Consider the following 144,179-nt stretch of genomic DNA (forward strand, 5'->3'; position numbering starts at 1 on the left):
TTTAAACAACACTATTTTACTTAATATATAAAAATGTTTATAATCTTCCAGTTGATAAATTTCTATGATTCTAGACTTTTGTTTTGTGCCAGCCATTTTCAAATTAGTGCAAATATAAGTTGGACACATTTTCATCTTCACGTGTCACAACCGGATGCTATTTTGGCAAATTGACACTCAAGAATTCTGCAATGAAAAACGTTTCCAATTGCAAGTGTTCATATGTGCGTTAAGTTAGTCAACTATGAATTACTCAAAACATTTTTTTCTTTTATTTTTTTTTTTAGAAAATAAGATAATCATTTTACTCATATAAATCACCAATTGAGACAGTATTTCATGGTAAACAACTGATGATCCCTGAAAACGTAGAATTATTGTTAGTTCGAGAAAGCAGGTTTTGTTCAGCGATTGCAGAAGATTAAATAACCTACTGACAAAATAATTTTCCAATGAAGAATTAAAAATGAAATTTTCATAAAAGATTTTTTATATAATTTTAAAGGTTAAAAAGCTTCCAAGAAATAGTAATAGTTTTTAAGTATCTAAAGACAAAGAAATATTTTTAATGTTTGGACTTTTTAAAAAGCTATCTACCACAATCATCTTAATTCATCTTTTTTTTTTTTTTTTTAAATTATTTCAAAGAAAATAAATAAATAAAGCAAAATTTATCTCCCCTTGTAATTACGACTCCTTGTGTGAGCGTATCAATAGCGTATAACACTAAGGTAATTCAGTATATAACATTAAGAGTAGTGGATTCGAAATATTACATAAACATAAAGAGCAGTATAAAATATATATTTATAGCAGGTTTGTATTATGATACACAGATTCGAAAACGTTGTCAAATAACAAATATATAACAAATGAATGTTATCAAAGGCAAGATAAGTTACTTTTCTACCTAACTGGATAATGTTTTGTTTTTATTTAATCTAACATGTTTATTCAGCTCAAAAAACATACAGTGTTTACTAATGTACTGGAAAATTTAAAATGGTGACAGACTCTCTGCTGAACACAGTAAGTTTGGGAAAATGAGTTAAAAATAAAAAAAATATATAAAATACTGTTAGAAACTTGCTCAATATATGTTACCGTGACATAGGCTGACATATATTCAGTGGGGTTTTAACAGTATTTTATATAGTTTTTTTTAAATTTTTAACTCATTTTCCCAAACTTGCCGTGTTCATTAGAGAGTTTGGCACCATTTTAAATTTTCCAATATATGGATAAAACACTATATTTTTTGAGCTGAATAAACATGTAACATTAAATAAAAACACTAAAAAATTATCCAGTTAGGTAGAAAAGTAACTTGATAATATTCATTTGTGAAATATTTGTTTTTTGACAACTTTTTTTGAATCTATGTGTATAGTAATACAAACCCATTTATAGCATATTTTCATATTACTACTATTAAACTACTTATATATTAAGAATTGTTAAAGTAAATACTGAAACAAAATATATATATGTAATATATTTTATGATATAAAAATAAATGAAATAGCATATATATATAATTTTATTATTAATTATTGATATATATATATATATATATATATATATATATATATATATATATATATATTTATTTATTTAAAGTGATGGTTGTGGAGTTCCAACGAGAGAAAAAAATGTATCTTTAAAAGAGTGTAGCCATCAACAATCGTGGTTTTTTTTTAAAGGTTTTCATCATATTTTTATAACGTGTTTCGAGCTTAGGGTGTGCTCTCTCCCGATGTTTTCGTAATAAGTTTTTCTTTAAAATGGGAGTTTGGAAAGTTACTTTTACCTCCGCTGATACTAAATGTGTTTTTCAGAGTGATGTGTGGTCTCAGACATTCTGTCTCTAACTGTAAGTGTTCAAAGTGTCCGGTCAAAGTTAGATTCAAAGAGGGCGCTTTTCGTCCATTTGGTGAAGGTTTTTATGGTTTTTTTTTAGTTTTTTTTTTTTTAAAAAAAAAAACAAAAACCTTCACTTTTTTAGGGTTTTTTTTTTGAAAAACCATAAAAACCTTCACCAAATGGACGAAAAGCGCCCTCTTTGAATCTAACTTTGACCGGACACTTTGAACACTTACGGTTGGAGACAGAATGTCTGAGACTACACATCACTTTGAAAAACACATTTAGTATCAGCAGAGGTAAAAATAACTTTCCAAACTCCCATTTTAAAGAAAAACTTATTACGAAAACATCTGAAGAGAGCACACCCTAAGCTCGAAACGCGTTATAAAAATATTTTAAAATAAAAATATGATGAAAACCTTTAAAAAAAAAAAAAAAAAACCCACAATTGTTGATGGCTACACTCTTAAATATATAAATATATATATATATATATATATATATATATATATATATATAGTCATCCACAGAAAACTGTTCTCATCAGTGTGGCTAGTGAATATTTTAAGCATCCATTTTAAAGTAAATTTCCATGAACCTTTCCAAATATTTCAATACATCTAATTTGAGCTTTGTAGTTGATTTATAAAAAAAAAATAAATAAATCGTTAATTTCCGCTTCTAATCACATGCACATATGGTGAGAGATACCAGCATTTTCTTGGGTTTTATTAAAAATATCAAATACTAATGTTTTTTGAGTATTTAAAAATTAATTTTTTCAATGGATTAAAAATTCACCTTTCTCAGTGAATTAATTTTTTTGATAGCAATATATGGAGGCGACATCAGAGATGCAAAGTTTCAACGACACATGGTGCTATTATTATACAATGATTTGGTGGGCAAATAGAAACCCATCTCCATAAATCATTAGTCATATTTTCATGTTGGATATTAAACTCACAACTTCACTTCAAGACTCCCTTGTTCAGTCTAAACTGATGATGACCATAAAAAAAGAATTTTAGTCATCATTGGTTCCAAAATCCTGATTTTAGCATTTGAAATGGTGTCTAGATAAAAGAAATCGTCACTCCAAGGACTTAGCTTTCAGCTTACTACCGGTACTAAACCTATCGTTGTGGTTTCATAAATATCAGAAAACTGTATTAATTTATTTTTATTTCGGACTATTATTCTCATCTTTATTAGTTGCTGTTTTTGATCTTTTATTGGTTTTGTTTATTCACAACGTTTCGGCCAACTATTCCTCTGGCCTTCGTCAGGTGGTAACCGCGATGGATAGGAACTTTGAATCTCCTAACTGCATTCTCAGCCATCACTGCCATCCGTAGTTATTGTCGTTTCACTACATCACCTTCGGGGCCCGTGGCGCAGTTGATAGAGACGTTGAATCTCTACAGTTCCAGATGAACATTGTCTGAAGATAGCAGTTTCAATCCCACCCAAAGCATGCCAGAGGTTAATTGGCCAAAATGTGGTGAGACGACAACAACTACGGATGGCAGTGATGGCTGAGAATGCAGTTAGGAGATTCAGCTTACTACCGGTACTAAACCTATCGTTGTGGTTTCATAAATATCAGAAAACTGATTTTAAAAATTTTAGTTTTAAGGTTGGTTACTTTGTATGCAATGTCTTTTAAAATCGTTTTCTTTAGCTTTTGAAATGAATTGATTAAATTACATTATTTTAGATCAAACTTGCATTTCTGAGTGCACAAAAATCTTTTGTGCATTGCTTGCAAAATAGACGTCCTAAAGAAATATGGACACATCTTTTATTCAAACCATTATCAAATGGTATGAGAAATGAACTGACAAAACTATGGTTGACATTGAATATTTGCAGAAAAAAAAACATTCAAAAATCAGTTTTAAAAATATTTGACAAGCAACCATGTTGTTTCATCTTATTCAGACAACGACGACCAAACATTGTTGAAAGCACAACCTCAAACATTTGGAGAATATTATTTGATCTTGATTCTATAACATATATAGTCATCCACAGATAGACTGTTTCGCTGTATCACAGTTCTTCAGTCTAACTAGGCTAGCACCTCTCCCTAGCCAATGATCAAACCTTCAACCATCGAGTTGGTTGTTTTTCCATCAGGCCAACAAAAAGTGCTCGTAAATGGTATCTCAAATGTCTATTGATGTAAATACTGGACCACCTCTCTGTGCTTGATTTATATATAGTGTTTAATATTTTTTTTATTTTTTATTTTATTTTTCTTCCTTTGAAGATTGTAATGCCGGCTATGGGGCAGCCAAACCAGCTGCCAACATTGCCCCGCTTTTTTATTGAAACCAACCGAGAGCTCTTTTTAGTATCCTCGCTATTCCCTTAAGTGCAATTGTCTGAATCTCTTTTGCACTTGGTTCACCAGGAATATTAGTTAGGTAGGACTTCAGGTTCTTCTTCATAAGTCCTGCGGCACCTATGATAACTGGTATGATCGATGTCGATTTGTCTTGCGATAAACTCAACAATGCTTAGGGTAAATATCAGTTTCTCACCTTGTTGTATTTTAGGTTCCATCGTCTGAAGAACGCAAGATAAGAAACAGTCACCATGTGCTGCTGACCATTTACAAATTGTGTGTGTGTGTATATATATATAGTGAAATACAAAATGAAATAAACAAATTAAACACAAAAAAGAAAAAAAAAAAAAAAAAGAAAGATGGACCAGTTTCATTTGGATGTAAATTGTATGGAATTTGTTTATTTTGTCTTTAAACACATTTTGTTTCCATAAAATTGAATAAGCAAATTCCATACAATTTGCATCCAAATGAAATTGGTCAATCTCTTGTTTTTTTCCTTTTTCTGTGTGTGTGTATATATATATATATATATATATACATACATACACACACAAACACACACACACAAAAACTTAAAATCAGATGCAGTTTCTCAAAATAATAAAATGTTTTCAGAAATAATCTTTCCACATATATTTAGTTTAGTATCATTAGATTGGGCTAAAGGCAGAGAAAAGAAATTAAAGACTATCTGGAAGGGGGGATTTCTATAACTTTAAAAGCCATACTTATAGAAATGAATGCTTACAGTGATAAAATGTCTAAATATTTGTATCAAAGTCTGCAATTATTTCTTTTTAATAAAAAAAAAATTGTAAAAATGCCTCAAAAGTGCCCCCCCCCCCCAAAAAAAAAACAACTTTCAGTTTGTCAGAGTAAATGAACAATTTTGGCACAATTAAACAGAACCTTGTAACTTGTTCTTGTGCATGTATTTCATAAAACAACAAATATAAAAATAAAAATCCTCATTCATATGAAACAGATGGTTTGGTGACATAACAACACATAAAAGATAAAATAGTAACATGGCATACTCCTCCCTCTCACCCTCCCACCCACTTTCCAAGACAACTCCATGATAATGTGATAAAGCATTCAGTTATTTCTTAAACTAAGAACTCTTCCTTATTTCTATTATTTTTTTTTGTTGTTACTTTGTAGTTACATTTCTTTTGTGACATTTTTTTTCAGGGTTTAAATAGACAGAGAAGTCAATAATTCTCTTATTATAAAAAAATATGCTTCTTTAATATCAAAAAACAAAACCACACACACACATAGTTTTGTTTTTCAATATTAAAAAAGCATACTTTTTTATAATTATAAAAGAATTATTGACTATGTATTTGTGTGTACACAAACACACACTTTATACATAAACACACACACTGGATTTTTAAAAAAGTGTTTTAAACATTTTTTCATTGTTCATTATGTAATTTTTTAAAATTATAATGGATGTTATAATGTATGCACGAACGTTTAACCTGATGATTTCCTGTGGGAATGAAATAGATGTTTCTGCATAGCATACTTCTCATATATATTTTGATACTACTATTACTACACAAACGTGTGTGTGTGCGCGCATATAACAAAAAAAAAAGAAGCTAATTTCTGAATCTGAACAGAAAAAAAATCATACAGCAGATCTTTAGTTAACAAAGGGCTCAATATCATAGCAGATAGAGCAGTATTAATAATAAATGATAATTGTGCATAAAATAAGAGTTTACTGTAGTTTTATGGCATCACAAATCAGCAGAAGTGTATGTGACTTCTAATGATTGATGTTAGTTTGTTCATAAAATTAAACCTGTGTTTAAATACTCTGGTAATTGAGATTCTGATCAATTTTTATTTCCTTAAATTATAACATTTTATGTGGACACATGAAATAATAATTATATATATATATATAGTGTAGAGAAATTAAGACATGGTGCTCAATTAAGAAAATAAGAGTGCAATATTTGTTAGGTGGCAATAATTGATCCTCTTTCAAATCGTGTAACTAGATTAATTGTTGCCACATTAGAGACCAACCGCATATATGAAAACCCAATCAAAGTTTCATAATTCTCAAATAAATAAATTGATGTTTTTGGTGATAATGATTATCTTATGCTGATGTATTTACATAAATGTAAGAGGAAAAGTTATTAACTATTTCCTTTACACTTTGTCAACACCTATACGTAAATAGCGCTTGTGTGTGTGTGTATAAGTGCCGGGATGTGTTGAAAAGAAATCAATAAAGTACTCAATTGCAAATGTGAGAACTAAAATACAAATTTATTTAAAAACTATGTTACATATTTCAGAGAGGTACCATAGTTTTGCCAAGGTGAATCGTTCTTTTAAAAGCCATTAAAACTCCAATCAAGTCATCAGTGACTCACAAAATGAAAACAAATCAAAGAATGGAGTTCAAAACAAATCCACCACTGATGATTTGATTGGATTTTTAATGACCTTGAAAAAGGTCATTAAAAATCCAATGAAGACATAGTAAATCTCTGAAATATGTAACAGTTTTAAGATAAATAAGTTGTGTGTGTGAGTGTATATATATATATATAGATAGATAGATAGATAGAGAGAGAGAAAGAAAGAGGGAGAGTGTGTGTTCTCTCTCAAAGAAAACTGAAATCAATAGTACAATTTTGCTTGGAATCAATGTGATGCAAAGAATGAATTCAGTCATCAAACTAATTGTTGGAACAATTGGTTGGTTTGGCATAGCTCACTCCATGTCTGAGCAGCACTAAGAGGAGGCAGGGTAGGGTTTGCTAGACAGCCCTTTTGAGACAAACAGAAGTTCATAATTGTTTACTTGGCGACACAAACACAAATCCAAGAATCTCGTGTTCGGCTTTTGCAGTTTTTATCATTAGCAATTAGAATAGCCGAAAGAGGTAAGAGAAAAGACGTATCTCTTATTTTACTCTTAACATAACATGACACAAAAAACCAAAACAGAAATTTGATGAAGATGAAATGTTATGAACAGTACATTCCTTCGCTGGAGATTTCAAATGATTAATTACTTAAAAACAATGTTGGAGCACCAAGCAAAGCAATTGTGAAATATTAAACAGTGGAATTGCTGAGTAATGACTCTGGCCTGAGTGGTGGTTCCAGCTGTGAACGTGATGTTCGAGAGTTTTGGAATGTTGTCCCTTGTTGCTCACTGTTATCCGTTTGACTTGAATCTTGGACAGAGTTTGGTAGGGTTGGCACGGGAACTGTATCACATGGGCTTACATAGACGATATTAAAGCAAACATGAAGTGGGAACGTGGCAGCTTCATCCAGGCTGAGAACAGATACATCCTGGAAAAAAAAAAAGAAAAAAAAAAAGAAAAGTGATATCATTTATGCAAAGAAAATCAGAAAATATTAGCGAATAATCCAATCTGATAATGCCATTACATTCGGTTTAATGCCCATTTTTCATGATAGTTTTTTTTTTAGAAATCAACTGTTAAACTACTCATCTCTGTTCATTCCTTTATACCTCTTTCTTTCATCGTTTATCATTTGTTGTCATATTTTACTAAGCCTTCCTCTATGAATTGAACCTTTAATCTCAACTGCTCTTGTAACATAGTGCAGATCAGCACGTGGGAAAATAGCAGCAGCAAAGGATGGCTGACTTATGAAGAGATTAGCAGCAGCACCTGAGAAAAGCACATATGCAAATTAGGAAGTGCGCACGAGAAGAAAAAAAAAGGAGAAAAAATGCACCACGTGGTAAGAAAAAAAAAGTCAACGAAGAAAATAGACATGTAAAGTCGAAGGTGAGAAATGGCTGGCTATGGCCAGCAAGAGCAAGAAAAGTGTACACCAAGCAAGATGGACGATAAGGTGAGACTTAAGTAGTGTCAGGATGGGAGAGTAATGGTAATAAAAATAATTTTGTTAAAATAAAAAATGATGACCCGGATCTTTATTTGTTTCTTTCCAGTTTTGTTTTCTGAATTACTAAAGTAAAGTGTAACGCCATGTAACTCTGCATATATATCTAACCGAAACACTTTTAGCGATTATTTCAACATGACCATACCAACAGTCCTGTTCTGAACACATCTCACTGCACTATTCCAATTTAATCTTCTCCTGAGAGCATTAGATCTAAACATGTCTTTAATGCTGACATTACACATCCATTCTTGAGAAATATGTAGCAAGGTTGTAACTGGTCATCATACTTGGTTTAGCATTCGGCTTTTAAAAAAGTGACTTTCAAACTAGCCTATCTCTGACCAAGCCTTTATTTATCCTTCTTACCCCCCCCCCCACAAAAGTCCATACTCATCACTTTCTCCCATGTTTTTCTTGACCTTCCCCTTTGAACAGGTCTTGCTACCTCAACTGTTCTACATCTACTAATCCAAGAACTCACATCCGTTCTTTCAAGGTGATTGAACCCTACCTTTAAGACTCCTGTTACACATTCATCATACCATTCTCACATAATTTGTGTGTGTGTGTGTGTGCAACGCATGGCATCAACCTTCATGGACCAGTTTTCACTTCCATACCTCATCACACTGTATACGCACGTTTGATAAACTCTTTGGTCGATATTTGCAATGCTCAACTAGTTAGAAATCGCAGAAGTTCCCTGAACTTACTCAATCCACTCCCAACTCTTGCAATAACACAGGTACCAGCTCCTTTGCTTTAGTGGTGTCACTAAGGTAAGAAAACTTCTGAACAAAGATTTGTGTAAATTTATAACTACGCGTCCTCAGGAGCTGAATAACAAGGTTTAGAAAAGTGTAAGTGCTGTAATATTTTGAAATAGGATATGACTATATTTTGAACTATTTCTGTCTAAGCTCACATTTAGCAATAAGTCTCACCTCAGGACACTGAGTAAATATAACTAATAATAAATAAAAGTTTTGCAACCAGGGATTGTACTCGCACATTTGGATTGATAATTGAACATATACCAGAAAGAACAATTGAACATCATCCACTATAACTGGGCAATTCCTTTAGCTACATACTTAAAAAAAGAGCTATTAAACCCGATATAGTGATATGGGACAAGGTGAAAAAAAGCAACCTTAATAGAAGTTTATGTCCTCAATAATGCTGGGTTAAACAAAGCTGAGAGAGAAAAGATAACGAAATACTAATGTCTTATGTACGGCATAAGAAACTAAAATCTTAGAAAGATCTTTATCATTTCAGTAATTATAGAAGCAACCAGTCTTATGAAAAAAATTTTAAAAACTACCTATTATACACAGTGAACAAAATGCAAGAAAAATACAAACACTTGCACTTAAAGGGACGGTTAGAATCTTAAAAAGATCTCTCGGTTAGAATGTAGGGGAAAGCAGGTGAATGTCTGATATTAAGTAAGATGCCCCATCCCCAGCTAGAACAAAATAAGCAACTAAAGAGAGAGAGAGAGAGAGAGAGCGAGAGCGGGGGGGGGGGTTGATAACAAGCACTTCAATGGCTTTAAAAACTACTTTCTGGTATCTTAAATGAAAAGGAAACAAAATATGTAATAAATGTTGTCCAAACAGCAGCAGTAACTTCTGCGGTTCCTGTTTTTTTAAATTTATTTTTACCTCATGTTTTTGGCACACCAGAGATAAAAAGAGTTGAATTTCACTAATTAATATTACAACAAATATAAAAAGCAAAGGACGTGCTTGCAAAGCCAGAAAAATATCATAAGGCAACACTGACACACAAGGACAAAATGAAAACAACAAAAGTAACATTTAATTGCTTTATACAAAGACTATAGCAAAGAGAAAAGAGGAAAAAAAACTTTTTTCTTTAATAAACTATATAAAAAGCAAATTGTTAATATATTTACATGAATAGAAGAAAAAAAACGTGTTAGTTTATTCCTGTTGTAAAAATGATGGAGTGATGTGGGGACGGATGGGGAGGGACAGACTTAGTTTGACTCGCCCCCCCCCTTTCCCATCGGGTTTAACAAAGCGGCTGGAAGCATATAAAACCTTAATGAAAGAGTAGCCGTTCAAATATGCTGTGATCAGGAAGGCATGAATGATTGTATTTTTCAGTATAGAAAAGCCTTTGTAGAATGAAAGTTGAAAGTGTTTAAATGGAGTTGCTATCTTTTGAAATTCTAGTGAAATAGGTTTTGACCTGTGAACAAAAATGAGATATATTGGTTGAAAAAAGAAGGAAGTGCAGAAGAGATGTGTGAAAAGAGAGATATAGAAAAGAAAGTAGGGGGAAAGGGAAAAAGAGATCGAAGAGGAGAAAGAGAAAAAAAATACAGTAGAAGACAAAAGAGGAAGGAAGAGGATAAAAGAAAAAAAAAGGGGAGATGAAAGAAAAGTGAGAAGACGCGAAAGAGAAGAGAGAAAAGAGGAGAAGGGAAAGAGGGAAAGTGAAGGAAAAGAAGGAAAGGGGTAAAGGAAGAGAAAGGAAGATGGGGGAAAAGAAGAAAGACGAGAGGGGAGAAAAGAAGAAAGAGGAGAGGGGAGAAAAGAAGAAAGAGGAGAGGGGGGGAAAGAAGAAAGAGAAGAGGGGGGAAAGAAGAAAGAGAAGAGGGGGGAAAGAAGAAAGAGAAGAGGGGGGAAAGAAGAAAGAGAAGAGGGGGGAAAGAAGAAAGAGAAGAGGGGGGAAAGAAGAAAGAGAAGAGGGGGGAAAGAAGAAAGAAGAGGGGGGAAAGAAGAAAGAGAAGAGGGGGGAAAGAAGAAAGAGAAGAGGGGGGAAAGAAGAAAGAGAAGAGGGGGGAAAGAAGAAAGAGAAGAGGGGGGAAAGAAGAAAGAGAAGAGGGGGGAAAGAAGAAAGAGAAGAGGGGGGAAAGAAGAAAGAGAAGAGGGGGGAAAGAAGAAAGAGAAGAGGGGGGAAAGAAGAAAGAGAAGAGGGGGGAAAGAAGAAAGAGAAGAGGGGGGAAAGAAGAAAGAGAAGAGGGGGGAAAGAAGAAAGAGAAGAGGGGGGAAAGAAGAAAGAGAAGAGGGGGGAAAGAAGAAAGAGAAGAGGGGGGAAAGAAGAAAGAGAAGAGGGGGGAAAGAAGAAAGAGAAGAGGGGGGAAAGAAGAAAGAGAAGAGGGGGGAAAGAAGAAAGAGAAGAGGGGGGAAAGAAGAAAGAGAAGAGGGGGGAAAGAAGAAAGAGAAGAGGGGGGAAAGAAGAAAGAGAAGAGGGGGGGGAAAAAAGAGAAGAGGGGGGAAAGAAGAAAGAGGAGAGGGGAAAAGAAGAAAGAGGAGAGGGGAAAAGAAGAAAGAGGAGAGGGGAAAAGAAGAAAGAGGAGAGGGGAAAAGAAGAAAGAGGAGAGGGGAAAAGAAGAAAGAGGAGAGGGGGAAAAGAAGAAAGAGGAGAGGGGGAAAAGAAGAAAGAGGAGAGGGGGAAAAGAAGAAAGAGGAGAGGGGGAAAAGAAGAAAGAGGTAGAAAGAAGGGAGACAGGAGAGAAGAAAGGGAGAGAGGAGAGGTAGGGGAGAGAGGCAAGGGAAAAGGGGAGGGAGGAAGGAAAAGGAGGGAGAGAGGCAAGGGAAAAGGGGAGGGAGGAAGGAAAAGGAGGGAGGGAGGAAGGAAAAGGAGGGAGGGAGGAAGGAAAAGGAGGGAGGGAGGAAGGAAAAGGAGGGAGGGAGGAAGGAAAAGGAGGGAGGGAGGAAGGAAAAGGAGGAAGAGGTGAGAAGAAAAAGAGGAGAGGGGAGAGGAAAAAGAAATAAAAAAAGAAAAGGCAATACAAGAGAAAAAGAGTAGTGGAAAATGTTTGATACACACCTTCCATGCACTCATCTCCAAATAACAATCATTTCAAATCATTCAAAAGAAAATTAAAAAAAAAAACAAAAAAAAAAAAACAAACAAAAAAAAGCAGCAGCAGCAATGGCGTCGGTAAAACATTTAGTGAAGTTCTTTGATGAAATTAGAAAATGACAGAGCAACAATGTCTTTTTAAAGTCTCTTTGACAAACCTTGCAACTCAAAGCAAAGAAACAGCAATAAAACTTAAATCAACAAAATAGGAAGAGGCCAGAGGAGGAAGAGGAGATTTAATATTTCAAATAAATTAATAGACTAATTTTCGAAAATCTAAAAAGTAACAATAAAAATGGCGACATCCATTTTATCTGTCCAATTTAGCTAAAACGACACATCAATACATTTAGGCATTATTGATTTATAGGATTTCTTTTGTTAAAGAGAGCAATTATCCAAGTGAAAAACTATTCAGTTAATGATAGGGTTAAGAAAACATTGCCGTTGTTTGACAAACGGCGATGTCTTTTTGTTCTTGAATAAATCAAAATTTACAAAGATGAAAGAGTTTTTTGTAAGCAGATTTTTTAATAAATAAAATGAAATGATAAAAATGAAACCATTGTTCAGTTTCAGATTATCATATTTTGAGGAAATTTTTAAACTGTTTACATGCGTTTAAAATTCAACATGTACTGCTTTCATAAATGAAACTTTTTCATTGCAACACAGTGAAACATATATCTTTGTCTATTTCATTTTTTATTGGAAACTACTAAGCCGATCTAGCGAAAGTTTTGTATGGACCTTTGTTTTAAGGTGCAGCGAACTAAGTATTATAGTATCCATTCCATATACAGTTTGGGATTAATGGGGATTAGTATTTAATGCAAAACAATGTCTGGCTGGACGGATTTGATACAACACTCTTTTTTTTTTTTCTTTTTTTTTTTTTTAATAATGAATATAGAGACAGAACATGAAAATCACATTTTAGGATTGGATCAATTTAAAAAGCAATGATTTGCTTCAAATCAATTTATAATCTATTGTTTTATTATGAACAAAACTTAATTCCTTAAAAAAAAAAAATAATTAAAAAAAATGTTTTTTCTCTCTCTATTTCTCTCTCTCTCTCTCTATATATATATATATATATACTAGCAAGTCACCCAGCATTGCCCAGTCGTAAAATACACTTAATGATATTTTAATTTACATACCCAATATATAGTAGTGATTTAAAAAGTTAAAAAAAAAAAAATGACTTGGGTACTATTGGCTAGAATCAAGACCAAAACATAGCTCTCCAATTTTACTCATTGCATCTTAATCCATACACATACAAATTTTTTTTTTAAATAACACTGTTAAAGATATAAATGTATATTTGCACATGCATAGAAATAACAAAGTTGACTTACGCCTGCAAAGTTTCAATTTTTTTTTTAATTTTGACCTTTAGCAGCTATTTTTACCAGCTAAAAACCAAATCGAGTTTGTTCCACAGGTCCAAATCCCTTATGTATCAAGTTTCATGTCTATAACTCAAAAATTGACAGGAGATTTGTAGAGACTGTTCCTCAGAAAAAAAAAAGATCACTTTATATATAAGAAATCTAAAAAGTTCCCGTTTCATTGTTCATCAGTTTACACTTGCATATTCTGCTACAATCATTGATCTAAGCTAACATTACAATGTCTCATATCAACTCTTAAATATGCATACATGATATGGTAGGCGAAAGTTTGGGGCCAGCAGAGTTTGACAGAGATGATTTTGCTCCCAAATCTTTTCACCCTCAAATTATGCAATATTAACATTTTAATAGGTCATTTTCTCACTTTGTATCCTAAATTCATTTATTTCTATTGCTGGTCATTCATTTCCAATTTTTTTTTTGCTTAAATTTCAAAGTTCAATTCACATTCTTTCAGTTAAAGATGATACATTCAAACGTAATTCTCCAAAAGCATCTGGAATTATATTTCAATCATTCTATTTGTATTAACTTTTTTGAATTTTAAATGATGAGTTCAAATGTAACCTTGCACAGATATTTGATATATTTACAAATATTTTGTTTAAAATGTAAACAATGCCATTTCCCAGTTAAAGTTGGGTCAGATAAGTTCATATATATATATATATATATATATATATATATATATATATATATATATATATATATATATATATAATACCATACATCTATAGAACTTAGAATATTCAGATCATATAGCTCTATGAGGGATTATGATCAGGATGCTGTTGGAAAAATCTTGCAGTGGAGAAATTATAGTGTGTAAAAGATTTAAAGAATTTAATTTAAAGTTAAAGGGAGAAAAGCTAGAATTGGCGCTATATTGCAAAGTAAAAAGTATCCAATGACTTTTACCAGCAATTGAATTTAACATTTTAAATTCTGAATGTGTGTGTGCAGATAGTCTAAGCAGGAAACAGTGTCTATATGTATAAAAATGATTAACATTTTTAAAGTATGATTATAAAAGACCCTTAAAGAAAATAAAGTTTGCCTCTCTTTAAGGAATTAAGAAAAAGCGGTCAACTTAAGCACAAAATGCAATATTTTGACTGCCTGTCTGGAAAATCTACAACAGTGTAGTAAATAATGGGCAATCAACAATCCCCCCACTATCCAACAATCATGAGGTTGTTTGCTCTGTAATTGAGAAGGCTAACATGCTTGCCAGTCAGTTTGCCTCCAACTTCACACTGAACCCTGCCAACCACCCCCTACCTGACTTTCCTTTGCGGACAGACACCACACTAGACGATCTGAAAATCACCCCGTCTCAGGTGCATGCTATCATAAGAAATCTTGACACTGCAAAAGCATGTGGACCTGATCTCATCCCGACAGTGCTATTAAAAAAGTGCTCCGCCGAAGTAGCTCCAGTTCTCTCCAAACTTTACAACAAATGCTTTAATGAATCTTGCTTTCCTGCCTGCTGGAAAAATGCTTCTGTAGTACCAGTTTTCAAGAATTCTGGCGAAAGAACTGACCCAGAAAATTATCGCCCCATTTAGCCTCCTCCCACTTTTCGCCAAAATATTTGAGACAATAATTACCCAAGCTCTAGTCCATCACCTTACAGGTGCTAAACTTCTAACTGACCAACAATATGGATTTAGACAAACCCGTTCAACAGCAGACATCCTAACTGTAATCTCAGAACATATATATATCAGTCACTGGACAAAGCGGGGGAGGGTAGAGTGGTAGTTCTAGATATATCTAAGGCTTTTAACAGAGTATGGCATGAAGGTCTTCTCAGGAAAATCAGATCATATGGTATCACTGGAAGCATACATGACATAATTAGATCCTTCTTAGATAAGAGAAAAATCCAGGTTGTCCTTGACGGTCGTGCATCTAAACAATATGATATAAATGCAGAAGTGCCTCAGGGGTCTATCCTTGGATCTTTATTATTCCTAATATTCATAAATGACCTCCCTGACAAAATTGCCTGTGAGATGGGTATATATGCTGACGACACCACACTCTATAACAGACACAACAGGAAAACAAATGAACACATATATAAAGAAATAGCAGAAGCACTAGAAGATGACCTCCAATCTGTAGTAGAATGGGAACAAAAATGGATAGTCACATTCAATGCTGCCAAGACTAAACTCGTTTCCTTCAATAATTACAAGAAACCTTCTCTACCACCAATAGCAATGGCCAATGACTCTTTATCTGAAAGTACATCTTTTAAACTCCTCAGCCTAACACTCTCAGGAAATATGAGTTGGAACAATTACATCGAGAATATCGCTAGGACCGCTGCAAAGAAGGTAGGTTCTCTCTACCGTGCTAGAAAGATACTAACGCCTGAAAGTATCCTATATAAGGCCACCATTCGCCCATGTATGGAGTATTGTTGTCATATTTGGGCTGGTGCATCTACCACTAGTCTCTCGCTCTTAGACAAGGTTCAATAGAGAGTCGCCAATCTGATAGGTCCTGAACTGTCATCTAAACTTCAGCCCCTGTCCCATTGACGAAATGTTGCATCCCTCTGCCTTTTCTACAAGTACTTGGATGCTTGTTTCTATGACTGCTGTCACAAATGTGAATGCTCTGACAAACTGCAAGCACTTGTGCCCCCTCGACGTAAATACCCCCCGACAAGCAGTTAAATCCCACCCCTTCACAGTAGAGATCCCTAGATGTAAGAGAGCCTTTTACACCAGTAGTTTCTTCCCTAGGACAGCTAGACTTTGGAATTCCCTTCCGGGTCCCTGCTTCCCCAACCGTACTAACATGCAGAAGTTCAAGTGAAACATGAACCGACATCATGCTGCCCAACTCCCTACACAGTACCCTTGATGCCCATGTCCTTGATAGTAGCCCCCTACAACAAAGTGGCAATATGCCTTGTTTGGGGTGAAAATGTAATAAATAAATAAAAACAATATTCTCTATTAACACCTGCTGACTTAGCATTTATAGATACTTAATTTTTCTCAATTTCTGTGTTAATTTCTGGTAGCTTGGAGGTAGAATACAGGCCTACAAAGTTAAGGTCGAATTTCTGACAGGTTTAAATCTGCCAACTGGTAGTATCACTTTTTACATTGATAATTGCATAAGAATGAAACACTGGTGCCTGTAGGTATAAAAATAATTATATATATTTTTTTTCTTTTTATTTATGTGGAAATATGTTTCTTCAATTATATTTCACCTTTTATTTATACCAATCCTTTAATTTATGAAGCTTAGTGTAATTACAGAGCATTTAACAAATAAGTTCAAAAGTTGGTGTAATAAAATGAAAATAGGTAATAGCAGCTTTTCTCCTAATTTTCAAATTTCGTAATCATGTTCAAATGCCTTTATTTTCTTTTAAAAAAATTGATAAGTGCTTTTTCTTTTGAAGAGTTAAGGGTGAAATAAATTCATTGATTGATATAATTTGTGACAACAGTCATAGAAACAAGCATCCAAGGGTGACGTGTGCATATTGTAAAAAGTCACCGACACTTGAACTCAAAACCGGACAGGAAACAAAAAGGTGACGAATGCAAATTAAGATGCGGTCGAATTTGAGCATATAAAAAGCCAGTATTTCTTACATTCATGGAAAATTGTTAACTCAGAGTCATTTTGAACACACGGTTAATGCGTGTGTCAGTGGGAAGAAAGAAAGACAGATTTTCTACAAACGTTGAAACAGGAAGAGAAAAAGGATTGCCGTTTTTTGTGTGTGCCAAGAACGTTGCAAGCCGAAGAAAAACTTTTTTTATTTTTGCATGAACATTTAACGGTTTTCAACAGTTAAAAGGAAAACTTTAATTTCAACCTTAGATAATTAAATGAATGATTTTGTGCTATAAAACAGGTGCTGTCAAGAATTGTGTATGTCAATTTACTTAAAGAAATAAATAGCAAGATGATTAACATCTTGAAATTTGGAATATAGACTTTTGTCATTTATTTGTGGCACATAAGCTTTGTTATGTCATCTGATGAGGACTTTTTGCCTGAAACATTAGCATGTTCAGTGTAGCAACTATGTAATATTTGTCTCTCTCCCTCACATATATATATATATATATATATATATATATATATATATATATATATAAATAAATTAATTATGGTTGGGATGGAGGCTACTTAGAGAATATTACGTTTTGGTCTTAGCCAAAAATGATGATCTTTCTTTATAGGAATTATAGGAACTATAATTCAAGTTTTTTTTTTTTTTTTTTAAAGAATTCCTAATTGACAAACACAGATAATGACTAATTAATCAACTTCTAAAATAATAAAAAAAAAATCATGATTTATCATAGACATTAATTATCAATTAGCATTTTTTTTTGTTTTGCTTATTTGATTCCATTGCGATGCACAAGATGGAAATAAAAGGGAAAAAAAAAAAGATTTTTGGATTGAAAAACTATCATTTCTGTTGTAGAAAACATTCAGCAGACAGATGCCTTTTCAATTCTAATCAAAATCATCTCAGCCACTTCGTGATTATCAGTATTAAAATTAAGATGAGAAATATATTAATAGGCCTAATTAATCGGGATTTTCAGAAACAAATTTGATTACATATCTTGCCTGATGAGCGGCTTGTCACCTTTCATTAAATTCTGAATTGGTATAACTTTTATATCCAACATATAAAGTTATCTTGTCATATTTTCAGTCAAACTTAAATAACATTCAAATCATAATCATGCTTCTTTCTGACTAACCAATTTTTATTGGTTATTGTTGTAGCATGTTATTGGCAATATAACATATTAGGTACAGTTATTTTTTTTCAATTACTTCATTATTTTTTAAATAAAAGCAGTTGCCTATCTTAAATTTAAAAATGAATATTAAAATCTAAGATTACTTTTTCTGTATCCTGGGCTACGCCAGATAGGTACAGCTAGTGTGTGTGTGTATGCGTGCATGTATATCACTCATGGGTTGAGCTCTTATAATTGAATAAACAGCTGCTATTTAACTTAAAACATAGCTCTTAAAAAAAAAAAAACGAATTAAGCACTGTCAGAAGTTGAAAATACAAATGTAAAACATACATAGCATAACTTTCCTTACTTTGCAGCAAGAATAATAATATGGGAGTAAGTAGCTCGACTGCTGATCAAGCAATCAGGTTTTGAAACACTTGTTATGTCTAACCCCACTGAAGAATCATGATAGGGCGAAACAGCTGTTTGTGAATGACTATACACATAATATAATAAATTGTGTATAGATTTTCAATAATTACATTAACAGTGCTCAATACATGAGTAGAGCTTTGTAGTAGTACGAAAATATATCTATAGCAATTAAGATACACAAAAGTGTAGCTATTTCATCATGCCAGGGATCATATAACCTAAGTAGAAATAAATTAATAGTGAAGAGAAAATCTGTAGCTGTAGAACTCGTCTACTACAAAATAATTACTGAAGCAAAGGCATTGTTTACTAAGCCACAATATTTGCCAAGGAAAACCTAAACAAAAATACTATGTAAGAGAAAACAGATCCAACAAGCATAAAAGTGCATTCAACAACAAAAAACACGGATTCAAAATATCAATGGTAAAACATTACTGGAAGCTCAAACTAAGCAAATGCTTGCATGTTACAGTATATCGCTCTGAAAACAATATCACATCCATTATGACATCAGGCAAAGTCTTGATAAAAAAAAAGCAAAAAAAAAAAAAAAAAAAAACTTTGCCTTTCTTGACTTCAAGTAAGTAGGGACTTATTAGAATAAACTTTTATCTTTTTAAATGATATATATTCAATACTAATTTATAAATTTTGGAACTGAAAGATATTTGTGATATCAATATGAAAAGATTATAATTGCTATTAATTTAACATATATGGTGGAAACTCTTGAAAATTCAATTATGATATTAATAGACATGCTCAATTACAACCACTACCAATATTTGCTTTTAAATATGATTTTAAAGAAATTCATTAAAATGGCTGACTTATTTTTAAAAAAAAAGAAATGTATTCCAGTTGATTTTATTAAGGATCAAATATTTTTTGTAAATAATATTTTTGTTTTTTTTCAATAAACCAAAATGTATTCTGAATATATATTGTATATGCTCTGTTAAATTTAACATACACTGAGCTTCATAAATAAAAGGATTGATATAAATAAAAGGCGAAATATAATTGAAAAAGCATATTCTTTCCATAAACACACACATATATATATATATATATATATATATATATATATAGATAATAAAAGATATATACTTTTATGTATATATTCAATAAAATTATTTTTTTAAAATTGCCATATTTATTTAAGCTCAATAAAAATGGATATGCACTTTCAGAGCATATATATATATATATATATATATATATATATATATATATATATATACATACACACATTGTTAATAAACAATTCCAATACCACAAGTATATTTATATAACATTCATATTATTTTATTGGTTGTATGTTACACCTTACACACATTTCATTTAATGGTATAGATTAACCAAACATCTCTTATTCCTGTTTTTTTTTAATGAACTAAAGAAGTATCAAATTTAGTATGATGTTTACTTGTTTTAATAGCCAGGGTGTTTTAACGGTGGGCGTTCAGAAAATCTGACTTCATACAAGTTATATATTGAATAATCTATAAAAGTTTTACACTTAAAGTCCAAATGGTTTTCTAGCATTTTGTATTTTGTCAGAAATTATTTTGTTTTCAGGCTAGATTTGTAGGAGATAAATAATGTTTAATATTAGGGAGCTAATTTCTTTCTAAGCAAAATGGGCAGTTGTGAAATTCTGTATTAAAAGCTCCAGACTTGTAGACTTTGATTCTTTCTTTTCTCTAGCTCGCTTAAGTAGAATTCTTTTGCAAAACCATAAATATGACAGATGTGGTCAGGTTTCAATCAAACCAACAATCTGTAAAGCATTAATAAAGTCCTCCAATCTGAAGAGTTTATTTATTGCATTTAGCTTGTAGATTTTTTGTAAAGTTTATAAAAAAAAACAATCTTCTGTCAAAAATGACCCCTAAAAATGTATTAATGGCATCACAGTATCATTAAGTTTAAGGATTTAATTGTGATTTTGTTTATTTGGTTTTTCATTTTTCCTGTTAACAATGCAAAAGTTATCTGCCCCTGATAAGGGAATAATTATAAAAGCACGAGATGTGAAAAGCTCAAATTTGAAAAGATAACTTTTCATATTGTATATGAATATTCTAATCAACAGAGATTCAATCGTTTTCACTTGATGGGAAGAACATAGATTAACTATAAAACTCTTTGCATATGTGTGGAAATTTCAGAGGTTGACTGTGGGTTTACTGTGCCATCTTAGAGTTAGTTTCCCTTCCGATTTCAAGAGATTTAAACATTTTTATTTTACATTTCATTTTAACACTCACTAATAATGAGTTAAATCTACAAAATAAAAGCTTTTCTATGGAATTTCCATAGACAGAATTTTTTTCCGAAGACTTCTCCTATGCGGAACAAATTACCATAAAACTACTTCCCTGCAGACTACAACATGGTCGTCTTCGAACTGTCTTCCTAAGTAGTCACATTTTGTCCATCCTGTTCATTTTCAGGCTTCTCATAGTGGGTTTTCTTTTTCTCCATCTTCTAGCTAACAATTCTTGAGTGGTTTTTGGCCTTGGTAAATTTAGACACATTAATATATATATAAAAAAAAAATCATTTCAGTTTTAGTTTTACCAGCTAGTTTATCAAATTTAAGCTAAAAAATGGACTCTACTATTTCAGATGGATAAAGTATATGTATCATTGAATACTGAAGCTGAATTAATCGTTTGTTTCCTCAAAAGTTTTTTGTTCCTATATATTTTTTAATTACACAATACATGCTAATATATTCCTTAGTTTTGGGATCGAGTTATTATTGAAAACAAAATAAAAAATTCCATCATAATTATTTTAATTAGCTAATTTGCAAATAATTCATCAAGTGACCCATTTCTTATTAGTTTTTTTTCACTGGATATTATCCCACCTCTTCCTCTAAACTTATTTACAATTATTTTACTCTTTCAAAAGTCAAAGTAATAAAAAAAAGGTAAAAATAAAATATATTAGAATAGTTTATTATAAAGAAAAGGAAATATTACCACAATAGCAATGCTGTTCAACACATTGCTGCAGAGAGAAAGTGAGAGTGGATATGGTGAACAGAATTAGATTAATTTGGGATACATTTTTTTTTATTTATTCTTATTTAATGAATTTTGCAAATGCATTTTTTTTCTGATTCTAAAAATCTAGTCAGACCTCAATGGGTGATGCAACGGGTCACCTTTTTTTAGTTTTAAATTAACTGTTTTTGCTGTTCTCATGAGCATACTAACTATCGGAAGAAGAGTGTTTTCAAACACATTGTCACCCCTGGCCAAAGAATAATAGATAATATTCATCTAGGTGTCGTTCAGGGGGGGGGGGGAGTATATAGCATTAAGCTAGAGGAGAAAAAATAGACGAAAAACAGAAAATCACTGAACTATGAAAGATATTTGCATCTAAATGCAAAATTTACTTGCAAAATGCTTACCTCATCTGGGAAGAACCGAAGACTTTTTATGCCAGTTGACTTGGTGTATTTTATCATTCCATTTTTATCCAAAGACGTAATGGTTAATCTAGAGCAAAAATAAAAGATCAAATAAATCAATATTGTTGAGAGAGAAAGAAAGTGATGGTTGATGGTATCGCAATATATTTGTGAGTGAAATATGTTCTCAACGACCGATGCATACCATTTTCGGCAGGAGTTGCTAAACAGGTTGACCATAAATAGATCTTTAGTTTGCCTTGCTTATTCTATAATTACATTCAGTAATGGTTTCACTACTCTCTTACCATCTCTCCTCAAGAATGAAATGAAAAAGAGGGAGTAGTTAAGGAAAACAAAAAAAGACACAGAAGATGGTTGCGGGGTGGGAAGACAGATGATTGAGAGAGGCAAGTGAAGAATGAGCATGTGCGAGAGAGCATAATAGAAAAGGAGAGAGAGTCAAGAAAAAGTTGAGATAAAAAAGTCAAGACAGAGGAAGAAAGTGAAAAAAAAAAAAAAGGACAGGGAGATGAAGAGAAAGCAAGAATGAATGTTAAGTTGAAAACGAAACAGTATCTGAAGTAGGTAAAAAATAAAATACAAGAAATCAAACTTCTTATATTTTTTCCAAAATAATAAAAATGAGACTTTTGCATTTAGCACACCAGATTTTAGTAAATGTTGGTTCAGGCTTGACCAGGAGTCAACATAAAAAGAATATGCCGAGAATTGATCAAGTTGATCAGCCAATCAAAAAGCAATAACAAACATGCTTAACCAATAAAAATAGAAGCAGACGACTTTTATTAAAGTTGTTTACTCGAAATTGGAAGAGAAAAAAAATTAGTTTTTAATTATGCACAAATTTAATCAGTCCAAAAATAAAGGTTAACCCTAAAAAAAAAAAAAAAAAAAAAAAAAAAAAAATTATATATATATTCATGATACTTTTTTCACATCTAAATTTTTATAAAATTTTATTGTCCTACATTTTTTGTACACAAACTAGTTTTCTCTCAAATTACTTCTAATTCCATTGCTTTTTGTGCATATAACATTACAAATGTATAATTTGTCGATATATGTATTCTTGGATTCACGGTTTCATGCTGTGATTGTGAGCCATTTCAGACTCTGCAAAAGGTAGATTCATATCAGATGGTGATCATCCCATTATCAGTTAGTTTTTATGTCCACAAAGTCATAATGAAAATGGCATTAACCCTATGCGGGTTTAATCGGCTTCTTCCAAAGGAGGAAGTTCCAGGTCCCCAGTTGCATGTATATCCAGTGAGGGGAGATGACATTAGGTTTTTGCAACTCTTGCAGGGAGATGTCGACATCCTCCTATATACAGCATCTGGAATTCCTAAATTGGTCACCCATCTGGTACTGACCAGGCTCAATGTTGCTTAACTTTGGTGATTTAACAAGGACGGATGCGTAAAAATGGTCTCTAACACTTAGTCCCACGCGAGCCGTTTTTATGGTCAGAAGAACTCTACTCGATAACGAATAGCCTATGCAAGAATATAGAAGAGCTAGGACCACCTTTCTTTCTACTATAGAAGACAGAAGTTTAACCTAAAAAAATAAAAAATAAAAGAAAAAAAAAAGAAAAAAAGTAAAATTACCATACTCATGTGCGCACTTATAACTTAGCTTATATTGTTTGCCCATCTTCAAAATTGTCGCGTCTGTCAGCGAGCATAACCCTGTTCTTGATTGGATGTGTCAATGTGATTATGCTGCATTTAGATTAACAGCTGATAAATTTCAAACGGTCTTGCAGTGTTGATCAGGTGATATCTATATACATTCTAGCAGAATGGGGAGGGAGAGGGTATTAGTTGGGGTTTTAGGGGGGGGGGTCTCAAACACAAATGGACCTCTGGGCTTTAAGCTTATGGACGGTTTGTGTTCTGTTGGAAATAGGTTTGTCTTGATTTACAAGTTTATGATTCAGTAGAGAAACTAAGTTTCATTGTAATGTTTCTCAAAATAAGACATTATTGCTGGTTTTAAACTAGAGTTGTGCCTTTGTAAGGAAAATCCTTCCGTTACAACAATAGTGACCGAGATCAAATCATTAACACTACAACCAGTGTCAAATTCAAGCATCAAATTTGGACAAAGACAGTGAATAGATCATCATGACCTGTACAGCAAACACACAAAAACCCATTTTTACAAATAACAATGGATTAAGCAATTTCAAAATTTCTAATTTTATCTTTTCCAGATTTTAGGAGGGAGCGGTTATTTATAATCATTTAACTGTTTTTCTTTTTTAAATGAGTGGGGAAAAAAGACAAAACTGGTAGAGACGTTATTTATCTCCCTCTTATGGTGAAATGATGTAACACAAGGGCTGGAAAGTGAAATTTGAAAAGCCAGCACCCGAAAGGAAGAGCCCTTTAACCTGCGAAACAGTAAACTAACTTCTTCTCAAAGGGAGAAGGCAAAGCTTAGGAGCGTGGATCTCCTAGAACTGCACAAGACTGTGACATACTTCAGTCAACAAGGAACAACGTAACTCAACCATGACCTAAACTGTTTTGGTGGCGAGGGAAGAAAATAACCAGCTGATGGCTAGACAGAAAGGGAAACTGATAAGAAAAGAAAGAGGAGACATGCAAAGAGAGAGAAAGAGATTGATAATTACAAGATGGAGTCTATTTACAAGTTGTCTATAAGCACAACAATGATATGGATACTGGTAATCTTCCTCCATAACACACATGGATTAGGTTATATAGGAACTTCTTCCAATATTTTGATCAGCATACGAATGGACATTGACGTTGGTTATTTTTCATATGAAAATGAAAAACTCATTCAAAAAAGGTCCCTTCCTTTTCTTTCATTATTTTGATAGTATTTATTTTTGTTTTATTTTAATCAGAAAAAAAGAAATGATTCCCAGGCAATACTGGTAAAATCTAGTAGATTTTACTATCTGAAGTGATATTCCTTTACAAAAAGAAATTGACACCTCCCATCTCTAAGATATGAACTCATTTGCAACACTATCAGAAAGAGATTTGGAAATGAATTTTGCTTTTAGCTCAAGAGGATTTAAGCAGATCAAAGGTGTTAATATCATTAAATTAGTTTCGCCTCAAAAAACGGCAAAGAAAAAGAAGAAAATTAGAAAATAAAACTGAAATTATATTAAAAAGAATGTTTCAACTTGAAACCATTTCCAAAAAAAACACATTAATTTATGTCTTTTTATGTGAGAAAAAGAAGTGGGAGGCTGTGAGTATATGAACAAGATAAATGGTAAATGAGAAGAGGATCAAATTTCTTCCAAGAAAGAAAACGAAAAGGAAACAAAAAAACAAGCAATGCTGTCACCACCACCCCTTGAACATCTATATCGTTAGAGCCATGGATCTTAATGCGAAAAACACAAGCTGTAGGTTTTCATCTGCTGTTAATTCAAAAACAATTATAATCATGTGATAAACATATGATGTCAATTAACAAAGATAACAATTTTTCTTTTCTTTGTATACAGTTTGATTTTTAGTTATAAATATATTACCACGTTTTATTGTTTATGCACTTGCATATACAGCAAAGTGGTTGTGAAGGCATCTGAGAAATTAAAGATTTCATCATGCATGGAGCATTTTTTGGATGTGTTTCTACCAGTATTTTGTTTAATTTTTGAGCCATTACCAAGAAGACTTGATAAATGTAAGAGTCACATTTCAGCCATCTTTTCTTATTTTCATGTAACACTCAACACTACTTGCTTTTTGAACCAAATAAATGTTTTAAAGTAAAAATGCTAAAAACTTCAACTAGGTAGAAGAGTAATTTAACATGTAATTAACATGTAATTGTTATATATTTGATTTTTGACGACTTTTTCATTCCTCTGTCTCTTGTAAACTAAACCCGTTTGTTTTATGGCATTGTAACTCTTTCAAAGTTATGCCAATATTTACATTTAAGCACATGTTATAAAATAACACGAGCGTATGGAAGCAAGGAGAACAAACGAAGTAATTTGGTTTCAACCTTTATTGAGGGTCAAAGTGAATAAGCATATATATCCTCAATCAAAGCCGGAACGGTCAGCCGGGCGTCAGGAAGGCCGGAATAGGGATTAGAGAGGTAGGGATCCTGGCCTGATCAGGTTCGGGCAGGTACAGGGGCCTAGATGCTGGTACGGTCTAGGGATGACGTCCGGGACTGGAACAAGCAGTGATATGGTGACTAGGCGCTTTGAATCAAACTGCTGCCGCTGCTACTGCTGGATGGAGCTGAAGGGAACGGCTATTGCTGCTGCCGCTGCTGCGGCAAGAAAGTTGAGGGGAACGGCTGTCGCTGCTGCTGCTGCTGGATGGAGCTGAAGGGAACGGCTATTGCTGCTGCCGCTGCTGCTGTTAGAAAGTTGAGGGGAACGGCTGTTGCTGCTGCTGCTGCTAGTAGATTGAGGGGAACGGCTGTCGCTGAGCTGCTGCTGTGTGGAGCTGAAGGGAACGGCTATTGCTGCTGCTAGAAAGTTGAGGGGAACGGCTGTCGCTGAGCTGCTGCAAAGAGTTGAGGGGAACAGCTGTGTCCGCTTCTACTGGTAGCGAGGCGACCTGCTCTGGCTGGCGATCTGCTGGAAGACTGGCTTTTTCTCTGACGGCCGGCCTATTTATACAGCACGTGCGGACGTAGTAAAAGGCACATCGGCTCCGGCGTCAAAATGGCCGTCATATTTTTTATTTGTGTTTGTTTTTTGTGCTTTAATGAATTGTAGAGAATTATCTGTTTGGTGTGTGTATGCATGTGTTACATCGATTTAAAGCTGAGAAAGTTGTGAATGTAACCTAGTCGGTGTCGTATTGTTGGGGTGTTTTGTGGAATCATTATTTGCGTTTTTATGCTATCTGAGTTGCGTTTATGGTAGTGTCTGTGATTTTTTATTTAGGTTTTTTCTTTTGCTGTGCAACTTTCTCTGGAGGTTTTCTATGTTGAAGTAAGGTGCGAGTTATTTTAATGATGTGTGTATCTAAAGAGATGGGATTTAAAATTGTCCTGTGTATTTATTGTGTTTGACTACGTTGTAACGGCGAACAGATTTGTCTTAGGGTCGCCATTGTTGCTGCCGTCATTGCCTTGCTGATTTCCGGTTTATTCATGGAAATGTGGAGAGATATGCGAATATAACACACATTTCCTTCAAGATTTGGAGTAAAGTCTGTATGGGCTGCATTCACTCTGCCATATTTCATGGTGGAGACATGAGCCTCAAGCACTTCTAATATGAAACGAGCTTGACCTAATGATTACATCATAAGTGTTAAGTTGTCTCTCTTGGTATTGAAATAAAAAGAGTTCAAGCCTAGAGATAGTAGCATTTGGGAGCTTCTAATTGTAGAAAAAAAACAAAAAAACAAACATTGTACACCCCTAAAATTTTGGCGATGGAAGGAGATAATTCCTTGTCGATCTTTATTAGAGTTACCTCTCCTTTGTCAACAATTTTTTCACAAGAACGAAACAATAGCCATAAAATAGAAACTCACTCACAGAATACGAAAATATCTAAAGAGCCAGTAACTTTTCTCTTTTCTTTTTCAAACAACACCTAACATGCCTGAGGACGGTCGAAGGCCAATCTAACCAAAATGTTGCACAAATAACACTGAAGATAAGAACAATAGTCTGATCAATACAAGTAGTATGAAAAGAGTTCTGTTCTTTGTGTTAAGTTCTTAGAGTAATCTGCCCTTGCTTATCGATTATTGACTGGAAAACAAAGATGGAGATTTTGATAAATGGTCATGTACTTGTGATTGGAATTATGTAAAGAGTAAATCAACAAGGATTATTAGGTGAACATGCAGCTGCATCAAAAACTTGGTGCTAACATGATTATGGATGCTTTACAAACAGGGTGCCATCTTTTGCATCAATCTCATAATGCATGTCCATATTCTGTGCACCAAAGTGCGTGGTAGACTAAGAAAATCTGAATGGTTGCTAACGGTTGTTCAAGCAATGTACAGAAATGTTTAAAATCGTGTTAGAAATGACAACATTTAGTGGAAACTTTAATGTTCATCACATTGCATGAATCTGAAGATTCTATTGTTGGCATTGGTTTCCCTGATATTTTTCTAGTCAGAATCTTTTTTAGAAAGATATCAGGTACTTACAAGAGGGACCATGTGAAGGTTGCCAACATCCTAAGTGGAAGTGATTTTTTGTGAAACGAACTGGATTCAAACTTGGGACAGCCAGGTCGTTAAACACTAAATAGGATTACATCTGAATCCATTGCTTTTCGTTTGTCTTAGAAGCACAATGCAGGCAGTTTTGTATGGGCTGTCCGGAGGAGATACTGTATGCTGATGATTTAGTACTTGCCTGTGAAACAAAGACAGCTAAGCTCCCTTGTTAAGAATGGCATTAGAAATAATGTTTTCATTTCTACAGCCATTATTGGCATGGGGAAAGGTGGTGGGAGGATTCGGTTGGTTGCTTTGTTTTACGGCATATCAACCCTTTTCAGGTTATTTAATGCCGAATCTGGTGATTTTGAAGAACGATTTTTTAATATAGTATATTTGTTTTTTAAGTCGTATTCTATTTAACCCATAGTTGGGACCCTAACAGGTGCTACCACTCCGGGTCAGAGTGGACCTGGGAGCAATGGCAATTAAAGGGTGGCTCCACATTCCCTAAGGCCTGCAAAGCTGGGGCCCTCACCATCGGATATAGTTTAAGGTCATATCCAGGACCTGGTGGGAGGAGGGTAAGATTACTACTTAACAGGAGAGTTACCTCCCCTGTTTCAGGTAAATCTTGAGAACAGGCCATGGTGACTCATACAAAATGAAATTAAATTTTGATTTTAATTAAATTTTTAATCAATTGTTTTCCCTAATTTTTAGTGGAGATATTTATTTTTGCCTGATGTTGGAGAATTCTTATTTTGAATTTGATTTTCATCCGTGCCCCATATTGTATAAGCACCATTGATTGGAATAACAAAGATAAAGGGCAATAAAATAAAAGACATAATAAAAATGATTCTTCGTTATTGAAACGATTTGGCAGTTCAGTAACTTCAAGTTGTTACATTTTTTTTCCACTGACAAGACTTTTAGACTACAGACAAGATGGTGGAAATTTGTTAAAATAAAAATGTGATTATATATTTATACACATAGATAAATAAAACAGTAGATGTATGTATGTGCATCTGTGTAAATATTTAACTGCTAAACTCTTAAAACTTCTGGTCATATAACACTGAAATTAAATTAACTGGAAATAGTAATCATTCACCAATGGTGTTTATAAAGAATAAAATCTTTGTTTGGATGAATTCTGCAGCTAGAAGTCAACAAGTTGAAATGCAAAATGTTCATTTCAACTTGCAGACATTTGTTGATTTGCGCGTGCATAAACTAATCGTAGTTTAAAATAGTTTAATTTTAACTTTTTTTATCTGTCAGGTTAAGTCAAACAGTAACAAATGTGGCTGCAGCTCTAAATGAGGGAACGCAGTTGGAGAACTAATTGGTTTCGTTTCGATTCTAGCTGATGGTACCCAAGTCATTTTATTTTTACTTTTGAAATTGGTACTATATATTAAGTACAATATAATACTCAATAGAGAATTAGCTTTGTAATGATAAATACGAAATTTGCATGAATTAAAATATAATAAGTGTATTTTACAATCGGCAAAGTTGGGAGCCCCTCTGATAGTATATACATAAATTAAAAAACAAAAAACAACTATTTAAAAAAAATGTAAAATGTTTTAGGAATTAAAAATTAATTGCTAACATTTTTCACTAATTTTTGTTTCATATTAAAATACGTTTTAGTGTAATGTGAAAATTTGAATTGCTTTCTTTGTAAAAGCAGATTCTTTTATTTTAATTTTCTTAGTTTGTTCAAGCTGGGGATGGGGCATCCTACTGAATGCTAAACATTTAACCACTAACTCAGATATTCTAACCAATAGATCATTTTAAGATTATGACTATCCCTTTAAGTGCAATTGTCTGAATTTCTATTGCACTTGGTTCACCGGATATATTCGCCAGGTAATTTTTGAAATTCTTGAGTCTAGTTGCTGGAATGATAAAGATCTTCCTAAGATTCCAGTTTCTTTCCATGTCATATATAAGACCTTGGTATTTCGTTTTCTTTTCCCTTTCAACTCTGTTTAACCCAACGTCATTGGGGACTATATAAGATCTTATTATGACTAACATTATTGTAGATTGACACTCTCAGCTGAATCCTTGTCCCACAAAATTTCCCCCACTCTTTATCTGTGCCTAAATCAAGACGTGGATTCCATGAACAAAGCTTCTTTCTTAGAACTGCACGCCTGTGGAACTGTTCCGTCTGCCTGCTCCCCACCTGACTACAACTTAGATGTCTTCAAGTCCAACGTTAACAAATTCCTAATGAACCGCCCTCTTAAGTAAACACTTCATTAAATCCCAACACTAACATACTGTACTTGCAATAACCCTTATCCCTGAGTGGCTTCCGGGCCTTGATAAGTGGTGACCACCGTGTAAAAAAAAAAATAAATAAATAAATAAAATAAAAAATAAAAAAAATGGGATTCTACCTTTTCTTATTTGTGAACACCCTGAAATATTTGGCAGGAAGAAAACAGAAAAACTCAATTATTTTAGAATTTAGAGAAGGGGTCACTCACATTTCATGTAAAATGAGACTCCATTTTTGAGTCATTGTAGCATTTTAGGGTAGTAAGTCAAAAGAAATTGCCAGGGAGATAAATTGGTTTTTTTTTTTTCTTCTCTGGATAGAAAGAGGGTACTTTTTTTTTGTTAAGCGATTCTGTGTGGTTTTATAACCATACTCAGTCAAACTTAGAGTTAATTATAAAAAAAAAATATATATAGTTAATGAACAGTTCTAAAAATTAGGATTACTTTTACATCAAAATCGTATACAAAACACATTTCCCACTCTAAAATAATTGTTTTGGGATCTTCTTGTTTCTACCAAGCTTGTCAAGTTGTTCGCACATAATCACCTAAAAACAGTAAAATCTTATTTCAGAGGGGGGGGGTGATTAATTACATGTACTTCTATTTGTCTCCTCAAAATGTCAGAGTTAGGCACAAGGCGGTTTTTTAATGTGGAGAATCCAGCTCTCTAAACAGGCATTCTTGATTGGCACAAAGATTAAAATTACCCCAGTCTAGAAGGATTTCTCCTTCACTGACCGAGGACAGAAAAGATGAAGTATAATAACTGAACAGATTTTATTTTCTAAAAATCTATAAGATACTAGCTGGCAACCTGGCATTGCGTAGTCGTACAATACACTTAAACATGATATTTCAATTTATTCAGACTTTTATACAATAGTATAGACGTGCCAGCAGTTGCTCCTTGTTCCAGACACTCAAGATACGACGATCGCGCAGGCTTGGACACCTGCGAAGAATGCCCGATGGCCATCTCCACATCTAAGACAGTAAACGACCAAGTTCTCTCCAATTCTCTCTCCTCTGATCTTGAGCACGTAGTACAATGGGGAAAGGAGTGGCTGGTTACTTTTAATGCATCTAAAACCAAGATTCTCTCTTTACATCATCAACATTCTGATCCACATCTGGCATCAATTGAAATGAATGGCTCTCGTCTTCAGGAGGCCTCAAGTTTTGACAAGCTTCTGGGCTTGACCATTACTCCTGATCTTAAATGGAACACGTACATCAAATCTGTTGCCAAGGCCGCTGGAAAAATGGTGGGATCTTTCTATCGATTCGGTAAATATCTCACTGCTGATGCTATTCTCTATCTATATAAGAGCCAGGTACATCCAAGGATGGAATACTGTTGCCACATCTGGGCAGGAGCTGCTAGAAAGGACTTGTCCTGCCTTGATAGAGTTCAAAATAGACTTCGTAGCCTCGTAGATGTCCTTTTCTCCTCCTTGCAACCTCTATCTCACAGAAGAGATGTTGCGAGTTTGTCTCTGATGTATCGTTATTTTCATGGAAAGTGTTCGACTGAGCTTCAATCTATGGTCCCCCCCTCACCAAACTTTCACAAGAAACACTCGTCTAGCTGTAAACACTATCAATAATTCCCCCCACTCTTTATCTGTGCCTAAACCTAAACGTAGATTCCATGAACAAAGTTTCTTTCTTAGAACTGCATGCCTGTGGAATTGTCTTCCGTTTTCCTGCTTTCCGGCTGACTACAATATGGTTGTGTTCAAGTCTAACGTAAATAAGTTCTTGATGAGCCGTTCCATATAAGTTATCAAATTTACCAAATTTTCATTACTAATGATTACTGTACACTCTTTAACCCTTATCCTTGAGTGGCCTCTTGGCCTTGATAATGTGGTGATGCCTATGTAAAAAAAAAAAAAAAAAATCTCCCTAAGGATATCCTCTACAGCGAACTGTCAAATGGATCAAGAAGCTGCGGTCGCCCGGTGCTGCGCTTTAAAGACATGACCAAATGGGATCTGATCACTCTTGGCATCGATGTGAATGCGTTGGAGGAGCTAGCCGAAGATAGACCAGCATGGAGGCATGCCTTGAGTAAGGTTGGCGAAGGACTTGAGAACCTTTGGTTCGAGAGGCTGGTGCAGAGAAGACAAAACTAGTGACTACATTTACTGTTGCTTGCATTAATCTTTTATAGATTGCTTGCCATTACTCTTCTAGCGGAACAGTGTGCAAATGAGACCAGTGAATGGTTCAAAACTGCTATTGAAGCACATGTTCCCGCACGGAAATTCTATAGCAAGCCCCACTTCCCCCAATGGTTTACTTCTGCTTGTGCAGCTGCCATTTGTCAAAGGCAGCATGCATTCCGCAGATTCAACCGACATAAGTCCAGCTCAAATAAACAGAAGTATATAGAAGCTAGAAATAATTGTAAGAGAGTGATAGAGACAGCTAAGACAGATTACTCTGAAACCACCAGAAAACGCATCGAAGCACAGAAATTAGGAACCCGGGATTTTTGGAAATCTACAACAGCGTAGTAAATAATGGACAGTCAACTATTCCCCCACTATCAAACGATCATGAGGTTGCTTGCACGGCAACTGACAAGGCTAATCTGCTTGCCAGTCGGTTTGCCTCAAACTCCACACTGAACTCGGTACACCACTCACTCCCTTATTTTCCTCTGCGAATAGACGCCTCACTAGACGATTTGAAAATCACCCCTTCTCAGGTACATGCTATTATAAAAAATCTAGACACCTCAAAAGCGTGTGGACCAGATCTCATCCCGGCTGTGCTATTAAAAAAATGCTCTGCCGAGGTTGCTCCAGTTCTGTCCAAAATTTATAATAAATGCCTTAATGAATCTTGTTTTCCCGACTGCTGGAAAACCGCCTCTGTGGTACCAGTCTTCAAGAATTCTGGTGAAAGAACTGACCCACTAAATTATCGCCCCATTAGCCTCCTCCCGCTTTTCGCCAAAATATTTGAGTCCTTAGTTAATCAAGCCCTAGTCCAGCACCTAACAGCTGCTAAACTCCTGACTGACAAACAATATGGATTCAGGCAAGCCCGTTCAACAGCAGATATCTTAACTGTAGTTTCTGAACGTAAATACCATTCATTGGATAAAACAGGGGAGGGTAGAGCGGTGGCCCTTGATATATCTAAGGCTTTTGACAGGGTATGGCACGATGGTCTTCTAAGGAAAATTAGATCATATGGAATCACTGGAAGAATTCATAACGTAATTAAATCCTTCTTAAGTAATAGAAAAATCAAAGTTGTCCACGACGGTCGTACATCCAAACAATACGACATTAATGCGGGAGTACCTCAGGGGTCTATCCTTGGACCTCTATTATTCCTGATATTCATAAACGACCTCCCTGATAAAATTGTTTCGGAGATGGGTATATTTGCCGATGACACCACTCTCTATAACAGATATGAGGGGAAAACAAATGAACACATATCCAAGGAAATGGCAGAAACACTAGAGGATGACCTCCAATCCGTAGTGGAATGGGGACAAAAATGGTTGGTCACATTCAATGCTGCTAAGACTAAGCTTGTCTCCTTCAATAACTACAAGAAACCTTCTCTACCACCAATAGCAATGGCTAAGAACACATTACCTGATAGTACTTCTTTTAAACTCCTCGGCCTAACGTTTACAGGGAATATGAACTGGAATAGATACATTGAGAGCATTGCCAAGGTTGCTGCAAGGAAGGTTAGCTCCCTCTACCGTGCTAGAAAACTACTTACGCCCAACAGTATCCTATACCTCTATAAGGCAACCATTCGCCCATGTATGGAGTACTGTTGTCACATCTGGGCTGGTGCATCTGCTTCTTGTCTCTCGCTCCTGGACAGGGTTCAAAAGAGAGTCGCCAACCTGATAGGTCCTGAACTGTCATCTAGGCTTCAGTCTCTGTCCCATTGACGAGATGTTGCATCCCTCTGCCTGTTCTACAAATACTTCAATGGTGAATGCTCTGACGAACTGCAAACACTTGTACCTCCCCGACGTAACTACCCCCGACAAGCTACTAAGTCTCATCCCTTTACAGTAGAGATCCCTAGGTGCAAGAAAGCCTTTTACTCCAATAGTTTCTTCCCCAGAACTGCGGGTCTTTGGAACTCCCTTCCGGGATTCTGCTTTCCCAACTGCAACGATATGCAGAAGTTCAAGTGTAATGTCAACAAACATCTTTCTACTCATCTCCCTTCATAATGACCCCGCTAATTAAGTCCCTGATAGTAGCCCCCTGCTTCAAAGTGGCACTGTGCCTTGTTTGGGGTGAAAATTGAATAAAAAAAAAAAAAATTAAAAAAAAACATATACAAAAGTAGAGATTTTGACAAATTAGGCACAAGGATCTTATTTTTGTTAAAATTTTGTTTATAACAGGAAATTCTTGTCAATAACAGAAGTGAGAAGAAATATTTTGTTATTTAATTGAAAAAAAATGTTTTCATTTTACTTTGGATTATAATTGATCTCAAAATGCATCCGGTAAGAAAAATTTGTATTTTGTTGGGTTTTTTTTTTTTTTTCTAAATTTATTTATAATTTTTGTACTCTATGATATCATAAAGTTAAAGAGATACAATATAGTCAAGTTTGTAAAACAGATCCAGAAACAAAAACAAACATTTTTCCTAATGTTTAATTAACTAATATTTTTTTCTTTTCAAAAGGAAATCACCAATTATCAAGGCCCAGAAGCCACTTGAGAATAAAGGTTAAATAGAGTACAGTGGTCAAAAGGATAATATCATAGTAATTGTTAGAAGAGTAAATTTGGTAAAATGGATTAGTTAAAGGGAAGGGCTCATCAAGAATTTGTTTATGTTGGACTTGAAGATGGCCATATTGTAGTCAGCTGGAGAGCAGGTAAATGGAAGAGAGTTCCACAGGTGTGCAGTTTTAAGAAATAATTTGCATTCAAGCATTATAATCTTGCTTCTCCTCCATCTGGTAAATAGTTGATTAAATTCATTTATGAAAAAGTTTTGTTTCTTTAAAATGAAAATAAACATTAATTATTAATTAATGAAGCTTTTTGTTTTAATCCAGAAGAAATATTTTCATGGATAAAAAGTATCAACTGTCAATAAAACTTATTCAGTGTCGGATATCCAATTAATATCCTAAACGTTTATACAAAAATATCTGAACTAAAAAACCCGCCGAATTAAGAAAAATGAGTGGATCAATTTAATATCGAAACAGGCTTATTTCAGCCATTTTTCACGTGTTCGTTTTTCTGTTTTCATCGTTCGTTTTCCTTACGTTAGTTTTTTTTTGTTTTTTTTTATTGTTTGATCGCCGCATAGTGGGGAAAACAGAAACTGGCTTCCGCAACTTGACATTGTCGCACCTGCTAATTTCGGTTTATAAACATCAACTTAACACACTTATCAATTCATCTGTTCCCGTGGTCGAGATGGTTAGGTCGCAGAGGGTTTTTTTTCCACTTCCTTTCCACCTCCACGTCAAACGTTCGGGGTTCAAGCCTACCTTTATACTAAAACTATTTTTTTTCTTTTACACCTCCAAACAACCGGCCAACGTTTTTTTTTTTTTAATAGGGTTGTTTTAATCTACAACACCCCCCACCAACACACACCTCCAAACACCCAGGCAACGCTGGGTACCCCCGCTAGTTATAAATATATAGAATCTTATGCATCATATATAGAATCCTATCACATGAAATAAAAGCTGTTTCTGGAGAGTTGAATCACGCCCTCTAAAGAGAAAAAATCCTGACTAAGAACTGTGTATATGAAATCCCATGTAAATGTGGAAAACTATACAAAGGTGAAACGTGTCATCCGTTGAAAGTATGGTTAGAAAAACACCAAAAAGCTGTAGTATGTGGAGAGACTGAAAAGTCAGGTATAGCTGACCATATCTGGAAAGAAAAGGGAAGCCATTTACCATTATGGGACAAAGTAAAAATTATAGACAGAGAGGAACGGTGGAGAGTAAGACGACTGAAAGAATCAGTACATATGCTGGGGAATAACCAACTGTTAAGTAGACCTATTGTACAATTCAATACGATATGGGAACCAGTAATTATAAACAATAGATAATACATACAAGTAATAAAAAAATAAAAACATTAATATATACAAGTAATAAGTAAAAACATTAATATATACAAGTAATAAGTATAGAGATAGATATACATTAATATATAGTAATAATTAGTAATAAAATGGTGATATTTACAACTAGAAATACAAAAGTAGGTTTAAGGCTTCTAAAATTCATACTAGAATTGTCCGCAAAGACCCGTGTCGCAGTGGTTAGAGTCCTGGGAAAAATCAATTGTAGTAAAAGAGATATTCGCCTGAAGATTGAAGGTTCAATCCTGAGTGTGGGCGACCGAAATATACATTTGCGAATTACTTAGAACCTCTATCCAGTCATGGCTGAGGGAACAAGAGCATGCTACCCCCATGAAATAAATAAAGGGTTCCGCTTGAAATTCCGTCCAAATTCGACAGAAACATTCCAGAGTTCGACAAGATACACCTGAAGAAGTTCGGAGGTTATATCGACCAAAACGTTGTGAAAATCAAACTCCAGATGAGAACAGTATTCCGATGAATGATAATACATATAACTAATCCTCATCTCAAAAATTCAGAATCGTTATAACTTTGGTATATTAACATTTTAATCTCAAAAATCAGCATTGTCCTTTTTAGGAAAAAGTTTGTGACAAGAAAAGCTCTAAATATCAGAAAATTTCTATATAAACAACCTTAAATGAACACCATTTAATGAACTTTTTTGCTAGATTGGTCTATAGTTGTGCAGGTGATTACTTTTTATGTCATGGCTGTGTTCTTTTTGTGCACTTTTGTTATTGGAATCAAAATCAATAATTACACCAAAATTGGGAAAAATATTGGAATCATCTCATTAATCCAGACTACACACCACCTTACTAGTCCTAAAATACAAATAGACGAATCGTTCTATCACTCTAGAAATAAGCAGATTCTTGATACCATCATCTGCTAGTATAAATGTCAGATCCATTCTAAGATAGAGTACTGCTATAGTGTTAAAATGTTTTTGATTATTAATGAGGGTATGATCCCAATGATTTCGCCAATCTTATTTAAAACTACGGTTAGGATAATCAACCAATGAGAAGCTTCCAACCTCATAAAAATATCGAATTTTGGATTCAAGTCAGTTCGCTGTTAACCTCCGTCTTGAAATGACTGAATCGCAACTACATTGATTCTTTACCGGCATCCTTATTATTAAGCATTACTCAACACTCAAGATCGTGACTTCATTGATTCTTCGCTGATTTGATTTACTACCGCCATCTTTGTTCAACATAATGTCTCAACACTTAACATATTGCATTTGTAATCTAGTGAGAAATGATATCTCTAGAGCCTCTGTCTCACAAAAGACATTGCTAGTATTTCTCTACTCAATTTTTATTACCATCAAAGGTGCTCGAGTGAGGCTCGATCTGTGGTACTTCCCTGTAAAGCATTCACAGTAATAACTTGCCTCATTACCATCAGAGCAAAAAATGTCCCTTTTTTTTTTTTTTAGGAGGGGGCGGGGGCTGTGTAGTGCAAAATAAATGAAAAAAAAACAACAAAAAAAAACAAAGAAAACAGAAAAAAAATAAAATAAAATAAAAACGGAAAAAAACCAAAAAAAACAGTAAAACAAAATGGAAAAATATTGATATATCTGCAAAGGTAAAATCAAATGATGATAAAACGATTTTGGCAGAGAAAACAAAAACAAGTCTTCTGTTTTATTTTTAGTTTTCAAACAAAAAATGGAGAGGGGGTGCTTTCAGATTCCTAAATAATGATACCAGTGATTGAGTATCATTAAAAATGTGTTGGGGTAGGACAGATATTAAAAATGACAGCATATTTTATTCATTACTTATGAGTAGTGTACAAGTCTTTATTTTTTAATGGTTCATATCAAATATTAAAAATGGACAAAAGTTATTTGTTGATTTAAAATGTTTTATGCCAAATTGATATCTGAATATGGTCAAATTTGTGCTCATTTTTAATTAATCCCTAACTGTGCAACAAATAAATACCATAATACTTAGTTCAGCACACCTTATCATAAAGGTCCATACAAAATTTCAGCCAGATTGGCACAGTAGTTTCAGAGAAAAAGTGGAATAGACAGTCTGAGTGAAACATAATATAGATCATTATTAATGAATTGTGTGCTGTCAAGGTTAAATGTTCAAAAAACGTGAAGAAAAAGAATAGTATTATTAAAAGTCCATTTAAAAATACTCACCTTTTTAGAAATTCACTCAGAAAAAGATGTTCACCTTGTTAACATTACAAACAATGCTAATATTTAAAGTCAGCTGCTCCTGTTGATGTTTTCATTTATTTTACTATATGCTGAATCATCCCCTCGCCCCTTAATGTTACAAATTGATAGATATTTATAGATATTGATATTGAGTCAACGTGAATTATTATATTAAAGATTTGGTTATTTGATTTTGTGTTTATAGTTTGAAATAAAAATTATGATAAATTAGCTTTGGTATTTCTCCAGAAAAACACAATTGTTGCTTTGCCATTTCAACATCTGTTTTACATGTATACTGGCAAGTGTGAAACAGCTTTTAGAAATCGACTTTCAAACTAACCAATCTCTGCTTTTACTCTCAAATCCATCTTTATTACTTTCTACCACGTTTTTCCTGGCCTTCTAGTAGCTGAACCCGTTACCTCAACTGTTCTACATCTACTAACCCAAGATCACTCCTCCATTCTTTCAACATTGACATACACTCAAAGTCTCCTGTTCTGCACAGATCTTACTATAATGGCCAGATTTAATTTTCCTGTCAGATCTAATCATCATTATGAGTTGCATCTTCCACTTGGTGCGGATTGCGAACCCATGTGACTTATTTTTCATGATTCCTTCCAATCCAGAGCAAGTTGTTTTTTTTTTGTTTTTTTTTTTACAGTGGTCACCACTTATCAAGGCCCGGAAGTCACTCAGGGATAAGGGTTATTGCAAGTACATTACGTTAGTGTGGAGGTTTGATGAAGTGTTTACTTAAGGGGGCGGTTCATTAGGAATTTGTTAACGTTGGACGTAAACACATCCAAGTTGTAGTCAGGTGGGAAGCAGGCAGACAGAACAGAGTTCCACAGGCATGCAGTTCTAAGAAAGAAGCTTTGTTCATGGAATCCACGTTTTGATTTAGGCACAGATAAAGAGTGGGGGAAATTTTTCACAGTGGATTCAGCTAGATGGGTGTTTTTCGTGAAAGATTGGTGAGGGGGGAGCAGAGATTGGAGTTCAGACGAGAGTTGATGGACTCTTCACCTTCTTCGCTTTCCTCTGCCTTTAAACATACCCTCGAAGCGTAATTTTGACAGGCCAGTGGTTGATCATTTGACATGGCCAAAAAACGTTTAAGAGTTTTGCTTTTGATTTTATTAAATAGATATAAACCTGTCTTTGAAACTCACTTAAATTTTATTTGTTTGTAATTAGTAAGTATTCGATTTGTAACTGGAAGGAAATAAGGGTATAATGTTGATATCTGTGATAGAATGGAGACAAAAGGGATCAGTCACAAAAATTCAGTTAGTACTGGTCCTCGTCACAAACAAACCAGCATTTTGTGTAATATTCATTTCGTTTTGTGATCATTTCTTACATTTAATATGGTTGCTTTTCAGCTGCGTGTAACTTTTGAAATTATTGAATCAATATTGTCAAACATGGATGTCGATCTGAACAAGTAGACAAATCTTTGCTGTGAAAGCTGAAATAACTTAATATACTTTAAATGCTAAAAATGGAGGTTCCAAACCTTGTTCATACCACTGTTGATTTCACATAAACTGATTATCCCTTAAGCACTTATGAAGAAATATGTGTGTAATGGCTGTAATCCTGTGTTTTTTTGTGTCCCTCCCCCCACTCCAAACAAGGCATATTGCCACTTGGAACATAAAGGGGCTACTGTTTGGGATCATGTATAGCAAGGGACTGTGAAAACTAATCCATGAGATGTCTGATCACATTACATTTAAGCTTCTACAAGTTAGTATAGTCATGGAAGCAGAAACAGAGGGAAATCCAAAGTCCAGGCTAAGGGGAGAAACTATTAGAGTAGAAGGCTTTCCAGCATTTAGAAACCTCAATAGTGAAGGGGTGGGATTTTGCTGCTTGTCGGATTAGTCGAGACTATGTATGTTGAAGGGGCACAAGTGCTACATGTTCATTAGAGCATATTATATTAAAGCACTTGTAAAACCAGTATAAAGATGTAACATTGTGGCGATGAGACAAAGGTAGTACACGACCTATTAGACTGGAGACTTTTTGGACTCTAAGAGTGAAAGACTAGTGGAAGATGCATCAGTCCAGATGTGACAACAATACTACATGCATGGACGAATCGTGGCTTTGTAAAATATAGGATACTCTCTGGTGCGAGTAATTTTCTAGCATGGTAAAGGGAGCCGACCTTTGCAGCAACCTTGGCAATGCCCTTAATGTATTTGTTTCAATTCATGTTGCCTATGAATGTTAAGCCAAGGATGAGCTCTCAGGTAGGGTGTTATTTGTCATAGCAATTGCAAGTTGAGAAGAATTTTTGTAATAATTAAAGAATGTTGCGAGATAAAACAGACACGCTTGTATTTTTTCATACTTTGATGTTTTAAGAGACTTAAACAGAATTATTCAAATTCATTTTTAAGTAAGAAAAAAAAAAATTATGTTTCGATAAAAATAAACTAAAATTGCTTTTTTATTATTAAAGATAAAATAAGAAAAAAAGCATCTTGAAAAGTGAAAATAGAAAACAATCTAAGTTGAGTCATGGACCTGATATGGCAAAAAATATATTTAGAATGCCCATCCCTTACTATCTACACTGCCTTTTATGATGACTTCAAATGTAGACTTGTTAAGCTATCATAATAAAAAATGGTTAATACTCATAGTAAAGTTGGTTTTCATTCAAAATCCTCCCTATATTACAAAATTATTTTTTAAAAATTGAAAAAAGAAATATGCTTACATATGACAGAATGAACATATCATATTTCAAAATTCACGTAAATTGATCAAGTCGTTTTATTTTTAACTGAGAAAATTAAATTTTATGAGTAAGAAAGAAGCGACTGTCTTGAAACTAATCTCAAGAAACAAGATAACAATTTAAACTGAAATTTTTTGTTGTAATGTCTACAAATTCCCATTAATTGCTTTCAAGTGATTTTTTTTACCTTATTTATGAATATGCTATTTTTGTTTTGTCACAGATTTATCATTATTTTTGTTTTTTAATATGGAGGGAATTCTGGACAAGAACCTTCAATTTTTAGAAATGAATAATGTGAGAGTTGCCATTTTTTAAATTATTATAATTGTTTTTGCAGTATAAATGGATGCTTCAGCTGATATAAAAGTAAATCTAAGCAGGCAGTACCTTTAAAAATTTTGGTTAAAAATTTGAAATTTAATTCCACCAGTTTATTCAAAATAATTATTATGCTTCCAAATTTTTGATATGAGGATTGATGATTTATATTATTTGGATAGTTCTTTAGCGATATTCACATGGTATTTTGGCCTATTCTTCAGATGTATCCTGTCAAACTCTGAATCTACACAGAATTGTGAACGGAACCATTTATTTAACACACGGGGGTAGCATGTTCTCATTTCGTTAACTATGACCAGGTAAAAGTACTAAGTATATTTTCTGTAATTGCATTTTTTTTAATATCAGATACACTGCGGATTGACTCTTCAACGTCCAGAAGAGTATAACTTACAAGTGAGTTTTATCAAATAATTTATCCACTGTGCCACAGATCCTTGTGAAAAATAACACTAAAGATGAGAACAGTAATTCAAATAACTTGTTAAAAAATAACTGAATAACAAAAAAATGTCAAATGGTTATCATAAAAACTAAAAAGCAGAAACCACCCATCAAAACTATCATTTGCTGAAGTTGAGAGAAACCTGTTCAAATGTTGCATACAGCCGACTTTATTTGTCCATTGTATGCTTTATGAGCAGAGAATATATCAACAACACCAGTCTTAGGATTACTTTTGGCAGCTGCGTAACTCTTGCTTCCCTTATTTTATCCTTTAGTCCTCACATTTCAGGAGCAATGTTTTTGACAAAGAGGGAAGAATTGCTGTTTGCTGGGTCAGAATCTATTCCATCTAGCACTTATCGTTGGTAAGTTTTTGACCTTGAAGTATTAATTTTTTTTAGCTCCTTACATCAAGTGGCTTCATGCCTTGTCTGGAGCAATTTCCACATCTACATATCTATAAAAGTGAAATTGTGTGTATGTGTGTGTGTGCATGTGTCTACATTTCCCTACCAAACTACTCTGTCAATTTTCAGTCTACAAACTAGAGATTTGACATCAGGGATATTGAGATTTGGGAAAATCTTTTTTAATCGGTTTTTTACCAGAAATTTAGCTGTCAAGGGGTCAAAGTTCAATGATCTGACCTCTGAAAACTCTACCAAACTCCTCTGCCAATTTTGGGTCTAAACACTTGAAATTTTAGATGTAGGTTACTTCAACATGGATCAAAATTTAATTTCCCTACCTGAATTTAGAATAAAACCTTTTATTTAATCTATGGGGGTAGTATGCTCTTGTTTTGTTATCCATAAGTGGGTACAAGTCCTAGGCAATTCGCAATTGTATTTTGAAAGTTGCACACACTGAAGATTAAACCTTCAATCTCTAGAAAAGTGTAACTGTAACAACTGAATTTTATCAAGTACTTTATTCACTATGCTATGGGCCCTTGCAAACTATAATTGTGATTTACTTGAGACTTCTACCCAATCATGGCTGACAGAACAAGAGCATGCAACCCCTATGGATTAAATAAACAGTTCCGCTTGAAATTCAGTGCAGATTCGAGTTCAACAGAAAGATTCCGAGTTTGACAAGATACACATGAAGATTAAAGGTTATATTGAATGAAATGTGAAAATAATACTCAAGATAAGAACAATAGTCCGGAGAAATGCGTGAGATCTATTTCTCATAGATAAGACTGACAAGTACTGCCACTTCTCTCGATCAGGATTGACCTTGGAGTAATGATAACTAATGAATGATTCTACACTCTATGAAATTGTTAAATTGGGGGCCAATATCATTGAAAGTCATACCCACAGCATCTAATGGGCAATATTTATAAAAGGGTATAGTAGTTTGCTTGTTAGAAACATAAATTTACACTGATGAATTATTTCTTCAGTTGATTTAGAGAAATAGAAGAATGTTTACCTATAAAAAATCTTCCGTATTGGTTGAAGGCTGATGGATCCTGTGTAAGGTTGACTGTGTGTATTTCGTTTAAAAGAGAAGCCTCTGAAAATCAGGTAAAAAAAACGAAAAAGGTTTTGATTTACTTTGAAAATGTTTTTAATTTTTTCAAACACAAAAAAGTTTTGGCAAAATAAAGAAAAGGAACTTTTTTATTTTAAATATTTCCAGATTATTGTCAATTAGTCAGGTTCAGTCCATGGTAAAACTGTATAGGAGTACCTTTGTCAATTCCCACACACACTAGAAAATTTACTTGGGGTAAGGGGGGATAACTTTTGCATAGAAATTTATTATAAAATGATTGTCCGTTTCTGAACTAGGTGCAGTTTTTAAGAACTGTCCTTAAAAATGCTATATAATCTGAACGCGAGTGATCATTACTGCCTAATAGCGCAAAAATGGGTGATCATTTTGCATTAAATTTATATACAAAAGTGATCCTCTACTCTAAATTTTTTTTTCCTTTTCACTTCATATTTCATCAAGGTGTTTCAACGTAATCACCTAAAAACAGTAGAATCTCATTTTTATTTTAAAGAGATTAGTATAGGATGTAGAGATCCAATAAAATCAAGTCTTCTATGCAAGTTTAATCTAAAAAAAATAAATAAATAAAAAAACTCTTACTTATTTGTTATCTTAGATAAATAATCAAGTTTATGATTTTTCTACTACCTTCAAACAGAGGAATTATTTAATGTTAAATTTAAATAGCAATTATTTTAAAAGAATTGGGGGGGGGGATACTTCAGAAATATTAACTCCAAGGGTCATTTTACATTAAAAATGTATGGTAGAACTGAATTAGTTTATATGAAAAAAAAAAAAAGGTCAAATTAAATATTTGTAAAAACAAATTTTAAAACACATTGTTATTTTTTATTAAAACTAAAAAATGTTAAAATTTTAATTAAAAAAAATGTAAACAGTGAAGTTTTGGAAAAAAAAATATTTTTGAATTAAAAATCAAATTATTAATTTATTAAAAAAAAAAAATTTGACGTTGGTAGCAATCAGTTGTTTCATGAATTTAAAAAATAAAACAGGAATTCTGACAATTAATGGAGAAATGGTTCCTGCTAAAAGTAATTATTTGAATAAGTATATATTATGAGTTTTGTATATATAGAAATTGCCTTTATTAATATAATGGAAAAAAACAAATGGTTGTTCAGAATTCAACCCAATTAAAAAATAAAAACACAAAAATCTTTATAATGTACCTGACATGGAACAAAAATGTTATATTTCAAAAATCACAGTAATTGATCAAGTTTTTTTTTAATATAAAAAAAAAAAATTATTGCGGACTATTATCTTATCTTTATTAGTTGTTGAGAATAATAGTCCACAATAAATAAATTAATATAAATAATACTCATCTCAATAATGAATTCCAATTAAAACAATATAAAAAAAAAAGATCTTTATTTTATGATTTTCATCCATTTTAATAGTAAATTGTATCAATTACCAGAATTATTTTGATCTCGGTAGTTCCAACTAGGCTGTCTCTATATAAAACAATATGGTGAGTCGATTAATCATAAAATTTGATATTTTTTAGTTAAAAAAAACTTGATCAATTTACATAATTTTTGGAATATGACATTTTCATTCACTGTATGTGTTTTTTTTTAATTATTTGGAATTCTGGACAAGCACCGCTAAAACAAAAGAAAAACAATTCATAAAATTATTTTAAAATATACATGAAATATACCATGTGTGAATAAAAAAGTAGTCTGCAATTGAACAGCTGACATTTTTTCGATGACGTTTGTACCAAAGGGAGATAATTTCGTATTGCAAATCTACAATTTCTTTTAAAAATATAGTTTTAATGATAATATATAATTTACTAGTTGATCTTTAAGTATTTGTTTATTAGAAACACAAATTGACTAATTGTAAAATTAAAGCATTTTTCTCACCTTCTAGTAAGGATAATTAACAGATCAAATCCATAACTGTAACCAGTCCATCGCCAGCAGTACTGAAATTAAAACGGTTCAGTATACAATTAAAGAAAAAAAAAAAATCAATGCAAATAAATTTTAATGATCAAGTTGTATTTATTTTCAATCAAAGAAGGACCCAATAAATAAGACAGTGTTTTAGATGTGGTCAAACATCTCTATAAAAGAGTCAGTTAATGATGATTAAGTTTAAAATAACATCTTTGCAAGTCTGCTACACTTAAATTTGAAATAGCATTTTTCAACAAGCAGCCAGCAAAATCCCACCCCTTCGCTGTAGAGGTCTCCAGATGCTAAAAAACATTCTACTCTAATAGTGTATTCTATCAAACTGCTAGCTTTTAGAATTCCTTTCCTGTACTAACATGCATAAATTTAAACAATGTGAACAGACACCTTGCTGTTCCCTACTTAGAGTGTCCTTTTAGGTATGGTCCTTACGTCTTAGTAGCACTGTACTTTGTTTGGGATGAATAAAAGCAAAAACAACAACAAAAAACACATGCACACATTGAATGAAAGCATTTTAATTTCTGTTCTTAAGTGAATTTAAAATTCACTGAATGTATTCAATCTTACCTTAAAAGTTATTTTATCCTCATTTTAAATAATTCAAATTATTTTTTTATTAATAATAGATAATAAATAGTTAGGTCATTTAATGATGTATCAACTTTTATGGTCATTTAATACTGAAAAAATGTTTTTCTAAATGTTTTCGCTTTATAAACAAACTTTTAGAAAAAAAAAGTCAACTAAAAAAGGGCAGAATTACAGGATTCACATTATTCCCAAGTTTCATCAATCATGTTCGATGCATTTGATAATCCTGCTGAGTACATCTGCTAGTCGTTCGATAAACTATTGCTGGTTTCCAACAATTAAATACACTCATGTATTTCTACCATTGGCAGCATTTGTTCGTTAGTAATATTTATAATACAAATAAAATACCCTGAGCTGATCTCCGACTGCATTAAAATATTTTTGCTATTATTAATGTCTAAGATAGCAAAAAATGCTAACATTTAAAAAAGTAGGGAGTTTTGTTTGTTGAAAAAGTATTGAAATTAAAAATTCCTTACCTTTCCATTTTTCTGCAAGATTCTTCCACATCGAATAGCAGATTTATTGAACTCTTCTTCGGCAAGATCATCAGGACTAAAACGTTGAAAAAAATCTTTTTCATTTCTTTTAGTTTATAATTATTTTTGCATTAGTTATAACTAATAAATACACTCATTGTGAATATTCTTAATAAAAAAAAATGTAAAAAAATTCATTGGGAAACAATAAAAAATAAAATATGAAAAACATGATTAAAAGTTATTTCAACGTTAAGTAAAAAAAAAAATTCTTCGATTATTCAAATCTTTAGTTCTCATCTTTAGTATTATTCTAACCACCAACCTTTTTCAAGTGTATCTTGTTAAATGCGACAAGGTATACCTGAAAAACGTTGGAGGTTGCATCAGCCAAAATGTTGCGAGAATAATACTCAACATGAGAACAGTAGTTTGAATAATCCAAAAATACAAATCATCAATCCTCAAAAATCCGGAAAAACAATGGAAAAGAAAATGTTTTAATTTTAAATTATTCAGTTTAAATCAGAGATGCTGTTACATAATAACAATAATGATTATAAGATATGTAAGTTTTATGGATTATTATAAAATCTCTATAATAATAATAAAGACTAGCAAAACCCGTGGAAATTCCACGGTAGTTGAAAATTTTATTCTTGAAGATTTTTGGAGAAGAAATGGTTTTAATGATTTTTAATTGATAAAGAGTGACTATAAAAGGAGACGATTCCTTTCTCATTAATTAATGTTTGCAATGACGATGTTTTTTTATGACACTGAACCTACGGACAAGTAAATTAATATTTAGATGATTAATGAAGAGAGAGAGAGAGAGCATGAATGACTTGCCCTTTATCAAGTCCTTGGTCAACAGCCAGCATTTTGTTCCACTGGTAGGAAAAATAGGGTTGTAGCCATTCTGATAGGAAAATAAGAAAAAAATATGGTTATAGTAATTCTGATGGGAAGATAAGAAATGGCAAACAAAAGCGTGTTTCAATTTGAATTGTTTGATATTAAATTTTAAAATTTTCTTTAAATACTCAATGTTTATTAAATGAATTCTTTTTTTAATCGTTTATAATCATTAATGTGTCACCAGTTATCGAAACGTGGAGGCCATTTGAAGATAAAGCTTAAGATTTTCAGTTGGATAATAAATGCCACCATTAGAGAATTGGAATCAAATGTGAGTGAAATGGGCAGAAGATTACTTAAAAGGAATTTATTACCTAAGAAGCTCAACAAGCATTTGTTTACATTAAACTTGAAGATGACCTTGTTGTAGTCAGTTGGGAAGCAGCTTAATGCTATTTTGTTACACAAATGGGATGTTCTAGAAAAGAAGCTTTATTCATGGATTTTCAGTGTAGCTTATGGCACAGATAGGGGGAAAGAAAAGTGCATTTTTGTGTTTGTAAATAGGAGATTTCTTACTGTAAATGTTTTTTGAGGGGCTGATCAGCGATTGGCAGCTTGGTCAAACACCTACCATGAACATGATACAGCAGAGAGAGGCTAACAACATCACTTCTGTGCATAAGAAGCTATAGGGAAGAGAAGAGATCATCTCTCACTAGATTTTGAAGTCAATTTTGTACTCTGTCAAGGCAAAAAGAGTGCCCAGAGTCGCACCTTCCCACATGTGACAAGAGTACTTCATCTTAGAATGTATCTGGCTTCTACATAGGTATAAGATTGCATCAGGAGCAAGGTAGTTTCTGGAGAAATAAAATGATCAGATTATTTTTCTGGCAATCTTAGCAACAGATTTGATGCAAGTTTTCCATTTCAGGTCTGGAGTGAAAGTCAGTTCAAAAAGCTTATCAACAAAGGGATCTTTCTGAAGGAGAGAGTCATTCATTCAACTGGGGGGAAATGAGGACTGAAGCATTAGTGATAAATGGAAAGAAGTTAAAAGTAACTCCCATGTGCTTCAAATTATTAAAAAGAGAAAGAGACAGAAAGATCGTGATCATAAATACTCTTTATAGTGTTGCCGTAATACCGTCAGCAAATGATCTCAAAATAAAAATTGGAGGAGGTTTGGGCCTAGAATAGATTGTTAACACACATTTCTAGATATTTCATAGCTAATAAGCTTGTGAAGCAAACTTTGTACCAAACCGTATCAAAGGCCTTTGATATATCAAGAGCTATCATCCTAAAAACAAAACCACCCATTGATAGATTCACTGATTCTGTGCGATAACTGTGAGTTGTTGAGTTTGCAGAATGAGATCCATATTGTTTGTACATTAAGTTGTTTTTGATAAGGTGCTTGATAACTTTTTGATTTATTATAGATTCAAGTGACTTAGTCATGATGTACAGGCCCTAAATGGACTGTATCGAGATGTAGAGAACCAATCTCTGATATTTTAAATACTGGGTAGACCAATAACGTCTTTTAAGATAATTGAAAGCATTTCTCCTTTAGGCAACAATTAAATAACTTTGTAAGCATAGGAGCTATTTCAGGTTGCAGTTTCTTGGGTACTATGAATCTAATATACAAAATTATTTTGTTAGATTCGACTTTTGTCATCAATAGATTCAAACCTAAAACATTTTATATATTATTTAATTGGAATTCATTATTGAGATGAGTATTATTTATTAATTTATTTATTGCGGACTATTATTCTCATCTTTCTTAGTTGTTGTTCCAGATAGAGTAATAAAAGTCCGCAATTTAGCCCAAAATTTATTACTTAATACAAAAAAAAAAAAAAAAAAAAAAAATGAATATTGAAATCAACCACATTACATTTCATGAACAAGGCAGAATCTTCAAAAAACGTTTTTTTAAATAAAAAATAAAAATCAAATAGAATCAAATTTTTTTTCATTTTTAACAGTTTTTTCTCCACTTTTGTTCTGAAATGGAAGTCAAAATATGTTTTAACTCTTCTTCATCAGGTTTTAGTATTTAGGGTGCTGTGAGTGTCGCAGACAAAATCATATTCCTGCTCTCCATTGAGTCTGGTCTAAAGAGTTGACATCAACCAAGTTAAAAGCAGTTATATAATTTCCTACACATTCGCGATGTATATCCTTCAATCTACCATGCTTTCTAGTGCCCAGGACATCCAGCTGTCTTATGTCTCATGTAGGAGATGGCATGTTATACATGACAGAACCACCTGAGCAACTAAAGCATCTGTAATCTAACCAATACCAAGTTCTGATAAAACATGACCGATAACATTCTTTCTCTTCGTTTACAAAGACATATTCACCGAACCATTGCAGATCAGAAAAGGTTGATGATATGTCTTGCTGCCATGCAAGATGGCAGAGCAAAGAAAGGATGAAAATACTATCATGAATCTTGAAGAAATTTTGCCTACATTTTCTGCGTTATGATTATATAGAAAAACGTGCCATTTGTTTCTGTAGTTTAATTCACGAGTTAAGCGATTTTCAGTTTGGTAAAGGATTGTGCAAGTTTTAGTACAAAGAGATAATCTTCAACAAAGACTATGACCCCAGATTTTTAAGTTGACTTTGTTGCAATATTTTTGATTCATAATAGGGTATTGTCTCTCACAGTTTAGAGATTCTATTTATAAACGCTGCTGCTAGGAACTGACGAATCAAATTAATTCATGTTCTGCTACCAACCAATCAGAAATCAGAATTACTCCATAAAAATTAAACCTTTTTTTAGCAACCTTGCATATGTTTTCTTTGTGTCAACACGGGAAGAATCTTTTGCTCTTTGGCTACAAAATTATAAAGTCAGAAACCTGTACAAAAAAAACTGTCTGCTGAGAACCAGTCATCTCCAGGACTTGTATATGTGCCACTTGTTTGATGTTTAACCATCAGAAACTAAACATGGCTTCCAACTGAAGAACCTTTGATCTTAGTAATGTCCTACCACGCAGAGGAAAAAAAAAAAAAATCAAAAAATAAATAAATAAATAATAAAAAAAAAAATCAAAAAAAAATCACTTTTTACAATTTACAAAGTTGTTAATTTTTGGTTATGCTCTAATGCGTATTATTCACATATATCATTATGTATTTATCTATTGATAATACAGATTTGGTATTTGCTTGGAACCAAAGATATTACTATTATTACTTTTCTTAATGTACTATCGTTTGATGCTCAATACATTCTCGTCGCCAGTTGTTATGGGGTTAAATGGTAATAAACGAAGGAACACAGGATTTTTAGGAACGAAACATGTATTCACATATATTACAGGCAAAGACCGTTTGGGAATACCATTCCTCAACGATGAGCGTTTGCACACAACCTGCTTTGTCGCGTACCAATCTCAGACTCCAGGCACCAGTCTCAATATCGGAAGTGACGTCATAAGATAGTCCATTAATCCCATGGAGGGGCGTCTCCAACAATAGTGTAGCATCTGTCTTGTTGACATGACACCATCCTCCCGGGCATTACTTCCTGTGACCAATAGAAGCATAGATTTGCTGGTGTCAATAATGACTGAATTTGTGAAATAAACTTGTATCGATTCATGCCGTTTTACGTTCTTAAAGATAAAAAAATAAAAATGGTTGAGTAATATTAAAATAAGTGTCAAAGAAACAAAGGATGGCATAGATGTGGAGGATCAGAGGAGGGAGATAATATGAAAAGAGAAAATAGGTGATTACTTGTTTTTTAAAACAAAATTCCCAGTGGTTGATTATATCATGCTGCTAGATATTTTCTTTTTTCTGCTTATATTTTTTTTAACACCCTGAATCTGCTTCCTAGGACAGACCTTACAAATCAAAGAACATTTTTATTCCAGCCAGTCTGACAAAGACGTAACAGTGACTTACCAGGTGGAATTATATGATCTGCATTCAGGCTCCTTACAGATTGCATATCATTAACAATGTGATGAAAACGCACTTTGGAAAAGACACGGATATATTTTCGACCTTCACTTGTCTTCAAGAAGTAAAAACTTTTATCATCTACAATAAGAAGGATAATCAACACATAAATATAAAAAATAAAAAAAAAATCTTGACCTTTTTAAATTTATAATTGAATACGCTGTTCCAAAATTGTGATTTGGATAAATCACTTAAAACATACAGGTGTCCTGTCCTTGCTACCTGTCAGACAAACATAACTTTTTATATCATAATTGAAATATTATCATTTAACTTATTCAAAACCAAAAGCGGTGTTTTCTGTGTAATTCAAACACTAAACATGACCTTTTGTTTCAATAAAATTGTTCATTTTGAAACCTTGTTCATTTGATAATTGACAATACTTGTCACTTAAGTGTGATTATCATTCTTTTAATTATTCCATAATTTAACATAAGTAACCAATTAAAATAGCACCAATAAAATATTTCATGTCACAAATACAGTTGTTTAAGAAAACCTCTGTATTATAAATCTGTCATCTTCTATATATATAAAAGCCAAACGTCTGTGTGTATGTATGTTTGTTTGTAACGCTAAAACTTTTGAAAGACGGAACCAAACTTGACAAATTTGGTATCATATCGAAGCCCCATCACCCGGATGACAAATATCGAAATTTCACGTCAAACGGACCACTAGAAGTTGGTCAACTGATCAGTTATCTTCGAGGGGGGCCCCCAAAAAACCTGTCATTATCTATATATATAAAAGACAAATGTTTGTTTGTAACGCTAAAACTTGAGATGAAAGATTCCTCTCCCCTAAGAATAAAACATATGTTCAATATCTGCTTTTGTTTTTTCATTGTTTATATGGTCCCGAGCAACGCCGGGTAGCCCTGCTAGTTAGACATAATACATAAAAGTTATTTCAAAAAGACTTGACACCTGATTTTCCATAGTGTAAACAAAAAAGATTATATGAAGTGAAAATTACTGAAAAGAAAACAAATATAATAGTCTAGTTCCTAGAATCATCTTTCTGTTTCTCATAATTTAAATTTTAAAAATCAAGCAAAAAGCTATTAAAAAACACAGATAAGATGCAAATATTTAACTTTTTGATTTATTTTTAAATTAAAAAACAAAAAGATGCTTCTAAGAACTTACTCATTTATAGTTATTAGCAGGCCACATGCTCAAAGTTCTGAATAAGAGTGTTCTAACACACTGTTTCATTATATCAAGAGAACACGACAAGTGTTTACAAATGTTACTAAAAAAGGGGGTGGGGGGTGGGGTAACATTTACTAATTTATGGTAGAAACACCCAAAATGTCTCTAAGGAAAGGTTTCTTACCTGAAAAATTAAAAGTAAAAAAACAAAAATATATATTTGCATCTTATTAGTTGCTTTAAACAGCTTTTTCTTGATTTTCAAATTTAAATTAAAAATATATAACAATTCTTTTATTTTTTTTATATTTAATTATTTGGACTATTATCCTCATCTTCTAGTTGTTTTCTACGACATTTCGGCCAATTATTCCTGTCCCAATAATTAAATAAAAAACGAATTTATTCATCTCCAAAATAATTCCAAAAATTAATTAAATTCTTTTAGTGTCTGAAACTTTTGTTGATAAATGTTTCTACTTTTTTTAAATCATATTCTAAGGAAATGATATATCCTGTAATTTTTAAATAAGAGATATTTAAATGAAAAATAAATAAAACAAATACCTGTGGACAATTCTTCAAAATAATTCATCTTTTCTGATAGACTTGCCATGTCACCAGAATACGAGGGAAACAATTGTAGATATAACCACTGGAAAAAATTTAAATAAGTATTCCAATATGAAAAATTCTTTTTTAAAAGGATTATTTCAAAAATATAAATGGCAGTAATTTTAATGAAAATGTATTTTACTTAAAAAAATTTATTTTTAAAAGACATTGACTGCTAACAAACTTTTGAATTAAGAAAAAAATAATTTTTAGAAAAATTATTTTTCTTAAAATTATTTTTTTGGTTATTATCCAGAATTCAGCCTAATTAAAATAACAAAAATATAGAAAAATCTTTATGATCAACATACCATCACAAAATGAAAATATCATATTCTAAATAAATTGATCAAGTAGTTTATTTTTGTTTTTTTTTACTAAGAATATTACATTTTTTATGAGGAAGCAAGGATGGTGTGTTTCACTCCGTCATCTTTAATAAAAGGAGGCAACACAATTCGAACTACAGAGATCAAAATCAGCCTTGTAAAGGCTAGGATTTACTATAAATTGCTAAAACTCATAAAAAAATTTTTTTTTTAAATTTACATATAAAAAAAAACAAAAACTACTCAATCAATTTATACGATTTTTGGAATATGACATTTTCTTTCAGTGACCAGTACATACAAAGATTTTTCTGTACATTTTGTTTTTTAATTAGATTGAATTCTGGACAATTTTTAATTAAAAAGTGATTATAATGGGTAGCATATGAGAAGAATTTTAAATTTGATGAAAACAAATAAATGAATTATATTAAAACTTTAAAATCTTTAAATTTATTACAATAATGTGCAAGGGAATTTCATATTTTGTTTGCATATTTTTTAATTTCATTAAATGTTTTACTTAATAATTAACATTTGTGTTATTGATAAAATGTTACTCTAGATTTTTATCCAATGGTAAAGAAAGTGTGAGAATGAGTATAATTTGTACTAAAAAAATGTCTTTGTATATATTTAAAGCAGAGAGATCAGAAAACAAGATTATATATTTTTATTAAATAGAAATCATTCAACAAGGCGTGAAGCCACTCGATGTAAGGAGCTAATAAGGATGAAAGATGATTACCACAAGGGTAGGAAATGCCTATTGGTCTTAGTCTTGAAACAAGGTTATCGATAGATGGAAAACATCAGGAAGAGAGTTCCTCATGCTAGCAATTCTTGGAAAGAAGCTACTGGAATAGGAAGCAGTATGTTAATGACGGATCAAAACAGTGAATTGATGGAGACCAATAGATCAATAAGTCAAATGAAGAAAAGATGAAGGGAATAGATCAGACGATTCTGAAGAACATATTTAAAGAAAAAACTGAGACTAGCAACATCACGTCTGTGAGACAGATTGCAAAGAATAAAGGGAGAGATCATTTTTTGCACTCTTTCAAGATTTATTAAAAATTACAATTATTATAACAATTGATTTTCGCATGAAATCTGTTGAAATGACAATGTTGCATGAAAGCTACAAGGCCATCATCATTCTTTTCCACTTTATTCCGTCTTTCATGTAATCTTACTAATCATTAGTTTAGATAATCCTAGATTTCCATCATTTTCCATCATCTTTGAATCATAGTTTGGAATTCTCAGATTCTTTTTTTCTTTTGCACAATTGATAAACAGTTGCCTTAGTAGATATTCAAGTGCTATCTTCTAAAGATGTCCTACCCATTTGATATTCTCCTGTGTTAGTCGAATCCTGCAGGTTCATTGGTACCATTTTGTCTCCAATACACAAATCTTGACGCAATGCAGGATCATCCACTTTAACCAAGCTTTTTTAAAGAAGAAACTTTATTGGTTCAGCCATGCTGTGCACCCTAACACAGGAGAGTTCATGGAGTAATAGCTCTAGAACCACTCCAAGATTGGTGAAGATACCTGGAAGTCCAGCTGAAGACATGGTTACACACCATCAAAGTAGACATTGAACCTACCTTTGGTCCATAAGTCTATGGTATTCACTATTGGTCTTGGAACTGGTTGGCCACAACTATCTTGGTCATTGCAGACTGCTATGTGTACTCTGTATTTGTCTGTGACACTGTTTTATGGGAGGAACCTGGCTCAACATCATCCTGAGTGAATGTTGCCAAGTGGCGAATCAGCTGGACTTGCTTATTTCTTATTCCAACCTTGCCTTGTCTGAGACTCTAGTTACATAAACTTCGTGCATTGTGTCAGCCGCTCAATATTCATTCTTACAACAGATGGTGTCTGCATGAAATCTCTGTGGCTGACAGTTTTTTTTTATGTTGATTTTCAAGGTGAACTGCATGTGCTGAGCTAGCAAATGCATCAGCAAATTTCTAAATTCAGTTGAACAATCAATTATCACTAAACATAAAAGTCATTTGTCTAAAGGGGGAAATTCTTTAAGTAGATTAACTAACCAGAAGAGAGGCCACTTTATATAAAGAGAAAGAAAAAAATTAATAAAGCTAATAAACTCAATGTTAATTTGGATTATTCAGATTATTATTCTCATCTTAAGTCATTATATTCACAACATTTCAGCTAAAGTAACTTCCGAACTTCTTCAGTGACACGATGCGTCAATTTCAGAAAATTATGAATGTAGTCTGGTAAAGCAAGGTCACCAGAAAACACTGGAATGTGGTGGATCAACACAAGAGAATCCATGGTAGGTAGGACACCTGGAGAGGATGGAACTTGAATGACTATCAAGGCAACTGTTGTGTTCTTGCGTGAAGGAAAACGGAATCCATGAAAGATCCTAGCTATGATTCAAAGATGGTGAAAATAAGATTGAAACAGTAGAATATCAACAGTTACGATTCACAAGATCACATGAAAGACAGAATCAAACACGACAGATTGCATATGAAAACAGAAAAATTTTGTTGAAATTTCAAACACTTGTGTGCAGAAGACAGGAGACTTCAATGGTATGGTCACATTGAAAGAATAAAAGAGAGTTCTGGAGTCATTATATGTAATACAGTTAAGGTAGCAGGTCCAGTTCACAGGGGAAGGCCAAAAAAAATTAGAGAGAGTAATAAGAATGCAATTGAGAGAAATACCTAGCCAGAGATTGATCGGTTTGGAAGTGAATTATTTAAAGCTGTCCAACACATGTCAGCAAAACAGACGTTAAAGCAAATAATGATGATGATGATGATGAACATGATTAGGATTATTAAATGATCTTGTCACATCATTTAAAAAACATGTTAAATTACACGCAATCCATACCTTCTTGACAAGTGTATAAACATCAAGCTCAACTTGCAGCACATACAGGTCTGGTGACCCTATTATTTCTTCCATTAATTCACAGCTGCAAATAGAATATACACCACAAACATATCTATTATAACTGCATTTATAACCATAAACAAAACAGAGTAATGTTGTAAGAAGAGTAAACCTATTAGAACAAATATTTTTTAACAAAATAAGATATGTCTATGTCCACTAATCACTTATTATAATAACCCACAAACACATGCTTCTAAGTTTGTTATTAGTGTTGATCATTTTTAACTTTATAGAATAACTAGCCTGGGTGCCTGGCGTTGCCTGGGTGTTTGGAAGTGTGTGTTGAGCAAAAAAAAAAAAAAGTGGTAGTAGGCAGGCTCGAACCCGACCGTGAAGGAGGAAAAGAATGTGGAAAAAAAAAAAAAAAAAAAAAAAAAAAAGTGACATCTTTGCTGTTGCATCCATCACCAAACCTGATGTTTAAATTAAGCTAGTCAATCGAAAAGAGGGGATGACTTGAAAATATCAGCAAAAAAAGCAACCTCTCCCTGTAGAAAAGTGGCCAGTTGAGGGTGAAGGAATTAATATTTTTAGCCAATTTTTCGATATTTGTCATCTGAAGGGTTGAGCTTCAAATCGATACCAATTTCGTGAAAATTGGTCACTTCTGTCGAAAGTTTTAGGCAAACATACAAACATACATCATTTAAACAGACAGGTGAGATTTATATTATAGACTAACGGGGGTGCCCGGCATTGCTCAGGTGTTTGTCGGTGTGTGTGTATGTGTATAGGGGGAAAAAAAATGTTTTGGTAGGCAGGTAGGCTCAAACCCAAAGCCTTGAGGCAAAGGCAGAAAAGAAAGCATAACATCTTACCGCAATGCTAAGAGGGCAAAGAAGTGAGAATGGTTGAAATTATACGCTTTAAAAAACGTCTGCTTTTTTAGGTCAAACATCACGCCATAGAGAAATGAAATCACGCAGAGCTAGTTAAGCTTGAAGGTTTCCCCAAGATATTTGTGAAAACCAGCTCCCCACAAAAAGAGGATTGTCCAAATGAATAACAATTGTCTGATATCACACGTTTTCCCTGCATTGATTGTTTTTGGATGTGGCGGCATGAAAGGCCGAGAACACACTTCGCTTTTGATTTTTAGTTTCACTTTTATACGGAAAAGCCAAACAAACAGACGAGAGGAAGAAATAGTGTGAAAATAGTGTGTAAAAGTCGCTCGAATAAAAGATAGAGACAACTCCCTTTTGTAAATCAGAGATATTATAATCTACAGAGTATATAAAAAGTTCTAAGCGATGGTAACCACACTGAGCCCCCCCCCCCCAAAAAAAAGCCTTTGCCAGACATACAAAAAAAAAAAAAAAAAAAAAAAAAAAAAAAAAAAAAAAAAAATGTGCACACACACACACACACATTTTTGCTTTTATTATATAATAGATGATTAAATTTTCAGATTATATATATTTTTAAAATATTGGCCATTTTTATTTCCATGGTTTGTAAATTGAAGACAGAACTAAAGAGTTCTATATATATAAAAAAAAAAAAAAAATTTCTGGAAAGGCAAATGTTAAAAATGACCCTCATCTTCCTCCTTCCCTTTACAAACTTAGAAATGAAAATAAAAATGGCCAAATTCATAAAACTACATGTTTCTAAAATTGTATCTTATTTGTCATTAATTTAAAAACTGTTTGACCAGCAGGTTATATTTTGTTAGTACATTATACAGAGGAAAAAGTTACAGTGTGTAATCTTTATTTGTGAATATTTTTGTTAAAGTTTTTTTTTTTTTTTTTTTTTTTTTTTTTTTTTTACAAGACAGTCATGACTTATCAAGGCCCAAAGGCCACTTGAAGATAAGGATTAAGGAGTGTATGGTGATTACCGGGACAACAGCGGTAGAAATAGATTATTTAGAGGGGACGGCTTAAGAACTTGCTTACATCGGACTTGAAGACAACCATATTGTGATCAGCTGGAAAGCAGGCTAACGTAACAGTTTCACAGACAGACAGTTCTAGGAAAGAAGCCTTGTTCATGGAATTTGCATTTAAATTTAAGCACAGATAGAGAGTGGGGGAAATTGTTGATAGTTGTTTTGGTTAGATGAGTGTTTTTTGTGAAAGTTTGGCATGGGAGGACCATAGATTGAAGCTCAGACAAGCACTTGCCATGAAAATAACAAAAGACCAGAGACAGGTTCACAACGTTTTTTTTCTGTGGGAAAGAGGTTGCAGTGAAGAGAAAAGGTTATCACCTATAAGTTTCAAAGCTGATTTGTCAAGGCAAGCATGAGGTGCTCTGAACAGCTTCCACCCTGATACGGCAACAGCACTCCATTTTAGGATGTATCTGGCTCTTATACAGGTAGAGAGTTCTGTCTGGAGTGAGATACTTTCTGGAGCAGTAAAATGACAACCATTTCTCCATCAATGTTGGCAACAGATTTGATGTAAATCTTCCATTTCAGGTCAGAAATGAAATGGAGACCTAGAAGCTTGTCAGAACAGGAAGCTTCTTTTAGATGAGAGTCAATTGGGGACAAATGAGGATCAGAGCATTTATGGTAAAAAGATAAAAGATTGGTTTTGGATGCGTTAAAATTAATCCGTCACTTTTTGCCCCATTGCACCACATGCTCAAGGTCAGGAGAGATTCTGAGAGAGTCTGTGCCATACTGTAATCCTACCTTCAAATAATTAAAACACAAGTAATAAGGGTTTTTTTTTTTTTTATTAAATAAAACAAAATTTTAATCATGAACTAATCCAGAATATTACTATGATGAATAATACTGCAGAAATCAAATATAGTAGTAATAGACTGGAGCATAGAAAATAAAAAGCAAATGTTTGCATTAAATTTTATAAAGTAGAACTCATTTTTCAATCTAATTTACATAAGTGTTCTTATTTTGAAAATCTTACAATGAAGAAAAAAAATGAGGTCAAACTTATACTTAATGATAAAGATTTAAATATTAAAAGAGTTAAATATTTTTGAGGAATGCGGGAAAGGTATATGAATTAACTTAAAATCAATTCTGCTCAGATTTCTTAAACAAATCCGATTTCATAAATTCATTTATAAATAAGTAAAAAGTTTAAAACTTCATTTGGTATGTTTGCTAGACACCATTTTTTGGATATATTTTTTTCGTTAATTGTTGAAAATTAACTCAATTTATTTCAATATATAAAAAAATTATCCAAGGAACTCTTTAAAAATAAAATTTTTCTTCAAGTTAGAATCAGCTTAAGCCTTATATGTGAATCTTATTAGTCAGTTTGATCATGTGACAAAGGGAAAGATTTGAAGTTGGCTATCAGTTGTTAAATAGATTTTAGTGAAGAAACATGTAATTTAAATATTGACATTAAGTGAGTAATGACACTAGATCTCCAATGAGAACAGTTCAGAAGCAACTCTTAAAAAAATTGAATATCTAAAAATACATGTGGTGGCTCATGTTGCAGGATACTCGCCTCAAGTGTGACTTGGGTTTAAAATCCTGAGTTTAAATATGTTCTACTGATGAGATCAACGGGCAAAACTAGCATCAATCACATCCAATATCACTCTGGTCTGCAGCTTTCTTGGCTTGTGTGAGCTGTGGCATTGTTTTATTGCGAAAATAATTAAATATTTAAATATATTTTATGATAAAATATCACTGTGTTTTTTATGAATATACCAGACTACTTGAGAAATGGAAGCATTCAGAAAACATCTTCACCCCTGATCCATGAAAAAAAAATAAATAAATAAATAAAAAATTGGGTTTGTATTACTGTACACAGATTCGAAAAAGTTGTCAAACAAATATAGAACAAATAAATGTTATCAAAGGCAAGATAAGTTACTTTTCTACCTAACTGGATATATTTTTTGTGTTTTTATTCAGTGTAACATGTTTATTCAGCTCGAAAAACATGCAGTGTTTACCGATGTATTGGAAAATTCAAAATGGCAGCAGACTCTCTCTCGGAGAGGGTACGTTTGGGAAAAGGTATTATAAATAATAAACTAGACAAAATACTGTTAGAAATTTGCTCAATATATGTTACCGTGACATAAGTTGACATATATTCGGTTGTTTTCTAACAGTATTTTGTCTAGTTTATTATTTATAATACCTTTTCCCAAACGTACCCTCTCCGAGAGAGAGTCTGCTGCCATTTTGAATTTTCCAATACATCGGTAAACACTGCATGTTTTTCGAGCTGAATAAACATGTTACACTGAATAAAAACACAAAAAAATATATCCAGTTAGGTAGAAAAGTAACTTATCTTGCCTTTGATAACATTTATTTGTTCTATATTTGTTTTTTGACAACTTTTTCGAATCTATGTGTACAGTAATACAAACCCAAAAAATTATTACTTAAATTTCCATAGTTCTCATTGTGGGGGATATGCAACTGTACATCAGAGTGAAACACGGGCTTTAAGCAAGGGAAGTAATTGCGTCTTACCTAATCTCTTTGAGAAGGTTGATGTCACGTGAAGAGAGCAGATTTCTGTGAAGCCATTGGACACACTCCAACTTAATATCATCCACTCCATACATTAAAGCTCCTGTGTAATACTTGCAAACAGTAGTTGAACTGAAGATAACAAAAAAGACAAGATTTTAGTAATTAATTCAAAATGTTTAAGAATTTTTTAGATGAGAATTAATAATTTAGATAATTTGGATTATTCAGACTATTATTTGTATCTTGGATGTCATTTTCACAATCTTTTGGCTGATATAACCTTTGACCTCAGGTAATAGTAACTAAGGATAATTAATTAACACTTCTACCAAATCATGGCTGATGAAACGAAAACAATCTATCATTACGGATTAACTAAAGGTTTAGTTCAAAATCTCGTATTGGTTCTAAAGTTAGACACAAAAAAGATACACCTGAAGAAGGTTCATGGATACATCAGTCAAAACATCATAAAAATAACCAGATTAGAATAGTTGAGCACATAATCTATATCAAAAACCAAAGAACAAGTGTTTAGAATCAAAGCAGATTGATCAATTCACCTTGTCAATAAAAAAAAAATTTCCTGGAGTTCAAATATATTTTACAGATTTGTCAAAAGCATTCAATCATCAACATGATGATCATGATGGAATGGTCCGATTTAGTTTAGTTGTTTTGTTTTGTGGCATATCAACCCTTTTGATCATTGTTAAAAGTTTAGCCATGCTGACAATGGGTGATACCCAGAAACACATGTTCATAGATGACTTATACATGTAAAAATATTTAATAAATATTTAAATTAAAATACTTAATAAATACAATTTTAAAAATTCATCTAAAAAAAATTTTTTTTTAAATTAAAAAAAAAAAAAAAATACAAATAAACAAAGGGCAGGTAACTCCCTCACTTCTAAGGTAAGTGAAACAATGCTTCAAATTCTTCAAATATTTATGCATGGTGTTTGGTTTGATTGTTGTTTTTGACTTTGTAAAACATGATTGAGTTTTCCAAAGAGAATGAAACAATTCAATAAGTCTCAGACAGTCTGATCTGGTAACACCAGGATGATGGAATTCTTTTGACAAATTTCAACAGAAAATAAAGACAAAAGAACTGCTTAGATTTATGCTGTTCATGTAGCTGTAGATTTAAAGTCAGAACAAATTGTTTGTTTTAAGTGTCAGAACTTTTAAACTTCCACGAGTCTTGAGTCAAGTATTTGAGCTATCAATTCCACGGAGCTGTTTTTTCAGTATCACATTTTCTTTTTAACTGAATGGATTCCATTTTATTCATGAAAAGAAAAATAATAAAGTTTACAGAAACGCCTTGAAAAAATCTGTCTTCTTTAAAATCAAAATGCTATAAATAATATGTCTGAAATCTAAAATCAATCTCATCGCCGTTCAAAGTCTGGTCAATACAAAACAAAATAAATGGGCTCAGATTGCTTGTCCTAAGAATCACATCCAATATCATTCTATATTTTATTGCAGCAAATCATACCCCTTTTGTGGCCTATCAGACAAATGGGCACTTGATAGTACATAAAACCATTGGTAATTGAAGACAATTTCTTATATGGAGTGAAAACTTAAAACTGTAGAAATTGGAAACAGAGTCAACTATTTGGGCTACCAAATCCACAATCATAAATTGTAAGAAGAAACTGTTAAAGTGGCTTTGTTTTATAGTCTACCAAACACTGATTGATTAATAGTCGATTCTCATAATTACAATGAAAAGGTCTGAATGCTGTGCTAAACTAAATGAAAATGATTGCGTTACTTTGATTAATCGGACTATTATTCTCATCTTGGGTGTTATTAGCACAACGTTTCGGTCGCTGCAACCTGCGACCTTCTTCAGGTGTTAAGAACATGCTTCTTTTCCTACTAAGGAAAAAGAGGGTTGGCTTTGCATTACAAGAATTCGAACCGTTTGTAGGAAAAGAAGCATATTCTCAACACTCGAAGAAGGTCACAGGTTGCAGCAACCGAAACATTGTGCTAATAACACCCAATATGAGAATAATAGTCCGATTAATCAACATAACACAAGCATTCACATCTCATCCCAAAAATTCAGAATTGCATTAAAAGAAAATGAGTTAGTAATATAAATTTTTATAAATTTAAAGAACATATAGACACTATCCTCAAGTATCCTTGATCTCTCTGTACACGGGTTTGTCAAGACAAGCTTACATGAGGATGTAAACCGACTAAATATTACAAATTTTAGAATATTGACATTTTTTATCAAAATACATTGGGCTTCTTTCAGTCTCTAAATACAGTGAATACCTTCTGTGAGATGCCACTATAGGAATTCTATATTAAAACAAGGGTTGTACAATCTCAAGCTACACTTCTGAATTGGTATTGTTTTAATTCAATGGCAAGGAATAGTTCAAGTTGACTGGAAACCATCTCAAGATAAGCAGTTAAAAGACTTGTTATTTTGGAGTTTTCCTTTTATTTTATCTATAGAAGGAGAGAGTATGGGTTCATATCTTCTCCGAGAGTATTAGTTAATGTGATTATGTAGTTCTGATAAAACTCAAATGCAATACAAAGCCTACAGAAGTCTGTATTATCTATTATGTTAAACACAGGAGACATCCTATGTTGAAGGCATCTGCTTTTTATGTGTTGTTGCATGCAGCATTTTGTGCTGCAATCTTTTCTCAGCTTCAACAGCAGTGTAGGTTGTAAAGTGCAGAAAAGAACATTCTCAAATTAATAAATGAAAAACTTGCAAAACACTTGGATATATTTTATAGAAGTGTGTTTGTATATATATATATATATATATATATATATATATATATATATATATATATACACACTAGCAAAAGTACCCGTCGTTGACTGGGTTCAAAAACAGCCTACAGAAAATGGACTCTGATTTATGAAAGTATGATAGGTTATGAAAAGGAACGGTTGTAAAGAGATAGCTTCGAATTTGGGGGTATCAAAACCAAAACATGATGAAAGTAAAAATAAAATAGATAAACCCCATAATTTATTATACCATACCTGTTCACACTGAAACACTTATCACAATATTCTGTGGATCTATATTAAAAAACCTTGTTAAACTGTGACATATTTCCATTCTATGGAGGTCAGGCGCGAACGAACACCCCATAATTTTATTATACCATATTTCTTCAAACTGAAACATAATTATCAAAACATACTTACGCAGATAGATATGAAAAGTCTTTAAAGTTTGAGCCTATTTCCATTCTATGGAGGCCAGGCACGAATGCAGACCTTACAATTTTATTATACCATCCCTATTTAAGTTAAAACATACTTATCAAAGTATTATGTACATCTATATCAAAAACACTTGTAAACGTTTTTTTAATTTTTTAATTTTTTATTTCCATACTTTGTAGACTAGGCGTGTACGCAGACCCCACAATTTTAATGAATCATCATTATGCCAGAGCAAACATACCCATTCCTGTGTCTCGATACATCTTCTATCATTATACATGATCAGTTTTATATAATAGTCAACCATATAGGAGCCTATTCGTGACCAGACATACACACACACAGACGTTCAGCTTTATATTATAGATGTTATATATATATATATAACAAGTAGTAGCGTTTATGTGTGTTTCTGTACAACTCTCCTACAACCCACATCATGACCAAACCTGGCATGATGATGGTCCCCCAGCTAGGGATGGTGCACACCATTTTTCAAGGTTAAAGGTCAAGGTTATAGCCTATGAATATATAGTCTCCTACAGCCCACACCACTGGGCCAATCATGACCAAATCTGACATGATGATCTGATTTAGGGATGACTACACACTGGCTCATACGAAGAATGGTGTACTTTCTGTTAATTTACAACCTACACAGTACAGCGTGCTCATTGTCTCCATTTTTTTTTTTTCCCCCCCGTTGTAAATTTTCCACAGACTTCTACCATGGATCAAACGGTGACATTCTTATCAGCTTCATAATCACAATATGGATTATAAATGAATAGTTCAAATGAGGTGAAAGTCACTATTTTTTGCCAAATATGATCCACTTAATATGATTAAAGAAACTCTTTCCGATTAATAGCTTGACATACTCTATTTCTTTTGAATCTGTGTTCTTTGTGCCATTGTCTCTTGCTGCTGACAATGTCGTCAGATGGCTAGGTTTATTTTGACTACTGTTGTTAAAAGTTAATCTTGTAATGCTGCTAACAAAGTTGAAGCTGAGAAAAGATTGCAGCACAAAATGCTGTATGAAACACATAAAAAGAAGATGCCTTCAACAGTCAACATAGGATGTTTCCTGTGTTTAACATAATAGATAATGCAGACTTGTAGGCTTTGTATATTGCATTTGAATTTTATCAGAACTACATGATCACATTAACTAATACTCTCGAAGAAGATATGAACCCATACTCTCCTTCTATAGATTAAATAAAAGGAAAACTCCAAAATAAGTCTTAATTGCTTATCTTGACATGGTTTCCAATCAGCTTGCACTATTCCTTGCCATTGAATTCAAACAATACCAATTTAGAAGTTTAGCTTCAGATTGTACAACCCTTATTTTAATATAGAATTCCTATAGACGCACTTTCACAGAAGGTATTCACTGTATCTAGAGACTGAAGGTATGTATTTTAATAAAAACTACTAATATTTTAAAATTTAACTTAGCATTTTGTTTCCAAAGGCTCAATAATTTGATAAAATTTTAGGAAAAAATTTTTTAAAAAAGAAGGAAAACAACAACAAAAAAAAAGACATTTTTGTAGGTTTTAAAGCAACATTAATAGTCAAAAAATGAAAATTGTACCTGATTGTATCCTTCATGACGGAACCACATTGTTGAATTAATTCTTCCTGGAAAAAGGAAAGTTTATTCAAATTTATCAAAAACTTTTTAATCATTCTAAATGCTAAATAGTAGACAGCAGCTGTGATTGGTCAAAGAAGATCATATGATCTGTTTTGTTTTTGAAATAGTCAAGTTAAAACACTGCACTAACATTTACAGAAGACGTTCATTTTTTTTTTTTAAAACAAAAAAGTACAGGTCATGTGACAGAAGATATAGTATGCTCTACAAATATTTACATATAAAAATCAGACTTTTAGTTATGGATAGCTCTAATGAGCTATAATTTTCTCTATTATATCTTATTTTGTCTGTTCCACTTTTTTTCGGAAACTATCAAGCCGATTTGGCTGAAATTTTATATGAACCTTTGTTATAAGGTACAGCGAAATAAGGTTTATGGTATCTATTATAAGTAAATAGGCTATAACTTTTACCTGTTTTTTTTTTAACAAGTAAAAAGTCTAGGCTTGTATATTTCTCTGAAACTCTTGAATATGAATACAGCCTAATTAAACCTACACCAGCATGGCTAGTTTAGTGTTATTAAACTGGGTAAGTGTCCAGGAGAAATGAAAAAAAATTATAGATTATAAAAGTCTGATTTTCATGCATGTTTGTAAAGTGGTTTTCTGGTAATTGTAATCGAGCAACTACAGGATACCCCCCCCCCTCCAAAAAAAAAAAAACTGCCACTCATAGAATCGTTAATAAAATTCACAATTTTTTTTCTCTTCAATCTAATGATTATTTGATACTGTTATGCATCAGTGTCAACATAACTATTAATGCCTTGCAAAAGATTATACCCAAAGATGTGTGTAACACATGAATGACAGAAAGTAGTCGAAGAAATTAAGATACTCAAAATTGATTTGGCGTAGATATATATTTACAAAGAAACAACGCAGAATGATACAAATTACATCTATCAGTCTTCGCGCAATATTACTTGAGTTTGTGTGTCACAATTATTATGGACAGACGTAACAAGGTTAATAAAGGGGAAGTAACTGCCTGAACAGAAAAGGAGTTAGCTCCCTTTGATCGTTTTAGCATCCTAACAGAGAGAAATAAACTTAAGTTTATATCTGGCTTCTCCACCCAATTTCAACCATGAATGTCCAACATCTTTGTTTTATCACAATTAAATGATGATATTCTAAATGTGCACCTATGTATTGCAGACAAACCTGGACATGATATCAAAAATTATTACCAACTCTGACACCTTCCTCTTGGCATTTGCTTGACTTTATACATGATGTCCGTCGTCAGTACAGGAATAGAATGAGGATTGTTTTGACGAATATTATCTTTGAGATAACCTCATACATAAAAATCTGTGGATGTATGTGAGACCTGTTCAGGATGATCATTTGCTGAAGAGATGACCATTAAACTGTCCCCTTAGGCATCCAGGAGTTATTTGAAGTATGGGGAGTTGCAATCCCACTGAAAAATTGTCTGTAAAGGCCACTGCACTTCATTGAATGCACTACATCGATTGCAATATCAAAATGTAGGATTATTGCTGATTACTACTTTGAAGATGAGAATGAATGATCAATCTTGATCAATACTGAGCATTACTAAGTTGACGTTAACAAGTTTTGGGCAGCCTAAGCAGATGAACAGTTATTGTGATGGATGGACAATGATTTCAACAAAAAGAAAAGAATGTGTCAAAGTTACTGACATTTTCGCACATCATATGTGGGTGTAGTTGCAATGTAGAGGTGCACATTTAGGATATATCATTGAACAAAGATTGTTAGAAATTCATGGCTGAAACTTGGTGGACAAGTCAAGCGTAGACTAAAGTTGATTTGTACAAAATATGATCATAATGTAAAAAAGATTGTGAATTTTTTTAACAATTTGTGGGTCACCCTCTATGTGAAGACCCCTTGTATAATTTGGAAATATCCTAACATAAATACCCATGGCATTTATGCAGGTATACATGGAATATATGAACTATTAAAAAAAAAAAAAAAAAAAAAAAAAAAAACTATTACTTACCAACTGAAGTAATCTTGCAGCTGCAAGAATATTAACAACTTTGTTTGGTCGGATTAAAACATCTTCATTATACAAAGAGCCAAATGTGATATTGAGAGCTGAAAGACAAAAAAAAGAGGGATCTAAGATTTTTTGAATAACTTAAGTCTTAGCAGTTGATATGTTGGCAGCAAATACTACCACCCCCCATGAAAATTCAAAAGACAATGTCCGATAAAATTGTAGCAACCCTAACACACGGTGTAATGCCAATTGGTTAACTGCTTCTTACATCAGTGTAATTACAAAGAATACAATTTAATGACAACAAAAACAATTTTAGACACTGCAATTATGCCCACACCTCAGACTGACAGTTTTATCCCGAATTCATGTATTCTGGTTCTTTTACTTCATCTTTATGGGCCGTGTACAGATTTCTAGTCTAGCTGGTCATTGTGGTATGAAGCCAGAATCTACACTTTACATATATAATAAAAGCATAGATACAGACACTGTGTACAAGTATTGAACACGTGTGTGTGATTAGAGCCTTGTCGCTAGTGTCTCTATATCTCTCCTCTTCAACTTTTGAACTGAGACTAACTCCACGTTCACAACATTTCTTGTTTTTCGCTGTGATAGTTCTCCTCTCTAACAGTTAGCGTCTCCTGAATTTAATTTTCCTTAAAAATCAAAGGAGTCAGTTTTTTTCTTAACTTACTTTAATCACAAATACAGAGACATCCATCTTTTTGAATCTTTTACCTTCTCAAACTGTTAATAGCTGTCATGGCGTCACTTTGTCTATGTAATACAATGGATATGCCACTTTTAATGTTTTTCTTAAAAATTCAATGCTTTTTAAAAATGTTCAAATGACTAATGTCTGCATACATGTTGCAAAATGTAAAAAATACACTTAGGAAGACGGAATATATTACAAGAGTAGATCATTCTAAATATTTTTGTCTAATGTTTTCCTTGTAATTGTGAAACAAGACTTATTTTCCTTTTAGGAAAAATCTCATTTGCATTTGATCATCATTAATGCCATTTGAAATTTTTATAAAAGATTAAAAAGAATCAACAATTGGTAGACAAAATCACAGTTTAGAAACAGAATAGTTAAAGCCCTTCCCATGTCAAAAATTAGTTTCTACATAATAATGTTACAATTTAGAAAACCATTCTTAACATTGTGATGAATCTCTGTTAAATATTCTAATCATTTTATTCTAACTCAACAGAATAAACACAGAGTTCGTTTTGAACAAAGAACATTTAAACACAAACTTATCTGGGTAAGTAGAAGAGTGTTGCCTTTAGTAACATTTATTTGTTGCATATTTGTTTTTCATCTCTTTTTTGTTCAGTTAGTTACAGTAAAAAATACCCGAATCTCATTTTTCTTCTGTTTAAATGTAAAAATAACTTCCTTTTTAAAACTTCTAAAGGTTTTGCCTTTATGAATTTTATCCAAAATTTAAATAAATTCATTGAGACTTTAATTTATATTTTTCACTTGTGTCTGAAGCGAAGAAGTACCATAAATATTGTTTTAGAAGAAACCGATTAACGACAGCAAAATTGAAAAACCTTGTCTAGAGCATTTTAAATCTTAATATCAAGTGTGAACTCTGAAACGTTTAGTGAATAAGATTTACAAAGGTATGTTTTCAGTAGTCTTCCATAATATAAAGGGCGAAAATCTATTTAAATGTATGTATGTATGTATGTTTGTATGTCTGCCTAAAATTTTCGACAGAGGCAACAGATTTTCATGAGATTAGTATCATTTTGAAGCTCGAACTTTCAGATGATAAATATCAAAAAATTGGCCATAAACATTAATTCTTTCACCCTCAACTGGGCACTTTTCTACAGGAAGAGGGGGGGTCGCTTTTTTTTGCCAATATTTTCGAAAGTCATACCCTCTTTTCAATTGTCTAGCCTTAATTTAAACCTATGTCACTTCCGGCTTGGTGATGGGCATGACAGCAAAGACGTCACGTTTTTTTTTTCACATTCTTTTCCTCCTTCATGATACGGGTTCGAGCCTGCCTACCTACTACTACTTTTTTGTTTGCTCAACACACACCTCACAACGCCGGGCACCCAGGCTAGTGTATCAATAAAAAAATAAATTAGACTTTGGGAATCAATGTTAAATCTGGGAGTGGAACTTATAACCCATTTCATGGCCCTTAGTCTTATATAAATAAGTTGTAAATGAACAACTTCTAATGAATAAATTTGTGTTTAATTTTTTTAATATCAAGAAAAAATTAAAATTGTTTTGGAATCTGAAATTAGCCTCAAATTTTTCTGATTCCAATTTCCCAAAAAGTTCAGACTTTTCCGATTTCAATTCATCATCCCAACATTAGTATGAATTCACTTAAGAGAAAATACATTTATTAAAACTTTGTATAAGATCACATTCCAACAATAACGTTGAATAGCATTGCTCGGTAGAGAAGTATGAAAAAAAAAAAAAAAAAAAAATCACTTATTTGTATTATGAAAATAATACAAAGTTTTAGTTGCATCCTTAAATTTATTTATGTTGGTCTGTATTCAGGCTAAAGTGGAATTGAGATACACAATTTCAATGTCTGTCCTGCGGGTAAAGAAAACAAATAAAAGATCAAATCTAATTTTTTGTCTTTTTTTTAAATCGTCAATCTCATTGTTTTTATTTGTACCTCTGCCTATCTGGGACAAAGCTGTTGCTCCTGTGCATTATATCGACTGCATAAAATATTCTCACCTTCAATATCAATATTTGGATCTGGAATATCAATTTCTATGAAAGCTTCCGTAGATTCACGCCATGATCCATTGAACATACATGAGAAATATTCAGACTGAAATTAAACAGAAATTAAATAATTATTAAAAAAAAAAAAAAAAAAAAAAAAAAAAAAAAAAAAAAATTGACAGGTAAAACGTATAACACAAATATACTGATTCATAATCATGACTATTTTGTATTCTATCATGAGATTCGAATCAAGACATGGAGTTTATGATGGTTAGCAACACAAGTACTTTCAGTTTGTATAGCTGCACAGAAACAAAAAGTAATATTAACTCGTGGTCAGTTTTTTTAATTTAAAAAAATTTTTATTAATGAGTTACCATTTATCAAGGCTAAAGCTACTTGAGACTAAGGAATAACGTGATGGATTAGCTGTCGAATGATGAATATTACGAGAGAATTAAAATGAATGAAATGAACAAGAAATTTGTATGAATTTGGATTGTCTTGAGATGATAAAAAATTTTATTTTTTTAGCACCTCGAAAGACAATTCTATATAGTTTGGAAGTCCTGCAGTTCAGTGTCCAAAAGCAAGAAAACAAGAAATTCATAGCTGAAAATTGGTGGATGTGTCAAGCACAGACTGAATCTTATTTATGATAAATATCGTTGGATTTCAAAAAGGATTTTGAATTTTTATCAATGCTCCTACAGTGGCATTTATTTGGGAGGGGGTGTCTCTCTATACTAAAACAAACATTTGATAATTTAGATATTATAAAAGAAAGATTGACCTAAGCAAAGTGGAACAAACAGAGCTTAACAGCCTCTCTCCATCATAAAAAAAATCGCCTTTACTATGCATGGAAACTTCGAATGATACAAGATGCACGCAAGAAGTATTTTGTATAGCAGCTACACCTACTACCATTAAAATGCTCGGTCATTTGCAGTAGGAATGAAACAGTGAAATGACAGAGAGCAGCGACGATGACAGACAAGAAGTTTCACATTCATTTTCTGCAAAATTACCAAAAAGAAATGCATGTGAAATATCAGGTTATGATGATGTGGAGTGTTTACATTTATGTAAGGAGTAAACAGTTGATTCCTTTCCATATGAAGGATTACTGCGAATCTTTCAAAACAATTACACAATTTTTTTCAAGTTCATATCTATTCATTATCTATTATCATACTAAAATAACAACCATGTTGCCCCTTCCTCACCTGGTCGCCTATTTTTGATAGTATATATAATGTAAATGTTGAGCTTGCTAATGTATAGCTGATTATAACAATTTCTTGTTGGAATACAACCTCCTCCACCACCACCTAGGACCATGGTTTCATAATTACAGGGCAGATACTATGCCACCCTCCCTTCATGAATTGAGCATTGAATGACAGTAAGATAGTACAATAATACATTAATAGAAGTATAGTTTCAGCTTTAGACAGACAGGCAGACACCAAAATCTCCATTAGTAATGAATGCGAGTTTATTTCCTTAAGACTTCCTCTATACATATACTTTAATACAAGACACATGCTAAAATATACTTTAGTTATGGGATTGAGTTGTTTTTTTTTTAATATTCTACTTTAATTTATCTAAGAAACTAGAATTTATAATTAATAGCCAAGTCACCAGTCTCTCTTGCTTAGCTATCAATATATTTCTCTCGTCCACTTTCACTATGTTGATTCAATCACTAATATTTTTGAATGTCTCTTTGATCATTTAGAGAAAGAGTGATATTTTTTTCAGCAAGATCATAAATTTACACACATTTCTGTAAGCACCACAAACATGTAAACAAGATGACAAAATAATAAGTCTCTTTAATTCTATACATGAATAATAAATAATATAGAAGTAAAGAGACTTATTTTTAGTTATGCAAGATAGAACATCTTAAAAGAGGTCACAGTTTATGAATTTTCATGTGCAATTAAAATGAAAGGGCAGATGAATCGTTCTTTAGCCTTGGTGGGAAATCACCTAGTGATGATGACTCTATAAAAACACTAGACCCCATCACCCCAAGTCAATTTCTAAAAGCTATTCAACACATGCTAGCATGTAAAATGGATGTTAAATTGAAGATGATGATGATGATTGTGACTGACACTCGCCAAGTCTAAACTTAGCATCGGGTATCTGTATCCACTTTGAAGAGATATACCCAATTAGAGCATATTCCACATACACCCTATGAATAAACTGTCAGTTGGTCCTGGACTGATTATTATTCCTCATGAATGGCATTTGCTGACAAAGCAATGATTCGGCCTCACTTGAACATGGATCCCTAGTGTTCACCGGAGTTGACAAGGTGTTCTGATTCTCTTGAGCATCTAGAGCGTTGTGCCATCAGATATATACTACATATTCCCTGCCACGACCCTGTTCCTTCTGGAGTATCTGATCTGCTTGGATTAGATCTGCTGTCTACTCATCAGAATGTAACAGTTGCTTCTGTTGTCTACAGATTATTTCATGGTTCTTGATCCACCACAATGCTTAAATACCACCCTGTGCTATGACTGAACAGACCAAACCTGGGACCATATACATTCACATTAAACCCTGTGCATAATCACACCAGTGTTTGCTTAGAGATGTACTAGTAATCTCCTTTCACATTGTGTTTTGCAGTGCTGAACATGTTGCCTCAGAACTGTGTAAATGAACATGTATCACCAGAGTTTCAGAGTTCTGTATTGTTTAACTATCGTGATACTCCTAAGTTTTATGTATTCCGTAATTAGCTTCTGTTTATTGCTGTTTTATGACCATGGCTTAATAAAGGGAAAAATAAATTGGGTGTTCATCGATAACTTCCATATCTAAAGACAGCCCTCCTCCCCTACAAACCTGGTGGATGAGAGTATTCGCTACATAGGTTGAATGCAGACAAGACAAAGAATGCTATAAAATCAATACGGTTAAATATTTAACACGATAGAATGTTAATATTAATTAAAAGCAATACACATTTCTAGGAATGGGCTCCTAAATAAAATAAAAAAAAAAGGTCCCAATTTTCAGTTTATTTAATGTTGAATCCAATCATTTTGGTGAAGTATTTATTCAATTCAGTTTGTGACCCAACAGATGACGAGTACATCTAGTCAATCCATAAAAATGGTGACTGTACCTGACTGATGTAAACTTTGTGAAGGTGCCAATCACGACCAAGTGCTCGAATTGTAATATCACTGCCTTCTCCGTTCAGAAAGAGTGTGTCGTAGATGTGCTGCGTTATAGATTTCAGTTTCCGCCTTGAAAAAAATAAAAAAATTGTTTCACCATTAATTTTAAATATGAATAAAAAATTCAAACAATGAATACAAATTGTGTTCAAAGACAAACATTCATATGATAAAAGGGATTTTCATAAGGGGGTTATGATTGCCTTTTCACAAGAAAGATTGCATGAAACTATCTGCAGTTTGGAAAATACTATTCTTTGAATCCAATTATGATGGCAGTTGAAAGGAATAGGTTTAGTATAACACCATATTGAACATTATTCAAATTAGATGATTTCTCAATTTTTTTTTTTACATTGATTTCATCTAAAAATAACAATTTTTTCATGTTTGTTTATTACCAAAAAAATACTTGAAAATTTTTAAACTTGGAAAATTAAAAGTACAATTTTTTTAATCTCATCTCAACATTATGACATATGCAAATTAATTTACAAACGATTTATCACCTTTTTTTGGAGGGGTGTAGATTGATGGATTGAGATATGATACAAATCCTTACTTTTACTACAAAAGGACTTTTTTAAAGCAAGTAACAATTAGAATGCGTAAAAAAAAAAAAAAAAAAATTTTTTTAAAAATGCATGATTATCAAAAAAATATATAAAAAGTTATTTTAGGTCTTAAAAAATAAATAATGAACATAAGCCTTGTACTTGCCGTATGTTACAATCAGAAATAAATTTGTCAACTGATATATCTAAATATTAGTAAAAAAAAAAGAAAAGAAAGCTAAAAAATTATTCATCTTAAATTTATATTTCACATATTCTGAAATAAAATTGTATTTTGCTTTTTAACAGAAAAATTTGAATTTCTAATCCAATTTTGTTTTCAATAACTACTGTTTTTTTACTTTTAAATTAGCTGCATCTACCTGGCGTTTCTCAGTTGTTTTTTTTTTCATGTTACTCATTCCCTCGCCCCAACATCTATTTTATCTCAATTTCCTGTGAGAAAATATTTAGTTTTTGAAACATAATGTAGGAAATTTTAATCGATTTTTTTAATAAAATTGATCAAACGTCTTTAAATCATATAAATACTTTCAATTTATTTTAACTAGATGTTTTGTTAAAATAGGATTTTGAAACTTAAATTTAACAAAGCAAAAACAAAAATTGTTTATAATATCAGCAGGCATGCTTGTAGAGAGAGTTAGTGAAGATTTATGTGATGAATACAAGGAGGGGGAAACTATTTGACAGTTTAATACATTATAGAAAACAATTTTTTTTTTTTTTTTTTTTTTTTTTTTACATAGTTTTCAAATTCAGTTTTATTGCATTTATTTTAATAAATATTTGATTAATAATAAAACTTTTTAATTTTCAACATGTAATTATCAAAGCTGCATTTATGCAATGCATTCATCTAAAAGTTTAATAATTTAATATAGATTATCAACTAATATGTTCTTCATTTTTTTATTTTAAATTTATAAAATTTCACTGAAACATTTTCTTTTTGTAAATACTGTTCAAAGCGTTTTTGCCATTTAGAAAAAAAATTTATCATGTAAAAAACAAACAAAAATACATGGCCGCCAGTAATTCTAACATTGAGTTAAAGTTTGATTTTCAAGACTTTAAAAGGTAAATTAGAATTTGATTTCGGAACCAGAAATAGAATATAAGGCAAACAATTTTATCAAAACGTAAGTGAAATCAGTGAGATATTCTCATGGTCTTTATACTACAATTGAACCCAATCAGATGGTGTGTATTGCAGTGTTACAGCCCTGGGATTCTCTAAACCAGATTACTCTGCTACAGTACTCTGATGGGTACTTGGAGGTGGGTGACATATAGAAATAAATATACTAATAATACAGCTGATACAATCTTAGGAGGCCGTCCTTTCAAACATTTTGAAGGGAAGGGTGTGCCTAATGCCTGTTGCCTGAAGCATTCCCATTTGTGGAGGAATACTAACTGGACTAGACAAGTCAGTTTTGCTTCCAATCATCTTTACTTTCATGGCAGGTGCTCAACTCAGCTCCAGTCTCTAGTTCATTCTATAAAACAATCGCAGCAAGTAATTATTGAGGTACTACCACTAGGTGTATCAGAATTTTTGTAGGAATTTTTGACACCTCTAACACGAAACTGCGAATAAAACATAAAAAACTCGTAATTTCTCTTTTAAAAGTGGGTTGTTTATTTTCTTTATGGATTATACTTCCAAAATAAACTATTAAAGTTGTATAAGAAGTAATACAAATATTTTTTTTATTTTTTAAAAAACAGTAATGAAATTGATTGAATTTTATGAGTTCAGCATTTTTCAATTTTTAAACTTTAAAAATCTATCAAAATTTTTCTATTGATTCTATTTTTACGATATTTTCAGGGTCAATGTGAAATTTTATACTCTTTCCAATAAACCGAATATAATATTTTAGACAAACATTTTTTTTTTTAATTCACGCCCCCCCCTACCATTTTGAAATGTCTATTAAAAAGTAAATAATTCATTTACTCACCAAAGTTTTATATATCACAAATTGAAGATAAAAAAAATCAATAAATATATTCAAATTTAAAACAAAAAAAAAAAGTAGTGTTTTTCAGAAATTTACCTGTAAAGTCCGAAGTTTAAACATTTTTTTTTCTTTTTTAAATCACGTTTTTTTTTTGTTTGTTTGTTTTGTTTTTTTAGATGAAACCTTGGTCCTTGCTCCTTTAACTGAAAAAAAATTAGGGTTTGAATTACATTTTTCGAGTAGTTATAAGCTTGGAAAGACAGGGGGTCGCATTATTCAATATTTTTCACGAAGTTTCTGACACACCTATACTACCACTGCAAATAATTTTCCTTTCTTGCTAAAATCAAATTCTTCCATTTCCCTGCCTTCCAGCCAACTAAAATATGGTCATCTTCAAGTCCAATGTGAACAAGTTCTTGATGAGCCATCCCCTTAAGTAATTCAATTTACCAAATTTCCACTTCTAACAATTACTACGATATTGTCCCTTTGACTACCACTTTCATTAACCCTTATCCTCGAGTGGCCTCTGGACCTTGGTAAGTGGTGACTCCTTTGTAAAAAAAAAAAAAAAAAAAAATTCATGAATAGTTTTATTACAAGGAATTTAACATTTGTGGAACACATTGCTAAAAGACTGCTTCCCTGCTAATGTTAATATGGTCATTTTTAAGTCACATATTAATACTTATTTTTGTAAACCTTTATAATCTACGGGGTTAGTACGTTCTCGTTCTATCAACCATGATCAGATAGAAATCCTGAGTTGTATTCTGAGAGTCGCCCACACTGAGAATTGAACCGCCAATCTCCAGAAGCTGGTCACTTTTACAAAGTACTTTATAACAAAGATTTCAAAGTTTAACAAGATACACCTGAAGAAGGTCAAAGGTTACAGCAGCTGAAACTTGACACAAGATGAGAACAGTAATCCAAATAATCTGAATTATCAATACTCATCTAAAAAATTTAAAAACATAATATCTTATAGTATTATTCATTATTCAACTTAACATTTATATTAATTTTTATCCTTGAGTAGCTTTTGGCCTTGGTAAGTGGAGACTCAGTAGATAAATATACTCACATACGCACACAAAAAGAACACCCATCCCAGCACAGAGAAAATTAATTCATCAAACAGAACAGTTTTGCACAACATTTGTCCTTTTACAACAATTAAAATAAAAATATAATACTAAATGTTATATCTAAATGTCAAAGATTAAGTAGTCTTAAGAATAAATTGAAATTCAGGGAATCTTGCTTCATTCGTGTGTAATGACTATGGAAATCTTGAAACATTTTAACTTTTAAATGGGAATTTGTGTCCGTATTATGCCACCTAAAAACCCTTTAAAATACTCCAAAATGAAATTTTGAAAACATTTATTAATTGATGTCTAATATCTACTGTTTAATTTTCACAAAAATCGAAGGCATCTGAATTTTCACAAAGTTTTATACAGAGTGTGGAAACCCTAAGCAAATAAATATAACCCACATTTGGACTGCTTACCAAAATTTATAATGATCAGTTAATTAGTTTACGAGTGAATTCTGTATATATAAATATACCTAATTTTATAAATTCTTTACATGAAAAACCGACCTTACATTTCATTTTGCTTTCATAGGAAGACAAATAAGATACTAAGAAAAAAGTGTTTTTCACTATATTTCTAAATTTTTTTGATAATTTGGATTATTTGGAGTATTCTTATCTGGAGTGTTATTCACATTACTTTTCAGTTTATGTAATCTAACTTTCTTTAAGTGTATTGTGTCAATCTCGGGAATCTTTCTGTCAAAATAGAGAATCTGCACAGAATTTTGAATGGAATCCTATATTTAATGCACAAAGGCAGCCATGATCAGGCAGAAGTCTTAAGTAATTCAAAAATTGTATTCTTTGTATCGCCTCACTGATGATTTTACTTAGTACTTTATCAGTTATGCTATGTAAGGACCCATGGCATAGCAGATAAAGTATCAAGTCAAATTTAGTTGTAAGTGATGTTTTTCTAGAGGTTTAAGGTTCAATATTCAGTGCAAGCAATATTAATACAATTTCAAATTAATTTAGATTTCTACCTTGTCATGGGTGATAAAATGAGAGTATGCTATTCCCATGGATTAAATAAAGAGTTCTGTTCCAAATTCCATGCAGATCCTAGAGTTTGATAAGGTAGATCTGAAGAATATTGGAGGTTACATTAGTGGAAACGTGTAAAAAAAAAAATAAATAAATAAAAAATAACATTCAAGCTAAGAATAATAGTCTGAATAATCCAAATGTTCTTCATTTCAATTAATTTCTACTAATAAAAGTCTGTCATTTTCCAGTCATTTCTCCAACTAATTAGTTGGATTTATGCTGCATTCAGTGCACTCCGTTTTCTAACAAGAAAGAAGTAATAAAAAGTAAAGAGAGTCGAGAGAATTTACGCATAAAAACCCAAGTAATTATTACTAATTAAAGTTAAAAGAAAAAGTGGAAGAGAAATCAGAAATAAACTTAAATGGATAATGAAAAAACATCCAATAAAAACTGAAATTCCATTTAATTTCATTTCAAATTTGAAAATGGATTTTATTAACAGAATAGCTTCTTAAAGACTAAACCTTGCCGAGAGGTATAGAGGAAGGGGGTGTTATCTATCAGCTGCAAAACCGAGAAGCAATTTTATCAAGGAGTGTCTCCAACGCACAAATCTAGACCAAATACAGGATCATCCCCTTTAAGCAAGCTATTTTTAAAGAGGACACTTCAGTGTTTCAGCCATGCTGCATGTCACAATACAGGAGAGTTCAGCCATGAAGCAATAACTCCAAAATCACTCCAAGACGCAAAGACAATGGAGAGGCCAGCTGAAGACGAGGTTACACACCATCAAAGTTAATGTCAGAACCTACCTCTGATCTACAGGTCTATATTGCTAGTCCTAGGACTAGTTATCCATTACTATTCTGGCTGCTGTGAACCATCATGTGTGGTTTGTATCCATTCATGTAAAGAGCCGGCCTTACTCCTTCTAGGTAAATGCTGCCAAAAGTCAAAAAAGTCAATCTCACCAACCTTCCTAGAGAGCGAACAACTTCAGAAGTCTTCACTACCATTTGACTAAAAATAAATCTCTCCACAAGAAAAGATTTTTTTTTTTTTAATTTGTGCATCCTGAGTGCCAGAACTTGGTTCAGTTGCAGAGATTCTATTTTATTTTTAAAATGAAGAAACTTATACTCTCCTAAAACTATGTGGATCATGCTTGCTTGACCGTGCAGGACGGGCGACATCATCGTTTGTGATGTCATCAATTAAACTGTGAAGATAATTGTGCAGTGAATGATGTTGTCACAGATCAAAACTGAAATATTCATATTTACTTAGCCAGTAACCATCAAAATTTTTAACATAATAAACTTACAAAACTAATCGTTGCTTTCTAAAGTAGTGGCAACATGGAAAAATATTTTTTCGTTAAATATTCATTACTAGCAATATCCATGACCTTATAAATGACATACTTTTTCATTACTTCCTAACTTACCTTCATAATTTAGAATCAAAGTCACTTAAAAAAAATAGTTTTCATCTTGTTTACAAAGAATGCTAAAACTTAAAGTTAGCTGCTGCTGGTGCTTGGTATAACATCAATTAACAAACATTTATTTGAAAATCTTTCAACCTTCATCCGAGTGGAGGAAAAGGTGGTTAGTTACTTTTAACATGTCAAAAACCAAGCTTCTCACCTTTCACCAACAACACTCTGATCCTAATTTGTGAACAATTCTTTCTCTTAGGAAATCCCTTTTTTATATAAGTTCCCAGGACTGACTTTCTTTCCAGAACTGAAATGGAAGACTTTACATCAAATCTATTGCTCAGGAAACTGGTTGGATCATTCTTATGCTCCAGAAATTCCTGATTTCTAAGGCAATCTTTTGCCTGTATAAGAGCCATATACTTCCTAAGATGGTGTACTGCTGTCATATAGGAAAATGCTGCTCAGAGCACTTTTTTTACATTGACAGAGTACAAAATGAAGTTTGAAATCTACTGAGCGGGGAGGAGGAATCTCTTTCGCACAAAAGAGATGTTAGCCTGTCTCTACTGTACTGTCATATTCATAGATGTTCAACAGAACTCCAATCCGTCCCCACCCCCGAAAAACATTCGCAGCAAGAACTCGCTTAGCTGCAATCACAGAAATTAACTTTCCTTTCTTCCTAGCCGTATCAAAACCAAATGGAACTTCTATGAAGAAAGTTTCTTTCCTAGAACACCCCATTTGTAGATTGGTTGTTTTTGTCTTATGACATCAACCCTTTTCAGGTTATTTAATGCCAAATTAAGCCATTTTGAAGAAAGATTTTTAATAGAATATTTTTTTTTTTTCAAGTCAGTTTCCATTTAACCCATAGTTGAGACCCTAACAGGTACTACCACTCCGGGTCAGAATGGACCTGGGAGCAATGGCAATTAAAGGGTGGCTCCACAATCCGGGGCCTCACCATTGGATATTGTTTAAGGTCATATCCAGGACCCCCATTTGTGGAATGAAATAAAATAGAGCTTCTTCCCAACCAACTACAGCATGGTTGTCTTTAAATCTAATGTAAACAAATACTTCTTGAGCCATCTTCTTGGATAATCAATCCGTCTTACATAATCTTCTGCTCATCACAACTAATTCTAATCATGGCGATTATTATATTAAAGGTTGCCTTGATTCTAATCTTCTCGTAGCTAGTTTACTGCTAAAGCACCCTCACCGGGAATGCCAACAGGTCTGCTCAGCCACTTTTTGCAGGTCAGAGTGCCCTTTTTCAGGGAGTGCTGACTTCTCAATCTCACTTTCCGACCCTGGTGTCGAAGTTCTTGCAGTAGGAGAGAACTGGAGAAATCCAATCCTCACATGGTGGCGTCCATCGTCCAACTAAAAATCTCTTTAATCCTTGTCCCCGAGTCTTGATATTAATGAGAACAAAACAAAAAACTGTTTTACACTAAAAGAAAAAGAAACAGAAAACGTGTTTCCTGTCCTTAACAAGTAAATTATTAACATGTCTTTAGTCTTGTGCTAGACTTATTTATAAAGACAGCAACTACATTTTCCGGGCAAGTTTTCATTTCTTTGGCGTTTCACGCACACGATGGACATACATCGCCATAACTTAGTATTTGTAATATTTTCTTTTTACTAAAAGAAAATTTAATTGTCGGTGTAACTGAGAAAGGTAAATACAAAATAATGAGATTACAATTATTTTAATAATAAACAAATGGCAAGTATCAATTTACAAAAACAAATAAATACAACGCAATAATGTAAATATATCGGTAATAGAATGCAATGTAAATAATTTTTCAGCTTCCGTTTAATTTTGTGTGGTCGCTTTTCTACTGTTGAAACGCGTTACCGGATTTTACTGAAACAATTGGCAGGCATTCTTTATATAAAAACTTAAAATACGAATTGGGAGCAGATCCACAGTTAAACCCAAATAAAACTTTTGGTATTATTTTACTTTAAGGCCCGTCTCACATTCGTATATAATAAAATATTTTTTTTGTAGATTTCGGTGTGCTAAAAACGAATCTGCAAACCGTTTCCATCACAAAAAAAAAATAGTTTTCATGATATGAAGAAATTACTTTTTCGAAAAGTAGGTGATCACTTTTCCACCTAAATTTAACTTAAAATAAGCACCTACATTCTGGCCACTTGAGAGTAGGGGCATTTTTTGAGTGTTTATTGGCTAAAGTTTGCTTTTTAATTTCTTTTGCATAATAACCCCTGAACTCTGGGACTAGTTTCCATTTCACAGCCTAGCCTTCGTTTACTCTACACGCGAGCATAAACGAAGGCTGTTAAATGTGCACTCGCATACCAAACTGCCTTGTCACAGTGTAGTTTATTGGCGAAAAATTAAAATTAGACGAAAAACAAGTAGTTTTCCAAATATTAAACCATGTAATTCTATATGTTATCACGGGTGGCCATTTTGTATGCGTGCGTCGACCATATGCGCACGCTTGCGCGTACAAAATGGCCACCCGTGATAACATAGAATTACATGGTTTAATATTTGGAAAACTACTTGTTTTTCGTCTAATTTTAATTTGGCGGACCTGTATGAAAGTACTTACCCCCTAAAAATGCGTGTTTTACACCTTTATTCATTTTTTTTTCGACGATTATCATAGATTACAGACTTAAATATCATAATAGCAGATTTTTTAATAGCGTTTCTACACTATTAGGACGAAATTTTGTAGTCGATAAATGGAGTTTTCAGATTAAAAAAATGGTTTCTACTGATTTTTTTTTTTTTTTATCAATTCTAATAAATTAGAATGGTAGCTTCCAAATTATGCAGTCGAAATTACCTAAATATTACTGAATTATTTAAAAAAAAAAAACAAAAAAAAAAAAACAACTTTAATCGTATTCGCAGGTGAAAAATTGCCAACATCTTGTTTAAATTGAAACGGAAAATTACCTTCCTTTTGAACTCTCCTGTGTCTTACGATCATTTTCATCAAATTCTATATTTTATTTAATAAATAATTTTCTACCTTATCGAGTTTCGTCATTTTTAAATATAATCGTAAAAATACGAGGAAAACAGATACCATTATTGTTTTCATGAGAAATTCAGTTTTACGATTTCCGAAATTTCGTCCTAATACTGTAGAAGTATCGTTTTTAGTTTTGGCTAAAAACAAAACGTCAGCTATTACAGTAGCGAAAACGTAGATAAGTATGTCTCCTGTACTCGCAATCTTCAAGGTGTTCACATCTAGGGAAAATTTCCCCTAATTTTCCGTAAAAATTACTTTTAACGTTTATTTTCTAGGCGGAGTTGTAACAACCATCACCAATGGAAAAAGCAAGTAAGAATAAAAATATTTAAAAAAATGAAAAAATGGCAATTACACTTCCGTGTTTACTGTTAAGAAAATAGGGTAAATGTTTATTTTAACTACAACAGAACACAACACCGACCAATAAAATTGGGTGACCGTTTTACCAGAACGTTGTAACAAAAAAGTGAGCACCCCTTTCAAATGTCGAAATGATTTTTTTTTTTTTTTTTTTTTTTTTTTCAGAATCTGGTTAACTAGTGTCCAATTAAAAATAATCCAGAGAAAAAAAATTAAAAAAACCTATACAAATTACGCAAGGGGTGATGGTTGTACACAACTCCGCCATTTTCTACTCGATAAAATTTCGTAATTTTTTAAGGTACTAGTGCAGAGAGTGATCCGGACGTAAATAATAACGTTATTATTTAAAAAGCCATTCTTAACATGGGGAGGGGAGGGTGTTTTGTACCTATTCTATACTTCAACCTTACAATTGAATAAAAAAAATCATAAAACTTTAATTAAACTTGGAAATACGATTTAAAAAAATAGCGCGGATGATCACTCTCTGCACGAGCACCTTTTTTAATATATTACAATTTTCGACATGACAAGTATTATTGTTTTTACTTTAAAATAATATTTTAAAAAATTTATTTGTCGATTATCTCAACAGTGCAACACGCACCCATCTCCGTTTTGTGACGGGTGTGTATATCAAAGAAGTTCTTATGCACTTATGTTACCGTGCTATTTATTTAAAATAGTATTCAAGTTGAATTCAAGTTTTACAATATCCTTTTTTTAGTACAGAATAATTACAAAACACCCTCCCCTTGACGTTATTATTTCAGCACGGTAACACAATTGCATAAGTACCCATGAAGATATATATATATATATATATATATATATATATATATATATATATATATTAGATTGAATTCTGGATAAGAACCATGAATTGTTGTTGTTGTTTTCAGTTAAGAAAAAAAAAGGAAAGAAAAGGGGGGGAGTGCTTCTACATAATGTGAACTTAATCAAACCGAATTTTTGTGAACTTGATTTTAGGGTTAAAAATTTTAAAAAGGAAAAGTTTTGAAATTCTATATATTACCGAATATATATATATATATATATATATATATATATATATATATATATATATATATATATATATATATATATATAACGAAGTTCTTATAACAGCGTTGCCGTTTGCACCGTTAAGGACTGCCACCATCATGACAGGACTTGAAGAAAAAGGTGAAAATACAGAATACACACTCCCATATTAAGAATAGGTTTCTAAATAAACATTTCAGCACGATACCTTCTCTAAATTAGTACCAAAGCAGTCCCATGTGTATTTACCAAAGTTACGTCTAGACGAGATATACAGACACATGCGATTTTATCGGATATACATCTTAATATGGGTATTTATTCACTAACCCATAATGATTATGTTTAAGTACCTGCCAGTTGCTATTACAGAGTTGATCAAATGGCAACTCCTAAGTGAGTCCCGGAAATGGTAACACAGTTTACAATTTAATTAGAAAGCTGCGGGAAAAAGTAAAACAGCAGACGATACTAAGTATGCGAATGGTTAGGTTATGGTTTTAAAAAGAAAAGGGTGTTACTTTCAAACCATAAACTGCTTCAACCATTTCCGTGACTAACCCGGGATTTCGTGTTAAAACTCGGAACTGACTCCCTAAGCACTGAAATCCTAATGAATAGGTAACCATTATTGTTTTGATTTCGAATTAAATCAAAATTATTTGTTATCTTGAACTTTTCAGCTTTAATATGTGGCATTGAAACAGCATTTATTGCAACCAAATTACTTACTAGTTTTCATAATTTGGTTCAGTTAATAATTTAATGATCAATGCCGTAAAAATATAACTTAAATCATTACTGTTTGTTTTTTTTTTTTTTTCATTAAATCATTTCAATTGTTATGAAACTATAAGTAATTTAAATAGGATTACGTGGTTTCAAAAGCAGCTGAAAAGTTCAACAAGATAACCATATTTTTGTTAATTAAACGCAGTAAAATAAAAGTTGTTAAATAAACACAGTAAAGCAAAACAACTGCTAAACTAATTGTGAGTTAATAATAAATAAAATAAACCCCAAACTTCTAAATAATTAAACGAGAATTAAGTCGTAAGTAATTGTCAAACGAAGTATTTTGTTGTTGTTGTTGCTATTTTGAGCTTACCTTTTCGGTAGGTTCAAATCAATGTCACTCTCATCGGAAAGAACTTCTGGTTTTCTTTTGACACCACCGGCTCCCCTTTTATGGCCGACGAAAGAAAAGGTATTACCCATTTCTTCTTGTCACTTCTTGGGAGGAAATTTCAATTTTATTTTTAAAGACGTTTCAAAATAAACTTCAGAAATAAAGGAAAAACATTGATTTCTCCTACGTTGTAAACAGTGTTGCACTAACGCGACCTGGCGGAATAAAAAAGAAATATTTACGTAATTAAGGAAAGATAACTTGCATTCCCAAGCCCTCGTGTGTCTGTGTGTGCGTGTGTTTACAACGTGGAACTCAAGGGAGATAATTCTAGTTGTAGAAAATATGAACAAACTCCCCAAAAAACAGCTTGCATATTCCAACGCATCTCTGAAGCTATCATTCAAGGCAACGTAAAATTTATTATGACGTCGTCTAGCTATATCTAATTATAGGTGATTAAAACAACGAGAAAAAAAAACTAAACGCACGCACACACACACACATTTTTCTTTTTATTATTTTACTTTGGTTAGTTTTATGAAATCAAAGGGCTTCGTCCTGGGGCTGACACTTGATTTCATTAGGATTGAATTTATATCCGAGGACTTTTTTAAAAAATAGACATTGTACCCTTTATGGTTGCTATCTGTCGGTCTTCTAGGGATTGTTTCCAAGTATTTTTCAAGATTATTTTTTTTCATTAGGCCATTTGCTCCCATCACAAATGTGTATTTCTTTCAGAGACCATGTTTTTAAATCATTTTTTAGGTCCTGATTTTTTTTTTTTTTTTTTTTTTTTTTTTGCGTTCAGCTCTATTAAGGCCATAGTCATTTGGGATGGTTATATCAATAATGAGCACCGTTCTTTCGGGCTTGTTCCATATTACAATGTCTGATCTAATGGCTGTGTCTTTTATGTATCTGCCCGCCTGTATGTCTTTGTCACAGAACACTGTCACTTTTCCATTTGATATTATTGGTGATGGTTCAGGTTCCCAGATGTTCAACGATTTGTCAAGTTGCATCTCTCCATCTTCCAATAGAGGTATTTACTTTGTTGTATCGGACAATGTAAAGACCATCTGCCAATAAGATTGAGCACCAAAACATTAGATGGCTTGGGCTCTCAATCGTTGAGTGGCAAAACCTACACTGGCCATTTGCTTGTAGCCATTTTTTTTTTTTAATCCATTTGTGAGTAAGCCCTGATCTTGACTGGCTACAATGAGTCTTTCTGCATTAAATAGAAGTTTCCGGCTCTTGAGCCATTGGAGTGAAACATCCCTGTTTATATGCTCCTGGTTAAGCTCCTCCAGAAACTTTTCTGCTCTGTTATGCTGTCCCCATCCTTGTTAACTTGTGTCTATCTTGATTTCCATGTATTTCTTTCTTTCCTTTCTTACAATCTGTGTTGCTGGTTCATCATATACCTCCACAGTATTTTCCAGTATGACACCCCCAAAAGCTTTGTGATTGAGGTTTGTTGGAGAAGACATTCATGGTGGTCCCTTACCATTTCCATTGTCATATCTGTTGAGCTTTTGATCTAGTACCCATGCTTACTATTGTGGCTCAATATGCATGGTTTATTTCATAATAGGTATATCCTGCCTGTCCATACATTGGTTTCGATATATTATTTTATGTAAGGTTAGTACTTTCCTGGTCTTTGTATTTAGCCTATTGATATTGCATTGAAGTAAGTCAATAATACCAAAACCATATAAGATGAGAGTGATTGCAAACTGGTTTATGGCAGTAATTTTGTTTTGGGGGCTCGGTTCAGACTTTGGGATCTTTTTAAGGCATACGATGTATTCTTGTTCCACCTTATGTCTCCTTTTTTCATGCTCCACAGTTACATTTTCCTCTATAATAAAATATTTGTATATGGCATCCTCTCCTAGATCTTCAATAAAGCCGTCATTGAACTGAAGATATTCAGATGTTGTCTTTTCCTCCTTTTTTATTGTGCATTTGGCACATTTCAAATCCAAACTCTATGCAGACATCTTCTATGAAAGTTTTACAGTTTCTTTCAGGAAGATAAGGTGTTTTTTTTTTTTTTTTGTCTCTGCATAGAGTTTGAGATCGTCCATAAAGAGTAAATGGTTCACTCTTTTACTTTTTCTTTTTTCCTGTCTCTACTAAGATTGTACCCAGCATCACATTTTTAGGAGCTTGCTGAGTGGATCAATTGTAAGGTAGAGGAGCAATGGTGACAGGCTATCTTCTTGGAGATAGCTCGCTGGCTACTGAGCATTGGAATCTGTATTGTTCTTTCCATGTGGTGTACAGCAATGGATGTTTTCCACATGATCATTTGTTTTGTAAGAAATGTCCTTATGCTCTTATGGACATTATACATGTAATAGACAAGAGTATGGTTGCAAGAAAAATACAGACAACTGAATAAAATTTAATATATATATTTTATTCTCACCAAATCAGAGATTTTATAGTGGTAGAGGTGGCGTCGTCAGTAGCAATGAGTCTGGTTGATGTCAGCAAGTTACTCGCGATAAGTTAATGATGGTGTCGGCAACAACAGCAAAGTATATGCAGTAAGTTGGTGTTGGCGACGACAGCAGTGTATTTGCAGTAGGTTGGTGTCAGCAACGATGGTGGTGTATTTGTAGTAAGTTGGTGTTGGTGACGACGGCAAAATATTCACAGTAAGTTGGTGTCGGCGACGATGGTGATGTATTCACAGTATGTTGGTGTCAGCAACGACGGGGATGTATTTGCAGTATGTTGGTGTTGATGACAACAATGCCGGGACGATTTCCAAGGATGATAAGACTGCCTCATAGTCGAAGGAGTTTCTTTTATAATCAGTCTTTGGCTCGAATCGGATCAAAAAAATGTTTCATTTTTTTGTGTTTCTGATTGATCAATAAGTCGTGTTTTCTGATCACATGGTATGTCACCTACTAAATCCGCATGGAGAAAGCAGTTTTGTTTATGTTCTTCGCAGAGCGTGCGTAGGCAGAATCGAAATTGTGTACGTGACTGAAATTTTAATGTACGGTGAAATGTGCATGCAATTGCACTTTTTTATTAACAGAGTGGATAATACAGTAATTGAGTGAGAGCTGTTGTATAATATACATCTCAAAACATCACAGTAACGAGGAGTAAGACACACTGTCAAATACCTTTTTTTAGTCAATCGAGGCCATTGACAAGTTTCTTTGGAACTTTTTGCAGTCCCCAAGAATTGTTTATTTAGGAGGAGTTGGTTTCTTGTACCAAGTTTATTTCTAGTACACTCTTTTTTCTTTTTCTCAAGGTAATCGCCATCGGCCAGGTGTTGGTACATTGCGTTTGTGATTATTCCTGTCAGTCACTTGTACGTGGCTAAGAGGCAGCAGATAGGCCTATATTTGTTGGGCAAATGAGTCCCTTGGCTCTTGTGTATCAGAGTCGTTTTGCCAATAGTTAGCCTCTCTAATGAATTTTCTTCACCACGGACAGCTCAATTAAATGCCTGACATAGTGGTCATGAAGTGCCGTGAGATTTTTCAGCCAGAAATTTGAGATCTTCTCAGTTCTTGGGATTTTAAAATTGCTGAAATGAGTGATCTTTTTTGTACAGCATCTTTCGTGACTTTCGGAGCTGATATATTTTGTTTGCCCTTAACAGCAATTGTACTTATCCACTTCCTCTCCTGGTGTTTTTTTGTTTTTTTTAGGGGAAGGGGTCCTCATACAGTGACTTCCAGAATCTCTCCAATCTTTTTTGTGTTGGTGGTGACTTTACTTTGATTTCCTCACTAATTAGATTCTTTACACCACCCTTGGGTTCTTGTCAAATAACTTATTCAATGACTTGAATTCCATTTTTTTTTGTTTATTTTTAATTTGTGCAGTTAAGGCTTTTATTGCAGCTTGGTTTTCTGATACTTTAGCTCTTAGCTGCATTAGGTTTTGAAGAGAATACTCAGGTTTAAGTTTCTTCACCTTTTTTTTAATTTTCCCCTAGGCTTTCACATAACAGAAAGGTAGATATCTAGAAAGTTTCCTTTCAGAGTTTTTGAATGTTCTGTTGAAGTCTACTTTTCCAGACTGGTTCATACGTTTTGGTCTTAAAGGTTTCCTCTGTTTTACTCTCTTTGCATTGAGGCAAAAGTTATTTCAGTTAAGGACACATTAGTTGAACAATTCTTGTGAGAGCATCATTAACTTTTGTAACAAGAGTCTTGAAGGCTTTGTTACAATTCATTTTCATCAGTCTGGATTGATTTTCAACAGCTGGACATCGTGCTATTTTTATCCTGTTAGCCAGTAGTTCCTCCAGCTCCACCTGATCTGTATGCTGTGTAATATATCCAGGTGAGGCATTGGGGCATTGTTTTTTCCCAGGCTTGTTTAGTTGGGATTTTTCGGGGTTGAAACCTGAGGAGAGTTATTGTCATTTGTTGGGCATTGCCTTTGAGAATACATCTCCTCTGTTGATGTCGAGTTTGATGAGACTATGTCAGGTAGCTGAGGTGAGGTGGATTCCGGTGTAATTTCTCTGGATAGAAGGATGGGGTCGCTTATTGATCAGAGGTCATCTTCAACCATCACATGGATATCTCTGATCATGTTGGAAATCTGCTCCATAGAGAAGGCATTGTTCTTCATGAAGTTCAATTTCTGGCATGTGAGTTTTTCTCTTGCAATATGCCTTTCATGAGTTTGTATGTAGCTATGTATTTTTAAACCTATATTTTGAAACACAGGATATATATATATATTATTATTATTATTATTATTATTATTATTATTATTTATGTAGATACAGTCATATCTTGCTACGATGTGCAGACCGTTTCAATCATATTTGATTTCATCAGGCAAGAAAAATTAAAATACAAAAATTAAAAAGGTTCCAGACCTTTTCAGATTTTGAGGAGAGAAAATATGCTATGACTGGCATAAAGCAAAGCTAAAGTTTCATTTAGAGTTTGCACATCGTAGCAAGATATGACTGTATTTACATAAAGAATAATAAAAAAAATATAATTTGCTCTCTTTGATTGAGCACTCTCAGATTTTCTCTCCCCTGATCTTGAGCAAGTGTTACAATGGGGAAAGAGGTGGCTTGTTACTTTTAATGCATCTAAAACCAAGCTTTTATCTTTACATCATCAACGCTCTGATCCCCATCTGGCATCAATTGAAATGAATGCCTCTCGTCTTGGGGAGGCCTCATGTTTTGACAAGCTTCTGGGCTTCACCTTTACTCCTGATCTTAAATGAAACACATACATTAAATCCGTTGCCAAGGCTGCTGGAAAAATGGTGGGATCCTTCTATCGATCCAGTAGATATCTAACTGCTGATGCAATTCTATATATATGTAAGAGCCAGGTACGTTCAAGGATGGAGTACTGTTGCCACATCTGGGCAGGAGCTGCTAGAAAGGACTTATCCTGCCTTGATAGAGTTCAAAATAGACTTTGTAGCCTCATAGGGGATGTCCTTTTCTCTTCCCTGCAACCTCTTTCTCACAGAAGAGATGTCGCGAGTTTGTCTCTGCTTTATCGTTATTTTTATGGCAAGTGCTTGGCTGAGCTCCAATCTATGGTCCCTCCACGCCAAACTTTCACAAGAAATACCTGTCTAGCAGAAAACACTATCAATAATTTCCCCCACTCTTTATCTGTGCCTAAACCTAAATATAGATTCCATGAACAAAGCTTCTTTCTTAGAACTGAACACCTGTAGAATTGTCTTCCATTTTCCTGCTTTTCAGCTGACTACAATATGGTTGTCTTCAAGTTTAACGTAAACAAGTTTTTGTTGAGCCATTCCATATAAGTTAACAAATTTTCCGAATTTCTATTACTAACAATTACTATATTGTCCAAATTCTACTGTACACTCTTTAATCCTTATCCCTGAGTGTCCTCTTGGCCTTGATAAGTGGTGATGCCTATGTAAAAAAAAAAAAATAAAAAAATAAGACCCTTGTTGAAATTCAATTATTCTTAATTTTTTAATATTTTTCTCCCTGAAATATATATATATATATATATATATATATATATATATAATCATCCACATACAGTACTGTTTCGCTGTTTCACAGCTGATCAGTGTGGCTAGACAGGAATATGTATAGTGCAATCGAAAGACATATAGACATTCCAATATCTGTCTAATTTGAAACATAACTTTATTTTAAATGCTACATATCCTGGAAGAGTCAGCTGTTATGATTGGACTGCATTCAAAAGCAATTAAAACAGAATATATGTTTTTCCATCAAACCGGCACAATTGAAACACTACACAGAACACTACTGAAACAAGTAGATGACTTTGAATATCTCAGCAGCCACATCACATCCACCAACAAAAATGTCCTCTTCAGAATAGCTAAGGCTTGGAGTACACTTAATTTGTTTTTAGTTATATGAAAGTCTGCCCTCAGAACAAATTAAAAAAACACTTTTTAGAGCCGTAGTGGAGACAGTGCTGCTTTATGGTTCACCAGTATGGACTCTCAGTGAAAAAAATTTGAAAGTAGTTAGATGGAACTTACACTAGAATGTTCCAGGCAGTGTTAAACTTAAATTGAAAAGCACACCCAATCATTAACCGTTTGCATGGTCGGTTGCCCAGGATCTCTTTAGTAATAAGAGAAAGAAGAATACGATATGCTAGACATTGCTACAGAAGAAAAGATGAGGTCGTCTGTAATGTGATACTGTGGGATCCTAAACATGGAACCGCTAAAGTAGGATGACCAGTCAAGATGTACACAAAATTATAAACTGAAGACACTGGCTTACAACTTGAAGATCTGCCTAAGGCCATGGAAGATAGAGACCTGTGAAAGGAAAGAGTCAATTTGACCTGCCTGATATGATGATATGATGATCAAGTCTGTAATTGTATGAAAAACAAAAATTGTTGTAACTCCTTCTCACTAACGCCACAATTCATACCAACTCCAAATAACTGAAACTGTGATTCTCAACATTTGTGCTCTCTCTCTCGGCTGTCAAAAACTCAACCCCTGCCTCTCCAATCCATACTTCTTATAGCATATAAGTAATCCATCTACAAACTGAAATTTTTTCTTTTCTTTTTCCTTCCTTGATCCTATCACCTGACAGGTCAGACAGAGGCTTGTGTAATTCGTATCTTTCATTAACTTCGTTACAGAAGGTCAAAAGATGAACGTGCCAATCGACTGTACAACTAATAAAGTAGACACAAAGGCAAAGAAGGTGATTGCAATAGCACAGAAAAATGACAAATACAGAACATCGGTTAAAAGATGATGGGTATTACCAAGCGAAAATGGTAAATTGTTAGGCAATAGAGATTGTGTATCAGGATCAGCCAGAGCAAGAATGGGCTTCTCACGGGGTTGAAATTCTTGCATCCCTGAGGTAGAATGACATGCCTCAGATTGATCTGAGCCATATTGACGGGATCTGATACTGGAAACTGGTAGATGGACATTGATAGACACTAGATTTGGTAGCCGAACGTCAATGAGCATTAAAACGGGTAGCTGAACGTCAATGGAAACTGCAAAAGTGAGCCAGAGCTGGTGGAGTCACTCGAAGTGAGCCAGAGTCAAAGCATGTGCAGGAACTGGAGTGGCAGGCTGTGAAGGCAAGCCGCAGTAGAGAGTGAAGTGTGTATTGCATTCAGATAGTTTGTTGAAAGTTAACCCTGAAAAAGGCTGTTTGAATCACATTATTAGTTTGTAGTATTAGCCCTGAATAGAGCTGTTTGAGTACTGCTGCTGCTGTCCCTGGTTCCTACGGCTATGGGGCTTACTGACCTGACAAGCACGTCAAAGCAGGATGGGAGGCTCCTAGCTCCGAAATTAAACTGAAGATTTGCAGTGCAGTTGCTAGCTTTATGAAAAACCATTAATGCTACAGGCAATTGGCTTGATAAATAAATGAATGACTATAATTAATTTTAGACCGGATTTCTTACAGGTAAAAATGTCTTGGGTGTTTATTGCCCATAGGTATGGTAACCTGTTATTTTTGTTTAGTTACAGAACATTGTATTATTGGACAAGGAAAGATACTCCTAATGATTTCGATATAATAATAGGGTCATCAGATTCTGCTTAAGTTACCGACCTGGTGGGACTTTTTCTATTAAAAGAAATTAATGTAGACTTCAACAATCTACAAGGAGAGTTCTATAGAGATGACGCATTATTCGTAACTCCCACTAGACCTAGGCAATACAACAACACAATTAAAAAACTACACAAATTTTTCAAAAATTTTGGACTAACAATTGAAGTTGACCCAAATAAAAAACATCCACTTTTTTAGACATCTCTTTGAATCTATATTCTGAATCTTACACCCTTTACCATAAGCCGAATCTGAACTTATTTTATGTGCACAAACAATCTAATCGTCCTAAGTCAATAATTAAGTCAATAGTTCATTCTATCTCCAAAAGGATCTCAAATCTATCAGCTGACAAAAAAAGCTTTTGACCAAGTATCGACATTTTAAAACAATGCCTTAAGGAACTCGAGATATAAAGAACATATAGAATATAACAAAAAAGCCCTCTAGTGAAAAAGTTAAATTCAGTAATTACCCACAATATGGCAATAAAAACTAATAACAATAAAACAAGACAACATATCCCAAACAATAATAATCTCATCACAAAAGAAACTGCCTCTTATACAATTCCAAACCAAAAATAATATAATAAAAATAAGGCAAATTAAAGCTATTTGGTTCAATCCACCATTCATATCGAAGGAATTCTTTAGAATAGTAGAAAAATCCTTTAACTACCCACATAAGTACAGTACAATATTAAACAAAAACTTTATAAAAATATCATACTCTACAATGCCAAATCTAGCACAGACAATAATTTCAACAAATAATATGAAAATTAAACAAGTTCAGAATCTTCATCTTAATTTAATACCTAGTACAAAATGTAACTGCCAAAATAAATATGAATGCCCTCTTAATAACGACTGCATGCACAAAGACGTGGTATATGCTTACACAGTTACAAAATTGCCGAAACATGGGATCAACCAATTCTACAGAGCAAATAATGAATCTAATCAAAACATTCCGGGCACAGATATATATAGAGATGCATATAGTCAAGGATCTTCCTCCTCCTCCTCCTCCTCCTCCTCCTCCTCCAACAACAACAACAACAACAACAACAACCACCACCACCACCACCACCAAAATAGCAAATCGAATAATAATATTATTCCCAATATAAACCAGCAGAACATTAGCCAGCACTCGCCTTTCACATCTTCAGAACTTCATTCAACTCAACTCCCCAACATAAGGAATACCGATCCTGGGATGTATAAACAACTAAACAATGATAAAACATTAAAAACATTCACTTATATAGATGCAACCTCAAACTTAATAAAAATAAAAATTTCAAAGCACATGCATTCCTTAAAAAATGAGAGGTCTCAAAATAATAATAATAGTATTTCTTTAACTACATTAATCAATAGCCTAGAGGACAAGACGATTCCCTATTCAATTAAATGGAGTATACTGAAAAAAGCTAGATCATACACTCCAGGAGCCAAATTTTGTAATCTTTGTATATCCGAAGCAGTTAATATTATCACCTTCCCTAAGCCTATAATAAATGCCAAGAACGAGCTAGTGTCTAAACACAAGAAAAATTTAAATACAACCAACTTAAAAAAAACATAGATTATCTGTAAGCTTTTAACTGTGTAAAAACATAACACACACTACTTATTAATCTTTAACTAAAAACTAAATTATAGGTCATGTTGAGATATTTCTTTTAAATATGGTGAGAACATTCCATTTAATTTATGTACTACTTTATTCCTATTTCCATACTATGTAGTAACTCACCATACATGCATTTACATATTATATTTTAAATCCCAGCACACAAGTTTCACTTCTAGGAATTTGCGTGAATACTATGTCAAGTTTGTTTTAATACCTCTTAATTAAGAAGTTTATAAAGCTGAAAGAACGTTGTGCCTTGTGAAAAGAAATGTTGAAGAGGATCCTCACTGCAAAGCACCCGACATTGCAACAAAAGTTGGTGTCAGTCCCAGAACAGCATTCAGGTATCTTCACAAGCTGGGCTACTACGGTAGAACTGTGAGAAGGAAACCTCTTCTTCATCCTGCCAGTATCAAGCGTAGAAAAAGTTGGGCTCATGAAATGGTGGAGAGACCTATGAGCTTTTGGACTAATGTTATTTTCTTTGATGAGTCATGATTTGCTTTATTTCATGACAGTGGAAGTGATTGGGCATGGAGGCTCTCTCAGCAAAAGTTTGACTTTAAAAGACTGCAGCTAACACTAAAACATGAAGGTTTCTTGGTTATGGTATGGAGTGCAATTTGGAGTGATGGTCGCTCAGACCTGGTGAAGTGTAAAGGAAACATCAGTTCTGTTAAATATGTTTCAATATGACAAGGACTCCTACCAATATTCTCAATGGTAAAATGGACCGAGTTAACTCCCTATTTATGGAAGACGGAGCTCCTTGTCATTTTGCTAGGATGAAACAACATTGGTTGAGCCAAAATGGGATGAATAAACGTCCATGGCCAAGATATAAACCCAATCGAAAACCTTTGGGGCATATTAGACTGGAATGTTCGCAAAAAAAGAAAGTCATTGTCTCAGCCTAAACTTTTATCATTATTGTGTCAGACATGACAAGAAATTTCTCAATGATATTCGTCAACTGATCGTTGCCATGCTTAGAAGGGTCCTAACATTAAAAAGAGCAAAGGGAATGTCAACTAAGTATTAGTTATCAAATTTGTGACCATTTATTTTTAATAATTGCATAAATTATGTTTATTGAAATAGTTAATAGTTGCATAAATTATATGTTTTTTGAAATAAACTGTTTCTATGGGTATCTATTCTTTTCTGTCATGTCTGTCTGTGTGTTTGCATGTATATATATATATATATATATATATATATATATATATATATATATGTATGTATATATATATATATATATATTGTTATATATATGTTTCATTAACAGAGTCTTATTATAAGTGATGCTTAGGAAGAGTCTTATTAGAGTGTTTGTCGTTGAGAGATTGTTCATTCCGTGTTTGTGTTATGACGATTCATATATATTAAAAATATGTTCATTCTTAGGTTAATAGATGTGTTGCTATGTGAAGCTCTTAGAGTGAGGAGATAGTGTTCAGACAGTCTTAGTGTAGATATGAGATGTAGATTCACATTGTGAATATGAGATGTGTATGTCACGACATTTTATAACACAGACATATAATAACAATTCACTTTACCTTTTTGTAAGAATCACAAACACAAACACATGATGGGCTTATTTCTTCACGACCGGCCGTGGTTTTCTCATCAAGAATTAAAAGCTTCACATATTAAGTTTCAAAATGTGATCGTCTCGCTTCTAGACGATTGAAACCCATGTCTGGACCCAGACTATCGCCTGACTCTGACTCCCTCTGAGTTTTTCACTAACTAACTCTCACTTCCTATATTGAGACATCCATGCATGTCCGGCCACGTGAGCAAAATTCACGTGTCACCAACATGCGCGACTTTGCACATTTCCGACATTATGATTTCCCAATAACCTATTTTTTCTTTGATGTTTTTACGAAGGAATTCAACCTACATATCTAATTTATTAAACCCATATTTTATTATCCACATTCTTTCTAACAATTGAATAGTTTATTTATTATTTATTTCATCATAATTAACAATTTACTGGACATTCAATTTAAACCTATTGTTCTTTAAAACTTATATCCAAGGTTCGATTTCTGCTTTCTCTCATTTTATTTTCATTTTAAGTAATCTCTCTATTTTTATACTTACATGAAAAGGGGACAGCCCTTATCATGTAACAATATTAAACAACATGTTAGAAAAAAACATTCAAAACTCTAAGTTATGTCAAGTTTCGTTATATATGTCGAATGAAAATTAGGTCTGGAAAATATAGTTATCATCTAAACAACTTGAGAAATGGGGCTAGCTAAGGAAGAACGATAACTCAATGTTATTAGCATGTCTTTTTAATTAAAAAATTATGAAAAGATGTTATCGCTTTTATATAACTAGCATATTTTTCATTGTTTATAAAGATTGCGACTATATTTTTCCATCAAAATTTAAAATGAGCGTAAATTTAACCATATTCAACCATGAATTTGGCATAAAGCAACCATTCTAAATCAACGGGCTATAACTTTTGCCCGTTTTTTTTATTGGCAAAATGTCTAATATATATATATATATATATATATATATATATATATATATATATATATATATATATATACTTCAGAATAGTTTTTATTTAACAATCAGTTGCTATGGAAACGTGAGATTGTAAGGTTTACAAAATATTACTGGCAGTAATATTCTATAAGTTATCCCATCTAAACACGAATTGCTCGATATGCAAGATAGAGCAAATAAATTAAATTGTAATTCAATGAATTTCAAAAAACTCTCATTGAAATGAATTTAATATCAAAGAATTTTTATTATTCTAAGCAAGACAAAGAATGCTTTAGAAAATTAATCTCCTTAACATATAGGGTTTCGATGTCTACCATCTCATCAGAGGAGAGAAAATATTAGCAAATACTTATAAAGGTATGCACCCTATTTGCTAAAGTCAGCAAATAGGGTGCATACCTTTAGCAAATAGGGTGCATACCTTTATAAGTATTTGCTAATATTTTCTCTCCTCTGGTGAGATGGTAGACATCGAAACCCTATAGGTTAAGGAGATTAATTTTCTAAAGCATTCTTTGTCTTGCTTAGAATAATAAAAATTCTTTGATATGAAATTCATTTCAATGAGAGTTTTTTGAAATTCATTGAATTACAATTTAATATATATATATATATATATATATATATATATATATATATATATATATATACATATATATATATATATATATATATATATATATATATATATATATATACATATATATATATATATATATATATATATATATATATACATATATATATATATATATATATATATATATATATATATATATATATATATATATATATATATATATGTTTTGAGAGAAATAGAAAAACCGAATGAAATTATTAAAATAATCAACGTTTCGTCCTTATTTCAGAGGACATCTTCAGGATATTGAAGTAAAAATGCAAGAAAAGAAAAAAGTCATAGATCGTACGAAAATGAGAACAGTTTTTGAATCCTACCCATGTCGGGAAGGACAAACATATGTGTGCGTATGGGAAGGTTGGGTGTTCGATGTCTATATATACATTTTTAAAAATGCGTTAAAATAAATATGTACATTTTTTTTTTTCCTCCTGTAAACTTATTTATTTTGTTGAAATATTTAAGGAAAAACGGTTAGCCAGGATCTGTTTTGATATTTTGTTCTTTGATTATTATTTTCCCTATGCTAGGGGTTAAATGGTAGAAGCCTTTTCTTTGCATAATAGAGTATTTAATATTAGTGCTGATTCTAAAAGTCTTCTTTTAGCTCTATCTATCACGTATTTAATAATTTTCGCATGATCTAAATTAAATGAGTGATCGTGTTCTGCACAATGGCAAAAGAGTTTACATTTCTTATACATTTTGTCGAAATGGAAAACCGACCTTCTCTGCGAACACATAAGAGCATCTTAATCGCAGCAAATTCTCACAACAACAGGAGAATTTTTCTGGAAAAATGTATTGAAGAAAAAGTCATACCTGCATGCATACCTAAATCTTTTAAAACATCAGACCATATTTTCCCGGATTACATTGAGAAATATCTTCTGTCATCTATAATATATTTAAAGCACCAAAGCTCTCATCTTTTTCGGAAAGCCAGGACATTAATTAGTGAATATCAACAAAATTACAAGAAAACACCCAGATCAACTAAGAACGTTAACAGATCTATCAAAAAATTTAACACGCGCCATAGTTTTAAATTGGAAAACAAACTTGCGCAATTGATAAAAAACAGCAAATGGAAAACTTTAGGACGTTCAGACCTTATTCTAAACCTTACTTCCAAACCACTCTCGGACATTGAAACTGAAGCTCTCAGTTTCGGTCTTAAATTCGCTATCGGCAAACATTCGAAAATCACCACTAACACAACCCTAAAAAATTATAGACAAGAGGACTCTGATTTTACTAAGGGCTTCATACAAGGTATAATAGCTTTAACAACTACCCAACCTCAAGAATTAGCACTACCAAAGAGATACATTGATGCATTAAAGCTTTTAACAAAAAATAAAGACATCATCATTTCACAAGCCGATAAAGGAGGTGGTATAGTTATAATAGATAAAGACATATATCTAAAGAAAATGCGCACACTATTGGCAGACGGAGATATATATACTCCGATAGATTTAAAATCAATACAAAAAGATTTTGAAACTTTTAATAAATCCGTAAAGAAACTTATCGGAAATGATAAAAAATGGATAAATAACATAGAATACCACCCCACTATTCCTATATTATACGGCCTCCCAAAAATACATAAAGAGAACGTCCCTATGAGACCTATAGTATCTAACATCGGAAGCGTCACCCATAAATTAGCACGAGCTATTGCTCAAATTTTAACTCCACTAATGGGCACCATCAGCACTTCACATATCAAAAACTCTGGTGACCTCCTAAATAGAATAAAAAATATGGACATACAAAATAAAACCATGCATAGTTTAGACATAATTTCCCTCTACACCAATATTCCAATCAAAAAATGCCTCAATCTTCTTCACAAGCACGTAATCAAAATTAAAGCCGACCTACCTTTTTCCTCAGATACACTAATACAAATCATAAAACTCATCGTCGATAGAACCTACTTTCAGTTTAATATTTCTTACTACAGACAGAAATTTGGACTCCCTATGGGTAACCCCCTTAGTGGTGTACTAGCTTGCTTATTCTTAGAATTCTTAGAAACCAACTCTTTTAAATACAGATTTCCTAACAACTCCACATATTTTAGATATATAGATGACATTCTTATTTTCCTACCTAAAAACACACAAATAGAACAAATTAGAAATAAATTAAATTCAGTGGAACCATCTATAAAATTTACACATGAATCCGAACAAGACAACTCCCTAGCTTTTCTAGACATACTCCTCATCAGATCAGAAACCGATCTGAGTTTCAAAGTACATAGAAAGACCACACACAAAAACGATTATATTCATTACTACTCGCACCACAATGATAAAATAAAGACTGGCATGATTATTGGTTTTTTCTTGCGTGCCTTTAGAATATGCAGTCCCCAATATCTTAATGAGGAATTTCAATATATTACGAATGTTTTAAGAAAACTACAGTATCCATCCTATTTCATTTCTTATGCAAAGAAAAAAGCTACGAAAATACACTATAACATAAACAGACAGAAAAATAAAACAAATACCTCACTATTAAACAGACATCTTTTCATTCCCACCCACACCAAAAATACAAAAATCTACGACACTCTTAATAGACTTGATTTTCACTTGATACAAACAACTTCCACAACAATAAAACAGACATTAAAAACTACCAAGCACTCTCCCAAAACCCTCACATCCGATGCCGGTATATATTCCATCCCATGTAACAACTGTCAACAAGCGTACATAGGTGAAACACAGCGAAAATTGAAATTAAGACTTTACGAACATAGAAGAGATATAAAGAATGGTAACGCCCTAAATGCACTCTTTTGCCATTGTGCAGAACACGATCACTCATTTAATTTAGATCAAGCGAAAATTATTAAATACGTGATAGATAGAGCTAAAAGAAGACTTTTAGAATCAGCACTAATATTAAATACTAATACTATTACGCAAAGAAAAGGCTTCTACCATTTAACCCCTGTGCTCCCAGAAACCCAGTGTGGTTTTAGGGTAGGAAGAGGTACTGTGGATATGATCTTCAGCCTTCGGCAACTACAGGAGAAAGCGAGGGAGCAGAATAAGGACTTGTTTGTCACATTCGTTGACCTCACAAAGGCATTTGATACCGTCTGTAGGGATGCCTTGTGGACTGTTTTGAGGAGGCTTGGTATTCCGGACAAGATGTTGAATGTGATTGTCTCTATTCTAGGGAATGGTGGCGATAGTACGATCTGGCTGTGAACAAAGTGAACCATTTGAAGTGTCAAATGGAACTAAGCAAGGATGTGTCCTTGCTCCAATCCTATTTGCTCTTTTCTTTTCGGTGATGCTTGAGACAGCTTTCAGGAACACCTCAGGAGGCATAGGTGTTGAGTATCCATCAAGTGGAGGATTATTTAACCAGCAACGGTTCAAGGCCAAAACCAAGACTTCTGTGCAGACTGTTCTTGACCTCCTTTATGCTGATGACTGTGCTCTTGTCACCCATAGTCTTGAAGACATGCAGAACATCCTCAATAGCTTCTCTGGTGCATGTAAGGCTTTCGGTCTTACAATTAGCATAAAAAAGACTGAACTTATTCACCAGCCAAAACCAAACACTACGTCTTCTTCACAACCAGTGGTATATGTTGATGGTAAAGCTTTGAAAACAGTATCTTCTTTTACATACCTCGGCTCTATTGTGTCTGATGATGCTAAATTTGAAAAGGACATTCAATGTAGAATTAATAAAGCTAGTGAGGCATTTGGTAGGTTGCAACACAGACTCTGGAACAGCCACGATGTGTCTCTAAAAGTAAAGGTGGCAGTCTACAAATCTGTTGTTCTGCCTACTCTTCTGTATGGTGCCGAAACGTGGACCTTGTACTGCAAGCATATAAATCAGCTTGACTCCTTCCATATGAGATGTCTGCATTTTATCTGCAATGTTGGATGGCAGGATTGTGTTCCGAATAGTGAATTACTGGAGAGATGTGAAATCACTGGTATTGAATCATTTTTGATCAGGATACAAATGCGGTGGTCGGGTCATCTTGTAAGAATGGATGACTCAAGAGTTCCTAAGCAACTTTTTTATGGGCAACTGACAAATTCTGTCCGTCCAATAGGGCGTCCCCTGCTTCGTTACAAAGATAAACTAAAAGACAACCTGAAACGTTGTGGAATTTCTCTGAGCTCCTGGGAGAGTGCAGCAGGGGATCGCAGAAAATGGAGGAGGATGTGTTTCCTGGGGACCAAAGAATTTGAACATAAACGCCTTTGTCATAGGGACACCCTTCGTGCAAATATGAAGGCAAAACACAAGAAACATCCACCTAAAAATGAATATGTATGCCACTGTGATTTCAGAGCACGCAGCAAAGCAGGGTTATCTGTTCATTCGAGAAGGCATCTTTGACCTACGAGCATATGAAAGTTCACCATTTGCGGAGGAGTGTGCCGGACGTCTACAGGATTGCAATTACGCATGTCGTGTCACAGAGCTTGGGAGCTGCTGAAGATTGCATACTGAACCCTCATTCATCGTCTTCGATGAGAGAATTCACCATATATATAGGAACAAGTAAAGAATAGATACCCTGTAGCAAAAGACGAAGACTGACGCACATTTCAAGTGACACCGTCAAATAGCAGACATGGTCGAAAAATATATTTACAAAACTTTTTATGATTTAATAGAAAAAATATACATTTACAAAACATTTTTTTAATATTAAATATTTACAAAACTTTTAAGGATTAAAATTTTTTTTTCTATTTATACAAAACTTTTTAATGTAAGTAACAAAACTAACGTATTTAAACAAAATATATTTAAATAAATGGGTGTCTTTCTGAGTGCGTTTTTTAACATTAGGAAAGAAATATTGAGGTATCGAGGATAAAATGTAAATAGTAGTGTTAAAACGATTAATCAGAATCGGGAATCGGAAAAAACGAAAATTTGGGGTTATCTGATTGGAAAAATTTATGCCTATTTTTTGATGCCAAAGACAATTCTTTTAATTACCTTTTTTATTTGATTTTATTAAAAAAAAATCTTCCACTGCTGGTAGTAATAATAAAATAATATACAGACTTGAAATTTAGTATATAAGGTATTCGGACATGTGGAAAACTTTTTAATCAGTTTTCATCCGGAAAAAAGAGGTGCTAAGGGGTCGAAATTAAAAAAATAATACTTGGGGTGGTCATCGGATTTTTATCTGTTTGTCAACTGTTTCAGGACTGCATGCACAAATCGTTCACATGACATCTTCTTTATGTTAAGAATAAATAGGTTTGTAAACACTTTTTAAAGATCTTGGTAAGCTGGCCTAATGGTTATCGTACTTGACTCACTGTTTTTAGGTTTTGGTTTCATTCTCAGCTCGACTATTTAGAAAAATATAATACTTGCATGCACATGTCTGAGTTTCTTTCTGTTTTTTTTTCCTTCATTATTTTTTTTAAAGGAATTTAACATTATGTTTAATACCGGGCAACGCCTGGAACATCTGCTAGTATAAAAAATAAATGTTTTAAAAACCTAGATATAAAGAGCATTTATATCCATTATCCCTATTAATGTTGATGTACATTTTGAGGTTTGGATTTTGGGAGCTCATCAGATATTGCCTGGTGCTCATGATAGTATCATGATACTGATGGTCAATCTCTGAGAGACCTATACCTTCCACTCCTCCGGGCCGATATAGCCTTGGCAGACACTGGTTTCTGTATGTTATTTTGTACATTGTTAACATTTTCCTTGTTTTAGTGTCTGGTTACTTTATGTCCCTTTGTGGTCAGTTGATAATGCCAAAACCGTATGTCATTACAGGCATGGCTAGTTAGTTAATTACAATTATTTTATATATTTTATTTTTTATTGTCTTATCAAACCGCTTGCTGATTTACAGACCAACCAACAGATATTACAACAATACTTGGGTGGCAGCATATCCTAATAAAATTGTTGGTCTTGTTTAACATTGTGTGACTTCATCTGGTTCACCAAACCAGCTTTAGACAGAAGAAATCTGCCACAGATTGTGCATTTCAGTCCTTTTTGAAAGTCGGCGGGAACTGCAGATTCATTTTGCTTCCTAAGAGCATGTTTCAATATTACATGTTTAACATGTTTTTCCTCAAACTTTCTGCATTCTTCTCTAATTACTTTTCTACAATTATTTCGATCCACAGCTTGAACTTCCCAGCTATTCACATCAGTTTCCAGCAACTGAAACCTTATCGTAGGTTTATGCTGCAGTCTCTTTCCTATGGAAAGCTCACTATTAAAGCAGTTGTTTTGATAACCTCCCATCTTTCATTTTCACTAAGTGTCCAGTCCAACTCATTTGATGTTTGACGATCTTCATTTTTATGCTACAGTTGTTGGATTTTTTTTTCTTTTTTTTTTTTTACACGGTGGTCACCACTTATCAAGACCCGGAAGCCACTCAGGGATAAGGGTTATTGCAAGTACAGTACGTTAATGTGGAGATTTGATGAAGTGTTTACTTAAGGGGGCAGTTCATTAGGAATTTGTTAACGTTGGACTTGAAGACATCCAAGTTGTAGTCAGGTGGGAAGCAGGCAGATGGAACAGAGTTCCACAGGCGTGCAGTTCTAAGAAAGAAGCTTTGTTCATGGAATCCACGTTTTGATTTAGGATTGTTCAAGGATGGCAGGAACGGGAATAAAGGGCTTCTGATATTCAATATTTTATGTATGCGTTTTGATAAAACCTTTCCAGAGCTTTAAGATGCCTTTGGTATATACATAACAACGGTTTTCTTCAAACTACTGATCAAACTGAAAGCTTTGCATGCATTTGAGAATTTATCTACTGTAAGCTGAATGTCTTTCCCTGTGTGAGCAACAAAATCTGCATCATCTGCATACAATAACGCACGAATGATAGTGTGGAAGGTTTTTGAATTTGCACTCAAATGTTGAAGATTAAACAGCCTGCCAGAAGCTCCAAAACGCAAAGATATCCCAAATGAAGTTTTAAAGCAAAATAAGGTTTTTGCAATCAGAAATTAAGCTAAAACTTTTCCAATTCTAATAATCAAAAAGTCCTGATTTTTTTCAATTCCAGTTAATTGCCCCAACACTAGTTCCAGCTAGTTGATCTGTCAATTATTTTACACGCACACTGTGTTTAAAGATTCACAAAACTGTAGTATTGATCTGGAACTTGAATGTCCAGTTGGCATCTCTTTGCTTTCGTCTGAGAAGTGTAGTCTTAATCCGTAGACTGGCCTCTTAATTGTACTGTGTCAGACAGGATGAGCCTATGAGCTGAAAATAAAAATGGCTGCATAAAAAAACTGATAAAGACATTTTTTTGTTTAAAAAAAAAAAAAAAAAAAAAATACTTTATTTTACTTAATGAACACCAGGTTGATGCTAAGTTGCAGATTTGTAGGCACATCAATGTGTGTTAGCTAAATGGAGATCATAAAGATAATCCAGAGTGTTGATTGTAAGATTGTTAATTTTGTGGGTATTATGTTTCCGCTTTTTTTTAGTTGAGGATTAATAATTCATATTATTTAGATTATTTGGACTACTGTTCTCACCTTGAGTTTTATTTTTTACGTTTTGGTCGATGTAACTTCTAAGCTTTTTTTAGGTGTATCTCTTGAGATGAGGATTGATAATTTATATTATTTGGATTATTTGGATTACTGCTCTCATCTTGAGTGTAATTTGTGCACTGTTTTGGCCTATGTAACCTGATCTTCAAGTGTATCTTGTCAAATTGAAGGTGCTGAAAAGCTTGGTCATTGAAATTGCAGCAACTAACAATTGGCAAATTGTATATTTTCTTTATTAAACCTTTTTTTTTTAAATATCTTTTTTTTATTGAATTGTTAGATGAAAGTGTAGGATAGTTAAAAAAAAATCCATTCCCTAAGAATGGTTTTCTAATTATTATTATTTCTGCATCGTCTGTAAAACTGCACAAGTACCTGAAATTAAAATTGCTATGAAATAACTATTTGCAATTATGATTATATTTTTCCTTAATTTTTAACTGTTTGTAAACGTTTTAAACATTAAAAAAAAAGTTTTCATTATGCTGATGATAATGTGGTCAGTATAATGCATAAGTATCAAAAAATGATAGAAATAATTATCAGAAAAAAAGAAAAACACACATGAAATTGTCTCATCGTTTTATTAATATTAAGTGGTATATCATGATTAGATGGTGGCTGAAATTAATTATAGAACAGAAAGCTCAAATTTAAATCAAATAGATTTATTACAATCATGTTTAATGCTTTCATACTTTCCTCAGGTGAATCATTTCACTACCAGAACTATAAAATTCTCTAGGCAGACCATGTATGTCAGAATGCTGCACTGAACAACAAAAATTAAAAAAAAAAAACCCTGCAAAATACTTATGTTATAAAATGCAGCCTTGTATTTTCTAAAGATATTTGATGACAAAAAATAAATAAATAAAATAAGCAAGTACATGAATAAAATAAACATTTTTGAGAAGAAGTTTATATCTTTTGGAAGAGTATTAATCCACTGCTTAATCTTGCCTTGTGTAAAATAACGGTTTTATCGTTACTGAATTATATATTTAAAACAGATATTGTATTTTGGCATAAAATAATTCACAAAAAGGTTGAAAAAAATTGATAAAAAAAATAAATAACATACATTTTTTTGCCTATAATTAATGAACATTAAATTATAAATATTATTTTATAATAAAACTTAAAATATGCAGCAAAACATTTTGCTGTTAAAAAATAATTAAGTATCTTATAATGTGGACTATAAAATTATAAAGAAAGAAAAAAATCAAGATACAAGTTTATCATTCATAGTAAAATGTTTTTATTCAGGGTAAAAGTGAATCACTATTAAGTGGGAAGTAAATCAACCAACTACCCTACTGGTTCTGCTTAATGAATAGGATTTCTGGCCCTCAAACTCGGATTAAATTTAAAAAACTCTGGAAGGCTGGAGGCTCTGTTTTTCAAGCCAATGTTTAGTGGAGTTACAAGCCATAGTTTGAAAGGTAGCAAACTCAATACTGAAGCTTGCTAAAAAGAAGAAAAAAAACCTACATGTAACTAAGCAGTAGGGACCAGCTAAGTAACCCTGATTTTTGTTTCTAAAATGCAGTTGTGTTAGTTGTCAAGATTTGATACAACTATTAACCCCTAGAGAACATAAAAAATCAAAAGAAGACTCCAATGGTCAATCTTTATTTCAAAGATGCACATATAGATGACGAGTATATAAAGTATTGAAGTACTACAAGAGATGAAATATAAAATAGCAGAATAAAAAGGGGGGGGGATATAAAATTAAAATAATAAACGATGGATATTAATAGAGGTTGACCACATAGAGAGCAATGCCGTTCTGCGCTTATTACACTAATATTACAGATAATACTAAACAAATAAATAAAATAAATGGAGAATCCAGCAAAGGAAACAAAAAGACTTTTTGTTGTTTTCATCTTTTGTGATATTCAAATAGTTCATACTATTGTATAACTTCTGTAAAAAAAAAAAAAATGAATTATGCTTTGCTAATGTTTGCACTCACTATTTATCTAGATCTATTACTAAAATATTCATATAAAAACCAGAGAATTACATTTTTTCATTTCTGATGAACTAAAGAAGAAAAAAAAAAATACCCACCATTGACCTTTTATTATAGAGTGGAGGATTTTAATTCCAGAATCATTTCAGGTTGTTGGGGTAAGTGTGAGGTGGTTGCTTGACTTGTTATTTGCTTTCTTGTTTGCTCTCATCACTTCCTACAAAAAGTTAGGTGTTTTACGCGTTGATTTTTGCATGACAGCACACACATACACATCTACATTGGTCTACATTATACAGTAGATGATTTTACCATGAAGAAAAAGGTGCATAGCTTTTAATCATGGAGTATATAAATCATATTGGACGGATTTTAATAGTTAATCTTAAATAGCATTTAATCTGGCAAATTGAACCTGATTAGCCAATTTTCATTTGTTATTGTTGCAACATATTATCTTCTATCTTCTTCTATTCTATATATCTTCTATATATATAAAATGAACTCATTTTTTCTTCTATATATATAAAATGAACTCATTTTTTCTATCTATATATATAAAATGAACTCATTTTTTCCCCTCTGATTTTGACCTTAATAGGATTAAAAATCAAAGCATTTCATGCAAATGCAATATGCACAAACTGCAGCACAATATCTGAGGTGTGTTATAGGCCTATTACCTCTTCATTTCCTCGATAATCGTAGATTCCTATATTTTTTCTGCTGAGAGTTCACGACCAAAATTGGTTAACATCAATGGAAGTGGTAAAATCTTTTCTCTCTATTAAATTCCTCCTTTCCCCGCCACCACTTAACACCATTGCAGGATCGTTTACAAGGAACAGTTACAAAGGAACACCGGTTTGAATTTTCCTACTTCATAGTTGCTTAAAAAAACTGGAATTAACTAAATCGAAGGGTTACTTATGTCATTTATTTATTTATTTTTTTGGCTTTTTGTTGTGTTTTTTTTTGTTTTTGGTTTTCCGAACACGTTTTCCTATGATTTTTAATTTTTGTTTTTCTGATTGCTTTTTTAAACAAGTTTTACGTTTGTTCGCTGTTTTCTTTTTGTTTTGCTAATTTTTTTTTAAACATCGTTTTTTTATTTTATTATTATTATTACAGGTTTATTACTTTGCTTATTCTTCACTTTGCCCTCCCCCTTTACACAAACACCTCCAAACAATCGGGCAACGCCGTGGTCCCCACTAGTTAACAATAAATTAATGTACTTTAATAAATTTTAGTAAACAAATATTTATATAGATATTTACACACGCTATGAAGATATACTTAAACATCTATTTAAAGAGAAAAATCAGCCAAAAGGAATAACTTATTTTATAGTAAGAGTTAAAGTTCCTTATTTATCTTTCACACTGAACCTAAAAAAAAAAAAAAAAGCAAAAAAAAAAAAAAAAAAAAAAAAAAAAAACGGGCGTGGTTATAGAACAAAAATAATTCTTAAATAAATCTGAATGCAATGAATCACAGACAATGTCGAATTACTGCAATTAATAAAGTTTTAAATAGGAATTTGGTCACGTCTTTGAAAACATTTCATAAGGTTAATTTTAAAATATTAGAAAACCAGAAAATATGAAATACTTTATTAAATGATTATAATCATTAAAAAAAATTTTTTTTGAGACTGTCTGTGTAGTACCCCATTTATCAAAGAAGACTGTTGGTTTTTGAATGTTTTTTTTTCTCTTCATTTTTCTTGTGGTATGAACCCTGAGGGCTCAACCCCTCATGAAGAGAAAATGATATGTCTGGTATTGTTAAGTTGTTGTAAGTCTGAAGTTCATGTGTATGAGCATGGTTTGGTGCAAATTATAAATAGGAGTTTGATCACATCTTTGAAAAGATTTTGTGAGGTTGATTAGAAAATATTAAAAAACACAAAAAATGTTATGAAATATTTTATTGAATGATTAAAATCATTTTTTAACCAAGTCTTATTTGACAAATGTGTATTACATGAAAAGTCTCAGAAAAGATTTTTTTTAAAGTAATAATACTTTTAATCATTTAATAAAATATTTCATAACATATTTTGGTTTTCTAATAGTTTCAAATTAATAAAATCTTTTTGGGGAAAGAATTTTTAGTAGTTTTAAAGCTCATCATTAAAAGATTTTTTTTTAAATCATAAGAAAATTATTACATTTGCCTTACATCAAATTTAATGGTCAGAGGTTTCTTAGTTTTTCACCTACTTTCTTTCAGATCATTGAGCTATGAATAATGAAGAACAAGTAAATACAAGCAATGAATGAAAAGAATATGAATATTGGAAGACATGCCCTATTTGTCAATGAAAGTGAATAAACCGAATCCGTTTCTATTTTTTTCTTCTGTAATTAAAGTGTTTTGGATATTGTTTTTACCATTCTTGAATACAACATAATCACCTTGCCACACCGATTTGTGTTAGATCATTAAAGTTAAGCAATGTTGAGTCTGGGAAGTTGGGTGACCAATTTAGTTGTGCATTTTGATCTATTGATTTTTATTAATTGAGTGACATACTGTTCCTGTTAGATCACCAAAGTTAAGCAATGTGGAGTCTGGTTAGTACTAAAATGGGAGCTCATTTAGGTATTCCAGATTCTGTGTGTGCTCTCTGCTTATCTCAGCATTATTTCCAGTTGTTCTGGACTTCTCCTTGCCACTGGACTCGGGCAGTGCCAACTCAGGAGAGATGTGGTTGAGAGTTGCACAACCCTTGCCTCACAATTTCACATTACACTTAAAAAGAGGTATCCATTCTTTCAAGACTTATTAGAGGTTTTTTCCATTCTTGAAGTGATTAGGCTGAATTCATGGTATGCGCTTTGTATTGCTGTATTACTTGTTTCTTCATTGATATTTATATAGATCTTCTTGATTAGAGTAAATGAAAGTGAATAATCGTTATTCTTCTCTTGATAATAAAAACCAACGTATGTGCTCTCCTCCCCGCTATCATGTGTGTAAGAAATATGTCTGACAAAATGATTTCAAATGTTCAGAAGAAACAGTGAGAGGAAGCAAATAGCAAATCAAACAACCGTCTCAGTCTTACCATGTCGACTGAAATGAATTCATAAGAAACCCTTTACTCTAAATAAAAATTCAAAGGTTGGTAACTCATATTGAAGACACGAAGCCATGGAGATGGGCATAAGGACGGAATAGAGAGCATCTCAGAAGAACCCTTCTAACAATGCATAGAAACTTGGCAGTAAAAGATGAGAGGGAGGGTGTAAATTGCTTTAAAGGGAGACAACCATGTTTTTTGTTCAGAATAGAAATAAAGTGTCTGTGGCACTAATCCTGTTTTCAAACACACCTTGCATATTGTCAGATAGGGTCAACATTTTGAACTCTTCTCACCTTTCGGTTGGTTTGGTTTGGTTGTTTTATTTTATGATCAACCATTTTTGGGTTATTTAATGCTGAATCCAATAATTTAGGTAAAAGTTTTTATGCTTAAAGTTCTTTATATCTTCAAATATTTAGTGATAGTGTTTGGTTTGATTGTTTTATAGAAGAAAATTGTTATTTTTTTTTGTTTTTGACTTTGAACATGATTGAGTTTCACAAAGGGAAAGAAAAAAAAAAAAACCCAACAATGTGAATGTTTGGTACATTTTAGGTCAGGAAACCAGTATCTTAAAATAGCTTAATTAGATATTATCACTCCAGGCCAAAGTAGACCTCAGAGCAATGGTAACTAAGAGGCAACACATTCCCCACAGTCATTAAATGGGACCCTCACCACTGGATTTCTTTTAAAGTCACACCCAGGACTGACTCTTTGTCTACAGCAATTCCCATATAATTGCTAATATGTACTAAGATATCCCTTATTCAATCTATCCACATTAATATGTAACAGTATTATCTTGAAGCAGAAACCATATAGTCCAATATATATATATATATATATATATATATATATATATATATATATATATATATGCTTATACTAATAAAAATCTTGCTCTTCTTTTATTAAGCACTTAATAACTTCCTGAAATTCACTAGTTATCACTCTTGAATACCTTTAACCTGGTGTTATATATATATATATATATAAGAGCAAGTAGTTATCAAAACATGTTAAACACTTTGAAAAAGTTAAAAACATTTAATATATATATATATATATATATATATATATAAATTGATTAATTAAGTTCAGATATATTGCTAATATAAACTAAAACCCAATATTTCTTCAAAAGTACTTAATATGCATGTAGAGCTACTATATAAATAAAATCATACAAACATTGTAAGCAGTCTATGCGGATCAAGTAATTTTTCTAACTGAGGTGCCCTTCCTTGGGAATGCTGATGAAGCTGTTCATGCAATTTTTATGGAGCCAAAGGTCACCACTTTGTATGTGCTGGCTTATTTTCCTCACTTCTGACCTTGTGGTAGAAGAAAGGTAAATACCAAGGTGGAGCAAAGATTACAATGTTTTATGGAGAGATGCTCCCGATAAAGTTTTGTCTCCTCATTTCATGTAACTTTCCTTATATCAGGTTATGGGACTTCTGCAATAGTGTAGGCTAATTGTCACCTTGGACTAGCCTGCACATATGTGCACTAGCAACGGAGAGGTGATAGTGGCTAAGTGATTAATGACATGGACTGACAATCTGGGTGTACCAAATTCGAATCCAATTTGTTCCACAGAAACACAGATGTTGGCAATCTTCACATAATCCCTCCCATAAGCCCCTGATGTCTTTCTATGAAGAATTTTAACTAGAAAGCTATCAGAGAAACGAACGCCAATAATAATCATCTGATTCACTCGAAATGAATTAATGATGCTCAACAATAAACAACAACAACAACACCACCAACAAGTAAATGTACCGATATAAACAAGAAACTATCTGACTCAACAGCATTTGGCACTTTACAGTCCAAGTTATTCAGACTGCTATTCTCATTTTGATTGTTATTTTTCACATTTCATCCAATTTAATCTCCAATCTTCTTTACATGAATTGCCATGAAAATAACTATACGTGAATAGCAGTTTAAATAATTCAAATTATCAATTCTCGTCTAAAAAAAATTCCCAAACTTTACAATTGCATTATTTTTTTCAGTGTTGGGAAATATTTTATGAGAAAAAAAATATAGGAAAAAATACTTGAGAGCAGGGACAGAAAAAATACTTGAGGGGAGCAGATCTAAGAGGGATATGCGTCCCCCACCCCCTTAGATTGGCTCGAGTTGATGTACCAAATAAAGATTTTTGAAGACCAGATGAGAATAGTAGTTTAAATAATTCAAATTATCAATTCTTATCTCAAAAATTCCAAAACTTTACAATTGCATTATTTTTTTTCATTGTTGGAAAATATTTTATGAAAAAAATGTAAGATATATGCCCCCCACCCCGCTCCCGATCTGCTCGAGTTAATGTACCAGATAAAAATTTTTGAAGACAAAATTATTTTTTTCTTTTAAATTTTCATTTATGCTTATAAGCAGCAAATTTTATTTACAATGTAATTGCAGTCATAGTAAGAACAATTTTCTGAAATAAATTTAAGGGAGGTTGGTATGCCGTTATTTTTTAATTTAAATTATGTCTGAATAAGATAATAACTTTCCCTAACCTTTTGACTAGAAACAAAGTGTAGTATCTTTTCTGATTTTACACTTCATTTTTTTTTCTGTCCTTAGTCATTGAAAGAGAAATATTTCTATACGGAGACAAGGTTTACTTTTTTTTCTCCCAATCCAGTGTATTCCTTTCTTGAAGTGCTGGGAGTTTCCCCTCACATTAAAAACTGGCCTTGTGTCTAATTTTACCCTTATGGAGAGGTAAATAGACAAAGACACATACATAATCCAAGCAAGAAACAAAATAAAAATACTTTTATGAACATTGTTACATTACTCATGATAAGATCTCATACAAATTTATAATTTTGAATCAATAAATGTTGAACTAGCAGCTTTTAATCCATTACCATATAAACATCTTAGCTAACCGACAACAAGAGAAAATGACAAGGCCTAGACAGATATCAATAAGTCAACATGATGCTTCCGACCCTCTCTTTCCAGGAGACATCTTTCACCGAGATCAGTTTAACTTCAGTCAACAGGATGTTTTCTAGCAAGATTAGTTTCCTGTTCACGCATCAAACAATTGTGAATTTGTTCTTTACACATGAAATACATAAACCGACCTCCACCTACAAATATATTTTTGTGTCCATTAAATCAATGGGTTGACATCAACAGCATCCATATATTTTTTATATCATAACAAGACTTTCAATAAACATCTTATTTGTACCTTTCCTTTATTTTGATCAATGCATTTACTTTTCATTCAGTTTCTGTTTTCCTCCCTCATTACCAAGCACTTAATATAATAGTATGGAGACCAGTGAAAAAAAAATGTTGAAAATATAAAGACTTTTTTAGGGACTTGCTTTCATTGGTGATCTTTTAAACCAACACATTTCCGGTGAAAACATTATGTACTTACATATCATTGCAAAATTAGTATAAATACCAAAAACGACAAAAAATTATTCAAGAAATGCATTTGTTAAAAACATCATCCATAATTAGGGTCAATTTTAAAATGACAAACCTTTAATTTAATTCAATTTAAGCCAAGGGAGATAAGTCAGTTTGTCATACTAAATTTGCTGTACAAACCTTCCACATCAAAACATAAAACTCAATAATTCAATAAAATATATTTTTACTTGTAATTATATATTTCTACTGGATGATTTTTCAGAATTTTCAGAATTTATACTAATTTCACCATGGCATATAAGCACATAATAACGTTTTAACCTGAAATGTGTTGGTTTAAAAGACCACCAATGTAAACAAGCACCCCCCTTTTTTTTTTTTGAGGCTCCAACACTATTAAACTGTTCCTCCCGCTTTTTATGAAGAGTGTCTCTTTATATATCAGTTATAACATTATTCTTTAGCAACAATATTAGGACGACATATAAGGGGAGTAACTCTTTACCTCTTAGGGCAAAGTTGCCTCCTTTATCTCAGTCAGAGACTTTAAATTATTGTAATTTCTCACGAGATTAAGGACCAGAAGCATAGGGACTTTTAAAATGGAGGAATGAACACCATTCCCGTCCGTTTTCAACTAACCCGGACTTTTAACTTTCTTATGTATTATTTTCCTTATGTGTGGTTGTCTTCACAATAATTGTGTATAACCAAGCAACTGTGTGTAATTGTCTTTATTGTTCCTAATTTTCTATGTGCTATTTTCTTCACCATGTGCTACATACACACACACAAGATGTTTTATGCACTTTTCTATATAACAAACAATAATTCTTTCTCTGTGGTTCGTTTTCAAATGGTGGAATTGCGATTAATTAACTACAAGTGTAGTATCTGTTCTAATGCTACACTTCAATTCTTTGTTCTGGATTAGTAGTGGAGAAATCCTTCACGACTGAGACAATTTTTTATTTTTGTTCCTTTCTCCACATTAAAAAAACGACCTTAATGTCTAACTCTGCCCTCGTGGAGAGGCAAAGTAAATAGGAACTATATTTTGCAACGTTTTTTAATACCACTGCGCATGGGCTGTCATGGTTCTGCCGGGAAAGAAGTGAGCTCAATCTGAAAAGGATGAATGCCGCTGCAAGTACAAATAAATATGTTAATAGCATTGTATTGATTGGCATCTGTATCCTCCTTTTTATACTTTCTGGGCATCCCTTTTTTAACCCTTTAATACTGTCATAATGCAAATTCATAAATCACACACATTACCCTTAAACTCTCCAACCCTGAGACTAGCACCTTCATTTGTAAATAACATCTTTTGCATAAAAGTGATAAAAAATATTGTCATGGTCAATAAAAGGAATAAAATATTAGTAAAAATATTTTCGATTTAATTTTGTTGACTTCTATTTTTTTTTTTTTTTGTACTAAAGTTAAACAATCCTGGAAATTAAAAGAAAAAAAAAACCAAAAAAAAAAAAAAACCTTAAAAATAAAAAATGCTAATCAAAATAAAGAATCTTCAAATTATATTTAACTCATAAAAGAAAACATTGATCTTCAAAAAACTAAGCAAAAAAAAAAAAAAAAAAAAAAAAAAAGGAACACTCAAATATTTCCAGGTAAAACATTTAACAACAATTTGTATTATTTGGATCCATCAGACTACTGTTCTCATCTTGAGTGAGATTTTCACAATGTTTTGGTTGATGTAACCTCCAACCTTTTATTGTTTGAATGAATCCAAATAATACAAATAACCAATCCTCATCTCAAAAATTCAGAAACATCATTTTATAACACATTAACTTGTTTTCATCAGACTTATCTTTTTTCAGAGAGACAAGTAAATTTGTCTAAAATATAATTCTAAAACCAACTACACTAGAATTAATACATTAATTCTCAGCATTTCTGGGCCCATTTAAACTACAAATGAAAATATTCGACAACTAATGTCTGGTAGCTGTATTTCTTTCCCCTCAGGCATTGAAACGTGTATCAAGGCCCAGCTTTTGGGCACATATTGATTTTTCTTGTTTGTTTTTTAAATTCTTCTGAAAAAAACAAAACAAAACATTTTCTCAAGAGAAAACAAAAACGGGCTTTGAAGAGGAGGGGTCACTGTGGAAATTGTTTAATTAATAAATTAATAATAAAATGATAAAACAATGGCAACAAGCAAAAAATTATTTAGAAACGTCAGAGAAATTCTTTCCATGGACCCTAATTCGAGAAGATTTTATTCTATTTAATAGCATATCAACCCTTTTTTAATGCTAAAACAATACCTATTGTAAACAATTGATAGAAGAAAAAGTGTTATTTTTACCTCGAGTTTTAGGAAACTTCTAATTGATGGTATTACTGTGCATGTTGATTACAAGAAATCTGATAGGAATTGAATTAAGTTGAACCAATTTTATAGGAAACATCTATTTGGTTGATCACGCCATCCTCACTCTTTGCGTCTGAGAATAACATACATCCAATAATATGAATCCAAATTAAAAAAAAAAGATAAAGTCGAAAAATATATATAAATAAAAAGTAAAAGCTAATGCCTGAAGAAATGATATAGAGAAAAGTATATATAAAATAGGTTTTTTTTTTTCAGATTTAATTTCCTTATTTGACACATTTTAGCTCTAACCATGGAAGAAATTCTTCAGCAATTTAGAAATATTAAAAAAAAAAAAAAGTTAATTATAATAAATGCTGCCGTTATTCAAAGTCATTTTAAAATGTTGCATATAAAAAATACTTATTTCAAGTGATGTCCAAATTATCCAAACAGATGAACTAATGAGAATTTGGAAAGAATGGAACAAGAAAGAAAAACTCTTGGTAAAATCTCTTTAACAATCACTTGAAACATTGGATGTAAACAATATTTTACAAATTAGATGCAAGGTTCAATCCATACAAATTTCAAATTCTTCTAGTCCAAATAATGGAGGGAGAGTATTTCAGAAGTTTAACAAACCTGGACACATTCGTGTTCAAAAATTTATCTTGAAAAATAAACTGATTTAATTTTCATTTTGGCTCATTTTTAAATTATATATATTATATATGCCTAATATATATATTATACATATTTTATCTAATATAGTGATAGATATATATATATATATATATATATATATAATACATATTTATCCGAATTCTCAATTCTAAAGCAGCACCAAGACAGCAGATGTTTCTACATATAATAAACTCAAAATCTTTTCAGATAGTTGTATAAAATTCATAGGTAATTTGACTTATTTAAAACAACACTTTACTGCAGTTTTATGGCTAGGTAATTCATATTGCACTAAATAATTCAACAATATTGAACATTTTATTGAAAAATACCAAGTAAAAACCTGAGTTCTAAAAAAAAAAAAATTCTTGCTAAAAATTTCTCGATTCCTTATGAAAAAGTTTCAGCAATGAAAAAATAGCATTTTGTGCCTTAAATTTACAAATGTCGCATTTAAACACTTAAAAAAATAAGGTTGATTTTTTCATTCAAATGTATATCATTGTTGAGAAACATAAATATTTCTGATGAATTATAGAGCCATGGAACTGCAGTAATATTTTCATTTAACTGAAATTATAGATTTATTGCTGTATATATATATATATATGTATTCTATCTAGGTTAAAGGGATTAAAAACAATGAATTATTTAACAAAGTTATTAATAGTGCTCAATATTATTTACCATGTAAATTGTTTACTTGAAATTAAATAAAAACACCACACACACACATGTATACACATATATATTGCACATATTTATGAATATGCTTTATATACAGGATGTACATAAATTAAGTACTTATTTTGATGAAATTGAAATCTTTTATGCAAATTCAATATTGAAATGTGATGATCATGTTAAAAAATGAAATTATTGTATACTATGCTTAAGTGCACTGCAACTCATCAGAAGTTGAGGTACATGTATGTGGAGAAGGACAATAGGTGTAGTTTTGGCAAATTTCAGCAAGCGTGAATGTTTTAACGGATGCAACAAGACTTTCATTCAAATTGTTCTCTGCCCCAAATTTGAGTCGTCTATGTATAGAATGTCCCTTACATTCTAATTGTCCAAAATTACGCGATTGATTTTCAAATCAATGGATTTGATGAGGAGGTACTAAACAAGGTTTCTATCTTCTTCAAATTGAACTTTCCTGGATTCGTTTCTGATATGGGCTTTTATCAAATCAAAAATATATCAGCAAAAATTCAATAATTTAATTAGACTTAAAGAATGCATACATTCAGCTATACAGGACACAACCTCTCAATAAGTCTCACTTGTTTTGTTGCTGAAGATGGATTTGAATTTTGTAGAGATACTGACAAAACTCATGTTGTAACATTTAAATTATATTTCTTTGTGTTTTTTTTTAATTTTTATATTAATATTTGTTTTCTTTTTATCATTGAACTAAGAAAATAAATATCAGGCACTTTTAAAATTACTAACCAGAAAAGATTCTTAAATTCATAGGAACGCTCATTACATAAAAGTCTAAAATTTTGTACAAAGCACAATTTGAACATGATCAAAATAAATTTATGTACAGCCAGTAATATGTGTGTGTGTGTGTGTGTGTGTGTGTGTGTGTGTGTGTGTGTTTATTTCAATATTATACAAATTTGAATGAATGGGCTCTTATACTTTCAGATTTCCTAGGTGTTAACAATTGAAAGTCAACCAGCCTTCAAAGTTTGTCAAATTGTATGCATTTTGATGAAGGCTTGTTGTCCCTCAATTGCTAATGACAAGGAAATCCAAAGGTACGCAAGTCTAATCATTCAATTTTATATTGAACTAAACACATATTACATACTCTTATTTTCTTAATCGAGCACTCTATCTTAATTTCTTACAACATGTTATACATAATTTATTACTATTTCATATACACATATAGTATATATTGCATATATATATATATTTTCAGTATTTATTTCAACAATGCTCAATACATGAGTAGACCTTAGTAGTAGTATAAAAACTACATTTATGGCAAATTCTGCAAAAAACGTGTGTGTTTTATATATGAAGCATATTATAAAAGAACACAGTTAAAAATTGTAAATTATAATTTACAATTTATTGTTCGACAGAATACTTAAAAAGAAATTTTTCGTTTTTCACTTCATGAACTTTCTTTGCATATATAATTAATTTTCATATAATGCAGTTTCAATTTATGCCAGTACCAGCAAATTCATAGCTTCGCTATATTCATTTCCTCTGATAAAAAGAACGCATTCTTTGAAACTCTTCAGATTAAGGAAATCTTAATATTTCTTTTTGAGTATCCTGTTGAATAATAAATTTTTGTAAATTATAATTTACAGTCTTTAATTGTATTCTTCTTTTATGACAAGCTCTATTTCCTAGTTTAGTTGTATTGAGCTTTATAATCTGGCTGGGATTACTATATAGATATTAATATTCATATTCTCTCTATCCTACAGTAATTTTTGGCTTATAAACTTAATTCTTACTTCTTGATTTTGAAGTATATTATATAAATTATAATTTATATGCTATATAATATATTGCACATATATTAAATATAAGTTTTATATATATTTTCTGTGTACAATATATATATAAGTGTATGGACAGCAGTAAAAGAAATGTCTAAGAATACTTCAAAGTTTTTATCCTAATGATAAGTTGGTTCTATGACTAATGATTTCTAAAGCTTTTTCGGGGCTCAGCTTGAACACCCCAATCTCGTATAACGATGCATTCGGGTCTGTCACAGTTGCATTTGGATCTCCGTTGGCCATTCCACGATCTGCTGCAAGCTCCAAAACTTGTTTCAACAAAATGGCTGATCCAACCTTTAAGGTCAACAGGATACACGCTTCTTTCAAGCTGCCGAACAAAAGAAAAGAATAAATCAAATTAAAGATTGTTGTCAAAAAGTTTTCATAAATAAAATTCAAAATTAAAAAGAATTTAAAGAATTTTAAAATCTGAAAATAAATTTATAAATACTAGACTTTTTAGTCCATCAAAAACGGGCAAAGGTTTTAGCCTGTTGACTTAGATTTAGAATGAGTGGTTTATGCCAAACTTCTAGAGTAAATGTGGTATTGTGGTGGTTAATCCCTAACTGTACATTAAACGAATGCCATAATACTTTATTCGTCACACCTTATCAAAAAAGGTCCATACAAAATTTCAGTCAGATCGGCTAAGTAGTTTCCAAGAAAAAGAGTAACTGATAGACAGACTAAAAGAAATACAATATAGAAAGAGAAGAATTGAAAACATCCAATACATTTAGTAGTTATATTTAAAAACGAGTTCATATGTCAACCATCTTGATTTGCAAGTGTTATTTAAAGTTACCAGAAGGAAAGGAAAAAAAGAAAGGGGAAAAAAAAGATCAAATGAACAGAGGTCTTACCGCGTGTGTGTCAGGCGAGGTTGGGCGAAAGAGAGAAATCAAGATGGCGCTCATAGTTTTAAAAGGTGTGCTCTGGTGGAAGTCACGCAAAATCACGTGGGAGACATGTATAAAAGGAGTTGACAGGTTAGGTCGGAGAGAGGCAGACAGACGAAGGTTGGTGTCAGTGGTGATCTCAAACCTGGAGGTTGTTGGCTTGCAAATATGAATTTTTTTTATATTTCTTTAATTTTGCTGTCCTAAACTAGAAACACTTGAAGCTATTAAAATGGGGACTACACAACATCTATGTTAAAACAGACTCTGCCACTGTGTTTGCTTGGCTGAAATCGATGATTTCACATAACAAAAGGATAAGAACGAAAGGGGCAGCAGAGATACTAGTGAAGCGCAGGCGCGCGATGCTGGGTGAGCTGATGCAGGAGCTTTCTTTGAAGCTGCGCGTAATCATGGTTGCCTCTGAGAAGAACAAAGCCGATGCTCTCACAAGAGTGAGAAAAAGCTGGCTTGTGCCAACAAAAAAGCATATTGCTGCAGTGACTCATCTGGATAACTCTGGGGTGCAAGAGTTGCACAATCTGCAACATAAGGGGGCAGAGAGGACCTGGTGAGAAAAGTTGATCTGAGTGTCCCAAAGGAACAAGTGAAACAAGTGGTCAGGACTTGTGACAAATGTCAGTCAATTGACCCCGCTCCAAGGGCGCATGAAACTGGAGAACTAGGTGTGACTGGGACCTGGGAAAGAGTTGCAGTTGATGTCACACATTACCGGGGGGGGGGGGGTAACATGACAATGGTCGACTGTGGCCCGGGGCGCTTCACCCTATGGAAAAGGCTGCGAGGTGAAATGGGCAGTGAAATAGCAGCAGCCCTTGACGTGGTGTTTCTGGAGCACGGTCCAGTGGAAGAGCTTCTAAACGACAATGGTACTGCATTTAGATTGGCAGCAGTTGCGGATGTGCTAAAGAAATGGAATATCCATCAATTCTTTAGAGCTGCCTATAGATCCAGTGGCAATGGGATTGTAGAAAGAAACCACCGGACAATAAAGGCAGTGGCAGAGAGAGGGAACACCTCGCCTAAGCAAGCAGTCTATTGGTACAACATGTCACCTAGATCGGAGCAACAGCAAGGGATAGTTCCACACCTGTCAATATTCAAATACTCCTGGAGGCATCCTAGTGTTGAGCCGGCAAGCAGGGAGACGGAGACAACAGAGACCATCAAACTCGGTGACGAAGTATGGGTGAAGCCCCCAGGGGCGCGATGTACCAGTGGAGCAGAGGACGCATAACTGGGAATAATACTAGCAACAATGTTGCAGTAGATGGAGTACCAAGACATATTCTTGATATCAGGCCAGTGGATAATGAAATGGTGGAAAGCGATGTGCAGCGGGAGGATGGCGAGACACTTCAGAGACCAAGTAGGGAAAGATGACCGCCACAGTGGATGAGGGATTATGAAATGTGATTCAGAGATCAGGGAGGCATGTTGTTTAAAGTTAGCAGAAGGAAAGGAGAAAAAGAAAGGGAAAAAACAGATCAAACGAACAGAGGTCTTACCGCGTGTGTGTCGGGCAAGGTTGGGCGAAAGAAAGAGAAATCAAGATGGCGCTCATAGTTTTAAAAGGTGTTCTCTGGTGGAGGTCATGCAAAATCATGTGAAATCACGCGGGAGACATGTATAAAAGGAGTTGCCAAGGTTAAGTCGGAGGGAGGCAGGCAGACAGACAAAGGTTGGTGTCAGTGGTGATCTCAAACCCGGCGGTTGTTGGCTTGCAAAGACGAATTTTTTTATATATATATTTTTTTTTTTATTTCTTTAATTTTACTGTCCTAAACTAGGAGCACTTTGAGATGATAAATTGTGATTTTGATGATTATTCTGGAATTTAATTGATAAGACAAAGCTTGTCTTTCAACCCCAAAACTACATCCAAAGTTCTGGTTGAGACCATTCATATAAATCTTTTTTTTTTTTTTAAATCCAAATCTATATTATAATCAAAGCTGACACTAGCTATCTCTGAACATACTAACAGAGGAATAGACTAGAGAGGTTTTCATTTTGGAGATCTTTTCAGTTTATTGAATTATTTAATATTGTTTATTTTTGTTAAATATAACTATTAATTTGACCAAAATCTTAAATTCTATTAAACATTTTCTCTTGAAAATTGTAATGCTAATTTTTTCATTGTATTCCTTATAAAATATATAATTGTTCTTCACACTATAATAAAGACTAATGCATATTTATTTTTTATAAATAAATATACTCATCTCATCACAGAAAATTTAGTAAGTAAACAAATTGCATTTTTCTAACCTCTGGATAAAATCATTCCAACTGATGAGGAAGCAAAATGTCAGACAACTCCAATTGTTAAAAATTAAATCAGAATGAAATCATCCACTGCAAATAAAGAGCTAGCAGTAGATGTTTTTTTTTTCTTTTAGGTCATCAGAAATGACAATTTATATATGATAAATTACTGACATAATGCTATGATTTTATATGAATATTAGTGCAAACACTGGCAGAGCATAATTTCTATTTTCTATATATTTCTGTTTTATTAAATAAATGTTGAAAATTTAATTAAAATCGGGCAATTAATTTTTGATGATTAAAAAAAAAAAAAAAAATAAATAAAAAAATCAACACATTGGTCTATGAAAACCATTTTCTAGCAAAGGCCTTTGTATTACAAGGGAGAATGGACATTGTGTTTATAATAATCAGACACATGAGAAATAAAATTTTTAAAATGCTTACAGTCTAAAGTAGGCATCTGGTTTCTGGGTATAATCGCCAAACAATGGGAAAAGATTTCGAGTCAAATCAAAGTGAAGTTGGGCAGCTCCACCATCGCTAAAGTAATTGGACAAAATCACCTGCAAAATAAAATTATTTTTACTCATCAGTCAAATCGTTATGGCGTTTGATATCAGGCAAAGAAACAGCATTGCTCATCAGACTGGAATAGCATAAAAAGGAAATGCTTTTAGTGGCTAAAAATAAAACATAACATCACATGCCTAAGCAATGGAGGACATGGCCAGATGAAGTTGCATCAGCACAAATGTAGCAATATTCAATATGAGTGTGTAAAAATAGTGTTAAACAAAATTTCCATGTAAGGTTGGAACAATTATGAGGTGGCTTCAATAAGTTTCCAGACTTTTTTTTGTACAGGCACTTAAAATTGTCATAGACTCTTGAAATTCAGTATATTATTGCTATACATATTTTGAGATGACTAACTGATTTTTATGATTTCAGGTTCAAATGAACAGCAGGAATTGGAATACACCTTACTAAAACCTGATTGTCACAGCTAGTGAATTTCAAAAATTGCAATCTGGATATGAGGAAACTTTAGAAGAACGATATGCAATAAAATTCTGTTTTAAACTTGGAAAAAATACCACAGAAACATATGGAATGCTTCAGACTGCTTTTGGACCATCTTGCATGAATTGAGCATCAGTTTTTGAGCAGCATAGAAGATTCAAGGAAGTCAGGGAGTCTGTGAGGGATGATGAGAGGTGTAGGAGGAGTATGCAAGACAGAACACTAGAGTTGATTGGCCAAATAAAGAATTTCATGGATAAGGACAATCGTGTGTCTATAAACAATAAGAGCACAGTTTGATGTCAGTGTGGGAACTGTACACACAATTATTTGCAAGGAACTGAAGATATTGAAGATTTGCACAAAGTTTGTCCCAAGGCTGCTCAGAGAAGATCAGAAAGAAAGACATTGCCATGTATCAGATTATATTACATATTCATCCAGTAATGCCATAAATTAATTTTCTTGAAGAACTTCATGCTAAACTTTAATAAAGGTTTTTTTATAACATGTAAAAAGAAAAAAAGAAAAAAAAAGAAAAAAAAAAAAAGAAAAAGGCTACCTTACTCTGCTGAAGTCTTTTGACAAATAAAGACAAAATAGTTGTTACACAAGTTTGACTTGATTTTATTTGTATCTGTGCAGTTATTCACTTTTTCAATCCGTTTTCTAATTTTTAAAGAGGGGGGAGGGTATTGTAAACTATTTCCTCTGGGACTCCTTTGTCAATAATATAAGAATTGAAGGTTACATATGGAAAATCTCATCCCCCTCCTCCTACTACTACTTGTTATTCAATTGAAAAAAGGAAAAGAAAAAAAAAAACAGAAAAATTTGTTTATCACTTATGCACCAAATTGGTACATAAAAATGCATACATACTTGTTCAATTTTTAGCAGGGAACTCAATTTAACATAATAGACAATATTGGATTATTGTAACGTTGCCGTTACATACAAACAAGGAATAAATAAAAATCCGGATTGGCATTTTTTCTTTCTCAACAAAAGTTTTTTTATTACCATTATAATTGTTTCAACACCACTTAAAAAAAAATCTCTCGCCATTGTCCATCTCACCCAGCATACACTTTTCTTCTCCGACCTCATGCCAGCCGTAGCCAGCCATTTCTTGCCTTTGCATTTACACGTCCATTCTCTTCTATGACCACTTTGTTTCTGTCCCAAGTATGTGTTGCATTTTTCTCTTCTATTTTTTCCTTTTTCTTCTCGCGCCAGCTTGCGTATACTTCCTAATTTGCATATATTTTTTTCGGCTACTGCTGCTAATATCTTTGCATGCTCCTGCTGATATTTTCCAACACTCTCACATGCATTCTGTTACATTATTTGCAAATTGTGTATATTTTTTTAATCAACTTGTTAATGCAGGAGGTTTTATGTAAGTTTAAAATGTATAATGATACCTTCTTCTAGAGTAGATATTTATCGAGGATTTCAGCATCCTCTAAAATATTTCATTTAAATACAATTTTTTTTATTCTATATATAATTAAAAAAAATATGTTGGAATTCTATATTGATAAAACACCATATTTTCAGATAAAAAAAATTATTCATATTATTTAGATTCTTCAGACTTCTGTTCTCATCTTGAGTGTTATTTGCAGGTTTTGATTGATGCAACCTCCGACCTTCTTCAGATACCTTGTTGAACTCGAAATTTTTTGTCTACATTACAATTGTGAATCACTTAAGATTTCTGCCTAGTCATGGCTGATAGAACAAGAGCATGCTACCCTGATGCATTAAATAAAGGGTTCTGCTCGAAATTCTGTGCAGATTACAAATTCGAAAGAAAGACCCCCAGAATTCAATAGAAAAATTCCCAAGTTTGACAATATACACCTGAAGAAGGTCTGAGGTTACATAAACTTTGTGAAAATAAAACTCAAGATGAGAACAGTAGTCCAAAAAATCCAAATAATACGAATAATCAATCTTAATTTTAAAATTTCAGAAATATAAAAAAATTATTATTTTCAAATTTGCCATTCTATTTTTTAGGATAAGGCAGGGTTGATGTACAAGATTGAGGTAAAATGGATACTTGCTAGAAATTATGAAAAAATGTTTTGTAAATGGGTCATTTTCAGCAAAAAAAATGAAGTAAAGGAAACAGTTCATATGCAAATAACAAAAAAAAAACAAAAAAAACCCTTAAAACCTTAGTAAAAATTGAATGATTAAAATAAAAAATTTTTAAATTATAATTAGAAAACCTTTTCCTTTCAAAAGTAAGATAAAAATATTCTTGTGTAAGCATGCATTAGGTGACATATTTAATAGGTTGCATGTTTGCAATGTATCCAAATAGCAGGCTTGATGTGGGAGAGGTATTTAATTAAGGGAAGAGAAACCACAAAAGAAATTAGAAATATGTCTGATCTGGAGTTTTAATGATCCAGAATTTAATTTTTTTTTTGTAGAAAATGTAATGTGTTTATATATTAGGTTTCTTGCTGTGGTTATACTCTTCCAAATTCGATGGCTATCCAGGAAACCCTAAACAGTATTTTTTTTTAGGTTTATAGATAAGACAGCAAAATCACCCCCTTCATCCTTAGATGCCAGAAAGCCTCCTACTCTAATAGTTTCTTTCTTTGGACTGCTAAACTTTGGAATTCCCTTGCTGTTTTCTGCTTCCATGACTGCACTGACATGCAGGAATTTAAATTTAATGGGAAAAGACATCTTGCTAAACTTCCCACAATCCTCTGCCCACTTGGTTTTCAGGGGAATTGTTCTCAGAAACAGATGGTCTGTTTGTGTTTGGTTGGATTCGTGCTTTGATTTGGTTAGACTAAGAATTCTCATTTGCAAATCCGTTGCTCAGTTCAAGAAAATGAGTATCATTGTAACCTTCAATAAATAAACTTTTGTTACCTATTTTAAACTGGAGTTACAATTTTATTTGAAGAGAGAATTTTTCTGTTCCAGCACTGGCTGTGACTACACAATTGATACTTGGACCAGCAGAATGAGTGGACAATCATGGCCTGTGCAGTGAATGCACACAGATGAATGTTCAAACTTAAGATGCGGCCATTCAATATGCATTTGGTAATGAAAATGCTGCATTAGATTGATAGAACAACTGTCCAATAAATGGACAAAGATTCTGAAAGAGATGCATGGATGGATCTCAAAATAAAATGCTATTTCAAACTTAAGCGAGACCAACTGAAAGACAGAGCGTCTTATTTTTTACTTTTTTTTTTTATTACATTTTCCCCCCAAATAAGGCAAATTGCCACTTTGGTGTAGGGGGCTACTATCAGGGGCAACAACTACTGGGGTACTATGTAGGGATTTGGGCAGCAAGATGTCGGTTCACATTACACTTGAATTTCTGCATATCAGTACAGTTGGGGAAGCAGGAACCTGGAATGGAATTCCAGAGTCTAGCGGTTCTGGGGAAGAAACTACTGAAGTAGAAAGATCTTTTACATCTAGGGATCTCTACTGTGTGGGGGTGAGATTTAGCTGCCTGTCGGGTTTGTCGAGGGTGTCTACATTGACGATGGGACAGAGGCTGAAGCTTAGATGCCAGTTTAGGGCCTATCAGATTGGCGACTCTTTTGAACCTTGTCTAGGAGCGAGAGACTAGTAGCAGATGCACCAGCCCAAATGTGACAGCAATACTCCATACATGGACGAATGGTGGCCTTATAGAGGTACAGGATACTTTCGGGTGTTAGTAGTTTTCTAGCATGGTAGAGAGAGCTTACCTTCTTTGCAGCGGCCCTGGCAATGCTTTCAATGTAATTGTTCTAACTCATGTTTCCTGTGAACGTTAGGCCAAGGAGTTTGAAAGATGTACTCTCAGATAAAGAGTCACTGGCCATTGCTATTGGTGGCAGAGAAGGTTTCTTATAATTATTGAAGGAAATCAGTTTAGTCTTGGCAGCATTGAATGTGACCATCCATTTTTACCCCATTCCACTACAGATTGGAGGTCATCCTCTAGTGTTTTTGCCATTTCTTTAGATATGTGTTCATTTGTTTTCCTGTCATGCCTGTTATAGAGTGTGGTGTCATCAGCATATATACCCATCTCAGAGGCAAGTTTGTCGGGGAGGTCATTTATGAATATTAGGAACAATAGAGGTCCAAGGATAGACCCTTGCAGCACTCCCGCATTTATATCATATTGTTTAGATGTACGACCGTCGAGGACAACCTGAATTTTTCTCTTATCTAAGAAGGATTTAATTATGTTATGTAGTCTACCAGTGATACCGTATGATCTAATTTTCCTGAGGAGACCCTCATGCCATACCCTGTCAAAAGACTTAGATAAATCTAGAGCTACCGCTCTGCCCTCCCTTGCTTTGTCTAGAGAATGGTATATACGTTCAGAGATTAAAGTTAGGATGTCTGCTGTGGAACGGGCTTGTCTAAATCTATATTGTTGGTCAGTCAGAAGTTTAGCATCTGTAAGGTGATGGACTAGAGCATGGTTAATTATGGTCTCAAATATTTTGGCAAAAAGTGAGAGGAGGCTAATGGGGCAATAATTTGATGGATCACTTCTTTCGCCAGAATTCTTGAATACTGATACCACAGAAGCAGTTTTCCAACAGCCCGGAAAGCCAAGATTCATTAAGGCATTTGTTGTAGAGTTTGGAGAGAACTGGATCTACTTTGGCTGAGCACTTTTTTAATAGCACAGCTGGGATGAGATCAGGTCCACAAGCTTTTGAAGTGTCAAGGTTTTTTATGATAGAATGCACCTGAGCAGGGGTGATTTTTAGATTGTTAGCGTGATGTCTTCGAAAAGGAAAGTTAGGTAGGGGGTGGTTGGAAGGGTCCAATATGGAGTTTGAGGCAAACCGACTGGCGAGCATATTAGCCTTCTCGGTTGCTGAGCAAACAACCTCATGATTGTTGGTTAGTGGGGGAATTGTTGATTGCCCATTATTTACTACACTGTTGTAGATTTTTCAGAAGTCTCGAGTTCCTAATTTTTGTGCTTCAATGCGTTTTTTAGTGGTTTCAGTAAATTCTCTCTTAGCTGTCGCTATTTCTTTCTTAACGTTACTTCTAGCTTCTATATACTTCTGTTTGTTTGAACTGGACTTATGTCTTTTAAATCTACGGTATGCATGCTGCCTTTGAGCAATGGCAGTTGCGCAAGTAGAAGTAAACTATTGGGGAGAGTGGGGCTTGCTATAAAATTTCCGCATGGGAACATGTGCTTCAATTGCCCTTTTGAACCATTCAGTTATCTCATTTGCACAATGTTCAGCAGGGAGAGAAAAAATATTTCCCCATGGGGCATCTCTGGTAAGATCTCTGATACCTTCCCAGTCAGCCTTTTTGTAATATCTCGTTGTTTTGAGCACTGGCTCTTCAGTTTTGGGTTTAGAGTTTAGGGCGATTTCGACCATTATCACTGCATGATCAGCGTTCCCAAGTGGGCTGTCACCATTCATTATACATTCATCGGGAACTGTGGTCAGAAACAGATCTAAAAGTGATGCGTTTTGTTCTTGCTGGTCAGAGAAACGGGTTGGAAACGTAATCATTTGTGATAGGGAGTGAGATATAGAGAAGCTTTGTGTTGTGCTGCCCGCTGCATCTGTGTAAGTAGAGAATCCAAGCCAGTTTTTGTGGTGGACATTAAAGTCACCAAATACATGTACTTGTGCGCTAGTGTCAAGGGAGAGTGCTGTGTCTATGCTGTCAGAGACTTTATTTATTATGGTGCAGTCCTGGGTCGAGGGAGAGCAGTAGAGAAAATAAAAGTAGTTAATGTTATGTTGCATGTTTAGTCTAAAGCACATAAAGGCTTGATCGTCCGATTCTAGGTTTGTTTCTCTAGTAAAGGGGAGGGTGTTATGAATGTAAACTCAAAGTCCGTGCATATGTCTGTCAGAGTCCTTACGGCAGAGTGGGAGATATTCAAGCATGTTAAAGTAGTTAGAGCGGATGGAGGAGTGTAGGTTAGTGCTAAGATATCCAGGGTATTTGTTAGGAGAAATGCTTCAACATCAGTTAAATTAGTTCTAAGCCTACGGATGTTTGTGAATGCAAGCCTCAAGGGAGGAGGCAACTTGGATTTGTTTGACCCTAAGCCTGGTTTAAGCTTATTTTTTGATTGTACTGTCATCATGTTTTTAAAGAGTTTCAATTAGGTAAGGGGGGGGGTGAAAAAGAGGTTATGCGGGGTATCAGACATGCATCACAAGTAAACCATCAGCTGACCTTTCTTCAACTAGGACTGTGGCCTCAGGAAAGCCCATCGGGGATGAGTGCAGGGTCCCTTTCCATGCGCGACATGGCACTACAAACATCCCAATATTATACAACTGTTGATGGAGCAGCCGCTCTAAGCGCTACCAAAGAATTAGGGCTTCTGTACTACCAATTGGAAACAACAGTCAGGAACTGTCAATCCGATACCCTCAACCCATCAGAAGAAGGTCAACCCAATCTAATTGCACAGGCATATGTGATACTCAAGCACTCTCAAGTGCCCAGTTTTGAGGGATGGGATGTGTCGGGGTGGGGAAAACGGTGTTCATTACCCTAGACAAGAAACAAGATTTACCACTGAGTGTTTTATCGAATCATTGTGATAGCGTCTCTGCGCCTGACTAAATAGGCAAAGAAGGAGTATGGAAGCCGGGCGATAGACAGAGCCTATCTACTCCTTAAGCAGTTTAGGTTTACAGACCGGTAATTTGTTTGTGTTACCAGCTCTAGGAAGGTTGTCATCCAAGACTGGAGAGGCCTCCCTCCCCTTAGGTTTAGTTTCAGTTTTCCTTCTCCTAGACGGATGATCTGGGAAGATCTACTGGGTCCATCAGTCTAGGGCGGGTATTGCTCAACACCTGGATCCTAATCCAGGTATTTCTGTGACCCCCGCATGGTTAGTTTGTAGAGGTTATATATCTACTGAATAGTTACACTCCTCAAAGTGATTTAGGGACATTGTTACTTAAAAAAAAAGCTCATGCAGTGGAAGCCACTATGTAACCAGGCTTGTTAGAAAGGTGTTAGTACGGATTAAGACTTTTACCTTTAGATTTTTCAATTTTTTATTTTATTTATATGTTAGCTTAGGTACAGGATAACGTTACAGTATGAGTAGGTATAAGGTATTAGGAATTGAGCTAAGAATTGTGCCCAATCTCTGTATATTTTAGATTACAGGAGGGTTAAGGTGTAAGTGCAGTACAGTACGAGTATAACTAAAGGTAAATTTTAAGTCATGGCGTATTCCGTATGTATAATTAAGTAAATAGATATTTGGGCAAGTTTTCAGTAGATGCGAATAGATAGAAGTTGTAGGTGTTAAGTGTGTTTCTACTATTGAAGGAAGATAATTTCAGTTTTCATTTAAGAGTCATGGAGCGTTTTGCATAACAAGGAGTATCGATTCAGTTTTGTATTAATCATTGCAAAACCATCTAGGAAGAGGCATTGTTATGTAATGAAGATCGCTTTGCATCTGAGTACAAAATGTATAGACACATATCAGAAAAACAATGACGAATATGACAAACCAATAGAGCACCTTATAGAATTGCTAGGAAGCATTGAAAATAAAAATGCAGCTATTCAATCTGTACGATTAGTGATAAAAATGTTATTTCAAACTTTAGTGTGACTGACATGTTGGGTTATCTCCCTTTGTATTAAGATAAAAAGAGTTCTGTTCTTTGTGTTACGTTCTTAGAGTGATCTCCCTTGCTAGTTTTGGATTATTGCATGCTGCTACACTTCATCTTTTCTGTCCTCGGTCACTGGAAGAGAAATCCTTCCTGACAAACAATTATTTTGTTCCTATCCACAGTGCCCCTTTTTGGGGAGCTGGATTTTCCCTACATTAAAAACCGACCTTTACACGTTCTACTGTTCAAGTGTCTATGATTAGTTACGTGGAGAGCAAACTAACATAACAAACAAGGTCTTTTAAAAATGTGTGAACACATATAAAAGCGTTAAAATCTTACCTCATCCAAAATAAACTTGTTGAGTTTGTCAGCAAGTCTCTGCCAAAAATGGGTAAAGAGTGGTTTGCTGATAAGACCCTGAACATGTTGGAGATGACTTTTTAAAACCAAAAACATTTCGCATGCAGACGTAGATAAACCTTGAACTCCGCCTTGGATATCTTCTTGCGATGGTAATGTGATCCATCTGAGTGGGATAAAAGATAATGCAACAATCATTCACGGCTTGAAAGCAACAGAAGAATACATTTACAAAGCTTTGTTTTTAATTTTATTAGATTGGAACAAACATCCAATAATCTATACAATGTGGAGGGGAAATGGAACTATATAGTTAGAAGTTAGTATGCAGGACATTGACAAAAATAGGTATAGTGGAAGTAGCAAGGGCGTGTGCTTTAAAAAACAACAAATAATGAACTAGCTGTGTCCAAATGAATTTGACTAAAATGATCAAAAAGAATGAAGAATGGAAAAGAATTTAGTAGAAAATGAGGCACAGAACAAACTTAAAAGTAACTTTGACTTTTTTCATGTCCTTCACAACTGCATATTTACTTAAGCTCATTGGCTGTTGACTACTGATGTGTTATTAAAAAAAGATCAAAGATTGTCAGAAGACAATTTTGGGGGCAATGTTGGCATATGTAGCTAATAGCTTTCAAGGAGATGATCAAGTGTGTTTGGAGTCAGGTCGTGTTGCTGTCTGAACCGATATGATGTGAAATCTGAAATCGGCAATGAGGATAGTGCATCACAGAAGATTTTCCTTGAGACATCTGAAGATTATATCTTATGATCTTATGATTAATGAAGAGTTTTTTTTCTCCCCTGTCCCAGAATTTCTTCCATCTTCTAATATATAAAGTAAAATCAGCCCCTTTTTTTATTTATGTCATCGATAGTTTTCTTCCTACAAAATATTTGATTATGAGTCATCAGTTCGTATGGTGGATTGTTGCAGCATGTTAACAATAAAATATAATTCGATTTAATTCACTTCACAAAGTACATTGACCTAGTTGGAATTATTTTCATATGAATGCCTTCTTAAAAAAGGGGTGTAACTCTGTATCCATCAATACATAGTTACGTCTACTTAGAAATATACCCGTAACTGTTTAATGTTTATGTTCAAAGCTCAAAATGTAAGGGAGATAACTCATTTTTTACCTTCAACAGACATTGGTGCATAATTGAAGTTCCAGCAGATTTCATATTTTGGGACCTCCATGACACTATGTACCCTTCCAACATGTTCATTATATCACCAAATTTCATTAATAACATCCACAAAATGACATTTCTTAAATTTGCTTCAGTGATGTTAACTTGATTTTTAATTGACTATAGTCAAGAGCAACCCAAAGGCTCCCTTTTCATTGGTTACTACACAGAGATGTAGAGGAAGACCCCACTTATTTTCCTAAATTGTTTCACTTACCCTTGATCCTTACCTTATTTATAAGGCCGAGAGACATCAAATATGTTTTGATTCTTTGGTATGACTTGACCAAAATTTGAACACTGACCATCTGGCCCATTAACAAACATTCTAACCATTATGCCAAATATGTAACTTATTTTATTTATCCAGGTAGGTTAAAAGATCTCTCAATATGAATGTCGGATAATTCCTATAAATTTGTGCATTCATTCTTTTTGCGGACAGTTATCCTCATCTGCATAGTTGTTGTTTCACCACATTTTGGCCAATTTATTGTCTGGTCTTCAAGTGATTAACCGCAACAGTATAGGAATGCGGAGTCTTGTAACTTATCCCCAGTAATTACTGCCTTCCATAGTTGTTGGGGTCTCACAGCATTCTGGCCAACTAATCCTCTGGCCTGCTTTGGTAGGATTGAAACAGCTATCTTCAGACAATGCTCATTTGGAAACGTAAACTCAATGCCTCTATCCATTGTGCCATGGGCCCTGAAGGCCAGAGGGTGAGTTGGCGAAAATGTAGCGAAACAATTATGAAGATGAGGATGATAACAGTCCATAAAAAGAATGAATGCACAAATTATGTAGCCTCGTCACAAAGAATTAAAAAAAAAAAAAAAAAACAAATAATAATATTAATAATTCCTATAAACTTTTGATTTAGAAACTAGAACTATACTCTAACTTGAAACAATTTATGTGCCATGGTACTGAATCTACACATAACAATGAACTCTTCAACTACAAATATCAGAAGAATGTCTTTTGGCATTATGCACTAGCTATGCACACTTGGCAGTTAGAATGACATAATTTTCTGGATTTGTTGTAATTGTATTGCTTTATAATATATTTTGTCCCCATTAAATACAGAGTTGCGTTTTTCTTCTGGAGCCTTACCGGTCCACAAAAAAAAGTGAACAAACATCTTAGTTATATACTATGTTCTACAATGATGATCTTGCCTCTTCTGTGAAGGAATTCTTATATGGTTGTACAATCACATTCATGATCCAGTCTGCTACAGTGAGAGTATCGATGAGAGATTTAGTTTTAGTGTTATACCCCTTTAGATATCTCTTGTTCTGCTGATAATTTGGTCTATTTGAGATATTTGTTACTCTTGTTTTTTTCTATTCCTTTCTGTTGTGGTGGCAACCACTTATTTGCATATGCGAATAACATAACACTATAAATGGCAAGCCTAGGTTGGCCTTGGTGTGTCTTACTCAAATGCCACCAGAAGTGACGCCGAAGAGATATCTCTTGTTCTGCTGATAATTTGGTCTATTTGAGATATTTGTTACTCTTGTTTTTTTCTATTCCTTTCCCATCAGGCAAATTTGATTTATTGAACTTTTCACAATTACATCCCACCTTTGTCCTTCCCAAGGTCACTTAATATATAACACAAGATCTTCCAGCTAGATTAGATACAAATTTCACTTCTTTATACAGATATTCAGCTGAGATGGAATTCGTAATAGACATCTTTTATATACACATGCATACACACACATTAACATTAAAACAAGCATAGAGAACATGATTACTTACCGATCTTTCCGATAAGGTTGACTTCTGGCTTTTACATCAATAAATACATAATTAATGATTGTCTTCAGCATATCATTCTTGAGACGGTCAAACAAATCGATCATACAATCAAATACGGTTTCTTCCAAGGAAATTAATAATCGGGATTCCATCATTGCATCGAGAACCTTCAAAAAGAAATTATGAACTAATAATGTATTTAAATAAACTAATAACCATAAATATATATTAAAATTTTATTTAAATCTCATATAAAATATATATATAAAGATTTAAATATATATGAAATATATATTAAAATTTTATTTAAATCTCATATGAAATATATATATAAAGATTTAAATATATATGAAATATATATTAAAATTTTATTTAAATCTCATATGAAATATATATATAAAGATTTAAATATATATGAAATATATATTAAAATTTTATTTAAATCTCATATGAAATATATATATAAAGATTTAAACATATATGAAATATATATTAAAATTTTATTTAAATCTCATATAAAATATATATATATATAAAGATTTAAATATATATTAAAATTTTATTTAAATCTCATATGAAATATATAAAAATTTAAATCTCATATGAAATATATATATATATATAAAGCCCTTTACAAAAAAGATTCAGATGCATTTTATCACATCATGAAATATCTGCATATCATTTTTGTATTTACTTACAGACGCAGCTGTTAGAATAATACACATCTTCTCCATATCTCGCATTCCCTATCATAGACATGTTTCTGAGACATTTCCCACACCAGCAAGATCAACAAGCCTCACTTCTAGATCTATTTCTGACCAGTCTCCTATGATTGTGTAACGAATGCCCATAGCCCACTTGGGAATGCTGATCATGCTGTGATAATAGTAGAAATCGCCCTAAATTCTTGACCCAAAGCTGAAGAGCCATTACTTAAAATGACAAGGTACTATAAGAAGGCTGACTGGGAAGCCATCAGGGATCTCATCAGAGATGTTCCGTGGGGAAATATCTGTGGATCTGATCATGGCAACTCCATTCATTGTGGAAAACTCCAAATTCCACCTCTGGATGTAGCACTAATTGAGAAGCATCTTTGTTGGTTTGATCATGTCAACCGCAATAGTGGGTGGATAAACAGGGCTTGTATCATGGAAGTTGATAGCTTGTCTAGCATTGGCCACTCAAGCAAGACCTGGGCTGCAACAATCAAGGAAAACTTGAAAGCTCGGTAACTTCACAAGGGGGATACCATGGATCAAACTAAATGGCAAACAGACATCCGATCAGCCACCATAAGGCATACATGGAAACCAATCTACAACTGGATAGTCAAACAATGATGGCTCTTTTGCGCAAAATGTGGAGAATGTTGATTTTTGCATTGCCCATCTTTCATTCCTGTAGAGCATAAAACTACAGACATAGGTATTGTATGCTTTACCATAAGTCGTCAGGGTCAGGTGTCTGGTTGTGAGGAGAGGAAGGAGCTCATTGAATTTATTGCATGGCTATACATAACACACATCTGCTGTACTTATCTAGAATGACGTACCTGGTTTGTGTCAATAATTGATCCATCCATTGCAACGCTATAATCGGTGAGAGATTGGACACTGGAAGCCATTGTGGGAGGATCATCTAATCTTTGGTTTATCTCATCTTCTCGATCATATTCGCTCTTGAAGAATTGTAACTGCAGGAAAAACTAGCAAGAAAAGAAACAGAAATAATGTTTAATCATAAATCTTCGATTTGTAATTACTTTTTTTTTTAACAGTCTCTTAGATAAAAACAATGTAATGATGATGGTGTTTATTGCTTAAGCCCCTCGCCCCAATATTTACTTACTGAAATTTTTCAATCCTGCATATGTTAGGAATCCCACAATGAGATATTGAAATATTTCATTCTAGATTGCCTTTTTTTTTTTTTTTTTAATTTTTTTTTTTACAAGTTAATCACCACTTATCAAGGCCCAAAGCCACTCAAGGATAAGGGTTAATGAAAGTAAGGTGATAATGTAGTAATCATTAATAATATACATTGGGTGGAATTCGGATTATTTAAGGGGATAGCTCAACAAGAACTTGTTTATATTGGACTTAAAGGCTACCATATTGTAGTCGGCCAGTAAGCAGTTCAGTGAACAGGTGAAACACTTCCAAATAATTTTCAAATTTTTTCTTTTAATTGTAAAATATGTTTATTCAATAATATTAAAAAAAAATAAATAAAAAAATAAAAAAATTTAATAATTTTTTTTTAAAGAGATATTTAAGTACCAAAAGTATTTATATATATATATATATATATATATCTTAATATTTTTTACCCAGAATGTTAATATGTTCAGATAAATTAAAATTCAGTCATTGTTCATATACCGATAAAGTTTAAGTCAGAATAAGATGACTTAATTTGTAAGCTTCAAAATTACCAGTTTTTATAATTGAGCATTCATATATTATTTTCACAAAATCAAAACAACAAGGATCAGAGTAGGATATGTTGAGTAGGTTCAACTGCAGGGTTTCCTAATGGGGACCCCAAATGTATTCCCTATTGTTCATTAAATAGTGTTTTTCATCGTCTGAAGATGGGCCATTATTGAGAATATTTTCAGATGACATAATACTTGAAATTGTCTGACCAGTCATGAAACAATTGTAATGTATTATGAAAATATACAACTTGTTGCTATCACTCCGATCTTTGTTGTCTTGATTTTGTGAAAATATATTTTCTCTTCTTTTCAATGCTGCTTAAGACAACTTTCAAGAACACTTCGGAAGTTGTAGATGCTGAGTATCAATCAAGTGGAGGGTTATTTAACCAGCAACAGTTCCAGGCCAAAACCAGGACTTCTGTGCAGACTGTTCTTGATCTCCTTTATGCTGATGACTGTGTTCTTGTCACCCACAGTCTTGATGACATGCAGAACATCCTCAATAGCTTCTCTGATGCATGTAAGACCAACCGCCTTACAATTAGCATAACAAAGACTGAACTTATTCACCAGCCAAAACCAAACTCTACACCCTTTTCACAACCAGCGGTATATGTTGATGGTAAAACTTGGAAAACAGCACCTTCTTTTACATACCTCGGATCTGTTGTGTCTGATGATGAAAAGAACATCGAAAGTAGAATTAATAAAGCTAGTGAGGCATTTGGTAGGTTACGACACAGATTCTGGAACAGCCACAATGTCTCTCTAAAAGTGAAGGTGGCAGTCTACAAGTCTGTTGTTCTGCCTACTCTTCTAGATGGTGCCGAAATGTGGACCTTGTATCGCAAGTATATAAATCAGCTTGACTCCTTCCATATGAGATGTCTGCGTTCTATTTGCAATGTTGGATGGCAGGAGCATGTTCCAAATGGTGAATTACTGGAGATGTGAAATCACTGGTATTGAATCATTTTTGATCAGGATACAAATGTGGTAGTCAGGCTATCTTGTGAGAATGGATGACTCAAGAGTTCTTAAGCAACTTTTTTATGGGCAACTGACAGATTCTTGCTGCCCAATAAAGTGTCCCCGGCTTCATTACAAGGCTAAACTAAAAGACAACCTGAAGCATTCTGAAATTTCTCTGAGCTCCTGGGAGAGTGCAACAGGGGATTGCAGCGAATACAGAAGATGTGTTTTCTAGGGACCAGAGAATTTTAACATAACCGCCTTTGTCATAGGGACACTCTTTGTACAAATATGAAGGCAAAGCAGCAGAAAAACATACAAAAAAATTGAATATGCATGCCACTATGGTTTCAAAGCACGAAGCAAAACAGGGTTATCTGTTCACTCAAGAAGCCATCTTTGACTGACAAGCATATGCAGGTTCACCGTCTGTGGAGGAGTGCGCCAGATGTCTGCAGGATTGTAATTATACATGCGGTGTCACAGAGTTTAGGAGATGCTGATAATTGCATACTGAATCCTCATTCATTATCTTCGATGAGAGAATCTACCATATATATAATGATATACATTCCATGAATTTTAGCCTGATGATTCCCTATGGAGAAACCTCCGAGTAGCTTAATTGCCATAAATATATTTTTATAACTTACATATATATTTGGGAAAATATACTTTTTCAATTATATTTCACCCTGAGATATATATATATATATATATATATATATATATATATAAGAGAGAAAGAGTTATCAAATCTTTTATTTCAATAAATAATTGAGTAATAATAAAAAGATAAGGAGATGCAGAGGTAAAAAAAAAAAAATTATTTATATAGTCATTAACGTTTTGTCTTTATTTAAAGACTTCCTGAAGATGAATGGTTTGGAGAAAAATTAATTTTTGAAGAAATAAAGACAAAACGTTGATGAATATGTAAATAATTTTGTTTTTTCAGTTTTCATCACATATACATATTGGCACACACAAATAATAAAGAGATTGCATTGAATTCATGAATGCTATTAAGATAGACAATTGTTTTTGTTTAATAAACTTACAACCAGTTCGCTCCACTCTCGTAGAACTTCCACAATGTAATAGGCCGTGTTTAGAATAGAACAGTAATGTGGTCCAAGCACATTTTGGGCTTCTTGTTTCATCACTTGCACCAAACGTGTCCGAAAATCTTCCAAAAGTTCTTGTTGAAGAGCAAGGAAACGTAATTTGTGTTGTGGCTGAGGCAGGTGCTTGTAACGATCTAAAATAAAATAAAATAAAATTTCTCTATATAAAAAACTCAATGTCTGTGTGTATGTGTGTTCCCTATTCTAACATAAAATGTACCATTAAAAACAATATCAGTATTCTTAGATTTTTTATGTGCAGCCACTAAGGGTGCCATGAGAGCATAATCCCCTTTAAAACTTTAAATATATCATATTTTTATGAAACTTAATTCATATGTATGAAATTTTCCGGAGAAGAAAATGGAAGTGTCTGTAGATTATTCTCTAAATATCTATGTATCATCCCCTCTAAATGACCCATAGGGAGAGAAACCCTTAAAACTTATATATATATAACTGTACAGAAGGTCAGAAAAACATTGGTACCGTCGGTTTCAAGCCTAACATAAGGGGGGGGCCAGTTATGTTAGGCTTGAAACCGATGGTACCAAATGTTTTTTTTACCTTCTGTACAGTTTCAAATAAATAAATATTAAGTTCTTATATTGAAATTTTTTTTTTTGTAATCGAGCACTTTGATGGAATTCTTTCCCAAAAATAGTGACTATATATATATATATATATAATTTTTTTTTGTTTTTCTCCGCTTTAACTTTTTTCAATTATATTAAGAGACAAAATGATAGGAGAGGTGGAACAGTAAAAACAAAGAATTTTTTTTTTTTTTTTTTTTTTTTAAAAGAGAGTCATCACTTATCAAGGCTCGAAGGCCATTCGAGGATAAGGGATAATAAGTGTATGGTAGTCATCAAAACAACAATGTAGTAATTGTTAGTAATGGGCATTTGGTATGATTTGATTATTTAAGGAGATGGCTCAGCAAGAACTTGTTTACATTGGACTTGAAGATGACCATATTGTAGTCAGAATTCCACAGGCAGGCAGTTTTAGGAAAGAAGCTTTGTTCATGGAATCCATGTTTAGATTTAGGTATAGATAGAGAGTAGGGGAAATTGTTGATAGTGGTTTTAGCTAGATGAGCATTATGAGCAATATAAAAAAAAAAGTACATAGTAGTGATCCTTATCCAATCTCAAGCAACGTTGGATTTTCCTGCTCGTAAACAATAAAATCAAACATAAAATGTTTTTTATAGCCACACTGCCATGGAAAAAAAAAGTTATTTTATTTTATTTTTTTAAATTTATCGTCTCTAAGGGTGAATATTTCTTTAATTTTCTTATTTTGTTTTAGCTGGGAATGGAGCATTCACTATTTCATACATTTCAACCGATAGATATTTTTATCATTCTAACGGTCTCTTTAAGTGCAATTGTTTGTATCTCTCTTGCACTTGGTTCATTGGATATATTTGCCAGGTAGTTTTTGAAATTCTTTTTCATCAGTCCAATTGCTAATTACTGAAATGATAGAAATCTTCCCAAGATTCCAGTTTCTTTTCATGCTGTACATAAGACCTTGGTATTTCGTTATTTTTTCCATAAAAGCTGAGGCTGTGTTTAATCCAGCATTATTGAGACACTAACTTCTAAGATTGCCTCTTCTTCCTTGTCCCATATCACAATATTAGGTTTAATAGCTTAATTTTCATAGTTGTAGGAATTACTTCAATATTGTTGCATTTTATGACATAATAACTGTCATTGTGTCATATGCTGAATCTGCATGTATAATAATTTCTATTTAACCTAACTGTAACCTAACCCTGACAGATATTACCATTTCTCTGGGTCAGAATAGACCTGGTAGTGGTGGTTAAGGTTAGGGTGACTCCACACTTTTTTTCACACAATATTATGCTTATATTTGCAGAAATCGTTAGTAGTGGAAATTTGGTATAATTGGATTATTTAAGAAGACAGCTCAGCAAGAACTTGTTTACACATTAGACTTGAACACAACCATATTGTAGTCAGCTGGAAAGCAGGCCAGCAGAACAGAATTCCATAGGCAGGCAATTCTAGGAAAGAAGTTTCGTTCATGGAATTCATGTTTAGATTTAGGCACTGATAGAAAGTGGGAAAAATTGTTGATATAGTATTAGATATTGGCCAGGCAATGCTGAAAGATGTGCTGGTCGACGATTTGTTATTATGATTGTTATTAATATTTACAGATAAAATTATGCTAAAATGTTTTAATAGATCTGAGAATTTAACTCGAAGTCATGCTGACCTTTGATTGCCTCTTCCTCACCTCTGGCATTGGAGAATTAAAATTAAAATCTCAACAAAAAAAAAAAAAAAAAAATTTTTTAATATAGTTCTTTTTTATGAATATCCAGATTCCAATTAATTAAAAAAATTATCATGAGAAACAGCAATAACAGAGGAATTTCAAATTTCTTCACCATACAGTTTACATAATCCTAACCTGATGATGTAGTAACTCTCACATCCAATCCATTTATCAACAAAACCCAACAGTACATATTGAGAATAAATTCAAGACTCAAAAATCAGAAGCTGATGAAGAAATAGTTTGTTACCTGTTATTGTTAACATGAGGGTCATGAAGCTTTCCCCACATTCGGGAACTTTTAGTTCATCAACGTCAGCAATATCTCGATAGTGTGATTGCCAGGCGGTGGGTGACGACATCATTGCATCCACTTTTTTCATGGCATCTAAAACAAAAACAACGATTTTATGAAGAAGGGAGTTGATACCAACATCACCTTTTATATTTATATATAAAGAATATACATAAGAAATAAACAAAATAGAAAAGAAAATGCAGTTCTTAAAAGGAGAATTTTTGTTACAAATTTGTTGAGAAATTTTTTTCAAACTTTCAAAAATTTTATTTGAAGCATTTTATCTTCAAAATGTTTTGCTCTCTGATAAGAATATTGTCTTTGAAAAGTCCGAATTTAAGGCTGAATTAACTTAGTTGAACATTTAAGAGAAAATAAACAAATGGTAATTTTTTAATATTTTAAGTTTGTTTCTTTATATATATATATATATATATATATATATATATAAATTCCCGTTCACATACACCTTTCAGAATAAAGCTAGAACCCAGAACTAGATAGAATCGAGCAATTGCATCGACAATGGACAACGCCAGACCCAAAGTGGGTTTCGATGTACTGCATCTCATCAGTGACGTGCTCCGACATAGGCGCGAACCCAGGTCGTCGCACTCATGAAGTGTGCAATACTGACGACCTAACGAAATCGGCCAAGGCGCAATCTATTGACTATGCCTCGATTTTTTAAATTCTTATATTTTCATCCAGTTCTACATTCTACGATGTGACGAGCAACGCGTCAAATACAACTAAGATAGTTACTGCTGGTATGCAGGCGGTAGATATCACATCTTACAAACTTAACTGAAATTAGCCGACTCCCCAGACACGATTACGGAACAACCTTATTTGTTGAGGGACATCACGTCCCTACGAAGGATGACCCGCTTTTTTCTACATATATTAGATATACGGCGTTGTCCGTTGTCGATGCAATTGCTCGATTCTATCTAGTTCTGGGTTCTAGCTTTATTCTGAAAGGTGTATGTGAACGGGAATTTATATATCTATCTATAATCTCCTCTTAATGTCTAATATATATATATATATATATATATTCCTGAATTTCAATTTTATTAATGCTCTATTTACAATATTGAGGAATTTTTATGTTATTCTTAGATTGTATCCTTGAGGATATCCTTAAAAATATAATTATAATTTTTTATATTTTTTCAATTATATATGTATGTTAGATAACTTGTTGAAAAAAAAAAAAAGAAAAAAAAAGA

The 144,179-nt window shown here is 33.0% G+C and overlaps 2 protein-coding genes across 4 annotated transcripts in view; both read right to left on the reverse strand.

Moving 5' to 3' along the window:
• Positions 1-6,844: 6,844 nt before the first annotated feature.
• LOC145249767 (germ cell-less protein-like 1) lies at positions 6,845-86,222 on the reverse strand. Of its 3 annotated transcripts, XM_080111691.1 has the most exons (16): positions 85,905-86,167; positions 76,891-76,997; positions 74,195-74,318; positions 71,038-71,134; positions 68,286-68,383; positions 66,219-66,265; positions 61,373-61,504; positions 56,869-56,953; positions 53,594-53,681; positions 51,807-51,944; positions 47,847-47,916; positions 46,995-47,070; positions 45,865-45,926; positions 43,889-43,972; positions 22,051-22,138; positions 6,845-7,564 (listed from the first exon to the last, which is right to left on the reverse strand). In XM_080111691.1, the coding sequence occupies exons 4-16, from the start codon at positions 71,114-71,116 to the stop codon at positions 7,322-7,324; spliced, it is 1,290 nt and encodes a 429-aa protein (XP_079967817.1). In that variant the 5' UTR covers positions 71,117-71,134; positions 74,195-74,318; positions 76,891-76,997; positions 85,905-86,167; the 3' UTR covers positions 6,845-7,321. The 3 variants fall into 3 exon arrangements, with proteins under 3 accessions (XP_079967817.1, XP_079967815.1, XP_079967816.1); XM_080111689.1 differs by lacking the exon at positions 76,891-76,997 and having other exon boundaries at positions 85,905-86,222; XM_080111690.1 differs by lacking the exons at positions 6,845-7,564; positions 22,051-22,138; positions 76,891-76,997 and adding an exon at positions 36,222-36,460 and having other exon boundaries at positions 85,905-86,140.
• Positions 86,223-120,079: 33,857 nt separating this feature from the next.
• The window catches only part of LOC145249768 (RAD50-interacting protein 1-like), a 70,015-nt gene continuing 45,915 nt past the window's right edge, over positions 120,080-144,179 (reverse strand). Inside the window, exons 8-14 of the mRNA XM_080111692.1 lie at positions 142,897-143,034; positions 140,259-140,458; positions 137,332-137,484; positions 135,771-135,937; positions 132,768-132,954; positions 124,204-124,322; positions 120,080-120,884 (exon numbers count right to left, since the gene is read on the reverse strand). Of these exons, the coding sequence (XP_079967818.1) occupies positions 120,665-120,884; positions 124,204-124,322; positions 132,768-132,954; positions 135,771-135,937; positions 137,332-137,484; positions 140,259-140,458; positions 142,897-143,034 (1,184 nt within the window). The 3' untranslated portion in view covers positions 120,080-120,664. The remainder of the gene's footprint in view (positions 120,885-124,203; positions 124,323-132,767; positions 132,955-135,770; positions 135,938-137,331; positions 137,485-140,258; positions 140,459-142,896; positions 143,035-144,179) is intronic.

The sequence above is a fragment of the Euprymna scolopes genome, chromosome 28, assembly GCF_053919585.1.
Source record: "Euprymna scolopes isolate OS-2025 chromosome 28, ASM5391958v1, whole genome shotgun sequence".
NCBI classification, from domain to species: Eukaryota; Metazoa; Mollusca; class Cephalopoda; order Sepiida; family Sepiolidae; genus Euprymna; species Euprymna scolopes.

Excerpts from the sequence above, each read along its gene's own strand:
- LOC145249767 (XM_080111689.1), bottom strand. The coding sequence starts at position 86,014 with ATGGGTAATACCTTTTCTTTCGTCGGCCATAAAAGGGGAGCCGGTGGT. Across the intron at positions 47,917-51,806 it reads AGATCATATAATTCCACCTG|AATGGCTACAACCCTATTTT; the intron begins GTAAGTCACTGT and ends TTTTCCTATCAG. Across the intron at positions 47,071-47,846 it reads GACCAAGGACTTGATAAAGG|TCCTGATGATCTTGCCGAAG; the intron begins GCAAGTCATTCA and ends TCAACGTTTTAG.